The sequence below is a fragment of the Solanum lycopersicum genome, chromosome 5 (genome assembly GCF_036512215.1).
Source record: "Solanum lycopersicum chromosome 5, SLM_r2.1".
Classification (NCBI taxonomy): Eukaryota; Viridiplantae; Streptophyta; class Magnoliopsida; order Solanales; family Solanaceae; genus Solanum; species Solanum lycopersicum.
Genome location: NC_090804.1, coordinates 6,105,431 through 6,213,457, shown reverse-complemented (window position 1 = coordinate 6,213,457; position 108,027 = coordinate 6,105,431). Strand labels below are relative to the sequence as shown.

General features: G+C 31.3%; 15 protein-coding genes across 35 annotated transcripts in view; 6 read left to right on the top strand and 9 right to left on the bottom strand.

Annotated features, from left to right (window-relative positions):
* The first annotated feature begins 13,071 nt into the window (after positions 1 to 13,071).
* Positions 13,072 to 20,439, top strand: LOC101264722 (uncharacterized). Of its 5 annotated transcripts, XM_010322586.4 has the most exons (6): positions 13,160 to 13,346; positions 13,593 to 13,659; positions 16,598 to 16,660; positions 16,759 to 16,994; positions 17,197 to 17,998; positions 18,091 to 20,439. In XM_010322586.4, the coding sequence occupies exons 3-6, from the start codon at positions 16,657 to 16,659 to the stop codon at positions 20,247 to 20,249; spliced, it is 3,201 nt and encodes a 1,066-aa protein (XP_010320888.2). In that variant the 5' UTR covers positions 13,160 to 13,346; positions 13,593 to 13,659; positions 16,598 to 16,656; the 3' UTR covers positions 20,250 to 20,439. The 5 variants fall into 5 exon arrangements, with proteins under 5 accessions (XP_010320890.2, XP_010320888.2, XP_019069593.2 ...); XM_019214048.3 differs by lacking the exon at positions 13,593 to 13,659 and having other exon boundaries at positions 13,162 to 13,346; XM_010322587.4 differs by lacking the exon at positions 16,598 to 16,660 and having other exon boundaries at positions 13,185 to 13,346.
* Positions 20,440 to 21,636: 1,197 nt separating this feature from the next.
* Positions 21,637 to 30,359, top strand: LOC101251675 (uncharacterized). Of its 2 annotated transcripts, XM_026031078.2 has the most exons (5): positions 21,679 to 22,241; positions 23,262 to 23,676; positions 26,542 to 26,777; positions 26,980 to 27,787; positions 27,880 to 30,359. In XM_026031078.2, exons 2-5 carry the CDS (start codon positions 23,607 to 23,609, stop codon positions 30,072 to 30,074), a joined length of 3,309 nt encoding a protein of 1,102 aa, XP_025886863.2. In that variant the 5' UTR covers positions 21,679 to 22,241; positions 23,262 to 23,606; the 3' UTR covers positions 30,075 to 30,359. The 2 variants fall into 2 exon arrangements, with proteins under 2 accessions (XP_004239081.2, XP_025886863.2); XM_004239033.5 differs by lacking the exon at positions 23,262 to 23,676 and having other exon boundaries at positions 21,637 to 22,241.
* Positions 30,360 to 31,111: 752 nt separating this feature from the next.
* LOC101251378 (putative pentatricopeptide repeat-containing protein At1g69350, mitochondrial) lies at positions 31,112 to 34,292 on the bottom strand. 2 transcript variants are annotated; one of them, XR_011220962.1, is made up of 2 exons: positions 31,624 to 34,292; positions 31,112 to 31,505 (listed from the first exon to the last, which is right to left on the bottom strand). XR_011220962.1 is itself a non-coding variant. In XM_069297566.1 (1 exon), the coding sequence occupies exon 1, from the start codon at positions 34,290 to 34,292 to the stop codon at positions 32,031 to 32,033; it is 2,262 nt and encodes a 753-aa protein (XP_069153667.1). In that variant the 3' UTR covers positions 31,112 to 32,030. The 2 variants fall into 2 exon arrangements, 1 of the variants encoding a protein (XP_069153667.1); XM_069297566.1 differs by having other exon boundaries at positions 31,112 to 34,292.
* A 703-nt stretch (positions 34,293 to 34,995) lies between these two features.
* LOC101251088 (clp protease adapter protein ClpF, chloroplastic) lies at positions 34,996 to 39,754 on the bottom strand. 7 transcript variants are annotated; one of them, XM_004239031.5, is made up of 9 exons: positions 39,359 to 39,754; positions 37,886 to 38,287; positions 37,738 to 37,797; positions 37,442 to 37,536; positions 37,117 to 37,289; positions 36,458 to 36,570; positions 35,694 to 35,739; positions 35,530 to 35,570; positions 34,996 to 35,446 (listed from the first exon to the last, which is right to left on the bottom strand). In XM_004239031.5, the coding sequence occupies exons 2-9, from the start codon at positions 38,210 to 38,212 to the stop codon at positions 35,291 to 35,293; spliced, it is 1,011 nt and encodes a 336-aa protein (XP_004239079.2). In that variant the 5' UTR covers positions 38,213 to 38,287; positions 39,359 to 39,754; the 3' UTR covers positions 34,996 to 35,290. The 7 variants fall into 7 exon arrangements, with proteins under 7 accessions (XP_004239079.2, XP_010320885.2, XP_010320883.2 ...); XM_010322583.4 differs by having other exon boundaries at positions 39,398 to 39,520; XM_010322581.4 differs by having other exon boundaries at positions 37,886 to 38,303; positions 39,359 to 39,493.
* A 339-nt stretch (positions 39,755 to 40,093) lies between these two features.
* Positions 40,094 to 48,830, bottom strand: LOC101250598 (uncharacterized). 2 transcript variants are annotated; one of them, XM_004239029.5, is made up of 15 exons: positions 48,407 to 48,830; positions 47,570 to 48,010; positions 46,432 to 46,509; positions 46,096 to 46,151; positions 44,604 to 44,723; positions 44,378 to 44,448; positions 44,079 to 44,172; positions 43,769 to 43,978; positions 42,462 to 42,713; positions 42,072 to 42,180; positions 41,876 to 41,943; positions 41,270 to 41,339; positions 41,089 to 41,163; positions 40,883 to 40,974; positions 40,094 to 40,408 (listed from the first exon to the last, which is right to left on the bottom strand). In XM_004239029.5, the coding sequence occupies exons 2-15, from the start codon at positions 47,867 to 47,869 to the stop codon at positions 40,333 to 40,335; spliced, it is 1,671 nt and encodes a 556-aa protein (XP_004239077.1). In that variant the 5' UTR covers positions 47,870 to 48,010; positions 48,407 to 48,830; the 3' UTR covers positions 40,094 to 40,332. The 2 variants fall into 2 exon arrangements, with proteins under 2 accessions (XP_004239077.1, XP_010320882.1); XM_010322580.4 differs by having other exon boundaries at positions 48,434 to 48,770.
* A 4,610-nt stretch (positions 48,831 to 53,440) lies between these two features.
* On the bottom strand, positions 53,441 to 54,979 carry LOC101250301 (uncharacterized). The gene is made up of 4 exons (XM_004239028.4): positions 54,647 to 54,979; positions 54,162 to 54,251; positions 53,986 to 54,082; positions 53,441 to 53,814 (listed from the first exon to the last, which is right to left on the bottom strand). Exons 1-4 carry the CDS (start codon positions 54,840 to 54,842, stop codon positions 53,676 to 53,678), a joined length of 522 nt encoding a protein of 173 aa, XP_004239076.2. The 5' UTR covers positions 54,843 to 54,979; the 3' UTR covers positions 53,441 to 53,675.
* An 800-nt stretch (positions 54,980 to 55,779) lies between these two features.
* Positions 55,780 to 59,555, bottom strand: LOC101250015 (uncharacterized). The gene is made up of 5 exons (XM_004239027.5): positions 58,592 to 59,555; positions 57,454 to 57,586; positions 56,629 to 56,753; positions 56,374 to 56,520; positions 55,780 to 56,188 (listed from the first exon to the last, which is right to left on the bottom strand). The coding sequence occupies exons 1-5, from the start codon at positions 58,769 to 58,771 to the stop codon at positions 56,054 to 56,056; spliced, it is 720 nt and encodes a 239-aa protein (XP_004239075.1). The 5' UTR covers positions 58,772 to 59,555; the 3' UTR covers positions 55,780 to 56,053.
* Positions 59,556 to 63,886: 4,331 nt separating this feature from the next.
* LOC101249727 (nodulin-related protein 2) lies at positions 63,887 to 64,728 on the top strand. Its single transcript, XM_004239026.4, has one exon. The coding sequence runs from the start codon at positions 64,010 to 64,012 to the stop codon at positions 64,565 to 64,567; it is 558 nt and encodes a 185-aa protein (XP_004239074.2). The 5' UTR covers positions 63,887 to 64,009; the 3' UTR covers positions 64,568 to 64,728.
* A 1,889-nt stretch (positions 64,729 to 66,617) lies between these two features.
* LOC101249173 (uncharacterized) lies at positions 66,618 to 68,380 on the top strand. 3 transcript variants are annotated; one of them, XM_019213783.2, is made up of 2 exons: positions 66,618 to 67,374; positions 67,739 to 68,380. In XM_019213783.2, the coding sequence occupies exons 1-2, from the start codon at positions 66,618 to 66,620 to the stop codon at positions 68,125 to 68,127; spliced, it is 1,146 nt and encodes a 381-aa protein (XP_019069328.2). In that variant the 3' UTR covers positions 68,128 to 68,380. The 3 variants fall into 3 exon arrangements, with proteins under 3 accessions (XP_019069328.2, XP_019069327.2, XP_010321178.2); XM_019213782.3 differs by having other exon boundaries at positions 67,694 to 68,380; XM_010322876.3 differs by having other exon boundaries at positions 67,691 to 68,380.
* Positions 68,381 to 80,072: 11,692 nt separating this feature from the next.
* Positions 80,073 to 82,309, bottom strand: LOC138348463 (uncharacterized). Its single transcript, XM_069297661.1, has 4 exons — positions 81,711 to 82,309; positions 81,065 to 81,615; positions 80,378 to 80,988; positions 80,073 to 80,261 (listed from the first exon to the last, which is right to left on the bottom strand). Exons 1-4 carry the CDS (start codon positions 82,307 to 82,309, stop codon positions 80,073 to 80,075), a joined length of 1,950 nt encoding a protein of 649 aa, XP_069153762.1.
* Positions 82,310 to 83,072: 763 nt separating this feature from the next.
* LOC112941533 (uncharacterized) lies at positions 83,073 to 90,613 on the top strand. 2 transcript variants are annotated; one of them, XR_003246788.2, is made up of 4 exons: positions 83,073 to 83,273; positions 85,113 to 87,363; positions 89,145 to 89,440; positions 89,978 to 90,613. XR_003246788.2 is itself a non-coding variant. In XM_004239025.5 (2 exons), exon 2 carries the CDS (start codon positions 85,186 to 85,188, stop codon positions 85,978 to 85,980), a length of 795 nt encoding a protein of 264 aa, XP_004239073.2. In that variant the 5' UTR covers positions 83,136 to 83,273; positions 85,113 to 85,185; the 3' UTR covers positions 85,981 to 86,214. The 2 variants fall into 2 exon arrangements, 1 of the variants encoding a protein (XP_004239073.2); XM_004239025.5 differs by lacking the exons at positions 89,145 to 89,440; positions 89,978 to 90,613 and having other exon boundaries at positions 83,136 to 83,273; positions 85,113 to 86,214.
* LOC101248874 (remorin) lies at positions 86,203 to 88,572 on the bottom strand. 4 transcript variants are annotated; one of them, XM_069297561.1, is made up of 6 exons: positions 88,449 to 88,572; positions 88,281 to 88,369; positions 87,968 to 88,207; positions 86,961 to 87,492; positions 86,707 to 86,788; positions 86,203 to 86,623 (listed from the first exon to the last, which is right to left on the bottom strand). In XM_069297561.1, the coding sequence occupies exons 1-6, from the start codon at positions 88,469 to 88,471 to the stop codon at positions 86,396 to 86,398; spliced, it is 1,194 nt and encodes a 397-aa protein (XP_069153662.1). In that variant the 5' UTR covers positions 88,472 to 88,572; the 3' UTR covers positions 86,203 to 86,395. The 4 variants fall into 4 exon arrangements, with proteins under 4 accessions (XP_069153662.1, XP_069153663.1, XP_069153665.1 ...); XM_069297562.1 differs by having other exon boundaries at positions 86,203 to 86,587; XM_069297564.1 differs by having other exon boundaries at positions 88,281 to 88,362; positions 88,449 to 88,553.
* Positions 88,972 to 92,232, bottom strand: LOC101264423 (heparanase-like protein 2). Its single transcript, XM_004239417.5, has 9 exons — positions 91,944 to 92,232; positions 91,699 to 91,735; positions 90,970 to 91,153; positions 90,610 to 90,767; positions 90,281 to 90,514; positions 89,997 to 90,186; positions 89,790 to 89,915; positions 89,601 to 89,700; positions 88,972 to 89,481 (listed from the first exon to the last, which is right to left on the bottom strand). The coding sequence occupies exons 1-9, from the start codon at positions 92,160 to 92,162 to the stop codon at positions 89,131 to 89,133; spliced, it is 1,599 nt and encodes a 532-aa protein (XP_004239465.5). The 5' UTR covers positions 92,163 to 92,232; the 3' UTR covers positions 88,972 to 89,130.
* A 10,693-nt stretch (positions 92,233 to 102,925) lies between these two features.
* Positions 102,926 to 106,394, bottom strand: LOC101248574 (putative SNAP25 homologous protein SNAP30). 2 transcript variants are annotated; one of them, XM_004239022.5, is made up of 6 exons: positions 106,260 to 106,394; positions 104,668 to 105,060; positions 104,305 to 104,398; positions 104,095 to 104,222; positions 103,905 to 104,002; positions 102,926 to 103,369 (listed from the first exon to the last, which is right to left on the bottom strand). In XM_004239022.5, the coding sequence occupies exons 2-6, from the start codon at positions 105,046 to 105,048 to the stop codon at positions 103,270 to 103,272; spliced, it is 801 nt and encodes a 266-aa protein (XP_004239070.1). In that variant the 5' UTR covers positions 105,049 to 105,060; positions 106,260 to 106,394; the 3' UTR covers positions 102,926 to 103,269. The 2 variants fall into 2 exon arrangements, with proteins under 2 accessions (XP_004239070.1, XP_019069322.1); XM_019213777.2 differs by lacking the exon at positions 106,260 to 106,394 and adding an exon at positions 106,209 to 106,248.
* A 795-nt stretch (positions 106,395 to 107,189) lies between these two features.
* The window catches only part of LOC101248295 (alpha-1,4 glucan phosphorylase L-2 isozyme, chloroplastic/amyloplastic), a 6,193-nt gene continuing 5,355 nt past the window's right edge, over positions 107,190 to 108,027 (top strand). Inside the window, exon 1 of the mRNA XM_004239021.5 lies at positions 107,190 to 107,503. Coding sequence (XP_004239069.2) covers positions 107,308 to 107,503 — 196 coding nt within the window. The 5' untranslated portion in view covers positions 107,190 to 107,307. The remainder of the gene's footprint in view (positions 107,504 to 108,027) is intronic.

Here is a 108,027-nt window from a genome sequence, read left to right as displayed (position 1 = left end):
TTTTAAAAAAAAAAATCACTTTCTTAACATTTATGTCAAAGTTAAATTTTGATAAATAAATTAAAATGGACGGAGAAATATATCGAACAATAATTTGTACGCCAAAAGAAAGGGAATTAACTTGTAACAATCTCATTATTCTTAGTGTGAATTATGATTTAGAAATTTAAGTTTTTTTTCTTTTTCTTTTGATAATTGTAATATCTTGATCAGCTTAAGTATATCTTGAATAATTTTATTAGATATTTATCATCATCTAGTATTTATGAAAATTTAGAACTTTTTTTGTTACATGATTCTTTCTCCTGTCAATTCAAATAAAAATGCAAATAATATAAAATATTTTTATTTTTTTAATTCTAGTTTCTATTACTTCATAAATATTTCTTCAAACTTAATTCTGTACCTTAGTAGATAGTATTTTCCTCTTTTCATATATTCCAAAATTATTGTGTTATTAAGCATCTTTCTGTCAAACTCAGCCAAATTAAATAACATAACATAAAGTTTTAACTTTTCATAATTATGAAGGTAGGATCTGGTCAAATTTACTTTGATTGATGTAGAAATAGTGAGTAATATATAAAATGATCTCTTTCACATTATAAAAATAGATGTAAAAGTTATGTATATTTTATCATTTCGGGAATTTATTAATAAAATTATACTAATATTATCAATTGTATATTTTAATTTAATCATAATAAATTAATATAATATGATATTACGAGACTCGGAGTGAATTTTGAGTGTGTGTTTAGAAATTAGCAAACAAGATGGTTGATGTTCCCACGTGAAATCCACAAGTTTGAGAAAAAAATGCTATTGGAGTGATAGAAAGAAAACGATAGGTGAAAATATTCATATTCCAAAAAAGATAATGACCAAACAAAAGTACAACTAGACATGCATAACGAACAAATTGTCACTTTCATCGGTGTCAGAATCAAGATTTTTAATAAAGAAATCGAAGGATTCAATAAAAATTTCTTATAACTCTTGTTATACGATTAAACCCATTCTAAAACAAATCATCCTCCATAACAACACTTCTTTATAACGTTTAAGTTTCTTTAAAATCGACTTCAACTTATGTAATATTATATCGCTATAGACATTGTTAAATAGAAATTTGATAAAAGTAAATTAATAAAATGAACCAAGGAAGTTGAGCTAAATTGAAGCATTCTTTGTAATACTGTTTAGTAAAAAAATAATTCTTTTTATGTTTTCAAATAATTACTCCCTTTGTTTCATTTTATGTAGCATTTTTTCGTTTTTCGAGATTCAAACAGTTTAACTTTGACCGAATATTTCGTATGAAATTTTCAAATTTTTCGAAATAAAATTTATATATTTGTAAACTACATAAAGAGTACTATAAGTTACAATAATTGATAATTCAAAATGTTAAAAGAATCTATGAGAAACTTACGGCCAAAGATAAACTTATTTGAATCTCAAAATGTAAAAAAGTGTCACATAAAATAAAATAGAGAGAGTATTTTTATTGGATAAAATAAATTGTGTGGTTGGAGTTAAAAGACCAAAAAAATAACAATAAAAATATAGAAACTAAACCTAAAAATAATGAAGTGCTATTGTTTTTATTGGGCTTGGACTGATAATTGAGCAAAAGAAGTCCAGAGTTTTCATTTTTCCATATAAAATTTTAAAAATTTTAATTTCTTTTTACAAAAGACACTAGGTCAAATTTTGTATAGACAACTATCTTTTTTTTAAAAAAAAAATCTAATATATTTTTCATACCTGCATGCATATACGGTCAATATTTTTTCAGTTTCATTCATAAATTACTAGTCTCTGATATTATCCATAAAAAAATTCATTATATTATCATGAATTATTCATATTTTTTTCATAACGTTTCAGGTATTATGAAGTGTTTTTCGTGTTCGACAATAATACAAGTGAAAATTAAATTCCCTTTAGTTCACACCAAAGCAATGTTACAATATAACACACATTACTATACTATGAATGTTACAAGTAATTAAGAGGAAAATGGATTTGACAACATAACATCTCATGTATAAACTTTTTATAATATTAATTATAGAGCTTTGGAAATTATTTTTCAATAATATGAACAAGGGAAATTAGTCATAATGTCACTATACTTTTTCTAGATAATTTATAAGGTGGTGGTTGGCAATTAAATTGGGATGTTAGCAACTAGTAACACATGAAATAGAAACAAAAACCCTAGGCCCATTTATATTCACCAAATTTAAAGACATTCCAATGAAAAAAAATCTAAAATTATATATAAATAATTAAAAAATAAGCCAAATATTATTTTTTTTAATAAAATAAGTTTCTTAAAAATGAAAAAGTGTAAAACGAGTTTCTTATTATTTCCTTCTCACCCCCATCCTTTGACCATCCCACCCCTTGTCACCTCCAAATTCTCAGTGTCCGCTCCATTCATATGCATTATATCAAAAATAATCATTAGCAATAATTAATTATCGAGAATAACTTTATTATTGCTAAATACATTTTTTAGAGGTAACTAACACTTTTTGTAAATGTTTCTAGCGATTTTAGATCGATCTGATAATAATTAACTAATGTCGATAAAAACTTTAACATACTCTTTGCTGTTTTTCACATAGTAATATTCTTATAAATGTACTAGACACACACAAAAAAAAAGTGAATAACAACTTCACTTATTTTTCATTAATTATTTATTTATTTTCATACCCTAAATCCTAAAATGAACAAGTTATATATTGGAATTAGTGAGGGGCCCTTAGTATCAATTTAAGCAAAATCTTGTAAAGTGTCACACATTTTCCATGAAAGTGACCATGGCATGTCTTCAAGGGACCACTTTCTTGTTTATAGGATCACAACAACTATACTATATTATATTTATTTTGTACCACCAAATCAATATTTATATCAATTTTCTAATATCCAATCACAATATACATAGATAATAATATTAATATATAGGCTTCAACTTTATAAGTTAATTTGAAATTTAAGATAGAGTCTAAGAGTTTCACTTGTTCATAATATATATATATATATATATATATATATATATATATATATATATATATATATATATATATATTTATATATATTTTATAGTAAAGTTTGTTTGTGTTAGAATCGAATTTACACACACTTGATGAATGAAGAATACAAGAATTTGAGAGAGAGAAAGAGATGAGAGATCTAGAGAGAGAAAGAGAGAAATCAATATTTTGTGATAATACCCCGTGAGTAAACTTCCACGACAGTGGAGTATATTCATTAATTATTCAGAGTATTTTTTGTCACAGAGAATAAATGGAAAATAAATAGTACAACCTAAATATTATAAGGATCCATAACCTAACCGTTTGAGCTCTAGATATTTAGATCGAGAGTATAACAGAGATGATATAATTAATTTTCATTATGTGAGTAATAAAATCTAAGAATAATTAAGTTTAATTGACTGATGACCTATCCCATGTACTGAAAATTCATAAGTTGATTAATAAGTTGATAATGACAGCCCTCACTATCTATTATTTGACCAATAATAACCAGCCATCACATAAATGGATAAAATTTATTTATAACCATGTAATTTTTACCAGTATTTCTATGTTTTTATTTTTTATTTAGTGTTCAATATATACGGTGGTTTGTTTAATTTAAATTTAAGGCTCACGACTTATTTGCATGATTGTTATCAAGGCGGAGTAAAAATTCCGGGTAGGGGCACAAATTCGATTGAACTCGATAATTATTTAATTAATTAGTATATTTGTATTAAGAAATTTATTTAATATGTACAAAAATCAAATCTCAAATCCAATAATTAACACTTGAAATCATTATTATAAAGTTTAGAGTTCATAAGGTTAAGAATTTGTTGTTGTCTATGTGTTGTTAGTTTAAATGTAATATTTATTACTTAAATTTCATCCTATCGTATAGTTAAAATTCAGCGTCATATAATGATAAAAAGTTTAATTTTATGTAACAATCAATTTGTATGATTACGTCGTTTTACCTCGTTTTATACTTACTTTTATATATATATATATATATATAGTCTTTTTGGTATCTACCTTTTTCTTAAATATAACCTTCAAATTGTTGATATGTGACAAACTAACGTTATATATGTAACAATGAAAATAATAAAACCTATCTATAATAGTGCATTTCATCACAATAATTTAGTACAAATATAAAATAATACGTAACAATTATCTAAACAAAGTGGAGCGCTAGACTGTATCTTTCACACCAAAGTATAAAATTGAAATTTTAAATTATGGATAAAGAATCTTATTATTAATATAGACAGGAATGCAATTCTACAAACTTTTCTCCAATATTAATTAAGGTAAATTTTGGCAGGTTAATGATGATTTATTAATTATTTATTATAAGTTACGTTTTTGTGCATTAATTTGGAGAACGACCGTTACCAAATATAAGTGATTTATGGCCACCTTTAATAAAGTAGTAATTACATAGTTTTTTTTTAGTTTTTTTGGGGTCACAAAATAGCCCTCTAGTGACATTATTGTACATCCATAAAAGGTCCTATAAATTAAATATGGTTAGTAGGGGTATTAATTTTGAATAAAATGAAAATATAAAATCTACAAACTTATTTTCCAAAAAAGTTTATCTCCAAACTTCAATGGATTAAATGAGTCATTTGTTAAATCGAAGGTTAAAATAGGCATAGCATTAAACAACTTAACTATCCAAAGATTGACTAAAAATTAAGCTAATTAAACTCCTAATTAAATTCAAAATCATGTGAGATTTTTATGTTAATGTGTAGCACACGCAATGAGGCCTTTTTTTTAGCCGTTTAAATTTAAAGTTACATTTAAGATAATATTATTTTAGAAAATTAAACAAACAAATTTCTCAATGTGATATCACCGGTCTAAAAGTTTATTTGAATGAGATTTAATAATGAATAAAGTGGGAGAAAAATTATAAAGTACCAAAGTCAAGTTTCATTAATTTAAAATAAAAAAATATTAAGTAATTTCTTTTCATAGGTTTAAATTTAAATAAATTGATTTACTTGATCAGGACTTATATTAATGGAAGGTAGCTGGTAAGAAATTAAATAATTTGAGTTACCTGATATATGTAAATGAAATTACAAATTAAATATTTGGAATTATTTGGTACTTGCTTTGATGTAGGGTAGAAGAAAATATAATAGATATTTGCGGTATAGTGATCAATGAAACCATAGAAAAATTATAAAGTCGATTCAAGTTCCAACAGAACAGAAAAAAATATTGGTCCCTTGTTCTCAAAATAATTGTTGTTTTATCTCATTTATTTGGGATATTTTTCAATTTTTTAAAAACTAAAGTAACACTTATTTTGAAACAAAGAAATTAAGTATAAAAAAAATATTTGCCTAAACTTTACTACACAATCTCTTTATATATATAATAAATAGTCGAGGGATGTAGGGGCCGAGCTATCCTTGTTCAATAGGTGTCAAGTGATATCCCTTTGTTAGAAAATTACATTATATATAAAAATCAAATTTAACCTAATAAATATATATATATCATCTCTTAGTACAAGTTGAAGATTTAATCCAATAATTAAAAAGTTGTAAAAATTTCTTAAAAATCATATATCATAATTTTACTAAAACACCAAATAAATGACTCTACGATCAGAATGATATATATAAACAAACACTCAAATTTAGATCATAAATATGAATTCTATATTGGGAAGTACATGCAATGAAATGTTGGGGGGTATTTTAAACTAATTAGGATAATGTTTGCTAGAAATGAGTGACAAAAGGAAAAGGGCATGTGAGACTTCTATTTATGTGTGAAAATTCCAAGAGCCATCAAGTAACATCAAATATTAATGAAATAGGAATAAAATAAAAAGTATATTTTATAACCAAAAAAAAAAAAAAACAGTGGAGAATGAGGTCAGAAATGTACATCTCATGGACTATAACTTTTCAATATCAAAATCAAATTAAATTATATTTTCTAAGCTCAACTTAATCAAGTAGCAACATTATTGATATTTTTATGTAATTATTTTAGATAGATAGATTTAGGAGGAAGTCAATATATATCAACTTAATTTTTAAACATAATTTGAGAGGATTACTTTCTTTGGTGGAATAATTACATTATATATATATATATATATATATATATATATATATATATATATATATATATATATATATATATATAAAAAGTTGAATTTACTTTTATATTTATTTATCAAGTGTTAAATTTTCTTGACTTTTTTTAAAATATGTTTTTCTTTATATTTTTTTTTAATTATTTTGATAATTTTTTAAACTCGATCATTGATATAAAACCCTTTTTTCTCGTAAATATCATAAATAGTTTAATTTGAGCTGGAATAACATATTTGTGTAGCTTGTTTAAATCTAGTAAAAATGACCTTTTAAACTTCATTAATACATAAATGGACTCATAGGTACAAATAATCTCGTATGATTACTTATCAATGAAATAAAAGAAAATAATCTTTTAGAAATTTTCTTAAGTATAAAAAATAAAGATTCATTAATTAGTTAGACGTTTCACTTTTAAAATTTTAATTATGAAAAAATTCTTGATATAAAGTACTTTTCTTGAATGAGTTTTATCCTATTTAAATTTAAATTTTACAAACTCTAATGCAGATATCAAATTTACAAATATTAATAAACATAAAAATAAATTAAAAAATCAAATCTAGCAACTTGTAATTCAAATTTTTTTTATTGCATTCGATTCGATTCAATTAGAAGAAAAAATTAAATACTCACTTAAAAGTAAAAGTTTTCGATATGAACTATCTGGTAAAGTTTTCATTTCTATTTTTAAAATAAATATTTTATGATTTTTTTTCTTTTGTTGATTTCTTTATTAATTAGTTGTGATATTGGTGAGACACTCAGAAGTGTCACATTCAGTGAACTGTATAAATTATTGAAATACCATTTGATATTTTTAGCGATCAAATACATTATAAGAAGGTTCAAATTATTTTACATCTTAAAAAATAAATATTTAACGATCTTTAAATTACGAAGAAATTTTAAGCATAGATAAAATTTATTTGATAAAAGAAAATAATAAAATTTAAATGAAAAAATCAACTTGGAGTGTGACCACTGACTACCAATCTTTAGGTAGGTATAAATTCTGTAACACACTGCTAAAAAGGAAGGGTAACTTTGGCATGTACACTTTTCTTTCATCAAACTGTATCCTACCAACTTTATATCTTTTTCATTATTGTGGAATATATATAATTTGATATAAATATCGAGTAAAGAAATTGTTTCGTTATTATTGTAATAAAAAGGAAAAAATAGAATGAATAATTGTTTGATGCGTTGCATGAATAAAATTTTATATTGATAGCTAGAAAAAAAGGTCAAATAAAAGGTGTAAGGAATTCTAAGTAGTGTAAGATATTTTTAAGAAAATCATATAGGTTTGATCTAAAACGAAGAATATTAGAACAACAATTAATACTAGGGTCAATGAATCATCAAGATAAGAATTATGGATAAATTTTAGGAATTACATAGTTTTAATACTCCCTCCGTCCAGAAATGTTTGTCATGTTGCACTTATCGAAAGTTAATTTGAGTTATTTTTAAAAGTAAATTAGATCACATTAATTCGATATTTTAAACAAAAAAATTAGATATTCTAAAACTTATATGAAAAGTACTATAAATTACAATTTTTTCATAATAATATGATTAGTCAAAAATTTTATAGTTTGACTCTAAAAATAGAAATCATGACAAACAATAACGGACGGAGAGAGTATGAAAATACAATCTATCCCTCTCTAGTTTGTATTTATATTAATTCCTTAAAAAGTAAACAAATTGAATACATTATATGTAGCTCGGATACATTAGAATGTATCTGAATACATTATAACATAATCTGGGCACATAATATGTAGCTCTTATAAATTAAAAGTTAGTTAAAATGCATTATAAAATAAATCGGATACATAATATATAGCTCTGATACATTAATATATAATTCGAATACATTAAACAAATATTTCAAAAGTTTTTTAAAAATAAAAAGAAATATTAAAAATAAGAGAAATATGAGATGTGTATTTCAGTAATTTTTCTGTTATAACTATCTTTACTCTTAGGTTAAAAATAAATATACCAAAGAAATTTTTTTCGTATGAATTATGAGCTATGATTATTATAAATATTCGAATAATACGAGTAACACGAAATAAATATTTCATATTATCCCATGAATATTATCTTAGTGATGGGCACGTGGATCGAAACTTGATAAATATAGTATAGAGTTGCTCTTAACTGTTTGAGGGGTTTTGAAAAAAATTGTACAAATTTGATTTAAAATATTCAACCACTCTAATTATTTAATCTTCATCTTTTAGTTTAGGTCAAAAGTCACCATCTAAGATTTTAGTTATTTAGAGAAAACTTTAATAAACACCAACTAAACAAAGAGTAAATAAAAAATTAATAAAATAATCATTATTATAATGAGATCAAGTAAGAATTTAAATATTCAATTATAGTAAAAGCCAACGCACACTAATTCGATTCTCAACTTGACTTTATATAAAAAAAAAAAGTTAAGGCTGTTGGTCTGTTTTAGCTAAGTAAATTAATTCTTCAATGTAATCCACAACTAATTAGGATTTCATTAAAATAAAGTTCAAGATAATTAATTTACAATATTATTTAATTGAAATTATAGAGTGATAAAATATATTCTTACTAAATCCATGTTGCATATTCTATACCACATGTCCAAAAAAAAACACAAAAGTTTATGTTGGTAAATAGCTCAACGTCAATTAAAAATTTAACTGCACCAGTGTTTACATTGAGTCTATTATTTGAAATAAACATTCGATACAGATAAATTTTACCATAAAATATCTTTATATTTTAAAATTGAAATTTATAATAGCACTATTAATTTAAAAACTAAAACATACAAAATTGTTGCTCCCTCCGTTTAATTTGATTTTTCTGATTTTAATTTGATCAGAATTTAAGGAAAAAAATTTGAATCTTATGATTTCCCCTAAGAGAATTGCGGTATAGAAGAGTCCTGTGGATCACTTTAAAGTACCATTTCAATCGAATGATAGATAGAAAATTCACGTCTTAAATCGTCATATACGAAATATCATAAGTGACAGAGTGACATAATTATCACAATTTACTAAGATTCAGTCATTAATTCCTCTGATTCATCCAAAAAGTTCAACATCAGAATATCATTTAATTTGTGATTTTAAACTTATCAGACGAAAAAAATTATAATTTAGATTTTACTTGACAAAATAACAACCTCATACTATGAACTTAAATTCAAATTTTTTGACTCAAAATAAAAAAATATTTATTTCACCCTAATTTTCAGCAGCGTTGAAATAAGTGTTTCCATTGGTGTTATTACAACTTTTATTTCATCAAATTATTTTATGTCAAATAATTCTTAAAACTTATGTTTATTTTTATTTTATCAAAAAGCCCTTTTGTTATTTTTTTTAAGTCCTTTTGATGCAACAAAAATACCATGTTGGTACTTTAAAAATCTAAATGGTATTTTGTACGGTACTTCTTTCTATTTTTTTATTTAACAGTACAGTACTGTATCCACCAATCAGACAAAATCAGAAGCACAAAATAAAAATAAAAATAAAAATAAAAATTCCCCTTTTTTTGGTAAATAAACCTAAATTCCGAGGGCTTTTTTAGCAAAAATCACCAAGTCCTAGAAGAAATAAAAATAAAAATATTCTTATTTAAAACTCATAATGTTAGTGGGTCCCATTTTTGTCTGATTTTCTTAGTACTCTGTTGCAATACTGAATTAAGTGATCTATCTAGATAATTGAAACATCACTTAAAATGGCAAAAAATAAAAAAAATTAAGCCTCATTAACATATATCTTATAATTATTACTCCACGTCCTATTTTATATGAGATAGTTTGATTTTATATAAAAAAAATTTAAAAAAATAAAATTTTTTAAAATTTGTGATTAAAGATAAATGATAAAAATTTGTGTGACTATAAGTTATTTCATTAAGAATAAAATATGCAATTTAAAGTTATATTATTACCTAATATAAAAATGTGTTATTCTTTTTTGAATTATAAAAAAAAAAAATAAGTCACATAAATTTAAATAGAGGGAGTAATTTATAAAGAACTCATAAATAGATCTCTAAACTTATCGGGTTTTTCTTTTAGGTACCTCAACTACGTCATTTTCCTATTGAATCATTGAACCACCCATAATTTGTTCCTTTTAAACACCATTGGTTGATTTTGATCGATTTTTCTATTGTAAATGCCTTCAATTGTGTTTGTACTGTAATGATTTTGATTGAAGAAATAAAGACAAACTGTGTGTAGTCTCGTTTGTTTCCTAATGTGTTCAAATAACTTGAAGTAAAACACAATTATTTTCGAACATTTTGCACCATCAATTGGAGTAATGAGTTCTGGATGAACATATTTATCCTCTGTTAATACCTCTTGTAAAATATGGTTCCGCATCAGCCAATGGTGTTTAAAGAAATAAATTATGGGTAGTTTAATGATTCAATAAGAAAATAACATAATTGAGATACTTAAAGAGGAAAAAACCAACAAATTTAGAGATATATTTATGTATTTGGCCAAATACTTACTATTCTTCTAAAATTTTGATTATTAACTAGCTTGGAAGATTAATCAAGTTGGCTGTTTATATTATTTACGAGTTAGGTGAAGCTTAATTAATAATGGTAAGCTTGAATCAAATTTTTTTTTAATAAGGGAGTAATTTGGACCCTATTTTAATGGGGCCATATGAGTGTATGTTTGGATTAGTCGAAGCTTATAAAGTATGAAACATCGACAAGCCTAAAAAATCTTATATTCAACTTTAAAATAAATTCATGATATAAAGTAATTTTATACATCAATAAGCCTTATATAACATGAACATATATATCAATCCAATCCAAAAAGATATCGTACACCAAATAAAAAACTCAAAAGAAACTATTGTTTAGCAATTTTCTTATAACATGTTTGAGTAAGCCTTAAATTTATAACATAAATTACAACATTAAATTTGTTCTAGCAATTAAACTAGAGTTAACTAGCACATAATTACAACATAGATGCATAATTAGAAAGTTCATAATTTTAAGTAAGTGTAACGTACAAATTTTTAAATGCAAAATATCCTATAAATTCTAAGTATTAATAATTATGTACAATATTAAAACAGTAACTTGTATTAAATCCATTCAATTCTTACAAAGTTACAAAATAATACATACCATTATCTATAGTCTATCAAAAATCTCGAATTTAATTTTTAAAAGTAAAATAAATCTTGTTAAAGAGCATGCCAATTATTAGTTAATAACATGACGATTTTTCGCTGTTGAACAAGTTTTACACGATATATATCTAAATCAATTAAAATTTCAATATAAAAGTTGAACATCAAATAAGTTCACTGTAACTTAAACTAATATTAGTGTTAACTCTTACTCAAATTTACATGTAAATACCACATATCGGATAAAAGTTAAGAAAGAATAAATAATAAAGATAGAAGAAAGACATAAAAAGAATATTTATTTTACAGAATTCGACTACCACAAGTAACGTGTAACGGTGAGAACTTAAAAAAGAAAAACACTTTATAGAAATATTCTATTGCAATGTATAAGGAATAATTAAATTCCCATTGAACAAAAAAGGCACTCAAAAATCAAACTTGAAAAAACATGTGTCCAATATATTACTTTTTTTTTTCTTTTTTTAATTATCATTGATGCTATCAGTCACCTTTTCCTCAAAGATTCAAAATATTTTTGTGTTATTTTTAATTTTTTAAATATTAAAAATTAATTTAATGACATATTTATATATTATGCTTTTAATATAAAGCGCGGAGAGAGAGAAAGGGGAGTGTGTGTTTATAAAATTAAAAAGCAAGGAAGGTGGAGAGAATCTAGATAATGACCCATTTTTTTTATTTCCTTAAAAACATTCACATATTTTATTTATTTATAACGAAAATAAGGAAATCATTAAAAATTAAAGATAGAGAAAAAGGAGTATTCTACTCGAATAACTCATTTCTATGATAAGTTTAATTTTAATTTATATATCCTTTTATTTATTTCTTATCCTACTGTTAAAAAAACAACTCATTTAAAATTATAATTATTTAGAAAATCAAAATATCATTAATTATTAGTTTTCAATTTGTTCCTTATTCATTATGGAAAAAAGATTAATACGGATCAAAAAGAGAATAGTAATAATTTGAGATAAAATAATAAAATAAGAATAATTAATTAATTACCTTTTTAATCAAGATTTGCATCAGACCGGAAAGAGTAATGATTCACTTTTTCTAAAACTTAGTTTCAACCGATAAATAAGCACTTCACTATTGCATATCTAAACACCTCAATTTGCTCAACTGTTAACTAAACACTTCTACATGTTCTTATGATATCTTGTGAGCGTTGATGCTGACACTATATTAATATTCATTAGTAACAACAATTAATTAACAGTAATAGCTTAATTGATATTAAATATGTATTTTTAGCGGCAATTAACACTATTTGCCTATGTTCCAAAAATCACTAGTGACATTAAATCTAATGTCAACTAATTAATACAGATAAATAATTTAACATTTTTTGTTAATATATATATATTTGTTGTCGTTAAAAGATACTTTTATTATTGTGTGATGTAATACTTAACATTTGTAAGTGTCTAACTAGAGTGTACTCAAATAACATAATGAACTGATCGAAATGCCTAAACGTACATATTCAACTCAAATGTAACATATTTATTTGTCGATATATATGTTATAGAGAGATTTAACGGTAATATATATAAATAAGAAAAGAGAAAAAGAAGCATAGGAATAAAAAAGAGACCGGATGTTGACAAATTTCATGTCACTGTTGTTATAGAAGCCTCGTTTGTTTGTGTCAAGATTTTCTTATCTGAGATTTCTCTTTCTCTAACTTTCTTATTATTTTTACAAAAATATAAAATAAAATATATAGTACTATTATTACACAACACATAAACCTTTGAAGTCTCATACAACTTCTGTCTCTTTTTCTCTCTCTACTTCTTGATTTTCCCTTCTCTCTCTAAAAAAAAAATAAAGTTTTTTTGTTTCTGAGAACTTGTGGCCCCAGCAGATTGAAATCTACAATCTTTTTTTTTTTCAGTTTTATGAGGATCTGAGCTTCTTCAATGGTATTATCAAACTACCCTCTTTGTTCTTTTTTTAATTATTTATGTTCGAATTTATATGACTTATATTTTTTTTATTTTATTTTAGACCGTGTTTAGAAAAAAATGATATATTTTTATATTTAGTTGGGATAAAGGGTGTACTTATTATTATACTATTTATTACTTTGTCCTCTTTTGTTCCTCTGCTTCTTATTTTTGGGGTCACTCAATTCTTCATGATTCTTGAATTTGTTGAATTGCTGCTAGTGTTGTTCATTGTTCAATCCATTTAAAGGGGGGTTGAGAAAAAGTGTTTCCAAGATGTGGGGTTGAGGTAAACTCTTGTATATTTTACTTTTTTTTTTTTTTTAGATTTATTCTTATTTGACTTTGAAAATCCAAGAACAGAATATTTCTATTTATTTATTTATTTATTTTTGGCTTTGTTTAGCAAAATTTGGATTCTATGGGTAATTGTGTTTATACATTTTCTTATGGTATTTATTGTGTATTGAATTTTACTTTTGATCTTCTCTATTTGGGATCTTTTTTCTACTTCATTTACTCTAGTAAGTGAAAAAGATGGGAACTTTGTTGCTTATAAAGTGATTTGTTTTGGGCAAAGGTTTGAACTTTCAATTGCATGAGTAAAGATTGACCTATACTAGTTATTATAATCCAATTTAGGTGCTATTACAAGATTGGTTGTTTGTGTTTGTTAGTATATTATGATAACTAGAGACTGGGGGGATTTTCGTGCTGCTTAGAGGTGAATTTCTAGATTAATTGCAATCATGATTATTGTCCGTTGTCTTGTTTGCTTCCTCTTGTATCCTTGTGCATTATATTGTGGTTTTAGTTGATGATAGACCAGACAAGTTGGTTCCTCGATACTGTATGTTATAAGGAGCAATTAGTTTTTAAGTTTTGAAACGGTGCGTGTGAACACAACTTTAACAAAACAGTAATTGAAAATGTCCATGGAACTATCGTGTGTTGTTGAAAGTGTGCTCTGGGAGAAATTAGGATTTTTGTGATGCTTACGGACGAATTTCTAGATTAATTGCAATCTCGATCACTGTCTGTTGTCTTGTTTGTTTCCTCTTGTGTCATTGGCCACAGCATTGTGGTTCTAACTAATGATGGACAAGACGAGTTGGTTTCTCATTTTCCTATGCTATAGGGAGAAATTAATTTGAAGTCTTGAAACCGGTGCGTGTGAACGCAACTTTAACAAAACAGTAATTGAAATGTCCACAAAAGTCTTATGTGTTGTTGCAAGTGCTCTGGGAGACAAAAAAGTTAGGATGTTTTCCACATGTTGTTCGTATGATTCGTGCGGAGTGTGTGCAGTACTTAGGCTGCTTTGGTGCAATTTGTCATCATGATGGCGAGGTTTCTTAGAATATTTTTAAACAGATATATTTGGGATTGTTTTACTTGGTAGAAACACGTTTATCTTTTCGATGCTGACTACATGTTTCCGTATCCACGAATTTTCGCACGTTAAGCTTAGGAAAGAGTACAAAAGAGAAGTCCGCACGTTCACAAGTTGCGTGCATAGTCTTCTACTCCTGGAGATAATCGTGTATGTGGTCATTAATTTGTTATCTATACAACCAATTACATAGAAATGTTAGCAAAACATTAATTGCTGATTTATGTAAAGGAAAAGTCATCAGAGTTAAGCTTTTGAAAATATAATTGAAGCAGGATAGTTTTTTCCATTTCCTTTTTGGTTAAAAAAGCCCCCGAAAGAGTCTTCTACAGGACATATTACGTAATTGGAGAGTTTTGGATTTTGGTGCTCCTTAGAGACAAATTTCCAAACTAATTGCGATCTTGACCGGTGTCCGTTGTCTTGTTTGTTTCCTCTTGTATCCTTGGACACTATATTGTGGTTCAAATTAATGACGGACAAGACCAGTTGGTTCCTTGTTACTGAATGCTATTATAGGGAGCAATTAGTTTTAAGTCTTGAAACTGGTGTGTGAACATAGCTTTAACAATGAGTAATTGGAAAACTATGTGCAAGTCTCATATATTGGATTTTCTAAGTTTTCTCTCGGAGATAAAAAAACTAGGACTTTTTGTCCTTGTTGCTAATGAGTATCGTGCAGAATGCGTGCAATAATTGAGCTGCTTGCGTGCAATATTTGTGTTGCTTTTGTGCAATTTGTCCTTTGCGTGCAACAATTGTGTTTCTTTTGTGCAATTTGTCCTTTGAAAATCATAAAGGCGAGGTTTCTAAGAATATTTTTGGCAGGTTTATTGGGAATTATTTACTTGGTAGAAACACATACATTTATCTTTCGATGCAGACTACATGCTCCAATATCCAAGAGTTGTCCCATTTTGAACTCGACGCAACAGAAGTACATTAACTAATTAATCAAGAAAGGAATAGTTCATTAACTATCATTTTCCATTGTGATATATCTCTAAAGGTTGTTGTCATGTATGGGGACTTTAAATAGAGAAAGTTATCTTACATTTTGTGAGTCCATTTCTCCGTTTTCCTCTAAAATTCTTCAACGAGTTCTGATGTTCTTATATCTGTTTTAGGGTATAACCATGGGCCTGTCAATGAAGATATCCTCTAGTTGACAAAAATAATGTGTCTTTTAAGGAAATTAGTGGTTCTCTAAAATTAGAAAATCTCTAATTCTCATACTTAACCCCTACACGAACATACAAGTCTCAACGCATAACTAAAAGACTCTTGAGGAACACTGAACTTTATGCAAGTGTAACAACAACTTAGTCTTAAATCTCTACTCGTGCTATCGATTATCGAACCTGTTGTGTTTACTTTATTAGCTAACTCTGCAATCATTTCAAGATATAGTATGTCTATTGATACAATTTTCTTTAGGTTATTTAGATCCAAGTCCTTTATTTATTTTCAACCATCATGGTGTTGCACCTGTAAACCAGCGGGATGGAGGTTTACGTAATCGTCTTAGGCTAGTTCCCTCAATTTATTATCTTTGTGTGCTACAGAACATCTTTTTCTGAAGTCATTCTGTTAAATTTGACTTTCAGTTTGTTAGTATCTTTGTATGGCGCTCCCATAGAACTCCGCCATTGCACCGCTATTTTAATAACTATGTATGTTTTCATGTATCATGTTATTCTCCTTTTCCTTGGATAAAAAATTGTCTTTCAATGCTTCTGGAATTAGATATTTGAGTTATCTGCATTAGATACCTTTATTTTGCTAAACGTATGAGGATATGTTGGTCCTCTCAAAATAGATGTGCTGCCTACAGGAATTTGAAAAGCCGTTGGTGTTTGCTGTAATGTGTTGGGATCATATGTTCGTAAATATATGCGTAGGTTCTGAATATCTCATCTTCTAAGAACAGTTTCGAAGTGTATTCAGAATAAACTGTTTGGTTTTAATTAAATTGTTTGATGCCCATCTTGGCAGGAATGGGAACACAAGTGCACTATAAAGGATTCTTACCAAGCTATTACTCTATGAGAGACCTTAATGAGGATGCTAACAGCAGCAGTTGGCCCCTATGTTATGGAGATAAGACCTTAACAAACGGGCAATATTGTAATGGTTTCACGTCTAGGACTGTAACTGACGCATATCCAGGGTATGATAAGGACATTCTAAAGCAGAAAATGATTGAACACGAGGCCATATTCAGGAATCAGGTAATGCTTCCCTTTTGCTCTCTTTTCTTCTCGAGAAGTTAGTTGGAAATTTTGGTTTTCAGTACGGTATGGTTCTACATATCCTAATGTCGTAGTCTCTTGGACTGTCCTGCTTCAAAATATCTTCATCTGCCATGTATTCCTTTTTTTGCCTCATGTCAACGGCGTTATGAATATACTTAATGCAATGGTTTGCTTGTAGGTGGTGGAACTTCATCGCCTTTACAGAACTCAAAGGGACATGATGGACGATTTCAAAAGGAAGGAAATGCATAAATATCGTTCATCAATGGAGCCATCATGTTCATCCACTCACCTAGGATCTCAAGTACCATCTGAGGATGTTCGGAAATGGCACATCGCGAACTTTCCATTGGAAAATTCTAGCTATACTAGACCATCTACATCTGGTACTGAAATTGTTAATTCTCCCTTTAGTTCTTCAAAAGGAGATTGTGTACAGCCTGGTCGAGTTCAAATGCAAAATGATTATTCTTCGAAAGCATGTGATGTTTTGGAGGCTAGGCCTTCAAAGGTCCGGAAAAAGTCGTTTGATCTTCACCTTCCTGCCGGTGATTACTTAGATACAGAAGAAGGTGGGCAGTTGCGAGATAATGCAGGATCTTTACATCCTAGTTATCCTGCTAATGGAGATTATGTAGTTACTCAAGAGAGTGGAACAAAATTGTTTCTTGGTGGTGGTGCAAAGGGTGATAGCCGAAAAGATGCTTCAACATCCAATTCGTGTTTGAGAAGCTCAATTGGGTTGGCTGACCTAAATGAACCAGCGCAGCTTGATGATGCAACCGATCCTGTTGAATTTCTTGGTTATGGTAATAATCATAAAGAGACTAGAAGCATAAATCCTTCTGCAAAATCAAATTCACCATTTGTGGCTTTGCCTTGGAATTCCAGTTGTGTAAGCCCAAATGAGTCTTTAAGTAACCTATACGATCGCAGTAGAGGCAAAGAGAGGGATTGGTTGACTTCGGTACATGAAACAGGTGACAGTTCCTTCCGAAATTTCTCTATATTACTCATGTTTGAAAGCTTCCGGAATTTTTTGTACCAATCTTTCAGTTGCTTCAATCTGCAGGTAACATCAAAGGTAGCTCAGCTTCATTACCTAGAGGTCTTGAAGACGACAAGATAGCTGCAGCTTCCCGTCAAGCACCAGTAATGATTAACAAAGCCTATCAAGCTCCGAGCCCTCATGTAGTTCACCATATTAAGGATGGTATTTGGAAAGATAGAACAGGACATAGTTTAGATATGTCTCACAGAAATGGTGAGCAGTCTAATTATACTCAAGTGGGACCATTTGTTACTTCCAAGATGGCTAGTCCATATCCATATGCAAGTTCCTCCGAATTTAGCAGTTCGTGGCCGCACTCTGTCTCTTCTTGGGAGAAGCCAAATGGTAGCTTTGCTCAGAGGTTATCCTCGTTGCATACAAACTCAGTTTTCAACTCATCTGCAGCAGTTGGTAAGGGTTCACAGTCATCTCAGAGCCAAATTGGGGACTATTGGCATGCTAATGGTGGCAGTTCTAGGTTGCGTCCTGGATGTGCCGGTGAGATACCCATCCGGAGTGGTTTCTACCGTGGGTCCTCATCTGGGACAAAAGAATCACCAATTCACATCCCATCAGGTGCTTTTGACTCTTTGAGCTACATTAAGGGGGGCCGTTTTACATCTGAACGTTCCTCTAATAATGCATGTGAGAATTTTCTTATTAGCTCTAACAATATGGATGTGAAATCTGCGAAGGGCTTCAACTTAAATGTTCTAGCAACAAGTGCACTCAGCGAGGAACCTCCCAGGCGAGATGTTGAGTATGGTAATGAAAAAAGAGAGCATCAAGACCCTGTGACAGTGTTGCCATGGCTTAAAGGTAAAGCAAATGGTAACAATGAGGGCATCAATGCTAGGTTAGGTGGAACTTCAGCAAATTCTGGCTTTGTCCAGGCTTACTCAAGCCCTCCTTTTTGTCAGAGTGATTCATCAGCTTTTGAACATCACCGTATGAGGACCACAAAAGAAGTGGGCGAAACGGGACATGTAAGAAAAATACTTGGTGTTCCGATCCTCGATATTCCCGTTAGTTCCAGAAACGAGTCGTCGTCATCACTTGTTTTTCCTTCTGCTAATCTTCGTTCTTCTCCTGAGAGAAAGACTATCAAACAAGAGAGGAGGACTATGGTGATCGACATTAACGTGGCTTGTGACCTTTCTATGCTTGAGCCCGAGGAACCTGTTGTTATAGAACAAATTTCTACTAAGAAAGTGACGGAGACAAAAGCTATGAACATCAGGAATCACTTTGATTTGAACTCATGTATTACCGAGGATGAAGAAGAACCAGTTTCTGCTGTAACCGGCAAGGCCAGTGCGAAAACTATTCTGGATATAGATCTCGAAGCCCCTGTACTTTTGGACATTGAACAAGATGATTTGCCTGGAGAAGACAATGGGAAGAAACACGAGGCATCTTTGCAGCACACACAGGAGGAACTACTCAAGACTGCAGCAGAAGCAATAGTTGCCATCTCATCATTCACTCATTGCACTGCAATAGAGGAATTGCAAAGTGATCCGTCTGATGATCCTCTGGAATCTCTTCGATGGTTTGTTGACGTGGTCTCTTCTTGTGCAGCGGAGCTTGATAGTACTCCATCTGCTAAAGAAATTACAGGCAAGAACAACAACATGATGGTTGCACATAAGGAAATAGATTACTTTGAAGCTATGACATTGCAACTAGCAGAGACCAAGGAGGAAGATTACATGCCCAAGCCATTTGTTCCTGAAATCCAAACAATGGAAGATGCAGGAGCAGCCAGTTCACTACCAAATCGACCACGAAGAGGGAATCCAAGGAGGGGAAGACAACGGAGGGACTTCCAAAGGGATGTCCTTCCCGGTCTAGCTTCATTGTCAAGGCATGAGGTGACTGAAGACATTCAGATATTCGGAGGGTTGATGAGAGCAACAGGCCATACTTGGAACTCCAGTTTGACAAGAAGGAACGGGACAAGAAATGGAGGTGCAAGGGGAAGAAGGAAAAAAGTCGTGGACACCAGTACCCCGGTATTGGCCACAACTACAACAACCTCTCCACTAATTTACCAACTTAACAACATTGAAGCCAGTTTGGAAGATAACAAAAGCTTAACAGGGTGGGGAAAGACACCTAGACGCCCTCGGAGACAAAGATGCCCTGCAGGCAATCCTCCTCCTGTCCTGTTAACTTGAAAACACAGGGCAAATAACTCTGTAATTTCATCCATTCATCATTTATAGAGATGACATTAACCGATTCGCGTTCATTTTATGAATTTCAGGAGTGAATTTTTTAGCTACATGGAGATTGTCATTGTACATGTTTTTTGTGTTTTGCAGGAATTGTTTCTGAGAATGAAATGATGGAAAATCCTTAGGCATCTATTATATCCCTCATGAGTTTGTGTTACTCTAATGTCTATGACGTAACCTCGTCTTTGTAGGAAAGTTACATTGTATATACAGGATCTAATCTCTATGATATATTCTCGTCTTCGTAGGAAAGTTATATGGTATAGACAAGATCTAATCTCTATGATGTAACCTCGTCTTTGTAGGATAGTTACATTGTATATACTGGATCTAATCTTTATGATGTAATCTCGTCTTCATAGAAAAGTTACATTGTATATACAAGATCTAATCTCTATGATGTAACCTCGTCTTGAAAGTTACATTGTATATACTGGATCGACCTTTTGATTTATATGTATATACTTATGCTTATGAATATTTTATTAGACTAAATAAAAGAACTATAGGAGAAAGACATAATAAAGACCATACAACAATCATTTAACTAGTACAAGTAAAGTTTATAAAGGAAATATTCTATTACAAATATATAAGGAATAAAAGAAATTCCTATTGAACAAAAATAAAGGCACTCAAAATTCAAAAGAAAACTTAAAAAAACACGTGTGCATTTTTTTTTAAAAAAATATTTTATTAAAGCTATTAGTCACTTTTTTTTCTTAAAGATTCAAATTATTTCTTTTAAATAGTTTTTTTTGACAATTAAAAGACATATTTTTATATTATATCTATAGTATAATGTGACAAGGAAAGAGAGAAGAGAAGGGAGTTATCAGTTTTCTTTTATTTTTATTATTACTTCAATATCTGTACTAAAAGCAAGGAAGGTGGAGAGAATCTAGAAAATGTCCATTTCTTTTTTTTATTTCCTAAAAAACACACATATTTTATTTATTCATAATGACAATAATTATGGAAACAAATTAATATGATAAATAAAGAAGACTAATCAATTGAGATACATAACAAAAAAAGGATAATTTAGTTAATTACTTACTTTTTAGTTCAAATTAACTTTTTTACTTTCATATCTATACCCTCAATTTAATTTAAATCAGTAACTAATAATTTAAGTATTTTAATTTATCTTTATCTTGTATTTTATAAAAGTTTGATATCGACTTATACATATTATATATATCTAGATTTTTGATAGTTATTTTATAAGTTTGAATGTTTTTAACAAATTGTTTAGACGTATATATTTATAAGTCAAGATTATATTGAGTGTTGATTTATATCTTAATATTTTCAATATGTGATTGAATTATCACATAAATTGAGACGAGGAATCGAAAGAGACCGAATGTTGACAAATTTCATGTCCACTGTTGTTACAGAAGCCTCGTTTGTTTGTGTGAAGATTTTCTTATCTGGGATCTCTCTTTCTTTCTTCCTATTTTACAAAAAAAAATAAATATAGTACTACAACACAACCTTTGAAGTCTCAATAGAACTTGTGTCTTTCTCTCTCTTCTTCTTGATTTTCCCTTCTCTCTCTAAAAAAAAAAAGAGTTTTCTTTTTCTTTGTTTCTGAGAAGTTGTGGCCCCAGCAGATCGAAATCTCCAATCTTTTTTCAGTTTGATGAGGATCTGAGCTTCTTCAATGGTGTTAGCAGACTACCCACTTTGTTCTTTTCTTCAAATTCTTTCTTAAATTATTATTACTATACATCATGTAAAATGGGAGAGAGTAGTTATTATTATTATACTACTATTTATTACTTTGTCTTCTTTTGTTCCTCTGCTTCTTCTTTTTTGGGGGTCACTCAATTCTCCATATGATTCTTGAATTGCTGCTGCTGCAAGTGTTGTTCAATCCATGAAAAAGGGTGTTGAGAACAAGTGTTTACAAGATGAGGGGTTGAGGTAAATTCTTGTTGATTTATTCTTATTTGACTTTAAAAATCCAAGGATAAAATAAGTCTATTTTGTTCTTTTGCTTGGTTTTGGATTCTATGGGTAATTGTGTTTATGGAGTACATTTTTCTTTTTAATGTTAATTGCAGATTTGATTAAGTTCTTGAGTTTATTAGTGATCCTCTTTATTTGGGATCGTTTTTTCTGGATTTTTGTGTTTATGATTTCTTCATTTACTCTAACAAGTGAAAAAGATTGGAACTTTGTTGGTTTTAAAGTGATTTGTGCTTCATTTACTCTTAAAGTTGAAAAACATTGGAACTTTGTTGGTTATAAAGTGAGTTGTTTTGGGTAATGGTTTAAACTATGAATTGCATGAGTAAAGACTGACACTTTATTAGAAGAAAGACCTATACTAGTTATTAAAATCCAATTTAGGAAGTTCATGGTGAGAGTGAGTACATTAAAATCAATTTCATATGCTATTACAAGATTGGTTGCTAGTGATTGTTAGCAGATTATGATAATTGGAGAGTCGGGGATTTTCGTGTTGCTTTGATATGAATTTCTAGATTTTTGCTTCCTCTTGTATCCTTGGGCACTACATTGTGGTTCTAGTTAATGATGGACAAGGCGAGTTGGTTCCTCGTTACCTTGTGCTATAGGGAGCGATTAATGTTAGTCTTGAAATCGGTGCGTGTGAACGCAACTTTAACAAAATAGTAAATGAAAATGCGCACGAGAGTCCCGTATGTTGTTGAAAGTGCGCCCTAGTAGACAATTTTTTTTTTGGATTTTTTCCACATGTTGCTCGTAAGAATCGTGCAAAGTGCGTGCGTTACGTGGGCTGCTTTGGTGCAATTTATCCTTTGACAATCGTGATGGCGAGGTTCTTGTAAGCATATTTTTAACAGGTCTATTTGGGATTATTTTACCTGGTAGAAACACAAGTTTTGAATTTTATTTTATAAGGGCTTGATAGAAACACAATTATCTTTTGACTACCGGATAATTTTCGTTAACCGGCAGGCAGTAGAATCAGCTGATAGGCATAGGCAAGCGTAGTGAATCACATATATAAGCCCCTGCCAGCGCACGAATGGATAGGGTGGGCGAAGCGCGAAGGGGAAGATGCTGACCACATGTTCTTGTATCCAAGAATTGTCTCATATTAAGCTTAGGAAAGAGTACAAAAGAGAAGTCCACACATTCACACGTTGTGTGCAAAGTCTTCTACTCCTACAGATAATCTTGCATGTGCTGATCTGGCATTATTAATTTGTAATCTATACAACCAATTACATGGAAATGTTAACAAAGTATTAATTGCTAATTTATGTAAAGGGAGAACCGGCAAAGTTAATCTTTTAAAAGATGTACTTGAAGCAGGATAGGTTTTTCCATTCCTCTTTTTGGGAAATAAACCTGAGAGAGTCTTCTTCAGGTTAGTATCCACGCAATTGATCTTCTCTTCATTAATTCTTCAAGGCGTCCTGATAGTCTTGTTTCTGTCTTCATCAGTAGATTACGGTAATTGGATAGTTTTGGATTTTTGTGCTGCTTATAGACAAATTATCAAGTTAATTGCAATCTTGATCGGTGTCCGTTGTCTTGTTTGTTTCCTCTTGTATCCATGGGCACTATATTGTGGTTCAAATTAATGATGGGCAAGACAAGTTGGTTTCTCGTCACCCTATGCTGTAGGGAGTAATTAATTTTAAGTCTTGTAACCGGTGCGTGTGAACACAACTTTAACAGAATAGTAATTGAAAATGTCCATGGTATTCTCACATATTGGATGTTGAAAGTGTTCTCTAGGAGAAAAAAGCCAGTAGTTTTTTTTGTCCTTGTTGCCTATGAGAATCGTGCAGACTACGTGCAATAATTAGGTTGCTTTGACGCAATTTGTCCTTTAAAAATCATGATGGTGAGGTTTCTAAGAATATTTTTGGCAGGTCTATTTGGAATCATTTTACTTGGTAGAAACACATTTGTCTTTGATGTTAAACTTGATGCAAGAGAAGTACATTAACGAATTAATCAAGAAGGAATAGTTCATTAATTATCATTTTATTGTGATACATCTCTAAAGGTTATGGCATTTTAAAATAGATTTCTCCTCTTCTTTTATTCCTCCGGCCCCTCTGTCTATCTGTGTAAAAGAACTTTAAAAGAAACAGGGTAAGAAAGAAATGGAGGAAGATATCATTGGTGATGCAGACAAGTGATTCTATTTATAAGCTTCAGATAGCAGTACTCCATCACCTTTTACTACTTCTCGTATCATTTCAGATATTTGATCATTTGCTTTCTTACCCTTACTTGTGTATTACATTTGTTGTATTGTTTAATTCTATTTTGTAAGTAATTTGATGTAAGCTAGGAGTTTCCCCCCATATTTCTGGTTAGAATCGTGCAGAGTGCGTGCAATACTTGGGTGTCTCTAGTGCAATTGTCCTTTGACGTTTAGGTTTCTAAGAATATTTATAACAGGTCTATTTGGGATTATTTACTCTGTAAAAACAACTGTTTTCTATTGATGCTGATGAAATGTTCCAGTATCCAAGAAGTGTTGCTTGTTAAGCTTAGAAAAATACAAAAGAGAGAAGTCCACATGTTCACACATAGTGGGCAAAGTCTTCTACTCCCGGAGATAATCTTGCTGATTTATATAAACCGTAAAGAGAAAGTAATTGAAGTTAGCTTTTGAAAGATATACTTGAAGAAAACAGTTTTTTTGCCTTTCCTCTTTTTGGGAAAAAATAATGACCTGTGATAGTCTTTTCCAGGATAGTATCTATGCTATTGATCTTCTCTTCATAAAATTCTTCAAGGTATCCTGAAAGTCTTCTTACTATTTGTTTCCTCTGCTATCCTTGGGCACCATGTTGTGGTTGTAATTAATGATGGACAAAAGAAGAGTTGGTTATCCGTGACTGTATGCTATACAGAATAATTAATTTGAAGTCTTGAAATGGGTGCGTGTTAACATAACTTTAAGAAAGTATGCTCTAGGAGAAAATAAAAAGGAGTTTTCCCCCATGTTGCTGATGTGAACCGTGCGGAGTAGGTGCAGTACTGGGGTTGCTCTTGTGCAATTTGTCCTGTAGAAGGTCTTTTGGATTGTGTTACTTGGTATAAACATAGTTATCTTTCGATGCTGACTACATGCTCCAGTATCCAAGAATTGTTGCATGTTAAACTTAGGAAAGAGTACAAAAGAGAAGAAGTCCACAAGTTCACACTGTGGGTAAACTCCTCTACTCCTGGAGATAATTTTGCACGTGCTGATATGGCCTCATTAATTTGTAATCTGTACAACCGCTTTTATGGAAATGTTAATAAAGCATCAAGTGCTGATTTATGTAAGGGAAAGTTGTCGTAGTTAGATGTTATTTGAAGCAGAATAGTTTTTTTTGTTTTCCTTTTCCTCTTTTTGGGAAAAAACCTAAAAAATTCTTCGTCATGACAGTAGCAGTGCAATTGATCTTCTCTTCATAAATTCTTCATCGCGTCCTTGATGTTCTTGTTTCTGTTTTAGGGTATAACCCATGGGCCCGTCAATGAATATATCCTCTAGTTAGCAAAAATAGTTTGTCTTTCAAGGCAAGTTGGGGGTTCTCTAAAATTAGAGAATCATACTTACCCCTACACAAACATGTAATTCTCAACGCATAACTAAAATACTCTTGAGGAACACCGAACTTTATGTAAGTGTAACCACAGCTTACTCTTAATCTCTACCCCTGCTATCAGTTATCGAACCTGTCGTATTTTTTTTATCCAACTCCGCCATCATTTCAAGAAATTGTATGTCTACTGATACAGCTTCCTTTATGTGACAAGTCCTCTTTTATTATTTTCAATCATCATGGTGTTGCACCTGTAAATCGGTGCATATGGAGGTCTAACGTGGGATATAGTTAAACCATCTTAGGCTTGTTCCTCAATTGATCATCTCTATGTTCTACTTGTTCATATCTATTCTACAGCACATCTTTTTCTGAAGTCATTCTGTGGTGTAACACTCCCCTAGCACGTGTTTGGTACCAAAGTCTTCTAAAGCACTAAACCTTCATTTTGCTAAACGTGTAAGCAATGTTGGCCCTCTCAACATAGATGTGCTTTACATAATGCTGACGTTGGTGTTTGCTGTAATCTGTTGGGATCATATGTTCGTAAATAGATGTGTAGGTTCTGAGTATCTCAATTCTGTTTCATTGTGGTAGTCTTTTTAGAACAGTTTCAAAGTTTATTCAGAATAAACTGTTTGGTTTTAATTCAATTGTTTGATGCCAAATCTTGGCAGGAATGGGAACACAAGTGCACTATAAAGGATTCCGACCAAGCTATTACTCTATGAGGGACCTTAATGAGGATTGTAACAGCAGCAGTTGGACCCCATCTTATGGAGATAAGACATTACCAAACAGCCAATATTGTAATGGTTTCACCCCGAGGACTACAACTAATGCATATCCAGGGTATGATAAGGACATTCTAAAGCAGAGAATGCTTGAACACGAAGCCATATTCAGGAATCAGGTAACGCTTCCCTTCCTTTTTCTTTTCTTTAAATTTTTGAGGGGTTAGTTGGAAATTTTGGTTTTCAGTATGGTTCTACATATCCTAATGCCGTAGTCTCTTAAACTCTCCTGCTTCAAAATCTCTTCGCCTGTCATGCATTCCTTTTTTTGCCTTGTGTCAATGGCGTTTCAAATATACTTATGCAATGGTTTGCTTGTAGGTGGTGGAACTTCATCGCCTTTACAGAACTCAAAGGGACATGATGGATGAATTTAAAAGGAAGGAAATGCATAAATATCGCGCATCAATGGAGCCATCATGTTCATCCAGTCACCTAGGACCTCAAATACCATCTGAGGATGTTCGGAAATGGCACATCACAAATTTTCCTTTGGAAAATTCTAGTTATACAAGACCATCTACATCTGGTACTGAAATTGTTAATTCTCCATTTAGTTCTTCAAAAGGAGATGGTGTGCAGCCTGGTCGAGTTCAAATGCAAAATGGATATTCTTCGAAAGCATGTGATATTTTGGAGGCTAGGCCCTCAAAGGTCCGGAAAATGTTGTTTGATCTTCAGCTTCCAGCCGATGATTACATAGATACAGAAGATGGTGGGCAGTCGCGAGATAATGCAGGATCTTTACATCCTAGTTATCCTGCTAATGGAAATTATGTAGTTCCTCAAGAGAATGGAACAAAATTGTTTCTTGGTGGCGCTGGTGCTGCAAAAGGTGATAGCCGAAAAGATGCTTCAGCATCCAATTCATGTTTGAGAAGCCCGATTGGGTTGGCTGACCTAAATGAACCAGCGCAGCTTGATGATGCAACTGATCCTGTTGATTTTCTTGGTTACGGTAATAATCATAATGAGACTAGAAGCATAAATGCTTCTGCAAAATCAAATCCGCCATTTGTGGCTTTGCCTTGGAATTCCAATTGTGCAAGCCCAAATGAGTCTTTAAGTAACCCATACAATCGCAGTAGAGGCAAAGAGAGGGAGTGGTTGGCTTCGGCATATGAAACCGGTAATAGTTTCTTCTGAAACTTCTGTATATTTCTCAAGTTTAGCAGCTTCCGGAATTCATTTTTACCTGTCTTGAGTTGCTTCAATTTGCAGGTAACATCAAAGGTAGCTCTGTTTCATTACCAAGAGGTCTCGAAGAAGAAAAGATCCCTACAGCTTCCCATCAAGCACCAGTAATTATTAATAAAGCCTATCAGGCTCCGGGCGCTCATCTAGTTCACCACATTAAAGATGGAATTTGGAAAGATAGAACAGGACATAGTTTAGATATGTCTCACAGAAATGGTGAGCAGTCTAACTATACTCAAGTGGGACCATTTGTTACTTCCAAGATGGCTAGTCCATTTCCATGTGCAAGTTCTTCTGAATTTAGCAGTTCGTGGCCGCACTCTGTCTCTTCTTGGGAGAAGCCAAACGGTAGCTTTACTCAGAGGTTATCCTCATTGCATACAAACTCATTTTTCAACTCATCTGCAGCAGTTGGTAAGGGTTCACAGTCATCTCAGAGACAAATTGGAGATTATTGGCAAGCTAATGGTGGTAGTTCTAGGGTGCGTCCAGGCTGTGCCAGTGAGCTACCCAACCGAAGTGTTTTCTACCATGGGTCCTCATCTGGGACGAAAGAATCACCAATTCACATCCCTTCAGGTGCTTTTGACTCTTTGAGCTACATTAAGGGGGACCGTTTTACATCTGAACGTTCCTCTAATAATGCATCCGAGAATTTTCTCATTAGTTCTAACAATACGGATTTGAAATCTGTTAAAGGCTTCAACTTAAATGTGCTAGCAACAAGTGCACTCAGCGAGGAAGCGCCAAGGCAAGATGTTGAGTTTAGTAATGAAAAAAGAGAGCGTCAAGACCCTGTGACAGTTTTGCCATGGCTTAAAGCTAAAGCAAATTATAAAAATGAGGATGTCAATACAAGGATAGGTGGAACTTCAGCAAATTCAGGATTTGTCCAGGCTCACTCTAACTCTCCTTTCTGCCAGAGTGATCCATCAGCTTTGGAACATCACCATATGAAGACCGCGAAAGAAGTGGGAGAGATGGGACATGTAAGAAAAATTCTTGGTGTTCCAATCCTCGATATTCCCGTTGCTTCCAGAAATGAGTCATCATCATCACTTGTTTCCGCTTCTGCCAATCTCCGTTCCTCTCCTGAAAGAAAGACTATCAGACATGAGAGGAGGAGTATGGTGATCGACATTAATGTGGCTTGTGACCTTTCTATGGTTGAGCCCGAAGAATCTGATGCTGTAGAACATATCGTTACTACGAAAGTGATGGAGACAAAAACTATCAACATCAAGAATCACTTTGATCTGAACTCATGTATTACTGAGGATGAAGAACCAATTTCTTATGAAACCAATAAGGCCAATGTGAAGACTATTCTGGATATAGATCTGGAAGCCCCTGTAGTTATGGACATTGAACAAGATAATTTTCCTAGAGAAGAAGATGAAAAGCAACACTGGACATCTTCGCAGCTGCCTGACCATAAACCTGAGCAAACACAGGAGGAATTACTCAGGATTGCAGCAGAAGCAATAGTTGTCATCTCATCATCCGCTCATTGCAACTTGACTGAGGAAAGACACAGTGATACGTCTGATGATCCTCTGACATCTCTTCGGTGGTTTGTTGATGTGGTCTCTTCTTGTGCAGCCGAGCTAGATAGTACCTCATCTGTTAAAGAAATTACATACAAGAGCAACAACATGATGGTTGCACATAGTGCTTTTAAGGAAATTGATTACTTTGAAGCAATGACATTGCAATTAACAGAGACCAAGGAGGAGGACTACATGCCCAAGCCATTTGTTCCTGAAGTCCAAACAGTGGAAGATGCAGGAGCCAGTTCACTAACAAACCGACCCCGAAGAGGGAATGCAAGGAGGGGAAGACAACGGAGGGACTTCCAAAGGGATATCCTTCCAGGTCTAGCTTCATTGTCAAGGCATGAGGTGACCGAAGACATTCAGATATTTGGAGGGTTGATGAGAGCAACAGGCCATACTTGGAACTCCAGTTTGACAAGAAGGAATGGGACAAGAAATGGAGGTACTAGGGGAAGACGGAAAAAAGTTGTGGACACCAGTATTCCAGCCCCAGCCCCTGTGCTGACCACAACAACGGTGAACTCTCCACTAATACACCAACTTAATAACATTGAAGCCAGTTTGGAAGATAATAAAAGCCTAACAGGGTGGGGAAAGACACCTAGACGCCCTCGGAGACAAAGATGCCCTGCAGGCACTCCTTCGGCTGTCCTGTTAACTTAAAACATGGGGAAAACGAGGCTGTAATTTCATCCATTCATCGATTATAAAGTGACATTAACTGATTAACGGATTTAGGGAGCTTCTTTTATGAATTTCAGGAGTGAATTTTTTAGCTGCATGGGGATTGTTGTTGTACATGTCTTTGTTCTTGCTCCATAATTTGGAGCCCCCATTATTATGTTTCTGCCATTGGATATACTGACCTTATATTCAGCAAGATGCTGCATATTGTCTTGTGCTTTTAGCATTTTATTAATGCTATTCAGTGAATGTTGTTGGCTTCCACATGCTTTTTTCCCTCAAATCTTAACATAAGATCTTCATGGGAGTTAGCCTCTGAATATTACAAGTACAAAATCCCATAGCTTTGGCTTTGGAGGGCATAGTGTATACTGATCTTACTACCTACCTCGTGGAGATAGTAAGACTAATTTTGGAAGATGCTTGGCTCAAGTAACACATAATATTGGCTCAAGTAACACATAATACTTGTAAAATAAAAAACTACGAGAATAGTGTTGTTGCTGCAAATATGAACTTAGAGATGTTACTAACTCTGTAGTAGGAAGAATAATAGGATAGAGGAAACTCAAGATTAGCATAGTTCGATTTTTACTTGGAATTGAGACATAATAATTGAAATATTACCTATTTATTATTTTTGTTTTCTTTCTTGTTTTTGTTATTACAATGTATAATAATGACAACACATTTCTAGAAGTCTTGAAAAGATTTCAAGTTTGGACCTACCAAAAGTATTAGGTTGGACAATGTACTCCCACGTTCAGTCCATTGTTTGGTTCTCCACATCTTATGTGGTTCACACTTAATTCCCTTTGTTCCCAAAAGTAGGGACAATAAGAATAATAAAACAATGCTCGGTCAGTGATGAAGTTAGAAATTTAAATAAATTTATTTTTACCTTATTCACATACTTTAATTTTTAACAAAAAAGGATCTAATTGAACCCCTTTCACCCCTCTGCTATGTCTGTTGGACCACATTTATTTAATAAGAATGAGAATGACAAGACAATGTTTTGATGAAACCTCCAGTACTAATATTCAATAAGAATGTCTAAATATTAGTTGGAATGAGTAACATGAATTTAAAAGCTGAAGATATTCTACAAAAAGAAAATGACATTTATATGGAAATTATCTTCTTGGTTGTGTTTAGTCAGGTTTTCTGAATGCTTCTACTAGAATGCGCGGTGCCATGCATCATCAAAATATGGATCATGGACTCTCTTATCTTGGGTCTTCGTTTACGTTTGCTTTCTGTTGTAGGGTGAAATATGTATTTCGTTTCCATTTCTCATATTTATTGATCCAGGTTCAGATGACTTATGAGTTACACAGTTGTCATCAGGGCCATCTCATCTAGCTAGCATAATGCTGACTGCTGTCTGAAGTCCAAGGCAGGTTGGAGCTAAAAAGTGGAAGTTTTTGCTCAATCCATGAGAATAGGTACTTGACAGAAAGAGAATGACAGTATTGAGCTACGTAGCAGACATAATTCACGTTGAGTGGCTGTTGAAGAAAATTACCTGATGATCCAGGGACAGCTATAAATCCCCTCTTAGCCAGTTTTTGGCGGATCAGCAGTCATTTCCAGTTCAGGGTCTGGCAGCTTGGTGCACTAAGCTCCCGCTATGAGAGGGGTCCGGAGAAGAGTCGGACCACAAGGGTCTATTGTATGCAATCTCATCTTGCATTTATGCAAGAGGTTGTTTCCATAGATTGAAACCTGTTACCTCCTGTCACGTGGCAACAACTTTACCAATTATGCCAAGGCTCCCCTTCCCCGTTCAGGGTCTGTATGAAATAAATATTGCATTCCCAGGCTATCAGTTCTTTAAATTCAAAAAGAATGGAAGTATCTACTTCCCATAACAGAACATCAAATATAAGCTTGAGACTTCCTTTTATGCAAATGAAGTATGAGCCATTTGCTTTACGCTGGTATTCTTTTCTCAACTTCAATCATACTATAGCCATCGACCTTTTTTAAACCTAAACTTCGCATCTTTGACCTCACCATTCTAGATTCATTCCATTCTCCCTCTTCTGCATATATGTTGGATAATAGAGTATAATATCCAGTATCATCTGTTTGCATGTTTTCAAGCCTTTGTTGCATCATCTTGATAATATCCATTCGCTTGTGAATTCTACATCCATTTATAAGGGCACCCCAAATGCTAACATCTACAGGAAATGGCATTGAAGTGATGACTTCATAGGCTTTATCAATATCACCAGCTCGACTCAGAAGATCTACCAGACACGCGAAGTGTTCGGGTTTGGGTTCAATGCTCAAGTTAATCATCAAGTTAAAGAAATATTTCCCTTCATTCAGATAACCAGAATGACTGCAAGCAGATAGAATATTTGTTAAAATGATGTCATTTGGTTTTATTCCACTATTTACCATTTCATGAAAGAGTGAGATGGCATCATTGATTTGACCGTGCATTCCATAACCACCTATCATGGCACTCCAAGATATTATGCTCCTTTCAGACATACTATCAAAAACTCTTCGAGCCATCCGGAGATCTCCACATTTAGCATACATATCTGTCAGAGCAGTATCGATATACATATCATGCCTCACATCAAAGATGATTAACTTATGGTGAATCCATTTTCCCTTCTCCAGCCATCCTACAGTGGAGCATGCTTGAATTGCAGCTAAGAAGGTAACTTCATCCATTCCGCTCGAGTTTGAGTATATCTCATCAAAGAGACTAATAGCTTCACGAGATAAACCATTTTGGGTAAGTCCACACATCATTGAATTCCAAGTCACAACACTTCTTTCTTGTATATCCTTGAATATCACGAGCGCATAGTCCACAAGTCCACATTTACTGTACATGTCAATCAGTGAATTCTGGACGAACTCTGTTGAAAAGCCAGTCCTGATAACGTGGCTATGAATTTGACAGCCAAATTTCGAAAACCCAATATCACCAGAAGCTGAGAGGACACTTGCCAGAGTATACGAGTCTGGCAATATTCCTTTTCTTACCATATCCACAAAAAGCGTCAATGCCTTATCAGAAAATCCTTCCTGCACATAACCTGATATGAGCATATTCCATGAGACGATATGTCTGTCTTGAGACGAACCAAATACCTTGTGGCAATCACTTAGCTTGCCACAGTTAGCATACAAGTCAACCAATGCTGAGCCTAGAAGATCATTGCCACAATCAAAAGCATTTCTAACTATAAAACCATGTATAGACTTCCCTTCGTTTAGCCAACCCAACCTAGCACAAGAACATAAAACAGCCATAACAGTAACTTCATTGTATTCCATATCAAACTCATGCATCTTAACAAACAACGCCAGCGCTTCATGATAGCAACCATTCTGATTGTAGCAGGACATCATTGCTGTCCAAGTATAAGTACTCTTATCAACAGCATTACGAAAAAGCAACTCTGCACTACACGTATCGCCACATTTTCCATACATTGCAACAAGCGAGTTTATCAAAGACCCATCACTCTGAATATTCTTTCTCAATATATAACCATGAACAGATTTCCCTACTCTCCATACACCCAACTCACCACAACCCTCAACTGCACTAAGCAAAGCTACTGAATCAATTTCAACACCCTCCTTAACCAAATCCCCAAAAATCTCCAATCCTTCCTCACCTTTCCCATTACGTACATAGCTCGAAATAATCGAACTCCACGAAACAACATCCTTCACAGACATTTCATCAAACAACTTCCTTGCATAAACTGTCCACCCAAGTTCACCATACATACTCAATAACGCCGTCACAACAACAGAATCAAACTCAAACCCGCATTTCAAAATCCTTCCATGAACTTTCCGACCAACATTCAGATCACCAGTTGCAGAAATAGCTCTCAGAACTGAAGGGTAAATGAAACTACTGGTTTCAGATAGTTGACAAAGCATAGTGTGGTAAAGAAAAATGGCTTCTTGAAAGAAGTTATTCCAAACATGGCACTTGATTATTACACCCCACATGAAAGAATCTGGGTTCGGGAATGTTTCAAAGACTCGTCTTGAAGTTTTAAGGGAACCCATTTGGGAATAAGACTCTATCAGCTTGGTGGAAGCAAGTGGATCTTTGCGGAGACCATTGATGATGAGATGTGCATGAAGTTGTGCTACTGATTTTGAGCTTGTACATGATCTGAACAGTGGCATATACTGTATCATTCTTGAATTTTAGTTCAATGAGTTCCATCATTTTTGGAGGGAGAATATATGAGACTTCATTTTCCTACTGACAGTTGGGAGGGAAAATATACTAGTTAGTCGACTAATTTGTTTTTTATTTTTGTAATGTGTTTTTCTTGAGTTAAAGTGTCTAAGTAAAATTAACTTTTTTTATATTGTATTGTTGTATGAATAACTAACGTATGATGTAAAGTCCAATTAATTGATATTGATGTTTCAAACGCCGATAAAAAATTACTAATCAGAGGTGCAATGGAATGGTAAATACTATCAAAGTGTCGAGTTTGAATCATTTTTTTTAGAGAATGTTTTACCCCAATATGAGACTTCAAAATGCAAATTCGAATTTAATCAAACTTTAATTTGGGGAGACCATGACACAAAATTTCCATTTGGGACTTCTGGGCACAAATCCAAATTTAATCGAGCTCCAATTTGGAGAGACTAGGACACAATTTTTATTTCCATGTGCGACTTCTAGGCACAAATCAGAATTTAATTAAGCTCCAATGAGGAGAAACTAGGACAACATTTCCACATAGGACGCTATATGGAATAAATGTGTCTACTTGTTTAATTTTATAGTACAAATTTAAGTGCTTACTTATCCACATTCGAGGGCGTATATATGTCAATTGAACCCAAATTGAAGAAAAAAAAAGAACGGAAAATATAAAGGGCATTTGCAGTAAAACATGAATATACATTGACCATTTTCTGTTGAAACAAGCTGACAATAACAGAAGCTCAATAAACTTTGGTCATGGTCATCCAAAATCTCCAGAACAATACAAGAGCCTCCACAATCGTGTTGTGTATTCTAAGGACATTGTGCAGAAAACATATTTTGCAGTCTTTCAAGATGAGGTAAACCCCACCATAATGGAAAGAGGGGAAGGAAGGCATTTCTCTTCACTCAAGAAAATTTCTCATATATCCAGAAATTGCTTAGAGGGGAACAGAACTCCTGGTCGCATCTAGGAACTTTCTCCACTCTTCTCATTGTCCGGATCATAAGGCACCTCATGCCGAGGCTTGTTGTACTTCTCTCGCAGCTGCTTGATTGGTATGAAATCTCCGGCAGCATCCATCCCAAAAAATAAGAATGAGGTGTAGGGATGATCAAATCGATCCTGCACGTGGTTGAGCTTTTCACCAAGTTAGAGATTGAATGACAACTTTTTGTGTTGTAATTTCAGATTAGATGTATACATACCTTATCTGGTTCGCTAGGCGCCACTAGACTTTCCTCAGGTACTGCATGATGAACAATTATCAGACTAATGAGACACAATTCCATACAGTATATGGACCTTTCTTGGCTCATACTAACTATCTAGGTATTAGAAATGCTTATTCATGGTCACCAATTTCACTTACCATATGCCACTAACAGATTGGGATCTGTATGTACATCCACCAGCACCTGAAAATATATCTATATTTAGTCTACTAAAAAGATCAGAAATAATAACTAAAGAAATATCACTTGGAGCCGCACCACTTTCAGGCCCTCTAACGCAGAAAAATGAGAGCTGAAGTTTGACTGTGGATTAGGATCAAGAACTTGCACAGGATGCATAAGAAGTTTCTAACAATTCTTTTAATTGTATCAGGAAAATGTTTCTTAGGTGAAGCTCATATAGTTTTTGCACTGGGGGTCATCATTCGGGTACCTAACTCTAAAAGACGTCAAACTTCCACGTCATTCGAGATCGTTCTTTGAACTTGTAAAAATGAGGGCCTAGAGGTAAAATTATTTTTCTATGTTTGTAAACAGGTTGAAAAATTGTCATGTATGCTCAAGGCTACAGTTGCTAGAGACCCACACAGAAGTTTGTAAATTATCAGGTTAATACACAGTAACATATGCAACATTTGTGATTATTATGAGACGACGAAGCTAGGAACAGGAACTCTACAGCATAAGCGGTAAATTTCAGATATTAAGGAGGAAGGGGACTACAAAGTACAAAAGGTGGTTGGCAATTTGACACACAGCTAGAAAGTTATTTGATCTTTCCTTGGGATGTAGCCGCAAAGAATTACTGTTGATACTAGACCATGCTCAGATAGATAAATTGAATTGATCTTTGCTTGCAATAGATGAAACATATTTTTACGTTACAAGATCCAAACAAAACCTGATAAAAGGGCTGATCAGGACCACGAGTCAACTTTTCTACTTGAGCATTTTCCATCCATGAATTCGATTCACAACATATTGGGTCCATCCCACATATAACACCACGATATCCTGAAGTCACAACATAAGGGTTCAATACTATAAATAACTTGAGTAACTTTTACTAATTGAGCTGAATCTAGGGGTTCCATGAATGTCAGTAAAGGGAATCTTTACAGGAGGAAGCAATGTGTCAGGAGAATAGTTATATCATTCGATACATTGAGCCACAAGATGTCCATGCAAGGTATAGCACATCACTCCATGCAAGGTATTGCACATCACTAAAAGATAATATTGAAGGCACTTCCTGATGATGTATCCTCACAAGTCAACACCAGAAATAAGCAAGGGTTGATCAGTCAGTGACGTTCAAGTAGTTCATGCAGTTACAATGTAAAACTTCTGCCATGAAATACTGCAAATTAATCAAATCATCAAGATTTGACGATCCTACCAGGAAGCTTGATAATGGATCTCAAATTTATATATCACTTTTAGGCACAAGTTAATTATATGGAGAACATATGAGGATCTGTATATCTGTTTTTACATTTGGTTATCTTTTGAATTAGACAAAGGCTGTTCCTTCCACTCCAAAAGTTAAAGATTCCATACCAAAATTCTTGTGCTTCACTTTCTGGCCTAATCGAAATGCATATTGAGCATTTTCATATGCCTGAGCTCTTATCGATGTAGTCAGAGACTCTGCCTCAAGCTTGGAAATTTCATCTCGTAATTTAGCTGCCAAATCATAATTTTCACTCTGAACTGCATTCTGCAGGTCTGCACTGGATGAAGCAAAAGCTGATCAGAGATGCTTCAAAAGGTACCTTTGGAACATACTATACATAGAATCTTTGTAATCAATTCAAGAAATAGCTTGATATCCAGCACTCAAAGCTTTTGGAAAAAATATCAAAAAGAATGTGAGTATGCTTACCGTAGACGCAAGATGCTTATAGCCATATCTTGAGCTTCACTCTTTGAGGCTGATCCCCTTCTGGATTCCTGCTGCTTCAAAACCTCTGTTTCCACCTTCACAAGCATATAAGCAGCACGCTGATTCTTGTCAGTAAACAATTCTCATCTATCCGTTGGCTTATCCAACTTTGGAGAACCAAAGTCCAAAAATCAAATCCAATAAAATCGCAAGAAGAACAGTTGCTTAAAGCTGATAATGGGAAATAAGTAAAAGATGAGATGAAAACAGGACATTTATTATCTGCATAAACTAACCTCAGTGAGCTTCTCTCTTAGTTGTTGTGCAATTTCATACTGCTCCACATTCAAAGCATACTGTGCATAAAGCAGGATAGGCACTGATGAAGCAATGATCGAAGATATAGCAAATAAACTACAGCACATCACAGAGCTAGATGCTAACCTGCACGCGTGTAGCCAGGTCAAGCTGAAAAAAGAACATCAATATATCTTCATTGGCATTCTCGCTACGCTCAATGCTTGCTTCTGAGCTTTTGTCACCTCCTTTAAACAACCATCCAGCTTGAACCCTCAAATTTCTTGGCTTTAGCATATCAATGTTGGTTGCAAAGGATAAGTTTTTCCGACGATCATTCCAAACAAATTGACTTTCCCCAAAACCTATCGTGGTTTCTTTTATTTGTCCAAACTGCCTCCTCAAACAGGTGGATCCACAAAATCCGCAATATCTAGAAGTTGCAAGAGTACTCATTGACACACTTTGCACCATGGCTACTGTTCAGGACAACCCCTCCTTCACCCTACTCCTTCAAAGAACCTATTTTCCTTTCCGTTCAATCTACTTCTGTAATAAAGTTATTCTTTTCAAATTTTCAACTTCAGCATTGCGTAGTCAATTCAGAGAATTTAACTTTGTATACTGACATTTAGAAAGGTTCAAAAAGAAAAGAATGAAAGAAGAAACCCTTGTCAAAAACTTCACAAAACCCCTAAATGTTTACCATTCAAACTACAAAATACTTTGGGCAGACTACAAGAATCCTTTATACCCATAGCCTGCAATTTGGGTTCATTTAATCCAACATCTAAATGTTTATTGCAGCTCCAAACATAACTAAATTCACGTTCATTGAGCAAATTAAAGCTAAAGAAAGAACTTCTGAATTGCAATTCGAGTATTCTGCAATCAATTCCAACAACATACTAGTGCAATTCCACAAGTGGACGCTGGGGAGGGTAGGCATGTACCTTCCTCTTACCTTCCTAAGGTAGAGATACTGTTTCTATAACCATCGGCTCAAAAGAAAAGTAGAATTTGAAACACGGTTATAAGAAAAACAAGATATAAAGCAAATGGAACAACAAATAGTAATAAACACTACGGAACAAAGAAACTAAGTGATTTCTATTTACTATTACTAATAGGTACAACCGGAGAGGAGCCTAGCCCCCTGCCTCTCCCACATGAATGAAGTGACAACACTACTGCCTACTAAACATTCTATCCTAATCCTCACCGTGTATACCTTCCTATCTAGAATCACGTCCTCAATAAACTCAAACGGTGCTATATCCTGACTAATCACCTCCCTCAGTTCGTCAAAACCCCTAAAAGGAGGAAAAAGACGAATCATCTCAGCTCACACAGAATAAACTAGAGCTAATCCACCTGTTAATGTTTATTGCAACTAGACAACCCTTCAAAAAATTTAACACTACATAGAAATATCTCATTCTATAATTCTGCTTCGCCTTTTGCTTATTCAGTTTCGAATCATATTAATTTTCTCCCATTAATCTAAAATTAAAAATGAACTTTCAATAGAATGCAAATCCTATAACTCGAATTTCTACTACTATTTTGATTTGAAATAAACAAAATGTATTAACAATAACTGAGTAAAAGCTTACTCACTTGCAGAAATATCACCGGAGAAGAAGATCGGAGACGCACCGGAAAGTTGTGTTTTCTGCCGGGCAAATGGCGTCCACTAATTTTTCATTCTACTCCCATTGATATCATTTTTTTTTTTTGGTATTTATAGTGCACTGCCACCTGGCTATTCTACAACATCAAATGGGTGATTAATTGACAATTTTTTCATTAGCCCATGAAATTTTTGGTGATATAGTTTAGGATCATATATTTTTACAAAATTTTACATTAGGAATTTATGTGATTTTCTCACTTTATCGACTTTCGAATGATTTCTTTGTGAAACATTTATCGAATCCTTTGTAGGGAAGTTAGCTTCCAAAAGAGGTCTTTGCAAAACCTTTATGAAATTCCCCATGGAGTACATACAATCTCACCATTTGCAAAATCCAATTTGGGCATTTAAGGACCAATTTACATTATTCAGTAATTTTTTCAATTTTTCGTATGTTAATTCATAAATATTTTGATTTGACATTGCTTTCAAACAATTTTTTTGTTGACGAACCCTTACGTAGAGAGTTGAGAAGCAATATGTACATTCTCACCATTTCCAGTGTTCATTTTGAACATTTAGAGGTTAATTTACAAAAATTAGACGATTTTATCAATTTTTCAAGTTTTAATCCACGAATGTTTAGCATTTCCGTAGGGTACAGAATATGGCCGCAACCAAGGGAGGTGATGCAGCCTACTATAATGCAAGCATTAATGCGACTAAATATAAAATCAAATTCTAAATAAAATATACATTCATTACATGGAAAACGATAGGGGAGGGGGGTCATTTTATTGCCACAGGAGGCAAGACAACATTGTCTGCACAAATTAATCAACAAATAAAATTTTACAAACAACAGAGAAATTAACAAGAGATAACCCAGCTTCATTATCTCACAATTTGCTCCATAGCTGGTTTAACTGATGAATCTTTTAGCTCATGGATATGGACACTAAGGTCTCTGATAAACATATTTTGTTCTCGGATCAACGATTAGGCCCTTCCCTCCATTCACTTCCAAATCATGCCTGCAATCACGAGATGACACGTAGTTCAAGAACACATTACATGGAGGGAGGGGAGACGATGTTGCTACAGAGGCAAATCCATGATTTAAACTGATGATGAGTTCAATCTAAGTCCAAGAACACGTTAGATGACAGTTGCAACAAAGGCGAATCTAAGATTTAAACTGATGGGTTCTATCTTTATGTAAGTAGTCAAGTGCTCGTTACAAGAAGGGAGCTAACTGTTGCTACACATATTGCATCCGCCTCTGAGTTGCTACATGTGAAAAGCGCCAGAACTCGACAAGAAATTCAGACTATAATGAGACAGTAGCCAGCCTAAAATCAAGATAAGTAAGTAGGAACTATTATCTTCCCACCCAATAGAGCAAAATTATGGGCAATGCATAATACTATCAAGTAAACTGGCACGTTGCACTCAACTCTCGTACATTCTGACGTGATAAATGAAGGATTGTGGTATGATTACTTAACTGGAATACAAAATCAGGAATAGTTAACTGTTCACGAGGAACATAGCGGAATAGCTGTAGAAGACGATCAAGATATACTACTTTTTTCCACACCTGCAGATTAGTTACCCAGAGATAAGGCTTCAGAGAAATGGAATGGAGTATGTTTACAAGTAATAATGGGATTAGATGAAAAGAAAAAAAGGAATGCGCTAAGAAAATAGTTACCACATTATCGACAAAGAGTTGCAAAGCAAAAATTGCAGACTTCAGTCCAAAGGTAGGGTGAAGCACGTATATTGCCTGCTCACAAAGAAACGAGATTTAGAAAGACAAAAGAAACAGAAATAATGTCCAGCTTTATGAAACCATGCCAAGGACAAGAAAAATGGGCAAAGGCATTGCATACATGAAGGTTACGCTGGTGTTTCCGTCCAAGTATTTGTTGTAATCTCTTCATCCAGCCTAAATCTGGTTGCCTGTTTTTGAACAACGAAACAAAATTCCGGAAGCATCTAAGAAAAAGTATTGCCAAATTTGAGGTACAAAAAAAACTAGTGACACAACCGAACCACCAAAGTAAAATAAAACAGAAGCTCATTAATCAGCATTATGAAAGGACTCTTTCAGTGAACCAACCACATTGAGATCAAGGATTGCATTAAAAGAAAAAGGTTGTTGTGTGTGTGTGTGTGCGGGGGGGAGGGGAGCTATTTTATTTGTTTGGGGATACTGATCAATCATATGAACACAAAGAACTGTAGATAAAAGGATCCTCAAAGCAAAATGACTCAGAAAGAACAATAATGATGTCCGGCAATGTATACACGTTAGTTCTTAAGCTGATACAAGATGTTTTGGAGATAGTGAAGATTGTCTATCATTCTGATCAGAGAAAGATTTAAATCTAAATTATTGATTGTTTTCACTTATACTAATTAACAAACTTCACCACAAGGTCTATCCATCATACGGACATGACCCAATGAAAATATGGCCAGAAGCTAAAACTTACATCTGTAAAGACGCTGCAGAATGTAAATACACTATTGAGTAAGGCTTCTGAATCACAGGCTCGAACTCCTGAAATGTGACGAGCAGAATAACTATTTACTGCCAAATCATGCAGTAAAAAATTGAAGTAAAACAAATTATGAATCATACAATTGCTATGGATAGATCTCATGCAATGTAGAAGAAATTATCACTACCTTTACAACGTACAGGGTAAATCTCTCAAGATCAAGACATCTTAGCAGGAAATGTGCTCCCACGACTACCATAACTGGACGACCCTCACTATCAACCCCTCCTCGGTAACTGAAAACACAGCCAATGAGAAACATAAGTTTAACATAAGCAAGGTGAGGTGAGGCTTATTCAAGGATGTGTTAATAAAAATTCAGTTATCTAGTAGTCATGTTAATTTTACAAAACCTTTGCATGCAATCGGGTAAATGCAGACCTCGTCCTACTTTCACTCTATTCAAGTGCATATCTGAGGCTCCAAACAGTTAGATGCAAGTATTCCCATTCATATGACAAGACCATGGACCAAGAAACAATGATAGCAAAGACATCATTTACAGAAAGCTGCTTACACGATTTTCATTTCCGCAATTTCTGAAAGATTCATAGAATTCGCTTTTGCAAGATATCTAGAATGAAGGGTATATTCTTCTGCAGCTGATAAAGCAGGTCCCCCAAGGTCACCATATCCAAGCATTTTGAAGCAGTTCCAATTATTTTGCGCTTGGGCTGTTTTTTCCCATTGTTCTTTACGTCGCTGATCTGGGTCTTTGATCAGGGACATAAAAGCAGGATCCAGAAATGCATCCAAGTAGGATGAACTCCTGTTTAAGAAAATTTTCTCAGTCTGGTTTAACGATATATAATCAAGTCATATGCCACACAAATATGATTTCAACATGTAGAAACTAGATAACAAACAACAATAATGGAATTTTTAATCGAAGTAATATTACAATGTAAAAGTAACAGGAAGTATCTTTCTTAATGTTATTTACTCTTGATTATAATTTACAACCAAAAATTCACTGCAGCAATATGATCAGAAATAACAAAAAACCAAAAAATCCCAGGACTATTGTTAAGAACAATGAATTATGGTTTTTCATTAATGAGAAAACAGAATGATGAGCTGCAAGTACAAAAAGTGCTTTAGTTTGACTCTTATACTGGCTTGGAAACACATGAATGCGGAGTGATCTCCGAAGTCCTTAATAATGGAAGCTGATGCCATCTGGACGAAAATGTAATTCAAGATAGTCAATTAAGATATATGGTGTAATCTTTTTGTTCGGGGATCATGCTTTATTTATTGATCAAGGCCAAGAGAGAGAAGAACTTCCACCATCAAAGGATTTAATCGAGTGGAATGCAAGCTAAATTTCCAGCAAAATGATGGTGGAGAAGTTCATCCTATTAAAACTCATAGAGTGCAGCACTATGTTCAACTTGAAACTTGTTTAATCACACCTAAATAAGACTTCACTTCAGAAGGCCCTTCTTACATATTACACCAGTCTCTTAACTGTAATCACAAAAAAAACATGACATTTGTTTTAGCATCTTCGCTTTTGAAAGGACCAGTCATAAACCTTGAGCTAATTAGTTTGTTTCAAATAGGACATTCAAAGTCGAAAGGTAGTGATATTATAAAGCGACAGCCAAAAGCTTAGGGATACCAGGAGCTATTCTTTATGTAAGCAATAATTTCCTTTGTCTCATTCAACCGTAATACACATAGATTAAAAAATTCGGGGGAGACATGAGCAAAGAAACCAGTTTTTAAGTTGTAACAAACTTTAACACTTCAAACTGTATCTTGCAAGCCTGCTGTTCACGTGATATTTGTTGTGAATGAACTGCTTAATTCATCACTAACCTTCTGGACAAACCAAGATTACTGACAGATAGATCAACAGATGCTTGGGGGGTCCTTGGACTAGAAACTTTTGAATTTGGCAATGGTTTTATTCTTATTTTACGCTCAGCAGTAGTTGTCTCTCCATTCTCATCCCCAACATCTGCAGGAAGTTTTAACCGGGCAATTTCTTCCTCATGATTATCCCGAGGGAAGTAAAGAGGAAGCAATCTGCAAAATCAAAGATACTGTAAATTTTAACAGCCAAAACAATATACACAATGCTTGCACCCTCTCAAGTATATAGTAGAAAACAATGTACCAAGTATACCTTTTATATATCTCCGTATCGGATGATGTAGTTGTACAGAAAACGACTGCCTCTATTTTATCTTTCTGTTTCTCAAGAAACCGCCGTACAGTTCCTAATCAAAACAATAAAAGATGGAGTTACATTCAACAACTGGCAGATAAAACATTTAAGCAAATATATTTAATATGAGGGGATCTTTCTGAAGGAGATATCAGTTCTTTCCAGTCTCAGCACAGAAAGAATTATCTTTATCTTTATTTGAAAATCAAATAACGAACAGATAAGCAATTTATTAAGAAAACAGAGAGATATATTACTTATTGCAACATGAGCAGCAGGTTCTCGCGGGTAATTTTTGGCTTCGGTATAGATACAGCCCATCGCAATGCTGCACTACATAAACCAGCATAGTAAGTAGCGTTTTAAATATTTGAAACCTCTAAAATAAAAAGGAAACCAAGGGAGTGGCTCTCCCTTTTTCCTTTTATTAATCAAAATCACGGCATTAATAACAACCCACAGAACATATGAACATTAGATAACCTCTGTAATCCATTTTCTATAAGAAGTTCAAGGCAAGAGCGATAGCAATGACTTAGAGCGTTCTCGGCAGCAGTGTGGTATTTTACCGCATACTTCGGACCAACAGTGTGAATGACCCTCCTGCACACGAAACTCAATCAGCAGTACGTCAAAGGCTTATGATTATGCTGCATTTGTTCCATGCAAAAATTGTGATGAAAATCATGAACTAAGTTCAAACGGCAAGAGAACATTGAATATTTCTTTTTCTTTTTTCATACCTTGATCAACGGTAATTTACTTATTTTTTTATTTTAATTAATTTTACTTTACTATGAAAAAAATAGGGTGATACAGGAATGCATTTATACTACTACTACTGTTCAACAGTCAACACCCAACCATCATCATTCAAATAAAAAAATGTTAAGCGGCATGACGATTTTCTTATTAGAGTGTAAAAAGTAAGATATAGGAGCTTGATGACTTCAGTTTTCATCAGTAGCTCTGGAGAAAACAATATAGTTAGGTTAGTGGCATGAATTGAGATATGCCGTACTTCCTCCCAACCATGATGTCAAAGAATAAGATCGAATATTTTCTTTAGACTCTCACATTATCGGATCATTATTTAGATAATCCAACACAAGTACAATCACATTGTTCATGATCATGAAACAACTTATCTTTTTTGCCAGATACAATTGCAGCCTGGCTTTCATATAGCAATTTCATAACCAACTCAAACACCATGTATTGTGAGGTTTTGGTGAAGTAGACAGGTCATGGATATCCCTGAGTGGTTTGCAGCTGATACTTCAATATACATGTGCTCTTTTTTTCCCATTGAAGACCAGCTTAGCTGTTCACAGATTCCACCCCTATTTCCTTCACTATGTGAACATACTCGAAAAGTGGGCATTGATGGAAACAGCTAAATTTTTTAAGGAGAGCTCCAAATACGCCGGTTCATAGGTGAGTTCTTCTTTTGTATAAGGACGTTACCATGATCACAGAAGGTACCAAGAGGGACCAAAAAATCACATGAAGGGAAGTTGTCTCAAAAGAAATAGAATTTCTTTGAATTCTTGCAGATTTAGCGAATAATAGAACACACAATGAAAGCAAAGCATCCATATAGGCACCACCAACCTGTTGCAGTTAAAGTTAGTTGTTGGTGGTGCTTTTACACTGAGCCCGATTTTTTGCAGAAATCGTTTGAGTTTGGTTCCGATCGTATGACGATGCATGGACAGATGTGAGATTGAGAAAATCCCTAATTTTTAAGAATCCATGATTTGTCCTATAGTACAAATAATTGAGTACTGAATGAACTATGCCTTGATGGAGTAGAATAGATGTAGGGTGTTCACATAGCTGACTTCGACTAGTTAAAGATTTACTAGTGATCATTATTGCATATGTAAAGATAAGGTATTGCAGATCAACTTAAAAAGAAGTCAGTTACTAACATACTCAACAATAATGCACAAAGTTTATAAAAATCACCCACCTAGCAGGGAGATCATAAGCATTGGTAACTTTTGCCATTCCTGTCCGGCATCCTCCCTATGAAACAATGTAAATTGTACATAAATCTTTCTAGTGTAACCATCATAAGTTGAATACAAGGGCCAACAGTTGAAAAAGAAGTTAAATAGCATTTTTAAGCTGGAACAAACAGAAAGTGCAAGAAATAAATCTAAAGAAACTGCTCCCATAAAAATGTAAGGGAACTGTTTGAGGTTGATTGGTTGCCACAAATTATGCTTCTGACCCTATTTGTGAATCCATTCAGGAATTAAGTTTTGAAAAATCTGGAAAACATATGAAACATTGAGGAACCTACGAGTGTAGCACATTCCTCTGCAAGTCCAGGTCCAGCTGCAGCATGCAATCCAGGGCTGCTGTGTGCTTCATCTAAATTCTGTTGAGCACAAAATTGAAGTATAATTGTCAACGATTCCACTGACAGAAAAGTGTTTTCTTGATGTAGTTAATTGCAATAATTACTGGTCTCTACATTTCTACAAATTTCTTACTGAAATTGCACAAATTAGAACAAGTGCAGACATATCTTAAATAGATGGTATGTATGGAAATGAATTTAATCATCACACTGGTCGACCTTATGATCTTTTGGGAAGATGTCAAGTAAGACACATATTTCCAGGAAAAAACAGAAGACTCATCCAAAGCCTACATATACGTGTGTCAGTTTCTAGGTACTTCTAAGTTATGATAAACTTGCAAAGTAGAAATAGAATGCAAATTTGAATAGATATTACTCCTCCCATTGTTGGTAGAATCAAAATACATCCACTTGTACCACTTTTTATGGATAAAGTACCCCAAACATACTTACCCCGTCCCTTAAAGAAATAGGAACAGGATTGAAATATATTCTACCTTTTTGGCTCTTTAAAGTCTTCTTCTTATTTATAACAGTGATGTCGGGGATAACTACATGCACCTCAACTATTCCACTGTGTACCTACTACCTCCCACCAGTATATCTACATATAGGGTAACTCTGCCACCAAGGTTAGGTAGATGAGTAGGAGATCATCCAGGGTTTTTTGTATTTGAGTACTGAACCCACTTATTGACCATGATAACTAGCTCATGAAAAAGCATATAACTCTAAGTATCCCCTACTCCCTACTGTATTTACTCAAATCAGACACAAAAGTACCCTACTTGGAACTCAATATTTCAATGAAAACCCAAATTCTTTAGCTAGTCTGTTGGTGCAAGTTCATGTTTCTGTCACAACCTCAGAGAACGGATGCAAGCACACATACTATTTAATCCCTTACTCTCCAAATTTAAAAACACACATACTATTTGATCCCTTACTCTCCAAATTTAAAAACAAACAATGCAATGTTAATCCACAGAAGAAGCAAATACTACGTATGTCAAGAAACCTAATCAAAATAAATACAAAGATCACAACATACAATTATCTAGAAGTTACTTCTCACCTCATTTGTAGAGTTAACAACAGCATCTACCTCGAGATTCCAGGGGTCTCCTCTCCACAGGTATATCTTGGAGTTAATCTCATGATCCACAGGAAACTTGGAAACAATACCATTCGCATTGCCCTCAGACCCTGAAGCAGATGACAAAGGATCTGCATAGTCGGAATTAGGGTCTTCATTCTCATACAAGTACCTAATGTCAGAATCAATCCAACGTGGAACTTGATCCAGTGTCACCACAGAATCTCCACTATCAGTTGGTACCCCTCCTCGGGTAGTAGTTGCTACAGGCCGATACATAATTTCCTTCTCTTAACTCGAATCTCACTCCTATTCCTTCATAAAGAACAGGATATTCTCCTTTGTTCGATAACAGCTAAAGTCAAACACATACTGAAAAAATTCAGTAACCCCACGTTTCCACCAAAAGAATCAAATCCCCTGAAAAGAACACAAAGTATTATCCAACTCCATACACAGGACAAAACACCACAAAACTTAAGCTGGAAATAGGTATAATTCCCAATAAAAATCCAATCTTTACATCTAAAATTGCTCATCATACTAAACTAAACCTCAACCCCCACAAATTCAATTGAGCAAAACATCATTAATTCATTATCACTACATCAAAATCAACAAAAACAACCCCATTTTTAAAAATTAAACCAAGAAACCATCCAATTGATCAAACTTAACAAAATTACAACCTCAACAGAACCTATACCAACAAAACACAATTTAAAGGTTCTTCAACCAGATTCAAGAATCACATATACATTACCCCACAAAGAAAAAAAACTAACATATCAACAAAATCATCAACAAAACACATACCCTTTGAGAATTCTTCAAGAAAATCACCTGTGAATGGATGTGAAATTTCAACAAGACAACAAGCTAGGTTGGCAATAGGAGGGAATTGTGCTGGAGGGGTGGGGTCCAAAAAATGAGCTATAGCCAAAATCGGGACTCCCTTTGGAGATGGAGGAGTGGATTTGGGAATTTGTGGAATTTTTTAGCTTTAAGTTATCATTGTGGGTTGTTTTGTCATTTTCTATTCTTTGTAATCACTGTTTAATAATTTTTCATTAATTACTCAGGTGCCCTCTGAATTCTTGTCAGAGTTTCAAATAAGCACCTTTTGTGAATATTCCTCTTTTTTCCTTTTATGTAAAAAGAAAAATATTTTCATAAAATGAAGCTTTTTAACTTCCCTTTTGGCAGATGATATAAGAAAATTTCATAAATGACTTAATTTAGCCAGACAAATAGCTATAATTTGTATATTTATGTAATATATATTTAATTGAATGATATATTAGATGGATGGCGGAAGAGTTTGTGTAATTAAAATGTTGTATTTAGGTTATAATTATCAACTCAATTATGCGGGTATTTAGGTGGCGGGTATTAACTGAACCAGGCGGATGTCAGTTCTATCTGTTGAGCGCGAAAGATTTGTATCAACACGTGATCGTATTTAGGTGGCGGGTATCAACTGAATCAGGCGGGTGTCAGTTATATCTGTTGAAGACGCGCGAAAGAATTGTATTAACACGTGATATATTGTGTGTTTACTACAAAATCCAAAATATAATTACATTTTGCAACTTGTTGAAATTATTATTACTTATTATAATATTACGTTGGTTATTTTTCTATATTTAAATTATAATTATAATTCGTACATTCATTATGAAATTTACGTCCCATTAGTATATGTGAGTGTTGTAAAATATATATATATATATATATATATATATATATATATATATATAAAAATAAAATCTGAATAACGAAATTAGAAAAGATATATTGACAACAAAACTAGTAAAGATAACCAACATAAAAATAATCAACATTAATAATAAAATTAAAGAAATAGACAATGTTATTAATTTAGACGTGTTCACACGTCAAGTATTGGTCAAAATCAAAATCAAACCAATTTAGTAGATTTTAATATCATCAAAACGAAACTAAACGAACTGTAATATACATTTATCAGTTTGGTTGTTATAAATTTCAGATTGATTTGGTTATTCGACTATTAGTCATGCTTAAAGATAAAAGAAAATTTATATGAAAAGGGGGGGTAACAACTCGTTTGAAACGAAAAATAATTAGAATGATTATAATTGAATATTTTATGAATAAAGCTTCAAAATTCACCATTATCGCCTGAAAGACAGTAGCATTTCTAGTTCCGCCAAAAATTGTCACATACACTTATATACTTAAAATCAATAAGATAAATGTTCTCGTTTTGAATAATTTTTTTACTTTTATAAATAAATTATAAATATTTTTTAATGAAAACACATATACGTAAGATATTTAAAATTGTTTATAAAAATAGTAAGCACCTTTTGTGAATGTTCCTCTTTTTTCTTTTTATGTAGATGAAAAATATTTTCATGAATGAAACTGTTTAACTTCCCTTTTGGTAAAAGATATAGAAAATCTCATAAATGACTTAATTTAGCTCGACATTATGTAATATAGCTATAATTTGTATATTTACATAATATAGATTTAATTGAGGTGATGTATTAGACGGATGGTGGAAGAGTTTGTGTAATAAAATGATTGTATTTAGGTTATGGTTATCAACTTAATCATGCGGGTATTCAGGTGTCAGGTATTAACTGAATCAGGCGGGTGTCAGTTGTATCTGTTGAAGACGCGCGAAAGAGTTGTATCAACACGTGATATATTGTGTGCTTACTGCAAAATCCAAAAATCTAGTTACATTTTGTAACTTCTTGAAATTATAATTACTTATAATATTACGTTGGTTATTTTTTTCTATATTTATATTATAATCATAATAGTACATTCATTACGAAATTTACGCTCCATTAATGTATGCGAGTGTTGTAACATGATATATATGTAAGTTATAATCTGAGTAACAAAATTATTAAAAGAAATATTGACAGCAAAACTAGTAAAAATAATCAATGTTAATACTAAAATTGAAGAAATAGACAATGTTATTAATTTAGGGTGTTTAAAGGTCAATTATTAATCAAAATCAAAATCAAACCAATTTAGTCGATTTTAATAGTATCAAAACCAAACAAAACAAAATATATAATGCATTTATCAGTTTGGTTATTATCGGTTTCAGTTTGGTTTGGTTATTTGGATATTAACCATTTAAAATAAAAGAAAAATTTATTTGAAAGAGGGGAGATAACAATTCATTCGAAACGAAAAATAGTTAGAATGATTATAATTGAATATACAATGAGTACATCTTCAAAATTCACCATTTTGGCCTAAAAGAAAGAGGCAGTAACATTCCTAGTCCCACCAAGAATTATTACATACACTTATATACATAAAATCAATAATATAAATGGACATATTTGCTCTCTTAAATAAATTATAAATAATTTTTAATGAAAACATATATATATATATATTAGGATGCAACTATTTTCTCTTTCATCTTTCCTCTTCCTGGCTAAAACGTAAAACAAAAACTTACTTCTAATATTTCACAATTTTGTTATTTAGAACTTATTTACATTTTACCGTGAAAAAATTATTTTAAAATTTTTTACTAAAAAAGATAATTCATGTAAGAGTATATTGATCCTTCTCACAAGTTTTTTTTTTTCTTTTGACTATTTTTATTTATTGACTAATTGAAATTTATTATTTTGATGATCAAATTTATTTCTTTCACTTATTTTCTTGTAAAATTTATCATAAATGCTCTAAATATTTTTTTTATAGATATTAAATTAGATTACTTTATAGCAATAATAAAAAAAAGCTTTAAATCTTTTTCTACTCACGTCTTTTCTTTTTTATTCCTCTTATGTTTACACTAAAGAATGAAAGTAAAAATAAAATTTTTACTAAATTTCAAATGATTTTTTAAACTTTTGTAACGGTACATGTATATGTTGAGGTATATATTAGCTATTTTTTGATAATGGTAGGAGTATTTACAAGTCATTTTTATATTCGTGTATCAGCTTTAAATGAAAAAATTAACGGATTTATCTGACCGATTTCCTTAACATCAATATGCCACTCTCAAGCTCATAGTTTACTAATGCGATGTATTTTCAATGAAAGAATGTCCCTTGACAAGTTCTTCAACGTATTACTAAAAGCTTTTAATGTCATTACGATTCAATCTTCACTCTTTGCATCATCCATTTACATTTAATATTGAAACTAGCAATATCTATAAAGAGTACATAATAATAATAATAATAATAATAATAATAATAATAATAATAATAATATATAAATGTTTGATTTGATCCGATTCGATTCAGTTCTTCTTAACATAAACGAAATCAACCCAAATACTAAAAATTTTCTACAATTTAAAACCAAATCAAATCAAATCCAAATAAAATTGATTTACTTAATCAATTTGAATCGATTTTAATCTAAACAGTGACCAATCTTACTTATCATCCTTATTGTAATAAGATGTTTTTCATAAATAGCATATTCGATTTAATTATTTTCTTTTATTACCTAAACAAATTTAAACTCAAATCAGATACTATTTATTTTTAAAAATTTATAATTAAACACAAATAAAATCGATTTGGTTCGATTTTTCTATTTAAATCAATTTTTTTATCTATAACATGACCACCCCTAGTTGTTGTTGTTATTATTATTATTATTATTATTATTATTTAATATTGGTAAAGGAGAAGGTACGAAACTCCAGTACTAATGTTCTTCATAAATCGTTGCGCTTTATGCGTTATTCGATTAAAAATCTTCGTGATTAAAATGTGAAATAAAAATATTAACTTATAATATTTTGTAATTTTGTCATTTAGAGTTTATATATACTTTACCGTGAGAATAATTTTTCAAATTTTTTATTTTTTAGAAAAAATAATTCAATTTAGGGTATATTTTTTTATTTGAATCGTATTTTTTATTTAAGAAGTGATCACCCATAGTTATTATTATTATAATAAGAGTATTAATATTGGTAAAGGAAACAGTGATCACCAACAATTGCCACAAACAATCATACACGTAACACCAATAAAATAAATATTCTCGTCTTAAACGTTGTTATTTTCATAAATAAATTATAAATAAGTTTTAAATAAAAACACATATATATAAAATTTAGATAACAATGTAGTAATAATACGAATGCTAATATAGGTAAAGGTATTGATATTGTTTATAAATCACATTTCATAATTGAGTTTTATGCTTTATTCATATGTAACTATTTTCCCTCTCTTCTTTCGCTGCTAAAATGTAAAACAAAAAATATTTACTATAATATTTCACGATTTTATTATTAAGAGATTATATATATTTTACCGTAAAAAAATAATTTTAAAATTTTTACTTAAAAAAAAAAAAGAAGAAGAACAATTCATATAAAGGGTATATAGATCCTTCTCGCAAGTTTTTGTTTTTCCTTTTGATTATTTTTATTCATTAACTATTTTCAATTTATTATTTTGATGGTCAAATTAATTTCTTCCACTTATTTTCTCATAAAATTTATTATAAATGCTCTAAATATTTTTTTTAATAGATATAAAGATTAGATAACTATATAGCAATAAAAAAAAAACTTTTAAATCTTTTTTCTAGACACAGTCTTTTCTTTTCATTTCTCTTATTTTTACACTAAAGAATGAAAGTAAAAATATTTTGTTTACTAAATTCAAAATGATTTTTTTTTACTTTTTTTACTGTACATGTATATGCTAGCCATTTCTATAACGATTGGGTATATACGAGCTATTTTTTTTGTAATGGTAGGAGTAGGAGTATATGAGCCACTTAAGAGTATATCACCTCTAAATGAAAAAGTTGACGGTATATCAGACGCTTTTCGTGATATCAATATGCCACTCTCAAGCTCATAATTTACTAGTGCAATGTATTTACAAGCTATAGAACAATAGAAGAAATGTCCCTTTTGACATGTTCTTGTGCTTATGCTAATACTAACAGGTTATAAGGCTCAATCAAACTCCCCGTCTCCTATCGCGAATTTTCAGCATTACGCTTCAATCTTCACTCTCTGCATTCGGAAATTGAAACCAGCATCATCGATAAAGAGTAGTACATAATTGCGCGTTCATTCTACACCAGCCTTGTGCTTCAACATGGCAATGAAGCTATCTCTGTCTTCTGGTGTCATTCCTGCTGTTGAGCAATCCCCAACTCCCCATTCAGCTCCGCGTAAACAATACTTGTCTTCAATTGACCTTTTGTTCCTGAAAAAAAAAACACGAAAAATTACCATTTGGTTGGTACTTGATCGATGTGATTACAAAAAGTACAACATATGAAAGTGCATCATCAATCGTCGAAAAATCATACTACAGAAATGATATCTCGTGTGTGTGTATTCAAAAGCTAATCATTCGAGATGAAAGAAAACTTACTTCTCTTTATTTTGCTTGGATTTTTCGAGTAACTGTTTGAGCAAAGGCGACTCTTTGAATTTTTCATCGAGTTCTGCATACTTTTTCTGATTATTATCTGCAACAAAAGAGCATATCATGATCTTACTGCAAAATGTTAGCGGAGTTTTATTTACAATGTTAGTTTGAGATAATACCGTTCCAACGATTAAGAAACTCAATCTTAGGTAATTCAGGGCCAGGAACTGATTCTATACCAGTATAACCCGAAAGAAATCCAGCATTAGCTGCAATTGGAACAGAATGACATCTTTATTAGTATCTAAACATTGAAAACGAATAAATTGTATTGAAACTAAATTAGATAAACAAAACAGTTTATCATTTCCTAATGAATATGAACCCTCTATATCCCTTGAATACACAAGTTCGACGAAAAAACTAATAGTTTTAAGTTGAGACTATGATGACTGACATTCCTCACTTACACGACGATGGATCAAAGAGAATAATACTCCTCTTGAATGGACAAAATGTATATGCTTATGTTACGTCCTGAAATTCAAATTCTAGATCCGCTTCTATAGTCATAGCTCAATACATATAACATCAAGACTATGTAAACAAACATAAGAAAAGGCTAAAGGGGCAAAGTAAAAAAGATTGATCAAGATAACATTACCAGGAGAGGACCATAGAAGAACAGCAAGGCAAGCAGAAAGCGGAACGAATGACTTGGGAGATGAATAAGAGAAAAGATGAGGAGTTTTTCTAAGTGAAGAGATTAGTACTGGTTTTCTTTGAAAGATTGATGGGAATGGTTGAAGAGCAGTTGAAGGGAATTGCTTCATTGGAGAAATAGGAGTAGCCATAGTCATAATTCTGCTTTTGCTCTGCTTCCACTAGACCAAAAAGTAGTAGTAGAAGAAGAAGATAGGGAAGCACAAGAAAACAAATGGCCATCATTCAATTTCAACCAAATGGAAGTGTTAGTTATCTTGTTGGGCTTTGGGCCATCATTTGTTAGTTGGACAATTTGTATATTATAGCAAAGTTTCACATATACCAAACAAAATGTATATTATAGCAAAGTTTGTATAATTGCGCTCCATAGCAAATATATATATGTATAATTTACTATATATATACAAAGAAATTAATTGTATAATTCGCTATGCATATTCAAAAGAAAGCAATAGTATACAAATCAATTGTATAATTTGTGTATGTATAAAACGAGAAAGAAAAAAAAATTGGCAGGAAAATATTTGTATTGTATAATTATAAGTGAATAGGATGAAGATATATGTATATACAATTGTATGTATAAGTTTCTCTTACTTTGTTTTACTTTGTACAAACAGAAATGCAATTTATACAGTTTGTTTTCGTTTGTATAAGCGATAGAGGCGAGCAAGATCTGGGAGAGGGGAGAGAGGGGAACGAAAATATATATATATACACAATTTTTTTCTCGCTTTATACAAACAGAAACACATTTTATACACTTGTGTTTGTATAAAAGTGAAAGGGAGCGAGTAAGAGATGGAGCGAGAGAGGGAGAGTAGCGTGTGAGAGTTTGAGGGAAAGAGGTGATTGGCAAACAGTATGCTACCAGGTATAATTGGATTGAAGTGTGATTATAATATCTAATTTAATTTATTAATTTGTCATTATATACAATTTACCCTATTTCCTTGGCTCATTTTTCCTTGAGTCGGAGTCTGCCAGAAATAGTCTCTCTACTAACACGGGATAAACATGACCAAAATGGTTACACTATATATTAGCAACCTTTATATCATTTACTCGCTATTTTGTTGTTATTTAATGTTGACTCTTGTTTAAATAAATTTAAATATCTTTCGATACAAAAGTTTGAGTCAATTATCAAGATTTTCTAAAATGGATGCACTTGTCATAACTAAAGGAGCATCACCAAGAGTTAAGTACAACATTTAGGTCTTCTGCCCTACAACTAAATAGTTCCAGAATATTCATCGGTATGTGTCTAGTTGAGCACGCTTCAGGTTGAACATTTACAGAGTTGGCTTGCGTTTTCTGATGAGCTATCATGAGGTCGTGGAGTTTATCCTTCGAGCATCATCTTTGCAGCATCGACTAATACTGGACGAAGATCATTAGAAGCTCGACCAAGAACAGTGTACCCTTCCTTGTCCTCAATGTCAACATCTGCTCCATGTCTTATGAGGAGCAAAGCTACCTGTCGAGTAAACATAATCACAATGTGTTGCTGTTTTGTCCCAGAATGAGTGTTCAAGAAAAGACAATCTCCTTATCTCACAAACACACAAGAAAAAAAAAGAGGGGTGGGATCTGTGAACTGTTCACTTGTAAGATATTTATGGTCCTTTCGATCTATATAGCTCATGAACAAGATTTATGTACCTCTTTATTGCCGCATACAACAGCAGTCATCAGAGGTGTTTCCCCTGCCTTGTCAACTTCATCAACTTCAGCGCCTTCCTCAACTAATAGTTCACACAGCTGAGAGTTCCCCGTGCTAGCTGCACGATGCAATGGGGTGCATCCTACCTATATCACATATTAATAAACCAACAGCAAGAAATTATGAACACCCTAACTATCAAATATAATAAGCTTTTCAAGGAGATGAGTAGTCCAAAGCATAAGATTACAAGCCTTGTCTTTTGCATTGATCTTAGCACCACGTGAAATCAAAAGTTCAGCTATTTTCACTTGACCCTTGCTAGCAGCATAATGAAGAGCAGTGCGGCCACCATCATTTTTCAGATTTACATCAGCCCCTATTTACAAATATATTAACATTTGCCATCACAAATTCATGGCTCAACTATTAAAATGAGTGAACTGAATTCATTGAAGCTCTCTAAACAATGCTGACAAAAGCCGGTACACTTTCACAGGTTAGTGAAATACACGAATGCGTAGGTGGACAGGCACAAAAACACAAATTATTACAATTCAGTTTCCGTTGTGAATCATTTGATTACTAAATGGCTGACCACTGCAATGTCAGGTAGGCAAAATGCAAAAGATTTGTATATAAATTAAAACACAATACCATTGATGTCCAATAGCTTTTATAAGTAATGGCCAGCTCGATCTACTACTACCTCGTCCATTGAGTATAACAGAGCAAATGATGATATAGCAATGAACATAGAGAAAATTCAGTAATGCTATATTTTTAACTGTACATCCACGATCATATGTGTTTAGCACATCAATCAATTTCTTCTGCTCCTTGAAATCCACAAGTCAGTGGAATTATTGCACACAAATTAATTAAACTCCAAAAGGCTGATAATTCTATAGAAAACTGTTCTCTTAAATGCATAGAGATCTTTTGGATTTTTTACTTTCATTTTGACATATCGTTTCCAGTTTGGTAAAGATAGAATCTTTTTGATGAAGTTTGTAAAGATGAAATCTTTATATGACATAGATAAAACGTTCAACACAACAAATTGTTATACTACTCACCTCTGCTAAGCAAAATCTCCACAATTTCCACATTACCACTGCTTGCGGCAGAATGCAACGGCACCCAACCTTCTTCATCACCACTATTTATACCACTCACTGACGGATCAGCAGCTGCAAGAATCTTCACCACCTAATATGCCATCACAAAAACCCAAATTTCACAAAGTTATTATGTCAAACCAATATTCAACATTATAAACATCACATTCAGGAATTAGATAAAGTTTGTACGCCCTCTCTCTCCCTCCCCAATTTGTTCGACTCCATTGCTATTTGGAGAATCAAACATAAAAATCCTTTCCTATGATTTACCAAATGTTGAAAATAATGTGATTTGCACACACACACACGCACCCCTTTTAACCGAAGATATTTTTTTAAACATTTCCCCTTGTTGAAAGTCGATTCGACTAACTCCAGAACTAGATATGGCTTAGACTAATTCATCTTTTACTAAACAAAAGTACATTTAAGTTACAATTCTAGTTATCAACTGGTAATATGATCTATGTTACTCGGACTCTCCAAAAGTGTTATTGCACCCTTATTGGATCCTCCAAGAGTATACTAAGTTTGAAGGATCTGACACGCAAACTACAACATTTTTGAAGAGTCCGAGAAACATAGAATATGATAACATTTTTAAAAAAGAGGATTAGTTTTAGCGTGCGCACAGACTCACTCACTGCCACCATTATTTAGAGAAGAAAGATGCATTTCAATCCCACCCTTTAACTACTACAATTTGCTTCATTTATCTTGCTATTTTGTTGTTGTTATTTTCCTTTCGATCCGACTTTGATTACACTTCGTTTGATCTTATTTCTAGTTAAAGTTCACAAAGTTGGAATCTTGGACAGGAAAAACATCAAACATGTAGGATACCAGGAGAATCCTAATTTCAAAAATATTAAAATTTATCTCAAAAAGATTAACATACCAACAATTGAATTCGCATCAAAACTAATTCTCGCAACCTGAGCTCCACCAATCTTTAACTACAAAATCCCGATCCAAGGGAATTCAACATCTACTCTATATACATAAAAATAATTTTAACATTGTATATACGGTATAATTTTTCGCGGAAGGAGTTACACGAAGCACAATTTTTACTCGTTTTCGCTGAAATTACCTCAGAGTGTCCGAAAGAGACGGCAACGTGAAGGAGAGAACGATCATCTTCATTACGGAGAGAGAGGGATTTGAGGAGTTGTTCTTCAGGAAGTGATTTGAAGAGCGATGAATCACCAGATTCAGCGGCTTTGAACAAATCTTTGTCTTTGATTTGAGCTGAGGATTTTTCCGGTTCCATTTACGCCGGGATTTGTACGGACGGTAGGGTATCAGTAGGGTTTTAGCTGGCGCCGGTGGGGTTTTGAAACTGAAGACTCTGAATTTGCCGATGTATAGTTTTGAGATGAAATGGAGGGTAATATGGGAATTTACGCTCCTTCTTTCTAATCGGCCCCTTTTAGTGCATCGAACTGCGCTTCACGTAACGTATCGTTCGCAAATGAACAAAAACAAATAAATAGAATTTCTTCAAATATCGATGAATAAATTTGTTAAACAATAATTGAAAATAAAAAAAAAAAACTTCCATCAACTCGTTGTTGGTGTTAGAGTTAACGAAAATTAATTCTTCAATGATTTTTCAATAAAAATAAATACAGAATACATCAATACGTCTTACTTTTAACTAGCTCAGCAAATGAGTAATTGTATTCTACATATCTTTTTCTTACTGAGCTATTTGATGAATAGATTATAATTAAGTATAAGAAACTTTGAAAATTTTAGTATCACAGTGATAATATTTTAATCAATCAAGTAATATTTAAGGACGATCATAAAAGAGTAAAAAATTTTACAATCTATAAATGATAAAACGAATGTATTTAAGTAATAACTATCATTCTATAAAATTAAAATACGATTAAAAAAAAACAAGGTGATCCCAAAGGGGTGACCTGAGAACACAAGTGTACTTTGGTCCGCAATTTTTTCAAAAAAAGACCAAAATGCACCTGTGTTTCCAGGCACACTCCTCTGGGGATTCACCATTGCTCATCATCATTCATATTAATAATGTGAATATATCAACCTAAATTGGCATTTATTTATAATGTTTTTTGTGAACAAATCAGAGCATCACAATGTGGTCATTCTATCAACACAAATGAGAATATTTTGGATACTATGTTGTCATATATAACCTATAGTTTAATATTCCTAGCAGTTTCCTAATTATCAGCTTATTAAACAAACGTTATAATAAAGAAACGAAATTAAGAAAAATTAACGTATTTTACAAGTAGCTAAAGTTTCTATTGATATGTTAGTTGGTTTTACTTAATTCTCATCCAATTTAAGTATTTGTAGAACGATATATAACATAATGACTATTAAATAACTGGATTAATACAAAATATAATGGATCGAAACAGGTTCATTCGAATCTCCATCAATAAAAAATCACATAATATCTCTTCCAAATCATGTTCATCTCCCTCTTTCCTCTAACAACATGTATGTATCAAATATAGTTATTTCAATATGTATTCGTTGATACAATCTATATTGAATACATTCTATATATCTAGTATCTCTCCTCTCTCTCGTATCTCATTAATTTCACTATCTTCTTTTTTTAATCGTATTATTACTATGAATCACTATTATATAAGCTATATCGTTAATAATTATAATTCAAACGATAACTTATTTACGTTCCCTTTTTAAGTCGGGGCCACATCCTTTTTGTATTGAAGGAGTGACTTGTGACTCGACATTAGCAAGTTGTTCATCCCCAATTTTAAAAATGTCATTTAGCAAAGTTGATATTTATAATAGTGTTATGTAGTAATACTTATTATTGCCCCATAAAGAAAAGATTGAAAAATAAAGTACGACAATACGAGATCCTAAAATCCTTAGACTTTAGAAGGTATAAGTATTCTTAGACTATGATTGAATTTCAGAAACACTCTTAAATAAGTTAAGTTCTTATTATCCTTGAACTCATTTTATATATAATTTTATGCAGCTTTTGACCTACGTGACACATTTCATGACTTTACACAATTGAACCGCGTGAAAGATACTTGAATATCACATAAGTTAAAAATGTGTATAAAATTTTTTTTAAAAAAAAAGCGTTCAAGAGGATAATAAAATCTTAATTTAATTAAGATGTGTTTGAGATTTGGATCATAATCTAAGAGACACTCGTACCTATTCCCTATAGTATATAATCACATAGATATATGACTTATTTAATTTATACTATTTTCTAAATTATTTTTTATAAAAAAAAAATTCAGTCAAACTCAAACAACACAATAATGAGGAGTTTCCTACTTTTTTTTCTTTTCAAATCCTTCATTTATGGAGTCAAAATTGAGATAATGTATCCTAAATGATGGGGAAACCTTGCAAAGCAATAACTATGGGTCATTGTGTCACAATAAAGGGTCCGTTTGGCCATAGATTTTTTAAATAATATTTGGAGGAAAATTTAGCAAATAATGTTTGTTTATATAATTTGTTATTATTTGATAAATATTTTAAATTTTTAAATACTAGTTTTTTTTAGTTTTTGGGTCAAATCTCATTATATGGAATCTTTTAAAAATTATTTTTTTACCTCAATCTTTTATCTTTTACAAAAACACTCTCTATAGTAATTGTTTGCGTTGTATTACCTAATTATTTACATGAACACTAAAATAGTGATGAAATATTTAGTGAATATTAAATAATGATATGATTGTTGATGAAAATGATGAAAAATCAGCTCAAGGTAACAAAATCACGTGTTTAGTCTACTTCATAATGTATGGAATGATGTTTGTTGCACTCACTCCAAATGGTGTGATGGACACTATTTGTTATTGTTGTAACGAACATCCAGTTGACTTGTAATGCAAACTTATAGTCAGTTTTGAAAGTTTTAAAACTTATGGGTATAAATCATATTTTTCTAAAAAGGTTAAATATATTTTCCAAATCCTATGACCAAACACATGGTGAAATTTCACCCAAATCTTCACTCAAATAATATTTAGCAAACATATTTAAAAATTTATGACCAAACACTAATGAATAATATCTTTATTTTCCACCGTATCTCTCATTCTATATTACCTAAAATAAAATCAATCGATAATTAAAAAAAAAAAATCTTTAACAAAGGTAAAGTACGGGATAAATCCTATCCATTGAATCATAATCGTCATTAGTTATGCATGATGTTATAATTTAAAGCAGTAGCCAAAATTTGTAGCATCGTTTTAATTATTCTGCCGACAGAAATTTAATATATATAAATCTTTAATTCTTTGTCCTCTCGAGTTCCTTTTCACCAGCATCACATTTGATTTCTTGTCGTGCCATGTTATCACTCGATGTATTATTTTTTTCGTCCACAATTATTTGGATTATCAATTTAAATAGTTATTTGGATTATCAATTTAAATAGTTAAGAAATAATTAATTTTTTTCGATTTTATTGTTGATTAATATAATTCAATTAAAAAGTTATATAAATTTTTGATATACTAAAGTTATATTAATCAAATTACACCTTATATTAAATTTTTTTTTTAAGAATGTGTATGATTTTACCCTGACAAACAATTATAAACGGAAAGAGTATTAGTTTATAATATATATATATTGAATAAAATGATATATTTTGCATAGTTTATAAGTAAAATTTGTAAAGACTAAGATATATACAGATTTAATCTCTATCTTAAAATTTTATCAAATAAATAATTAGATAACATTATAATAAATACCAAAATTGTTTATATATTTTTCTTGCGACTTATAAAATTACGCGAGATATATTATGATTAGACAGGGGCGTAAAAGTAATTTGGGAGTAGTTGTAGACTTGAAGTGTAGTTGGATAGACAATTAAATGGTTTTTAATGAACATTAATTACTATCATAAGCTTTAATTTGATAGTACTTTATTAGTAGTTGAAAGCAATTTAATTATTTGAGAAAAAATCGCGTATAATGTGTGTGGCCGACACCTCTCTTGATTTGGATCGATCACGTTTGATGGGCCCTCCATAAAAGTGGGGCCCATTAGACACGTTCAAACAGTTCACACCACCTCGCCATTAAAGCCCAAAAAAAATATCTTCACTATTTATTATCCACTCGTTAATTATTAGTTTCGTTTCTAAATAGAAAAATTGTATAATAGCAAATTAATAACTTAAAATAAATAAAGTAGCTGGAGTTTAATTTAATTGTGCTCCCTAGCAAATGTTTACAAAAATTGTCAGGTGTCTCTCTCTTAAATATCTCGTTCGCTACTCTCCTCCAATCTCTCGCTCGCTTCTTCACTTTTTATACAAACACAAGTGTATAAAAATTGTTTCTAATTGTATAAAGCAGAGAAAATTGTATAAATACATATATTTTTGTTCCCCTCTCTCCCCTCTTCAAGATCTCGCTCGCCACTCTCCCAAATCTTGCTTGCCACCTTCGCCTTTCTCACTTATACAAATAGAAGCGAAATGTATAAATTGAGTTCTGTTTGTATAAAGCGTGAGAAAATTGTATATAACATGCAAGTACATATACTTTCGGCCTATATACTTATAATTATACAATAAAAGTACTCTCCTGCTCGGTTTCTTTTGCCTTTCTCTCTTTCTCGTTTTATACAATTCTTAGATTGTATCAAATTTCTCTGTTTCTCGTTTTATACAATTTGATTCAATTGTATATTCTTTGTCAATCTTTTTTGTCTTTTTCTCTTTCTCATTTTATACAAATTCAAATTGTATATTATCGTTCTATACACTTATAATAATACAATTCGTTTTATACACTTCGTTTTTATACAGTTCTCTGCCCAAGTGTCTTTCTCTTTCTTATTTTATACACTTCTTTTTATACAATTTGCTTCAACTGTATATGTATAGCGAATTATACAACTTCTATGTTTGCTATGGAGCGCAATTGTGCAAACTTTGTTATAGCATACAAATATTAATTTTTTATTTGCTATATGTGAAAGTTGTCCTTTCTAAATTAGTAACAGTCTTAAAAATACTTTGATACTTAATTAGGATATACTCTTCGATTTACCATACGATATAACAAATGATTTCAAATTTTTATAAAAACATGAAACTCTCAATAATCCCTAAACTTGATGAAAATTATAGAATTGCGTGTTTACTCATAATAAAAGATTCATGGTGCATTAAATTTAATTAATCAAGTAAAATGTTTTTCTAAAGCTACTAATAATTAAAAATAAAATTAATACTTCCTCTGTCTCATTTTATGTGTTATTTTTTGTTTTTTTGAGAACATTTGCATATGAATTTTTGAATATTTTAAAATAAAATTTATATATTTGTAAACTACGTAAAAAAAAATTATAAGTCACTATAATTGATAATTTAAAATATTAAAATAATTTATAAAAAATTTAAAATAAAAAATAAACTTATTTAAATATTAAAATACAAAAAATATCAAATAACTTTTTAGAAAACTTTCGAATCAATCAGAACAAATGAGGTACGTGCCAGAAGAGACTCTATATATACAGCCTCCTTACTATTCAAATCATCTCTCATATACACAATTCAATCTTCTTCTTCACAAAAAAATCATGAATTTTCTGTCATCGTTGGCTAAGAGCGCCGGAGCCGGCGACGATTCCAAAAAAGCCGGCGAGGAATCAGGTTCGACAACAGAGCTTTTCGCCAGTGCTAAAGTGTTAGCAGATGCTGCTCAGAGTCAATTCAACAAAGATTCCGAAAAAATCGATAACAAAAAAGTGGCTGAAGCAGCAGCCGATGTGCTCGACGCTGCACAGAAATACGGAAAATTAGACGAAACTCAAGGAATTGGACAGTACGTTGAGAAGGCCCAAACTTATCTCCACCAGTACGGTGGCGATAAGGCTCCGGCCGCCGCACTGGTTGCTGAAGAAGCAAAAGCACCAGCGCCTGCACCGGAATCGGATCCGGCGCCGGCGCCGGTTGTTGAAGGAGATAAGGAGGAGGAAAAAAAGAGTGAAGGAGCTGATTATCTTAAGATGGCTGGTGATTTCTTAAGCAAGAAGTAATTAGAGTTTAATTAACTTTTTTTAAAATTATGGCTGATGTTATATTTCAGTTTTTTTTTCTTAATTTGCCACTGTTCACTGCCGGCGCCGGCGCCGGAGTTGGGTTTATGTAATATGTATGTAAGTTGTGTGTATTTCAGTGAAATTTGTGTTTGTTTGAATTTATTAGTGTTATCTTCGTTGCTTCTGGGATATAAGTCAAGAACAAAGATTAATCTTATTTTTGAGAGAAAAATATCTCATATATATTATGCGTTTTGATTGAAAATGTTATGACGATATTAAAATTTGAAAAAAATTGTTACTTATATTTAGTGTATTTTAAGATATGTACATATTTATGTGGGATATAAAAGATATTGCATAATTATAAATTGAATAAATATATATACTTTTAAAATATACTACTCCCTCTATCTTATTTTTTCGACATTTTTTGTATTTCGAAATTTAAACAAGTTTATTTTTGATCGTATGTTTTTCACATATCGTTTTAGCATTTTGAATTATCAATTACTATGACTTATAGTACTTTTTATGTAGTTTATAAATATATAAATTTATTTCGAAAATTTAAATATTTCATTCATAAATATCCAATTAAAAATTAAATTATTTGACTTTCAAAAAATAAAAAAAATCACAACACAAAAAATATATTAATTAATAGCAAGATAAAAGTTTTTTATAAAATTTAATTTTAACTAAAATTAAAATATTCTTCTTTATTTTTAATAAACTTTCGACCCACCTAATATTATACTCTTGAATAATAAAAAGTGATCACCTAAACATATGTAGGAGGCTCTGTACCATCATCAAGCTAAATATTTGAACAAGTTAGTCATAAGATAAATTTTAACTATTTATTGATTGTTTATCATTATTTATTTTATTTAAGCTTATTCTTTCATCTATATTTGTCTTTCCTCGATCCTATTGTATTACATCTAATTCTCACATATTTTATTGAAGTATTTATATATCTTTCTTTTTATACGTTAAAATCATTTTAATTTTTTTCTTTTAATTTTACTCACTATAAATATTACTTATACTTTATTTTGAATATTTTTATTTCTAAATTGCTTCTAATATATCTATACATCCATCTCAATATTCTTTTATCTTTTAAATAGAAAAGGTTTTATTTAATTCTTTTTTATACTATAAAAATAATTTAATCATCACTCTATATATATCGTTATCTCTCTATATTATAATTAAATTAAATATGTTTACAAATCAATTATTCATCTACATAACATATTTGAACTAGTTTAAATTACATCTCAAATATTTATACACCCTTTTTATCTTAAAAAAGGGTATAAAATTATAAATTTTTAATCTAATTTTATCTAAAATAATATATTAATAATAACAAAAGCAAAAGTTAGCCTTGAAAATAATGATTTATCATTGGAAAGCTTTCCATAAAAATACTGTTTGGTTTATTTATAGAAAGTGTTAGGCAGCGACTTAAACACGTTCTTTCTATATTAGCCCTTCAATTAAACTTTCTATTTTCTTTTTTCTTGGTCTATTTTTATACAAGTCTTCTAATCGTACTTCTTAGGTCATAATTTACTTAATATAATTTAATTATATAAAAAAAAATTAACACAAATTTAAATTTAATTAAATTTTAATATAAATACGAAATACTAAGTGAGAAATAAAAGAAATATAATTTAATTTTCTATAGAATTTAAGAAAGAAATGAAAATATATTATTGACTAACGTTTCAATGTATACTAATTAATATTAATTGTGAGATAATTCATTTTTTATTCTTTTTATTTGAGGAAGGGATATTAGTGATATGCGGAAAATAATCGTTGTTCACTTGTATAAATTTTACTCTACACCTATAAAATTACGAAACTTTTGTGTAACTTCTCATTTTTTCAGTAAAAATCTCTAAAGCTCTCATATAAATAATTCACATTCACCAATTTTATTTATTTGAATCACATTTTAATTGCTTCAATTTGTAATAATACTATACTAATTTTCTTATTAACTATCTAAAACAAAAAAAAAATTATGGATGCTCTTTTTGCTAAAGGAAAAGAATTTCTTAATTCCAAAGATAAAGATGATGAAAAAGAAACTCCCAATCGCAGTGAAAGAACAAAACATCATGATGACGTGGATGATTCCGATGACCACCCACAAAGAAAAACTGCCGGCAAGTCTGGCGGTGGCGGCGGTCGAGGTGGTGGCCGGTCGGACAGCGAAGGTGACGACGAGAGGCCCGCTGGCGCCGGACGTGGTGGCGGTAAGGCGGCGGCAGGCACCGGTGCTCAAAATCCAAATGAGCACAAACAGCCAACAACCTCTGAGCTAATGGCCAGCGCGAAGTTGGTCGCTGCAGCTGCACAATCCCAATTAGGCGGCGGCGGCGAGGGTAAGCCAAAAGAAGAATTGGACACCGGAAAGCTTGCCGGAGCCGCCGCCGACATCCTTGCAGCCGCTTCCCATTACGGCAAACTAGGAGATGATGGAATCGGTAAGTACATCGGACAAGCCGAGGATTATCTTCATGGATACGAGCTTAAGAATTCAAAACCCAACAAATCTGGTATTGGTACTGGTGCTGATGCTGAATCTGGTAGTGGTACTGGTGCTGCATCCAAAAAGAGCACTTCTAGTAATGCGGAGCACAAGAACTCATCGGAGTCTCACCCACGTGGCAATACAAGAGATGATGATGATCATGATGATGAGCACGCCACGAAAGAGAAGAAGATGCCATCAAAGAAACCATCCGGTGACAATCAAAGTCATGATCGTGAGGAAGGTGAGTATGTATATTTATGTCATTGTTATATTAAAAGCTTACTCCCTTTGTCCGAAATTATTTATACGGTTGCGCTTATCGAAAGTCAATCTGCCTAATTTTCAAAACTAGATTACATCAATTTGATATTTTAAACAAAAAAATTAGATATTCTAAAACTAGATGAAAAATACAATTATTTACATATTAATATGATGAAAAATTAATCAAAATTTTTATAGTTTAACTTTAAAAATAGAAACCACATTTTTCAAGAGAAAGTTGTTACAGATGATATGGTTACCATATATATATTTTTGATGATATCATGTTACAGTAGGTAGAGGGATGCCTAAGAAACAAGTTGGTGATGATCATTCCGGAGATGAGCACACGATGAAAGGTAAAGAAATGCCTCAGAAACAATCCGGTGGTCGTGAACGTTCCAAAGAAGACGATGATGATCCGAGATCTGGACGTGGTGAAAGTGAAGGAATAGCGAAGAAAAAACCTGTTGGGCATGGCCATGATGAAGATGATAGTCGCTCTGGAGGGGGTTATGGTGAATACATAAAAAAAGCACAAGGATTTCTCAATAAAAAGTCCGACGGTGGTAATGGAAGTCCAAAGGCCGATGGAGATTCCGGAGGTGGGGTCATGAAAATGGCTCAAGGTTTGTTTAAGAAAGATTCAGACGACCGTAGCCCCAACAAACACGACGAAGATGGGAACAAAACAGATTATCTCAAGATGGCTGGAAGTTTTTTCAAGTAGAGATTATACTGGATACGTTATTATTGTTATCGTAATAATAAAAAAGAAGTATAGACTAATTGTAACATAGAATATCATGATCTGTTTTGATCAATTCTTTTGTTTTCATTTCTTTGCTAAAGTTTGAGTTTTAGCTATAGTTTGATTTGAACTGTAATAATGGTAACATGTACAGTGTGGCTATCAGTTGCCATGCAAATACTATTAATGTACTTGTCAATTAGTAGAATATATATAATTTTTATTTGATTCATATTTTTTTTTGTTATAGAAACTTTAAAAGTAACGTGCCTTATTTTTTCTTATTTTTATTGTTCTAATTAATTTGACATAGTTTTTTAATAAAAAAATAAATAAATTAATCGTATATTATAATATATCACTCTTTAAATATAATTAATTTAAGGGAAAAGGGTCAAATATGCCCCTAAACAATTAAAAAAGGTCTAGATATACCATCCGTTTAAAGTTTGGTTCGCTGATGCGCTCGCCATCCAACTTTTGGTGCAAATATGCCCTTATAGGCGTTAGTTGTCATGTTGGACATATCCAACTCATTTTTCATTTATTTAAATGCCACATGGAATTGACATGTCATTTTGACATTACCACATAACATTTATATGAAAATGGAAAGATATTCAGACTCATAAACACCTAATCCGACAGATAAATCAATCTCCTTTTAAATAAATTATCCAACCAATTTTCAACAATTTTGTTTAGTTTTAATTTTTTTCAATAAATTTCGAAAATGAATAATTGATTAATAAAAAAAGTAGAAAAATATGAAATAAGTATAAAAGTAACACCAAAAATTCATAAATAATTATAGTAACCTTAAATTCAATTTGAATATTTTTCTTTAAAAATTTATTTTTTCGATAAATCCCGAAATGAGTAATTGATTAATAAAAAGTATGAAAAAAATATAAAATTAACGGCAAAATTAAAAAATAAATACAGTAACCTTAAATTCAACAATTTTTTTTTAATTTTAAATTTTTTCGAAAAATCCCAAAAATGAGTTTCTTAACAAAAAAAAATGAAAAAATATAAAAATTATGCAAAAAATTCACAAATAAAAAATAGGAAAATATGAAAAATATAAAATAATTTTTTTTTGAAATTATTGAATTTAAGTTTACTATATTTATTTGTGAATTTTGACGTGTATTTTTTATTTTGTTTTCATATTTTATTTTTTTTATTAAAAAATTACTCATTTCCGGGATTTTCCGGAAAATATAAAAAATTTTAAAAAATTGTTGAATGAAATAATACTATATTTATTTGTGAACTTTTGGCATTAATTTATATTTTTTTATTAATCAATTACTCATTTTCAAGATTTATCAAAAAATAAAAAAAATTTAAAAAATTGAAATGTTAGATTTAAGGTTACTATATTTGTTTGTGAATATTTGACGTAAATTTTATATTTTTTTTTCATATTTTTATTAATCAATACTCATTTTCGGAATTTATCGCAATAATAAAAATTAAATTAAATTGTTAAAAATGGGTTGGATAGTGAATTTAAAAGGAGCTGATTTATGGGTCGGATTAGGTGTTTATGAGTTCGAATATCTTTTCATTTTCATATAAATGTTATGTTAAAAGGTCAAAATGACATGACAATGCCATGTGACATTTAAAGAAATGAAAAATGAGTTGGATATGTCCAACATGACAACTAACGCCCATAAGGGCATATTTGGACCAAAAGTTGAACGGCGAGGGCATGAGTGTGCCAAACTTTAAACGGAGGATATATCTAGACCTTTTTGAATAGATTAGGGGCATATTTGACCCTTTTCCCTTAATTTAATAATGCCTTAGAAAAATTATTATACTTTTTACGGTCATGTTAGTGGGTGGTATTCATCATTTTGCATTTCTAATGAAGTTGTCGAGAAAGACGAGCAACTGCAATATCAATATTATATAATAACGTATATAAATAAATGTACAGCATTGATACATATTTATGCGTTACTAGATTTTGAAAACGTGCGTTGCATGTTTGTCCCTTGTAATTATTATAAAATATATATATACTTAAAAAATTAAATTTTAGAATAGAAAATGTATTTGTATTACACGCTACTTAGTATAAATATTCGTAAATTATTTAAATACAATTACAAAATATATAAATAGTTATTCATAAATTAAGTAATCAAAAGAGAAAGAGTGTAACACCAAATTAGCTAATGAATTCGAAAATAAAATGAAATAGAGTAGACTAAAAACAATAAAATAGCTAATGAATTCTAAAACATTTAAATAACAAAAAATAAAGAGAGAAATAGTTCTAGTTTATAAGAATAGAGAACTTCTTCAACAACTAACAAAAGTATAAACAGATTTATCTCTTTTTTATTGCATATGTGATGAACAATTACATTCATCAACAATTATCCATCAATAATTATACATTAGAATAACAAAGCGTATGCATCAACAAAAAGTAATTGTGTTGAACAATGTATCAGTGTAATTACATTCACCAATAATCATTCATCAACAGTTATACATCGGAATAACTAAATGTATACATTAATATAAAGTGATTTTGAAGATAATTTTTTTGATATTATAGTTACAAGTTTGGAATTGTAAAAGTCATTTAAAAATTGATGATATACATAACGTCTATGAGAATTAGATTGTTTAAAGTTGGAAATATGTAAAGTTTCTTACTAAAATCTAAATATGTGCCATATTAAGATGTATGGTAATTCAAAGGACATTTTTGTTCTTTAATGTTAAAGGATATTTCGAATATAATTTACTGTCTTTTGTTGTTACGGAACACTTCATCTACCGAACTCTATTTTAGAATAAAAAACAAATTAAACATTTCTTTAATTAATCCTACCTAGAAACATAATGGAAATACCACATAAGTATTATTTAAGTAATATTTTATTAATTATTTCTTTAATAATATTTAAATTAGTAAATGAGTAGAATCATAATCCTATTTTAAAGTTAAGATCTTCTCATTTATAATAAAAATAATAATAATTTCTAGATTAGCCCTCCGCTTGTTTGCCTATATCAGTCAATACACGTTTTTTTTAAAAAGGTATAAAGATTATTAATTATGTTTAAAAATTAAAAGGAGTATATACTCCTTAAAATGAGTATAAAGAATCTATGAGATTTTTTATCCAAATATTTTTTTTCTAGATAGAATAAATAAAATAATAAGTTCTAAATTTAATCAATAAAAATATAAAGTTGCAGAATATAAAAATATTAAGCAATACCGTTTTTCTTCTTCAACACTTCCTCTTCTTTCGTTATTAGGGGTATTTATTTACAAATATGAAATCACACCATGATTTTATTTTCAAACAAGTAGTAAATTATTTATAAATTCTTAAAAAGCACATTAAATATAATGCATGCTGATTTTTGTAGATTTAATTATGAGAAAAAACTAATTACATGAATTATTCAATTCTCTTATCCAATAACCTAGAGTGTTCACTACATGATAATCAACTTGTTATAACAAACATAATCTTTAAAAGAAGATTTGTACATCAGACATGTAAATGAAAATTTTTATTTTCTTTTTCATTGCCATTATTCAAGAAAAAGTAGTCAATTTACCTTCCTTCAACCGAAAAATTGAATGTAACAAACCATGAACTAAGTAAAAATATGCAACATTGAAATGAAAAATAATACTTACCAAACAACAAATAAATGTCCATGACGCCTTTAACCTTCTTGAAGAATGCATCGAATGCACTGAAATGATTAAATTATAATTCAGATACTATATTCTCCAAGAATTTACTGTCAATAAATTAACAAAACAACATACATATTCTTTCTCACACAAGTAGGTTTGTTTTACCTCATGAATGTTGAGCAGACTTTTTGTCCAAATGAAAAATTCTCTAGAATTATTTACCACCTGTTACGTTAAAAACATAAATTTTCGATGAAAAGAATGAAACAAAACATGTAATATTAGTTCTATCTAAATACATATATGTCTAAAATTTATTGATCAAAAGAAACATGAAAAAATTGAAGAAGAATTTTGTGACATAAATCAATTCACATGCTATTGTCAAAGACATCAAAATAATGTATTTTGTTGGAAAAATCATGTATATAATTTTATCAATGGAACTCTTCAAATTCTTTAACTTAAAATTAAATAAGAGATATTTTGAAATGTTTGAACTTCATTTATTTGAATGACTATTTATCTTTCATTATATTTTTATTACTTTAATGTTTATTATCTAATTATTTATTAAAAATACTTTTATATTTTAAAAGATAGAAAAAATATTTAAGTAAAGGATAAAATGGTAATTCAACTTTTAAGTTTTGAGCTTCATGCTTATAATAATATATGATGATATATACATGATTATACATTAGTTATGCAATATTTACATACACATACAACCATTTAAATGAAAAGAATTCATATCAAGTAACCAACCCAACCATAAAAATGTTATGCAACTATGAAAACTCTAACAATCCGTGAATAAATACTTTATCAGTTTATTTATAGAATTTAGTATTGAAAATATATTTGTCTACGACCTCATAATTCATTTTTCTATCTTAAGAAAGTTCAAGCAAGATTAAAAAGTTCTTTTGCCATATTTAAATATCACATCATCATATGCTTATCGCATCATAAGATGATTGTGACATGATAAATGAATGATAATAAATCATCTATTTATAATATAAAGATGTGACGAAAAGATATTTTCTAATCTTCTTAAGGCCTCATTTGTTTCCATTAAGATTAAGAGGTCTGAATCTGAATACACATTTGAATTTTAATATTTGCATTAAGATTCAGGTGTTTTGATCTGAATACACATCTGAATTATTAAGATGTGGTCTCTGGTTTAAGTCTGAACACTAAATAATTAATGTTTTTTGTTTTCAATATCTGAATGTGCATGTGAAGTTAATAAAATATAATAAAAATTTCAGTTTAACAAAATATATCACTTTTGATTAAAACTAATTTTTAAAAGTTTTAATAATCATGATTTGGAGTACAATCTTTTTCATTCAAAAACCTTGATAAACAGCAATACACTAATAGTGTTCTTGACATTGGCAATACAAGAAAATTATTAATATAAAAAAAACTTGAAAGTATTTATCAAAACTTACCAATTCAAGAGGGAAAAAATGGTGTTTGATTGAGAAAAGAGAGAAAGAAAATTTCTAGTTATGAGATAAAAAAGCACGTTTAAAGTAGAGAAGCGATGTTATTATTTGATATTTCATCCGTTTAAAAAAGAATGACCTCCTTTTCTTTTTAGTCTGTTTCAAAAAGAATGACCTCTTTATTTTTTTGGTAACATTTTAAAATCGGTTTTCCACGTGGCATGTTTAAGGTCACAAGATCAAAGGACAATTTTGTACTTCTAAACCTAACTTTAATTTAGGACCACAAAATAAATTTTTTTTTGTACTCTTAACTTTGTGTCAAGTCAAACTAGGTCATTCTTTGTGAAACGAAAGGAAGTAACTTATTAAATAAATCTGAATGTTGTTAAGACTCTCCTACAAATCTGATTCATCTAGACCTCTTCAGATCATTAAGAGATTTTTTTAAAAATAAAATAAATGTATTTAATGAGCTGAATCTGAATGGTTCAAATTCAGACCTAAAAATCAAACGTACTCGTAAATTCGAAAGATTAAAATTCAAACCCAAATAAAGCCTTAATCGAAAGGTGCTTATGATAATGGTGATTGGATGTGCGTCACGACAAAACAAAGAATAAAAAAAGATTTTACATTTTATTCTTTTTAACCTATTCATAAAAATAAATATACATTATTCATATAATATCGATATATTATAGGAAAAACTACATAAAATGGCAAACTATATTTTATATTAAAATAATATAGCTATACTTCCATAAATTTTTATTTTATGACTATATTTAATTAATAAATAGCAAATAAGTATTAATTAGCAAATTTTCACGCCTCCCGTTTCTCTCTCTTTAATATACTCCTATATTAATTAGTATTACTCACGTAATTAATTATGTTCCTATTTTAACGTTTTTTATTCTTTCTATAATAATTATGGTTGTATTCCTTCCATAATTTTGCATGCACGCCTCCATTTATGTAGTTACAGCACATAATTAGTACTACAGAGAATCTATTTTCAGCTTTTTACTTTATGTCATAAATCCTACCAAAAATATGATTTCTAGTCTTTTTCCAAGAAACCATAGCTATAGTACTACAGCACGCCTAGCTTCAATTAATGAAGCTATTTTCACGTCAATTCCAAGGAAAAAATTTTCAGCCTCACGCCTAGCTTCAATTAAATAGGCTATTTTTATGTTAAATCCAAAATACCTTTTTTCAGCTTACTACTTATCTCTTAAAATCTTATTTCTAGGATAGTCATTTTCTAAGAAACCAATTTTACAGCTTCAAAATTATATCCAAAATCCTCCCAAAATCAAAGTTACCATAAAATTCTTAATCAATTAGATCTCTATCAAGCTTTCACGAAATTAGGTTTTATTTTTTCAAATCAAATACGCAACATTGCTTGATTTTCGGAAATATTTATGTTGTTTAATATTTATTTGTTTTTTATTTTTTAGGATCTGGGTTGTTATGTCTAAACGAAATACCACAAGGATAATCACAAGAGGTACAAAATATACATTACATAACATGGTTGAAATACCATCTTTTGACCTTGGTATAACTCAGATTAAAACACAAATTTCAGGATATACTGCTGCTATGGAATTACATAAGAAGTCGAAAGATGAAATAGTAAGGACATCTTAAAAAAGAAAAGCAGGGTCAACGGTGAAAGTGATTCAAAAAAATTGTTACAAGAGGAGGAAACTAAAAAATGTAGTTTCCGACATGATCGGAGAACATGCAGTTAATGAAGAACAAGACGAAGTCAGTGAAGAATTAAAGGTATGTACATTTTTTATTTTTTTTTATTTTTTTGAATAATTTTTGCATATGTACATGCAGTGTACTTTAATTTGTAAAATTTACTTAAATGAATATAGTTTTTGATTATGATATAGTATTTATGTTGTTCAATGGTGGTAACTGTAGTGTAGATATATACATGCATTTAATTTTGTAAAAAGTACATAAGTGGATACATCTTGTATGAGATATTTTTTGAGTGAATGTAGGCAGTGATGTAATGTATACAGGTTGATGTAATGTATGCAGGTTGCATGTTATAGTGATGTATATTGTGTTATAATGTAATGAAAGTCGAACAACAAAGGTTACGTTGAGTATATAACAAGAAAGTTTATTTAAAGATACATGTTTTATAATTACAGTGTATCAGATTCCATGTATTGGCTCGCCCAATTAAACCACCACGCATGCAAGTTTATGTGAACCATAACATAGTCACAGATTTGAAGGCGAAGCTTACAGCGACCCAATTCAATCATTTTAAAGATACATGTTTTGGAGCATATACAAAAATGCACGTGTGTGGAGCGCAACCACAAATGTTTAGGTGTTTCATGGTATGTGAATTAGAGGACAGTTCCACTGATGAATTGTTGTTTCATATAAATCATACCACGCTCCGTTTTGGTATCAAAGAATTTGCTATCATTACTGGTTTGAAGTGTTTTGGTAATAAAGATGATTTTCTATTTGATACAAGGAAGCCAAATAGATTAATCAATCAGTATTTTGAGGGTAAAAGTATTGTTACAAAAGTGGATTTGATCAGTAAGTATAAAAAAAAGGTTTGGGGTGGCAATGATGATGATGCTGTTAAATTCGCTATTCTGTATTTTATTTGTACGTTCATATATTCCGGCGAGAAGAAGAGCTCATCAATTCCAAGGATACATTTTGATCTAGTTGAGAGCGGCCGGTACCATGAATACCCTTCGGGGAAAGATGTTTTCTACAAATTGCTCAAAAGCGTAACAAGTATTATAGAATTGATGGTATGCCTCTATCCATGCAAATTTGGATATATGAATGTTGTTCTGCGGTTGATTCGAATATTGCTGTAAAGAAGAGCAATCGTATACCCAGAATCGTCAATTGGATGACTAGAAACAGCAGAATACATTATGAATTCCTCATGGAAGGAATGTTCAGTGATAACGGCAATCCGGTAATTTAACATATTTTAATTGTCAATTAGTATATATTTTGTTGTATTTCAATATAATTTTTAATTATAAATATTTTTGTGTGCAGTTAAAATTCAAAAACATCGAACCTTCACTTAAGGAGATTGCATTTTATCAGCTTGAATCAAAAAGTAATGCAAACACAGAGAATACCTTTCAAATTGTTAGTGACAAAGATGACGACGAAGATGATGATTTCACTTCAAAGCCTCCAAGTCATAAGCCACACAATAAAGAAAAAGGTAAACAGAAGGCATATGTTTTAAGATCCACATTGATCAAAAAGCCCAATTTGCATGCAGGTTCGAGGTTGAAAGATAAACGCCCCATAGTATTGAGTGGTTGTCGTAAGGCAAAGAGTACAACTTTAAATCCTGATTCAAATCCATTGGAGGATAATGTATCAGTATAGGAGATGCATAACCGTCCGGATGATTCTGCTAACCGTACACCACCAAGGAGTTCGAAAGAACCTCAAGATACCAAGGCAGATGAAATTGATTTGCTGAGACAAGATCTTGCATCCTTCAAGACTTATGTATGCAATACATTCTATTTTTTTTTAGTTCACATTGTATTTCAATATAAACTTACATTCTATTTAATAATCAGGTTAATAATGAGTTCAAGGAGTTGCAATTGTTGATAATGGGAAATTTTAGACAAGTTATGGATGCACTTAACAGAAGCTGTCGTGAATATGGAGCACCAAATCAGGTTAATTATGACAATATTAAATTAATACAATACATTTACATATACAAGTTACTTACTTATAATATCTCATTTTCTAATGGATAAAATACACAGGATGATGCAACTGAATCTCCAAGTCATGTACCTAATTGGTCCAACAACAATCAGATATCAAATGTTATGGATAAGCCTCACTGTGATGCAAACGAGGTACTATTTGAATAAATTATTTTTTGATTAGTTAGTAGTTGAAGGTGAAACATGTTAAAAGAATACAAATAATAGTTTTTATTGTAATATTGTTAGGTTCGGACACCTCGTTTCGTTCTTCAAGAACATGTCAAAATTAATGTCAAGGAGTATTTGCAGCCTGTTCAGATACACATACAAGACCCTTTGACGGTACATGAATAGCTTAACGACATTAATGTATTTCAGAATCATGACATCCAACAACCTCAGTCACAAATTGAGTTGATAGATGCTTTGTTACCTGATTTTGATGCAATCAATCCCAAAAAGAATGATGTGGTTCATTCAGAGGTTGTGGTCCATCCAGAGGGTGTCGTTTATGATACTACACCCGTGCCAATTAAAAGGATCAGACATCCTGATCGATTGACAGAAGACGGTAATGTAATTCAGAACGACGGAATCCAACAACCTCAGTCACAATTTGAGTTGCTTGATGCTCTGTTACCTGATATTGACACAATATATCCCAAAAAGAATGTTGTCGTTCATTCCGAGGTTGTGGTCCGTTCAGAGGGTGGCGTTTATGATAATACACCCGTGCCAGTTCAAAGTATCATACATTCTGATCAATTGATTTGCTCTCCTTACTCCTCAAATATTGAATCATCATCTGGTATATAACAATGTTTAACATACTTAGTGTCTTACCTGCTCCCTACTAGTTTTTTTTTTACATATACGATTCTATAACAATCGTAGTGCCTAATACATATATGCGAAAATATGTTTGTTATAATTTGTGTGTCTGTATACTAAATATTTCAGGTAGCTCTTATGACGTGGTTAAAACTTATGAAAAGAAACATCATTTTGTTTCTGACTTCATACAAGGGCCATATAATTATGATCTTTTCGACGATTACTGTTTGTGGCTTTCTGAAGGGCTTCTTGCTAGCCATATGAATAAGTAAGTATACATAATATATATATATATATATATATATGATGATTATGTAAACATAATATACTTAAATATTAATTAATTCTTATTTGTTATCAAAAGGATGCATGGTGAAGATCGGTATAAGAATAAAAAAGCAAAACTGGCGGTTGATATGGATTTGGGCATTCATCGAATATCAAACAAGAATTGGTTCTACTCTCTGTCTTATGATAAACAACTGCTGAATGATGAGGTAAACATATGAATTTAAACATAAAAAGTAGTATAAGTATTGTTCATATTTTTATGATGTGCTAAATTTGTACATTTGTTTTTTAATTGTTTACAGCATATTGATGTGATCATGTATTACTTGCGTAAAAAAAGTAAATACAACATCAATAGTCGATACAGGTACACTACTGTTGATTGTATATTCAAGTCAAAAATTTCTGAAATTTATGCTGCATATGCTCAAGTTGGAAGTAACTTTTGTGTTGCAAATGTTGAAAGCGCCATACGTGATTACATAAAAGGATATAGGTTTATGGCTGCCATTCCATGGAATACAATCGACAATGTGTTCATACCAGTGAACGTGGAGCATAAAAATCACTGGGTGTTGGCTGTTTTGTCATTAATTGACAAACACATTTATGTATATGACTCATACAGAGCAGCAGGTCATAACTATCATGTTAGAGAGAAAATTCAAAAGCTGCTCAACTTCTGCCAATGTATGTTTCAATGGAGATTGGAGATGGTTCGGATGATGTAGAAGATAACCACATCGCATACGACGTGACGTATGTGGAGGATATACCTCAACAAGGATCAGATTTTTTGTAAGTATAAAACAAATCTCTTCGTTCAATTTTCCTAAAAAGTATCAGATTTTAAAAAGTAATGTATATTTTCAGGGATTGCGGGATATACTTTCTAGCATTTGCTGAGTACTTAAGTGAGGGTGAAGGTATTCCAGTTAAGTATCTTGATTCTAAGTTACACCGTATCAGATACGGTGCACTCTTGTGGGAATATGCAATGAAAAAGATGAAAGACGGGGCTGTTAGCGATAATAAGGCACCACCAAGAAGAATGAGGACACCCGCAAGGATTGATAATAGTCAACTTGTTGTGATTGATTAGTATTTCGTACTAGTTTTTTTTTTTTGAACTTATGGTAAAAACTAATATTTTGGTTTTTTGTCAAACATTATCAACTTTTCTTTATAATCATATATGATCACATTAGTTGTTTTAAATTTATTTCTGTATTATTTCATAATTAATTAGATGTTCATGACTTGCGATGATTTGGCTTTGGCATCGGTGAATTAGTCAATGGATTATCAGCAAAAAATTAAGTGACCCCATTTTTACATGTATAAACATGGCATCCATGCACATAGCGAGGCGATCCCACAAATAGTTTTTAACAGTCTACATATTGAGAATCAATGTCAAAATACATATACACTTATACCAAAGAAATTGATTCCAAAATTTGTATCAAAGTAATACTTACATATACATAAATAACTATACTTACATAATTGATATCTTATTTAATAAATATTTCAAAATATTCAAAAGGCAAATAACTCATCATTCCTTTATTCAAAATAACAAAAATTAACTACAAGAAATTTAATAGTGTCATGTAACAATTTTTATGCATTTCGTGTTGCAGTTCGACATGAACGCCTATTATGTCCTTCTTGTCCACATGTACTACAAGAATTGGTACCCTTCCTTTTGCTCAGCTCGCTAAATGACTTTTCACGTTGCTTTTTTGGCCTTCCTGGAGGTCGCTTGAATTTTGGTGGCAACACAACTTCGGTAGTAATGTGTTAAGGTATGTTCCATTCACCTTTGTCAGGTAGAGGATATATAGGGACTTCATATGTTTTCAATATTGTTCCTCACTTATAAAATTCTGAACAATATTCTTCCGGAAGCATGCGATTTTTATTCAACACACTCCACGCATGTGAGCACGGTATACCGTCAACTTGAAACATGTTGCAACTGCAAGTCTTTTTTTCCAAACATACAATATAACTCTTCCCTTCATCACTTACGGAATAAACGTAATCAGTTGACGGGGCAACCTATAATCAATACAGAAATTCAATTATACACTTTAATATTAAAGCAAATATTTTTGACTACTAAAATAAATGAATACACAATCCATTGAACACGAATTTTTTTTCAATATACATACCATCATACGCCACGATTTTGATTCATTAAGCAAAAACATCTCTTGAAACTTCTTCCCAAGCAGTGTGAATGTGCATGATGCATTTTTCCGATTTGTGCAATTCCATCTAGCAAACATCAATCGCACTTGTTCAAGAAAGTCAAATATTGGTAATTCTCTTGCTGCTACTAACGTCGAATTGATGCACTCTGCAATATTCGATGTCATAACCCAACCACGAGGAACTGGTGCACACAACCTTGCCCACTTCTCATATCCAACCATCTCCAAGTAATTCTTAACCCTTACATCAAACTGCTCAACCCTTTTCATTAGCTTATCAAAATCACTTTGAGTATATGCCTTTGCCATAGTGTAGAATACTTCACTCAATTGATCATTTGCTTTTCGAAAATTCTTACATACATTAGCCCACAAGTGCCATATGCAGGCGTAATGTTGGACATTGTTGTATACAATAGATACAGCCTTAATTATGCTATTATGTCGGTAAGATACTACACACATATTCTTTCTTTCTCCATAGGCTTCTTTGAATTGTTCAAAGAACCATGTCCAAGAAACATCATTTTCCGAATCTATAACTCCGTATGCCAAAGGTAATATATTCCCTATTATAATATACAAAAATAGATGAATAACAAGAAAAATAAAAATAAATTAAATTGTATGTATGTATCCAAATACCTGCTCCATCCATAGTGCTGGCTGATACGAATGCACCAGTGTATGCTGATTTGAGGTGGCTGGCGTCTACAACAACAATTGGCCTGCAATGATCAAATCCCTTTATAAAAGCATCCAGCGCTATAAAAACATACAAAAATTCGTCATTAGGTGTTTTTTGCATTCGTATATGTGAACCAGGATACGTCTTATCCAACGTATACAAGTATCCTGGTAGCTTCCCGTAAGACGCAGCTGGTTGCCCCATGATAGATTCTAATGTCTTCTCCTTTGATCGCCATGCCAACATGTAATTAATATCAATACCCAAATCCAACTTAATGTCATCTTTAATATCATTTGGACTGTACTTCCTCTTATGATTCCTCAATTTAGGTGCTTTTATTCCTCCAATCAACGAACTTGTTGCTCGACAATCTGAATGCACTCCATCCTTCAAAGGACATGTATGTTCAGAGTTAAAAACTCTAATTCTGAACATTTTTGACTTGTTAATACTTGACGCCTTCATTAACCACGTGCATTCTTTAGATTGGCATACAAGAGTATAACTGCGAATACCATTTATAGTTTGATTTTAGTTTTGAGTTGCATCTTCAAACATATATAAATAAACGTAATATGAATAAATTTAAACATAATTTACCTAATAGAGTTTGACCTCTCCACCAAGAATTTAAACCTTTTTTCGATTGAATATTTTTCCATCACATCTTTCAATGTCGACTTATCCATGTATATCTGATCCACCATTATCTTCTTTTGCGATCTGTTAGTGATTATTAAATTATTTTCAACATCAAATGCATCTACTGTTTGATCGCCAAATGCTGGTACAATTGCTAATGGATCATCCTCACTATTTAATTCTTTATTGTATTCAAGTTGCAACACATCACTTTCAATAGAAGTTTCTCCAGAACCAGAATATACAATATCAATATCGTAAATACTAACACACAGGGGATATACTCCAATTTGAGTATTCATTTTTTTCAACTGAACATATAGGCGCACACCCATGTCGTTACGTATTTCCATAGGCGTGTCGTCACCTTCGATAGTGTATTTAATCTTCATACACTTCTTTGTAAGATCAACGTTCAATTGTACGGAAATCACATCAACTAAATCAGAATATGAAGCATATTCCTTCAAAACAATCCCGTCAATGTTGTATTCCACATAACAATTCTCATCGCTCCATTTTCCGGAATGGCGAATTAAAACACAGATTGTTGCCATTTTTTTCGTAATTTTTTTCCAGTAGTACAGTGTATAAGAACATATTCTGCATATCTTCATTTTTTTATATGTTGACAAGAATCCTATTAAGGAAAGGTAAGTTACAAGTTGAAAGTGCCAAATTAGTGGGCTACAAAATAGGATTTTCAGTTACATTTAAATTCCAATGTATTTTTGTATTTTTTTTAAAAAAACAATTAGCCAATTTTTTAAACAAACTCTAGCTATTTTTTTAAATATGATAAATATAGTCATCTCAATCTAATAACCCTCAAACTATAGCTATTTATGTAAGTATTACTATATTATATAAAAAATGTTTAGCCTATAGTTTATTTGTCCCCACATTTAATGAAGTTTGGCCATCAAAGTAGATATTAATTCAAAATATAGCAAAGATCCATTCTTCAAAAAATTCTAAAAATAGCAACACAAGATAAAATTGTACTCCACTTATTATTTTTTCCTTTTTTTCTTTTGTCGTATTAGATATCTATATTAATATCTGATTATATTCGAATTCACGAAGGAAAGTTTAACATTTGAGTGAAAAACTTGTTCAGTGTTAAATATCTATAGTAACGTTTGATTATATTCGAATTCGTGAAGAAAAATTAACATTTGAGCGAAAAACTTTTTAACAAAGACAATTCCATACTTAAAATTTACAATTTTTTCCTAACAAAACAAAAAAGAATTATATTTTTTTTATCAAAATTAAAAATAAATAAAATATATTTTTTAATTAAAAAACATTCCACTTGTCTACCTGGTATCTACAGTTTAATCCCACGTAAAATCTCCTCACAGTTTTCTCCGAATACAGACAGATACAGAAAGAAAGAAGGAAAAAGAGAGACCTTACACAATAAAAATCCCATTTTTATTTGCTTTGGTCTCTCTTTTTCTTCTCTTTCTGTATAAAATTTTCTGCAAATTTCTGAAAAATCATCTTTTTAATCAAGTAAGTTCATCTTTTCTTGAATCTCCCAAAAAATAATCTTGTTTTGATGGTTGTCTGATTTCAAGATTGGATTTTTATGAACTTTGTGGATTTCTTGTGTTTTGGAATTTTTATTACATGTGAGATGGATGAATCTGTTTGTGGGGTTGAATTTTTTTGTGGGTATTTTGTGATTGATGTAATGTTTGTTGATTTGCCAAGTATCGTGGAAATTGGAATTCAAGATTCTAGCTTTAACTCCTTTTTGGGGGTTTGAAGCTTTGTTAGTGTGGTTTCTCTTATTTTTATGTTTTTAATTATAGTTATAAAGGAAAAGTTTTGATTTTTGAAATTCTGCTGGTGTGCCTGTAATGCTATGTATTTTGTTAATGACTGTTTGAATCAGTTCTTGTCATTGGATTAGTAAATTTTGAGAGTGTGAAAAAAAATTAGAGTGGTTTAAGGTGTCAAATTTAGGCTTTGGTCCCGGAAGGACATGGTTTTAGATCCCACAGCTGTCATCAATAACAAGAAGACATATTGTAATCCCACAAGTAGGGTTTGGGGAGGGCGGTGTATGCACAGGTTTACCCCTACGACTGTCATCATTTGCAAAATTAATGTGCAGTTGTACAAAATTTGATATGATTAGAAATGATCACGTTTAGCTGAATATGCAAGTAGCAAACATAAAGAGTGAAATGAAAGAAGGTTATTTGAGATGATTAGTCATGTCCAACATCGACCTCTTAATGCATTGGTGTACAGTTGTGTAACTATAGTGATGGAATGTGCTAAAGGGGATAGGTAATCGTAAAAATAAGTAAATTTTGGTCTAATTTTTTTTGCTAGGAATCTGTGTGTTGTTAGAGATTTGTATGCTAGTAGGAAATGTAGAGAATCTAATTGTACATATCGAATTTCTTGGGTCTGAATGAAGTTCTATTATTGTGAGGAGACATATAATCGACCCTAACTAACTCGCGATAATGACATCATCATTGTTGTTATAATAAAATGAGCTAGAGTGGCCAAGGTCGTTTTTTCCTCCTTTAAGAGTGTCTGTTCGAGACTGGACTGATTAAAGGAGTACCCAAGAGCTGAATCTTTAGTCTCAAGATATCTCCTTTTGAGTGGAAGGATATATTCTAAGTACATAAGGAGTACATTGATGCATGCATATCCGGTAGATTATCACAATTTATGCCAACAATGGTGAAACTAGAACTGAATTATGATTACAAATTATAAGGTAGAAATTTAGAGAGCGGTGGTGCTCATTCTTATATGAAGACATGATATATGAAATTAAAATAGGATGACTGAATGGAGGAATGCTACGGGAGTGTTATATGGTTAGATGATATCTACCGCAATGAAAGGCAAGTCCTATAGAATGTTGTGAACCCATGATGTTTTATAGGAGTTAACCACTAAAATATCCGTTGGACTATTGTTATAAGGATTTGAATTTTAAGATGAATGGTTGAATGTGCAGTCAAAAGTATGATTTGACTAGTACCAAAGGTGCAGAAACCAGTAAAAATCTCCTTTTCTGCCTATATAGCAGTCGACAGCCCCATCGAAAGGGTTCGGTTGGAGGAGTAAGTTTGACCTTTGTTACAATTTTCACCTCTTAGACGGAAAATAGAGTCCATTTCAGGTATTCTTTTTGGATGGGTTCTAGCAATTTAGAGAATATCAAAAATAATTTCTTCTTGCTGATACATAATGATATGAAGCTATTCATTATTTCTATTGAAAACTATCTAAGGGGGCTGTGGTTGCAGTTTATGAGGCACACTAACATCAGCTCTTCTCTTTCTGATAAATGTCACATTTTTAAATTCTATATTTCAGGTTCAAAAGAGGTGCTTTAAATTGAACAAAGTGTTTTCTGTCAGATCCTTATTGTACTAGTTGTTCTGTCTCTATGTGGAAATCCATTTCAAATGTCATCACAAGCTTTGGCCAGAAGAAGGATTCTGCTACGCCCAGTCGAACTTGTCACGAGTACTCAGATGACGATGATATCCGCTCTAATGAAAGCACTGAGGAAGGACTAGAATGCCCAATATGTTGGGAATCATTTAACATTGTTGAGAATGTTCCCTATGTATTGTGGTGTGGCCACTCTCTTTGTAAAAATTGTCTGTTGGGACTTAAATCGGCTTCCGTGAAGATATCCACCCAACAAATCCAGATTCCATTGTTCGTTTCCTGCCCATGGTGTAATTTGCTGACACTTCGATTGTTTTACCAGGGAAATCTCAAGTTTCCTAGCAAGAACTTCTTCCTCCTCTGGATGGTGGAGAGCAGAAATGGTGACAGGATGAAGTCTCCATCTGCCATATACATGGATCAATTAATGTGCTCCTCCCCTTGTACTTCAAATACCAGGAACGCGAGTTCTGTTACGAACTGCAGGAGGGCTCATCGTATAGGCTCTTCGGGGTCTGGCACTAGTGGTCCTAATACAAATGATACCCCTACAATGCAAAGGACCCAGTTTTCTCTTCAGAAGTCCCTTGATTTCTTTTTCCGGTTGACATCCAAATTTCCGTTGGTTGTTGCACTTCTTCTGGTTGTTATATTTGTGATACCTTCCAGTGTGGGCATCTTGATTCTATACCTGGTGATCACAATTCTTTTTGGACTTCCATCTTTGCTAGTTATATACTTCGCTTATCCTGCTCTAGATTGGCTGGTGAGAGAGATTACTTCTTGAAGTATTTCTGTTCAATTTGTTTGAGGATTATTTTTTAGAGTTTCGAGGATGTAATACATAGTACTGTTTGCACTAGTAAACAATGTCTCATCAGTTTGATCTTAGTTTTCATATCAAGAGATGGTGTAAATAGTTGTTGGTTTTTGTGGAGGTTAAGGTTAATTTTCCTTCAAAGTTTGTATCTGCTATTGTTAATGGATGAATGATATCGCGGGGTTGCTCTTTCTACTATAACTTTATTGAGATAGATTTATTTCCCTCCGGAGAATTACAACTTGACATCACTATTGATTTGTGATGATGTTATGAAAGCTTATACACGGCGAATATTGTGCCTTAGTATATTTTCATGTTTCTCCAATAAATTTGGATCTACCAATTTACATTTTTTACAGATTTCTTATGAATGGTACTTTTAAAAGCATGAACAAGTTGATGGCATTTTTCCAGTGACTCTGATCTTATTTGCCTTCTCTAACACCTTTAGCTCTTCGTTCTTTCGATGTTGATCTGCTTGTTCTTTGGCCCCTCCTGCAATGCTTTCAATCCTTCCAACCTCATCGTGGAAATGTTTCCTGGCTTTTGCCCTACGCCTGTCTAATTCAGCCTGTAATTTCATTTTTTCATTTGATAATAGTTCAGCCTGTAATTTCATTCATTATGTAGTTGGTAAATAAATGAATACCAGAAGATCAACTATTAAGAAAATTTTAAGATAGAATCAACCTCAACTTTCTCCAAGTTGCGCTTTGCTTTCTTCTTCTTCTTAGTCTCCCAGTCCACAATTTCATTTATGAGCTTCTTGTACCTGAAACTTCTCTTCTTAGTAAAAGGGTAACAAGTGGTTCATATAATAGAACAATGAAATGTTATTGTCAATATGCAGGTATATCACTTTCACTGTCCTTTTCGGAGAAAAAGGTATAAGTGAAGGTTTTCTCGTGTGATGTCAATGGCCAGGCATCAGTTTAGCAAGATACCTTATCCTGATTTTCTCCATTTCTTCTTTCTCCCAGTTATCTGCCTGAGAATTTCCACTTGCAGGCTTTATTGTATTTGGCGCTTTAGCCATGCCTGGTTGTGAGGAGAATTGCCTAGTTGGCTGAACAGCAGGAGCGGAAACAGGAACCTCAGGAGCCTTGGGAGGTCTGATATCGATGCTTTGGTCTGGAAATGTAGATGCTCTCTTCATGGATGGAGCTCTTATGGCCTTTTCAGCAACTTCACTTTCAGGTTTGCTATCTCCAAATGTTGGCGTTTTCTTAATGGGTGGAGCTTTTTTGGCCTTTTCAGCAACTTCGCTTTCAGGGGTGCTATCTCCAAACGTTGGCGTTCTCTTGATGGATGGAACTTTTTTGAGCTTTCCAACAACTTCGCTTTCAGGTTTGGTATCTCCAAAAGTTGGTTTCTTCTTAATAGATGGCACAGATTTAACTGGCCCTGGATTGATTGTTGTTGACCCTATTGGCTCACTTTTATATGGAAGTTTTGAACTTGATTTTGAAGCTTCATCTGTTACAAGTAAGAAGAAAATGCTAAACATGTTAGGATGATAAATAAAATGACTATTGACTAGTCCTCATTATTTAACTAAGAAATCCAACGGTTTGAACTATTTGTTGAACCTTTTTCTTGATTTTATTGTTTATTCATCTCGCAATTTAGAAATTCAATTATTCAATGTCTAAGTGGCCTTTGGATAGAAATCACGAAGATGTGTATTTGAGAGGAAAAGGGTTGGGTTTCCTACTCCCCGGGGGGGTAAAGTATTTTCATTTTGGACCAGTTGTAGGAGAGGAGGGATTTGAGCCCCTGACATCATGGTTTGTAACTATGTCCTCTAATCCTCATTCCATCTACAGCTTGAGCCCCTGACATCATGGTTTGTAACTATGTCCTCTAATCCTCATTCCATCTACAGCTTGTTTATTATGATTCTTAATTATGAACTAAGAAAGACGAGGAATCATCGGAAATTTCTTCCTACCTGAGAGCTTTTCCGGTTTCTTGGCAATATCCTCTCCTTTACTTTTGATCTTTGTCAAAGGTTTATCACCTCCACTATTTGTCCTTCTGTGGTCGTATTCACTCTTTTCTTCAATTGATGTTATAGCAAATGCAGCTGCTGCCACCGCAGCTGGATAATCAATGCTATCACTGGAATCATAATCACGACTCATTGTCCTAGTAAACTGTCTGTGCAACCAGCTAGGTATTCTTTTCGTTTCTGTTCAAAACAACAAAAAGCTTTTAGAATGTTTTTGTTTTCCTATGATTTAGTTTTGAGTCTGAGTTACTACCTTTAAAAGGTTGAGTTTTCTGTGGTGGTACTGTTCTATCTTTGCTGCTGCCACCTTTCTCTTCTTCTCCTATACCGGTAAACTTCACCCTAGAACAGTTGTGTTAATTGCAACACGATCAAAAAAGTTTTTCGTTATGATGCTAGAATTTGAATTGACGTTCATTACCTTATTTGCTTAAGCATATCCATTATTTCTTTGTGTAATGGAACCTTATATTAAAGCTACTTCAAAGATCAGATAAAAAGTTGAAACTTTTTTCGAAGAAGCACAAGAAAAAAGGAAGTTTTTTTGTCAGGTATAAAAGCTTTGCTGCTTTTGAAGGAATTTTAATGATTAAGTTAAGGTATCTTTGCATGTAAGGCTTTGGTTTTGGATCTTCAAACAAAAGTTATCAAACATTCTTTTCTTGTGCTATAAATGCTTTGCTTTTTCTTGAAGAGATTCAAATTCCGTTTAAGAGTTGACGGTCATAAACACACCTAAAGTATCCCGGTTTTATAAGTTTCATACTTGAACTATCACCTGCTATTTATCAAAGCACACCTCAGTTCAGGTAGGATAGTTAGGTATGAAACTCGAAAAACCGCGATACTTTAGGTATGTCGAGAAAGTTGAAAAAGTAGGAATCTTGAGTTCTTTTCAGGTTTATATAGATTCAAATTCCTTAATCAGAAACCAACACAAGAAATAAAGACAGCAAAACTAACAATGTAATATAAAACAACTTTACTAAAACAATAAAATAAACTAAAGTTTAATCTGAAACTTCTCTAAACAAATAAGAAGGACCTAATGTACTTATCCATATCTAAAAATGTAAATTAATAGATTAAACTCTGTGAATTCTCTATGCACAAGCAGGAGCCTGGAACCCTCTCAGGGTAGCAAAGACGATAGATTGAGGAGCAACACTGATGGGCAACGTTGGATCAACGAGCTTAGGCTTCATTACCGGGATGTCCAATGAGGAAGTGAGCTTCAATGGAGTTCCATTTAGCAACAAGACATCACTCTGAATGTTTCCATCTTTTGGAGTCAAATGGTACTCTTCTCTTGGATGCATAGAATCAACACTATCAGGATTTGGATTTGTATACTCAACCGATGCAACACCTTCAGCGTACATATTCAAGTCATCGACAACAGAGACATCAAAGGTAGTTGACTTATCCATGTTGATTAGTAGAACTGTAATACCCTGAAAGACCAACAAAAAAATTTCAGAAAAAGTGTATGCAGACCTAAGGTCTTACCGAGACTGTTTCCGAAAAAGACCATGGTAAAGTTGAAATCTTTGATAGTGTTGTTGTAACTTACACTTGTCTTTGAGCAATGTGCGTAAGTGCGGATGTAGGGAGAGCCTTCATGAGTAATAGAAAGCACATTCTTTCCCATAAGCTTATGCCATAGAAGAGCACTGCAGATATCATCAAGAAACTTGTAAGATACCTAAACTTTAGTGTGAAATAAGTAAATTTTAGATTATGAGAATCGCGTTTTAAGTACCCATAGTAATCTGGATTTGGGATGAAACTTGTTGTGTTGAGAAGACCATAGTTTCCTCCTATTAAAGATTGTCTGCAGTATACCTTATGGTTGAATGTTGATGTCATTCCCAATTGATCCAAGTACCTACAACAACACCAATACTAACATAAGACACATTTGTTTTACGTGTTATCACGTTTTATCAGGCTTGATATGAAGAGTTACCAGAAGCCGTTAACGAAGGTGTGTGAAGTGGTTTTGCCACCACTGTTATAAGCTCCACCAGATTCACCAACCCATGGTCCAGATGATGGTGAAAACAACTTAGCATCATTATCAACATTCTTAAATGTTTGAGCTATCTGACTTAGGAAAAATGGATTCTGAAGTTTGTCAATCAAAGTTGGATCAACACCTACAACGTGACAATACAAACATTCTTTTAACACGCCAGTTCGAATCCTGAATCTGCCTCTGGAATACAACAAACATACATTAGTATTACATACCTGCTCCAAGGTTGTAAATATGATGTGTCAATCCATCGACAACGCCCGGACCGGTTGTTTCAAGGAACTCTTGGAACCATTTTTGATCATAAAATCCACCAGGGGCCAAGATTTTTGGTCTATTAGCAGGATTAGGATACATATGTGTGACAAGTTTCTTCAATTTCTTAACATCATTACCATATTGATGAGCCTTTATTTTTGCAGCAACTCCACTTCCACAAAGCTCATTACCTAACAAAAATTAATGTTAGTATTTTTTTATATATAAACAAGTAAAGAAAAAACGATTTTTTTTGTTGTTTAGCGATAAAATTTATTTATTTTACCTAACTCATATGAGTCAATTTTGTATCCCTTATTGAGAGTGTATTTCATCAATGATTTTGCATTGTAGTGATTCCAATCTCCAACCCAAAGAGTTGTATCATTTTCATCCGATGGTATTCTTCCAATCAAAGCATTGAATGAAAATGTTATCGCGGCTCTGCATAAATAATATCATGTTTGGTTAATCGTAAATTAATGTTTATTACCAGATAAATATTTCATGCGTAATTATGAATAGAATAAAATAAAATTAGGCCAAAAATGGAAAGCTTTGAAACAACATTAGTTTTTGTATGATCTATAGGTCACGGGTCACGTTAATTTTGAACCCTACGTGAACACGAGATGCTTTTACTTACCCTGTTTTGTTGAACATGTCATGCAATTCATCCCATCTATTCATGTGAAGACATCCATCACTAAATCCAAAGAGTCCATCAGATTTTTTCTCAAAATTTGAGCAATTTTTGGGGTAATTTCCAACTTTGTAATAAACTTGATCTTGTAATGAACCTCCTATTCTGAGTCTTAGTGGATTAAATGCTGCAAAAAATTAAAAATTAGAAAATATTATTTAGAAGCAAAAAAAAAAAGTATAAATATAACGTATATTTACCAACTTTTTTTTTAGAGAATAAAAACAAGATTGGGCATGAAAAAGAACATCCAAGTTAAAGACAACTTTCCATAATTAAACTCTAATTAAAATTTTAAAAAAATATTATTTTGTTAAACCGTAATACATGAATTGATTTAAAATTTAAACTTGATGAAGTTCAAGATATAAGATACTTATTACTAAACTCATAGACCATAGTACAATTAAAATTATAACTTCATATCTAATATTCGTTAAAATATTAACGAATTGTCATACATAAAATCTATATTCACGTTAAAAAAAATAATTTAAATGAACATGATGGTTTGAAGGCTAGATTCTTGTTCAAAGAATAAAAATTTAATATTATTTTAAAATTATATCAACCTATATTAATAGATATCACATTTAAAAAAAAAAATATTTTTACGCCCATATAATAATAATAATAAAGAAATTAGAGCAACATATTACTAGTACTACTAACCTTTAACAGCGTTTGTAAGAATCCTGTTTTTCAAATCCTACATAATTCAAAAACATAAAATAAATCAATTAAAAAAAAAAATGTCTTATTTTTTTTCCTCCGGCATAACAACAACATAACCAGTATAGTCGCATACCTAAAGAGCGAGCTTGTTTTCAAGCTGACTCTTGATTCACAAGAAATAAATTTACATATGAACGAATTTACAAAACTTAGATAAATAATAAAAATCGAAAAATATTTACCAGATTAAGAATACCAGCTTTTCCCCATGGACATTGATTATAATCACATTTATTTTCTGGCCACCAATCTAATGTTGCACATATGAAATTATCATCTGTTTGAGCTATAGATGTAACTCCTTTCACCACAACTTTTAATTCATCTGAATTAGACAAATTAAATAAACATGATGAAACTAAAAAAAACAAACAAAAAAATCTACTTCTTCTTGAAACCATATTTTTATTTTTTATTGATCAATCAATAAAAATAAAAGAAGAATATAATAAAATTTTTGAAGTTTGATACGTTTATATAGAAAGAAAAAAAAAGACATAGTGGCTAAGGATTATGAATCCTAGATGACTACTAAAAAATTAAACTATGTACTAATTATACTATGATTCTAATTTAACAAAATAATAATAATTATTATTTTTATTCGAGATATTAAAAGTTCAAATTTCGAAAGGATTCAATATATAATAAAGGATAAATATCATCTTATTAGTACAAGTAGGAATTTGAGTTTATGTAATAATATACTGACAATGTAAAGAATTATTACACTTTTAATAATTTTGACGTGTAATAAAAGATAAATATTATTATGTATTATTATCGTAAGCTAAACAGTTAAAAGTAATAAATCGTTGTAGTATAATATAATAATAAAAGGGTAAGAAATTCTTACAATATTAATATATATTTTCTATTTAATGTCAATTTAGGTCACCGTATTATTATATTATTATATATTATACGTTTACTTGATGGTATAAAAAATATGTATATTGTGAAATTATAAAGTTGAAACCTAATTTAACTGTATTATATCTTTTAGAAATTTAACTTAATCCTTTGTGGTCTGATTTTCTTGCTTTATATTATTCAAATAAAAAAAAAGGTTTTATTTTGGGATTAATCAGTATTTAAGACATACACAACTCTATATATATAAAGTTATTTTTAATGAGGTTTTGTGAGAAAATAATTGGCATTCCTCAAAAATAAATTAAAAGATTATCTCAAATATAAATTTCTAACTAGACCAATTTTCGTATGGATGTGGATAATGTTTTTCTTTTTCAAAAAGAATTATTCAATTTTAAGTTGAATATCGAGAGTTTTTGGGATTTAAAAAACTTATATTTTCACAATTTTTACTTTAAAGTATCCATAAAAATTCAAAGATAATTTCAATTCGTATTTATGTTCAAATACAACTCAATTTTTCAAATACTATTTTCAACTAGAAAAAAGAAAAACTAAAATACTTCCTCTTTTTTGTTCCTTCAATTTTCATAATTTTTATGCCAAAACATGCACTAAACGTAATCTAAACTACTATATTTTAGATGACCACTTTATTGGATATTTTTGGGATAAATTGGGTACAAGAATTTTAGATTTCTAAAGTCATTAAATTCTAAATTAAGATTTTATATATATTCAATATTTTTTTAAAATATAAATATAAAGTTATTCAGTTCAACCAAATTCATAACTGAAATGCTAGCTCCACCCTAGTCACATGACTAATGCTTCCTACGATTCTCAGAGCATGATAAAAGCTATTCATTTTAATCATGAAAAGAAAAAAATGTTTCAGGTGAGTTAGGTCTTAATTGATCAGTAAGTTGAGGAGACAAAAACAATTTCAACTTGCTTCAATTAACTTTTTTATTGATTGATCATGATTTGATTGTTGAATTTAAAATGACGTTTCAAATAAACGAATCAAATTCACGCCTTAAAAGTAGCCAGGAGAGCCTCACACCATTGGACCATAGATCCTTGATGTGTTCAAAGTGTCCAATCTATTCAATTTAACCGTTACAATTAGCATTTTACTTTATATATATATATATATATATATATATATATGCATATTATAATTTTTTAACGAAAAATGTCTAGTTGAACACCCTCGGAACAAAGTAGCTCCACCACTGTCATCATCACAATCATTTTAGGACATTTATTCTATATTCATTGTTTCTTTATTTTTTAGTCAAATTGGAAAATAAATGAGTTTTTGTTTCTTATAATATACTTTTTTGGTTTTTTTTTATTTGGGAGAAGTGTGGGATGGTAAAAAAGAAGATAAGGTATTTTTTTTATAGAAGCTAAATGGAGATCGTAATTAGAATAAAGTCGTTTATTATTGTATTAAAAATGATCTTTAAAGAAAATTAATTAATAATAATAATTTAATTACGATTATACAGTAAACCCTCTATATATTAATACTCAGTAAATTAATAATCTCTCTAAAAATAATATTTTTTTTCGATCTCGACTTGGACCAATGGAAAAAATCATCAATTTCGATAAGATAATAAGATCATATATTTCCAGAAGACCCCTATATAAATACATGGTCCCATTAATATCATAAATTAATAATTCTTTAAAAGTGCAAATATATCTGAGATAATTTAGTAAAATATGATTTTATTGTGTTCTATTTTTTTCTTAAAATTTAAATCTAGCTGAAACTCATCTCTAACTTTTCTTATTATAAGAGCTCCGTGTTGTCAATTGTGAAGAGTTGTATATGTGATAAGTGTTTCCTTACGTGTATTGGTTCCAAAGGTGTAGTATCATCTTCAACTTCTTCATCAACATATTTTTCGGTAGTATCCACAATTTCTTTTATGTTCTGGACCTCTTAACATGTTTCACTTTCATCCGGATAATCCAACAGGTTATTGACAAACATTTTGTTGTGGTAACCGAGATCATAAAATCAACTACCTCAAATTCATTAACGACGTTTCCACAAGTAGGTTCATTCAAATTATCTGAGATTGCATTCCCCGAACAAATTTAACAGTATCGAATACAATTTGCTATTATCTGTTGCCAAACATTTTTGTCCAAACATGGATTGCAAAATTGACAACATCCAAAACATTAAGCTTTACTGGGTCAATTTGTCTCACTTCATAGTCTTCTAATATCCTACGATAAAATTTGTTCGATAATATATCTTAAAAACTTTTATTATCCCAACATCACAATGTTGGAATTAGTAAGATACAATGATTTTGATATATTCGTTGTACATTATGTATAATAATTTTTTTATGTGAAATCAATAAATATGATAATAAATTAGTAAGATACAGTGATTTTGATATATTCAAAATTAACCTTTTATTAAATCTCAAACCATTCTTTAAATTAAGAGAAAAGACATAAAGTCACCATTGAAATTGTCTTGGATTTTTAAAAAGACATCTTAACTTTCCAACTGTCCTATTACTCCACTAAACAATTTTGAACATATATTATTATACCATTTTTGATCAGTCCCAAATTTTAAGAAGAAGTGTGTTCACACACCAATCATAACATGACACACTTAAATTTAATTTAATTTTTCTTCTCTCTCTCTTACTTTTTGAATTTTAATTTTGATTTATCTTAAATTCATTTCATCTTCCATCTTTCACTCTCATTTTTTCTTCACCTCCCAGCCCTCATGTCAAATAAAATCTCTCATATTTTTTTTCTGTTCTTTTTCTTCTTCTTTTCCGGTGAAATTCTTTATAGAATTTATGTTATTATTTAGACTTTACTAAATTATTGATAACAAAATTAGTTATTTTTTTAAAAAAAATTAAAATTTTAAAGTATCATCAGCTGCTCATTTTCATATAAATTCAAAATTAGAAATCATAATTTTAAAAAATCAATTAATTCTCCAAAAATTGAAAGAACTTAATTTAAATCGGATAAAAAAACTATATGATACTACCCAATCATGTCACTAATTTATTTCATTTTCATATAACTTCAATACTAGAAATGATAATTTTGAAATAATCATAATTCTCAGGAAATTGAAAAACTTTAATTGAAATTTAGATTTTTTTAAAAAAACTAAAATAATACCTATTAATCATCTTGAAATCTAATGTATTTATCAAATTATTAAAATGTAATAAATTATTTAGATATAATTTTAAAATTGAAGAGAGTTAAATTAATAGTAGTAAAAAGGAAAGATATATAGAGTTGTGGTAAAAAGTGACATTTAAAGTGAGAAGCTTCAATGAAGATTAAATTGAATTTTTGAAGAAGAAGGAAGAAAGAAAAAGGAAAAATAATAAGGAGAAAAAGTTTAAATAATAAGAAAAAAATAAGAAAATGTATTTTACAGCAAAATACTTACAAAAATAAATTATATTCGTTTTTTTAGTTTGTTCATGCTCTTTAAGAGAGTGCATACACTCTCCATGCCAGGTGGACAAAAAATGATGTAATAATATCAATCCAGAATTGTTTAGGGGGGCAATAGGACGCTTGGTAGTTTAGGTGTCTTTTTGAAAATTCGAGACAATTTCAAGTGTCACTTTATATCTTTTCTCTTAAATTAATGAATATTAATTTATCGATTAAATAATATCTCTATAAAATGATAATATATCATGATCCTAACTAGTGACAATTATATTTTAGCACTCTATACATGCCGCTAAAGACCGAAAGCGTATAGACACTAGATTCAATAACAATTACTTAACTAATGATGATAAAGAATTTTACACTTTTATTAATATACATATTTACTTCCGCTAAAACTGTTTTAGTTATAATACGTAAATATTAGTTTCCCTTTAAAACAAAATTAGGAACAAATACTGTTTTTATTTCGGTTAGCGGTTATATTAACAAAATTTTATATTTTTTAGGATGAAAATTACGATATGACAAGTTTAATTATAAAAAAAATAGTTAAACATTAATTTAAAACGTGAACCAAATTTTAATTCTAAGTCACCATAAAATTGATCCATTAAATCAATGATCAAGTGATAAATGCATCAGGCAGATACACGGCTTGCATTTATGAGTTTAGAACACAAAGTATATTTTCTCTCTTCAACTTTATTTGTCACGTTTTATTTCTTAAGTAAAATAACTAGGGGTGTGCATCGGTCGGTTCGGTTCGGTTTTACATATAATCGGTTCGGTTTATCGGTTTTCGGTTTTAAAATATTCTAACCCAATAACAAATCAATAAGAAATTTTTTATCGGTTTATCGGTTTATCGGTTTTTGATGTTATCGGTTCGGTTTCGGTTAACCCAATAAGAAAATGTCGATCAAATAATATACAATAGTATGTATGTTATAATTACATGTTACCAACTTACCGTCAAAACATAATAGAAAACTTTGAATGTTGATCAAATTACTAACATTCACAAACTTGCAAAAGCTATCGCCTACAATTACGAACTAGAATTAAAACTAAAATAAAATATTTCAATGAGACAATTTTGAACAGTTGCTTGATCCACCAGATAATCAACAAAGTTCTCACAAATTTCCTAACCAAAAAATCACATAGCCTGAAAAGCTAATATTGAATCTATTTATGTATTAAATTATGTATATTTAATATTGAGGAAGGGTAAAGTAGTAAATAACTATAGTCTTATTGGGTTATCGGTTTACCCAATAACCCAATAGGAAAAATCGAAACCGACCCAATAACCCAATAATTATTTTTTCTAAACCCATTAAAAACCCAATAATCCAATAACCCAATAATAATAACCCAATAATATTTTATCGGTTCGGTTTATTGGTCGGTTCGGTTTTTGCACACCCCTAAAAATAACTTATGAAATCAACAAAAATTATAATAGAATCATAAATATTTTATTTTTTATTTTTAATCAAATATCTAAAATTCAAACCCTTTTAAGTATGATTTCGCTTTCTTTATGAAACACTTTACCTATAATATAAAATTTTTCGATAAAAATTCAAAACTTTTTTTTTAATAAAAACATATGAAAACCAGAGTATAGATGTCTACATAAAAACCAAATCATAAATGTCAATACCTAGGAATCTCATGCAGTGCATGACTTCTTTTCACTGACACATTGATTAATTTCTCTATACATTTTGTTCTTTTTCTTCGTGCCACGTAAATCATAACGAGTGGTTTGGCTTATCGATTTAAAGATGAGTTATATAGATATTAAATTTTGTAAATATAACATCTCATTTGATGGCCAATGAGAAGATAATTATAAGTATTGTCAAAATGTATGTACGTATTAGTTTATGCATGTTACTTAATTAATACCAACCAAAATAATACATTACTTATCATTATTATCTATATAACTCTTTTCTGCTATCAAATGACCTTAGACATATGTAATTCATCCAAAATTTTAAGGATTAGACTCGAGATAATTTGATTTGAATTCAATTGCAACTCATTCAAGTCTAATTCATTTGAAGAGAATTCTCAATTGAGCCTAATTCAATTTCTAATTTCAATCCGTTTTAAAACTTTTATTAAGATATGTTTTTATATTGAAGGTCTGAATTATTATCTACTTAACATCTTTTAGGATTTATCTATTCATTTGTTACTTTTTTTAAAAAATATTTATAAGCTGAAATTTAAATTGTAATTATAAAAGTTAAATATTAATATGTTAAATCATTCCGATTAATTGGGTCAAAGCAAACCTGTTTTTAGCATATTTAAACCAAAAATAAACTTAGACGAGTCAAAATCCAACCCAATATTTTTAATTATTACTCAACCCGCTCATTTAACACCTTAGACTTCATAAATGAATAACGGATACCAACCATTCATACAACACAAGGAAAAAAAAAAGTCAACAACACAATTGGAAATAATAATAACTTAGAAGTAAGATTTAATTGAAATTGAATAATACATGTCATGAAGAAACTATATTTACATGACTATATTTAATGTAGCTACCACAAAAAAATTAAATGTAACTCATGGACTTCTCTTGAATATTGATCACATCAATAATAATGTCATCAATATGAGCATATCGACGATAGCTAATTTTTATGATTCGAATACACATCAATTCTAGAGCCTGTGTTACATTTAAAATCATAACTATTTCCAGACTTGTTTTTGCTGTTTTTTTCAGACACAAAATACTCTGTTTTTTTTTTTTGCTGCAAAAACAAAAAAGGAAATAGTAATTTTGTTGAATACAAACAAAACAAGAAGTAAGAACATAGTATTATATAGTAAGTAATAACAAAAAAAAAAATTAAAATCTGATTACGTAATCGAATCGATTTCTTCCTCCTTCTTCTTGGACGACGATGATGATGATGATTTCTACTTTGAAATTTACGAAAAATAACCAAGAATTGAGCTTTCTTGAGTTGAAAATGGTGATGCTCTGTTTTTTTTAGTTGTGCAGAGGATTAGGACCAGAAGGGACAAATCTTTTTTCCACACCATATCTTGGATCAATTTCATCCATTGATGAAGATGATGATGACGGAGGCGGTAGAAATGGTGGACAGTGACGGATTCTTTGGAGTTGATAGCAGATTACAGAGGAATGGAGATGATTGTGTTTTTTCGTCGAATTGGGAATTGGGATTTTTTGGGTTTGTGATGAAGCCACTGTAGAGAAGGTAAAAAAGATCAAATAAGCAAGAAAGATACACTTACATGCCATTCTTGAACTTGAAGAAGATGAAAAAAGTGCTGCTTTCATGGTGATTTTTCTGAAATTTTGAGAGTCAAAATTAAGAAACAGAGAGAAGAAGAAGAAACAGAGTATATATAGAGAGAGGGTGGGGGTGAGAAATAACATAAAAATTAAATGGCTATTTTACACAAATATCTTTTTTTTTTTTTAGAATGAATCTAAAAAAATTAGTTAACGTAAATATTTATTTTCAACTCTCAGATTTTATTTTTTTATTTAAAAAGGAAAATTTTCATAAATATTAGAGTGAATGTGTTAGTTAAACGCCCAACTGAATTATCTATAACTGAAAAGAATAGAGTTTTGAGAACTAATAGTCAAAGACAAAATTTAAAAGACAATTGACGTAAATATTCTTTTTTTTTAATGCCGACATTTAAATTTCGTCCCTATTTTATAAGTATCGAAAGTGAATGTACTAGTTAACAACCAACTAAATTATTATATAAATTTAACAGAGAGAGTTTTTTTAAAACTAATACACAACCTAATACACGATTTAAATAACTAATTTACCATATATTTCCTTTTTAGGCTAATATTTACATTTTATCTCAATTTAAATAAGAGAATTTAATAATATTGAGAATGTATGCGCCAACTAATAACTAGCTGAATTTCTTTTTGCCTAAAAAATTCAGTTTCTCCTTTGAAATTCAACACAATACTCTAAGCTACTTCTTAATTTGATTCGATTTTTAATTTGACTCACTTTTAATTAGGTATAATACATAAATATGTCTTTTAACTTGGCTTCGAATCACATTTATGTCCTTCGACTTTCGGTGTGCACAAGCAGACACTTAAACATGTAAAAAGCTAAACAAATAGACACACATGTCCAACATGTCATCCTACGTGTCATTTTTTGTCCTACGTGGTGTCCTACGTGTATTTTGCCATGTAGGACTCATGCGTTTATTTATTTAAAAGTTAGATAGTTAAAGTGTTTGTTTGTGCATTATGAAAGTTGGAGGTCAAAGTTAAAATTCGAAGTCAAGTTTAGGGGAGGTTTTAACCAACTAAACCATTATATAAAGCAATTCATCAAAATAATATGTTTTTCTAAAATTTTACAAAATTAGTATAAACGTATTTCACAGTAACGTTTTAGGATATATTTTATTTTTAAAAAGTTGATGGCGTCAGATTGATATACGTTACTCACAGTAACGTTTTACAAGTAAAACGTTGCTTACAATAACGTATATCAAACTAATGCTGTTAGTTTTAAAAAAATAAAATATACCCTAAAACGTTACCGTGAAATACGTTTATACTAGTTTTGTAAAATTTTAGAAAAATGTATTACTTTGGTAAACTATTTTATATAATGACTTAGTTTGGTTAAAAATTCAGTTTAGGGTCCAATATATGTATTATGCCCTTTTAATTATACCACAAACACTCCTGATACAATTTGATCGGTCCTTACATATTATTTCATAATATATTATATCGTATTGTATTGCTATAACGTTTAAATATACTATATCATTTACTATCATTATATAATATCACTTATCAATAATTTTATAGATAATTCCATCAAAAAGTAATATACGAGATAGAGCTACAACCCGATCCTCAACTACCCTCATTCGAGTTATGCATATCAAACATTTATTCATTTTTCTCTCAACCTATTCTGAAGCTATTAAAGATTTAAAAAAGACTATTATTATGATTCGAATACACATCAATTCTCGAACTTTGTTATAAAACCGTAACTAAATAATCTCTTAATGCAGACAAAACAAGAACTAAAAACTTAAAACTTAGTACATAATATTGACAAAAAAAAAAAAATAGAACTCTGATTACATAAGCAAATCGATTTCTACTTCTCCTTCTTCTTCGAGTTTTCTTCTGAAATATGAAAAGGGTAACTAAATAATCGAAGAAATGAACTTTCTTTCCATGAAAATGGTGATGCTCTGTTTTTTTTTTCAGTTGTGCAGAGGATTAGGACCAGAAGGGATTGATCTTTTCTCCGCACCAAATCTTGGGTCAATTTCATCCAGTGATGAAGATGATGATGGCGACGAAAGCTGTGGAGGAAATGGTGGACAGTGGCGAATTCTTTGGAATTGATAGCAAATTACAGAAGGTGAATGAAGATGATCTTCTTGATCATATTTTTTCGTCGAATTGGGAATTGAAGCCATTGCAGAGAAGGAAAGGAAGATCAAACAAGCTAGCACTATACATTTACGCGCCATTCTTCAACTCGAAGAAGATGGAAAAAAGAGGTGTTTTAATGGCGATTTCTGAATTCTTACAGGCAAAACAAAGAAACAGAGTAAAAGTGAGATGGTGAACAAGTTTTATATAGTACTACTAGATTTTTGACATATATTTTTTTTAAAAATAAAAATAAATGAAATAATATTTTATTATATTACCCGTAATTATTATAAGACATTTATTGTTTGAAAAAAATGAATCGAACGTAACTAAAGAAAGTAAAATAGTTATAAAATGGTAAATCCTCATTTTTTTTAAATATTTCTAATATGAATAAGTAAAGGTCAATATAGAGAGTATATCATTTCTATCGAGTTTCAATATACGTGGATGTATTACTATTAGGGGTCGAATAATTTTTTCTTTGATTATGATTTTCTAAAACTTCATTAAATTATTTAGAATTAGTATCTATATTGACGTGTAGTAATTTTAAATATATAATTTTATTCTAAAATATTTAAAGAGTCAATTTGAAAATTTTATAGTCATAATTAAGAGTTTTGGACCATATTTTTACATAAGTTAAGATCAAAGAGATATTTAATTTTTTAAATAAAAATATTAGACTATAGTATGCTTTTATGATAACTTACAAAATTATATATTCAAAAAATACTAAAGGGATAAGTTACAATAAAATAAAATATTAACTAGTTATTAAAGAAAAAGACATTCAACAAAAAGATTCATTAACAAAAATGAGTGACACAATTTTCGAGTTGAGCTTAATTTTTTGGTATACTATGTATTTTGAGATGTAAACTCATTTAATAACTTTTATTACGAGATGATGAAAAATACCTCTTATTTATAGTGACTTAAACTTAAAAATGACATGTATTTAAAGATGTGGGGTTAATATAAAAGTTGTCAAAGCCTAATGATAGAAAATAAAGATTATTTATAATCTTTTGTAATAAAGTCTGATTTATAATATTCAATTTTCTTTCTCTTAAAATGATAAATATGTGGTGAGCATTTACATTAGTGATTTTCAAATTTCGAAATGCTATTTATTATGATAGCTGTTGTTGTCAAAGTCTTTAAGAAAACCTATATTCAAAATTGGACTACAATTAAATTTATAGAATAAAATATATCGATGATTGATCAATATAGAATATTTTACTGATTTGATTTACTTTAGCATGTTTATATAACGATAGTAATAAACTAAAAATAAACAGAATCAAACCGATCAAATCATCGAAAAACTAATTATAAAAAGGCTTTTTTATTTTTTTATTTTATAATTACAAATGAACAATAAACAATGAAATAATCCAGTAAAACTTAAAAATTAGAAAAGGTAATCTTAATAACAAAAAAATGAAATTAAAAGAAAAAAAGTTAAAAAGAAGCAACCAAAACTTCCAATAGACCTTAAAGCCAAAATGCCAAAAAACTCAGTAAATCTGATGTTGAAGCAAGTTATGATGCTCAGACTCTTCAAAAATGTCGCGAATCAAAAGTAGTGTATTTCGAAGGATCTGACACGAGTATATCAACAATTTTGGAAAAGTCAGAGCAACATAGGAAAAAACAAGTGTCCTCTTCTTTCACTTCCCTACTATTTGACGTGCACGTCGATTTGCACCTTTAACTCTAGAGTTTAATTCATCAACATCTTTGTCAAGATCATCTATAGCTTTGTTTTGCCTGCATTTATCACATTTCAACAACATGTGTTATCGATAATAAATGAAAAACAGACGTACTATAACATGTTAAATTACACTAACAACATAAAACTTCTTTATACATTGTCAATGTATAAACATTTACATGTATGATCATTAATCACTGCGGTTGTGAGCTACATGTTCATTATCAACAAGTCAACAACAAAACCAGTGTAATCCTGAAGGTGGAGCCGTGGAGTCTAAGGAGTGTTGAGTGCACGTGACCTTACCCCTACGTTGAGAAAGTAGAGAGGTTGTTTCTGATAGACCCTCGACTTAGCTAATGATGAAAAAGAGGTAGCGGGGAAGTAGAAACAACAACAAGAAAATAAGATATCAAGGCTAAAGATGTTCATCACAGATGAAAGTTAACAATCACTTTCATGACTTCCCATTTGAAAAAAACACATTTTAACTTCAGAAAACTAAGTTACATATTGTCGAAAGTGTTCAAAATGAAACGTAACAACATAGTAACAAAGAAGAAGAACATTATGTTTGATGAAACTTACTTGTCAAGTTCAGATCCCATGTCAACAGCCATGCCTTTTAGATCACCCAATATGTTGCTCAAATCCGAAAGTGCATCATCTTGCTTCGCCTTCTCAGACTATTTAAACATAAACATAGTTTTTTTTTTTACTCCAAGTTACAAGGCCACGAATAGATAGCTAGATTGAATGTTGTGTATACGAAATGTACCTCAATTTGCTGCATAGCATTCATCGATTCAGGAGGAGGTGTACTCGAGGCTGATTTCCCCTTTTTACCATTCGACAAACCTAATTTTTCCCTTTCACTTGCACTACCTTTCCCTTTATGATTATCATCTACGAAAACCAGAGAAGATGAAAGTCAGTAAAATCGATAACATAGTCACAATCGATAATGCAGATACTAATAACATGAAACCTTTTGAAGTTCGAGGCCCTTTAATATCGTGAGTTTTCTTTGGCTTCCAAGGCATCGCGAACATGCCACCAAGATTGTTCAATAACTTTTCACCCTAAAATGCAGAAAACATGATCATTATTGTCAACTTTTATACCATTTTTTTTCCGGATTGTACATTGAATGAGCAAAGCAAATTAAGCTACTTTCCAAATGTTATACTTGTAAAAGTTGCAGTGTTCAACTGACACAATAGAGACGAGTTGAGGTGTTTAGATATGCATAATAAAAAGTTACATTGGAGTGTTTGTTTATGCATTACGTCTATAAAATAAAGAGTATACACTATCCGTGCTATTAATAGTAATTGAAAATGATCAATACCTTGCTCAAATCGCGATCCATTTCAACAGCCATCATATGAGTACGATTAATTTGCTCGCCTTGCTTATGCAAGGTATCGAGTGTCTGAGCACCTTCTTGTCTAATATCCTCAGCTATCTTCAAACAGTTATTGACCGAGCTCGTTGTCTCCTTAGCTTGGTCTACAGCATACCCTTCCAATTCTTGCACAGACATGTTATCAAAATCCTCTGTCTTACTTTTATGTTTGTTCCTTGTCCCACCTGATGACGACGATGATGTTCCAAAATCATCGTCATCAGGTGTGACAAGAACTGGCTCGGAGGATGTCCTCCGACCAGCTTTCATTACATTTTTTTCATCAGGAGTAGCAGAGTCTGCTTTTTTCCTGAATCCAAACATTTTTCACTTCACCTGATATGCAAACAATTTCAAGATTATAAACCAAAACACTCAAATTTGCTTGCAAATTTACTATATTTCAAACTATACATACAACAATAACAACATGGTTAGTCGACTAATAGTTATTATCTCATAACATCATTTTCTTTGCTGAAATAAAAAAGAACTTTCCTTTTTAGTCTGTTAAAAAAGAATAACTTCTTTTCCTTTTTGACAACATTTTAATTTCACCTTTCCACGTGACATGTTTAAGAGCACAAGATCAAAGAGCAGTTTTGTACATTTGACCCAACTTTAATTTAGGACCACAAGATTCAGAAGTCTTCTTTATATTCTAAAACTCAGTATCAAGTCAAATCAGATCATTCTTTATGAAACGGAGGGAGTATTAGTTAGCTGACATCAACCCCTTTTAGGCTAATCGAATAACTGAAAAAACTGAATGAATTTTATTAGAAGGTGAACCACTATAACTTTTCATTTACAAAATTCATTTTTAAAAATGATCAAGATCAACAGAAAAATATTTGAAGACTGAAAGTTTAAAATCTAATCAAATTTCATGGCCAAACAAATATTTAAATATAATTTTTTAAAATTTATGGTTAAACGCTAACTTAACATTTCACCAGTTATATTTCAATATTATGACTACAAATTTGTGTTTCACGTCAAAAGTATTCTAACAAGAAACCAACCTCAAGCAAAAAAAATAAAAAATAGAAACCTGACTTTCTGAGATAATATCTATTAGTTGACTGACATCAAACTTTATAGGCTAATGATAACTGAAAAAGCTAAATGAATTTTAGAAGGTGAACCACTACAACTTTTCATTCTTGGAGATTCATTTACAAAATTCTTTTTTCTAAAAATGACCAAGATCAAGAGAAAAATATTTGAAGATTGAAATTTTAAAATCTCATCAAATTTCATGGTCAAACAAATATTAAATATAATTTTTCAAAATCTAATCTAAAATCTATGGTTAAACGCTAGTTTAACATTTCACCCGTTATATTATCAAAGTTATGACTTGTTGCAATTTTTGTCAACTTTTACATATACAAATTTATGTTCCACGTCAAAAGTACTCTGACAAGAAGCCAACCTCAACAAAACAAAAACAAAATGACAAAGGAGAAAAAGGTAAGTACCCAAGATTAAAGAAAACAATTTTTAAAAGTTGGAATGAAATAATTAATTACCTTTGAATGATTGAAGATGTGATCTATTTATGAAGAGGGAATTAATTAATTAAGGGGAGAGAAGAAATACTGAATTTTACAGAAAATTTCTTCCTCTCAGAAGTAGTGAATTATAATGAAAGAAACAATGGACACAGAGAATTTATTTTATCAATGGATCAAATATATCAAGGAGAAAAAAAAATGGAAGGTTCCCCTTAAAACCAGCTATTGGCAATTTTACCTGTTTTCCAAACATTTAGCGCTCGTTTGATATGTGAGATAATGATAATAAGTTGAGGCTTAATTTTATTTCATGTCTGAATTGAGGTATTAGTTAATTTCGGAATTACTTTATCCCATGGTTTGCATTTAAATTGGTGTTACTATCATATATTGAAGGTTTAGAAAAAATAACCTCATGTTACTATCGTTATCCTCATATTAAACGACCCCTAATTTATATTAGCTTCTTACCTCATCTTTTCACCTACTTCTTTTTATTATTATTTCCATTCGTTGTTTGGTATCCATTTCAGGGTCCGACTAATGTGAAAAATCTCAAATTGGATAAATTAGTATTCTCTACAAAAAAATGACTATATTTTCTTGAGCTCGAACTCTTGAGAAAGGATGAGGTGCAAAGGAGAGCCAGGATTTAAAGTTAATGAATTTGAAATTCTAGTTTTACTATTACATATTTGATGAAAAATTTAAAAATAAATATAAATTTGATCGAAAGTTACTGAGTTCAATCGATCCAATACAACTGTAGAACTCAAATAATCATGCAACTAAACTACTAAAATTTCCAAAATTAAAAAAAAAAAATTCTAACTCCCAAAAAGTGGAAGAAGAAAATATCTACATGTCCAACTAACCTGAATTTTACTAGCCACACAATCCCAAAAATATCAAAATCAACAGGTTTTTTGTACAATAGTACATGTTTTGTTTAAAAAGAAAACAACAAATCACATGTTGCTCCAGTCATTTTTCAACAATTATTTTGCTTAAATTTTGTATCTAAAAATTTTAGCATTTTGAAAAATTTCAGTTCAGAGACATCATGGCAACTTTTGCTGTCTCTGGATTGAACTCAATTTCAAGTTTTAATAACAATTTCAGAAGCAAAAACTCAAATATTTTTTTGAGTAGAAGGAGGAGTTTATTGTTCAATTTAAGAAGAAGAAGAAGAAGTTTCTATGTTAGCAATGTTGCTAGTGATCAAAAGCAGAAGACAAAAGATTCTTCCTCTGATGAAGGTATTGAAATAATTGTCCGTTTAATTTCTTTGTCTGATTTTAACTTGACACTAAGTTTAACAAAATACAGACTTGTTATGATATGAAATTGATATGTTGAATGTACTTTAGTGTTATTTAATCTTGTGGTGTTAAACGTCTCGCGTGGAAAGTAAAAAAATTAAAGAGTTGTTGAAAAAGGGGCGCGACATTATTTTTGAAAAAGACTAGAAATGGAAGTAAGATAAACAAATTGAATGTGTTCGCGTGTGTTAGAATCTCACATTGGTTAAGGAAACGAGTTGTTTCCTATAAGGTATTAGCAATGCTCACCTCGTTAATTAGCTTTTGAGATTGACTTAGGTCCTAGGTCTATTGATTTATTTAACATGGTGTCAGAAAGACAACGATAACATACCCAGTGCAATCCCACTAGCGGGGTCTGAGGAGGGATGTTGTGTACTTAGACCTAACTTCTATCTTGTGAATGTAGATAGATCGTTTTTGGTGAATCCTCGGCTCAAGACACATTTCTATTTGTAGTT

Bases quoted from the DNA above. Each gene is read 5' to 3' on its own strand.
- LOC101249173 (XM_010322876.3), top strand. From the start codon at position 66,618: ATGGATGCTCTTTTTGCTAAAGGAAAAGAATTTCTTAATTCCAAAGAT. The intron at 67,375-67,690 runs GTGAGTATGTAT...ATCATGTTACAG, and splicing joins AAGTCATGATCGTGAGGAAG to TAGGTAGAGGGATGCCTAAG.
- LOC138348463 (XM_069297661.1), bottom strand. From the start codon at position 82,309: ATGGCAACAATCTGTGTTTTAATTCGCCATTCCGGAAAATGGAGCGAT. The intron at 81,616-81,710 runs GTAAATTATGTT...TGGTATTCGCAG, and splicing joins GAGAGGTCAAACTCTATTAG to TTATACTCTTGTATGCCAAT. The intron at 80,262-80,377 runs GTATGTATATTG...TATTGATTATAG, and splicing joins CAAAATCGTGGCGTATGATG to GTTGCCCCGTCAACTGATTA.
- LOC101251378 (XM_069297566.1), bottom strand. From the start codon at position 34,292: ATGATACAGTATATGCCACTGTTCAGATCATGTACAAGCTCAAAATCA.
- LOC101250301 (XM_004239028.4), bottom strand. From the start codon at position 54,842: ATGACTATGGCTACTCCTATTTCTCCAATGAAGCAATTCCCTTCAACT. The intron at 54,252-54,646 runs GTAATGTTATCT...TTCCAATTGCAG, and splicing joins TCTTCTATGGTCCTCTCCTG to CTAATGCTGGATTTCTTTCG. The intron at 54,083-54,161 runs GTATTATCTCAA...CTTTTGTTGCAG, and splicing joins GTTTCTTAATCGTTGGAACG to ATAATAATCAGAAAAAGTAT.
- LOC112941533 (XM_004239025.5), top strand. From the start codon at position 85,186: ATGTGGAAATCCATTTCAAATGTCATCACAAGCTTTGGCCAGAAGAAG.
- LOC101248874 (XM_069297561.1), bottom strand. From the start codon at position 88,471: ATGGATATGCTTAAGCAAATAAG. The intron at 87,493-87,967 runs GTAGGAAGAAAT...TACTTGTAACAG, and splicing joins GAAACCGGAAAAGCTCTCAG to ATGAAGCTTCAAAATCAAGT. The intron at 86,789-86,960 runs GTATCTTGCTAA...GAGAAGTTTCAG, and splicing joins ATGGAGAAAATCAGGATAAG to GTACAAGAAGCTCATAAATG.
- LOC101251675 (XM_026031078.2), top strand. From the start codon at position 23,607: ATGTACTTGAAGCAGGATAGGTTTTTCCATTCCTCTTTTTGGGAAATA. The intron at 23,677-26,541 runs GTTAGTATCCAC...AAATCTTGGCAG, and splicing joins CCTGAGAGAGTCTTCTTCAG to GAATGGGAACACAAGTGCAC. The intron at 27,788-27,879 runs GTAATAGTTTCT...TTCAATTTGCAG, and splicing joins GGCTTCGGCATATGAAACCG to GTAACATCAAAGGTAGCTCT.
- LOC101264423 (XM_004239417.5), bottom strand. From the start codon at position 92,162: ATGGTTTCAAGAAGAAGTAGATTTTTTTGTTTGTTTTTTTTAGTTTCA. The intron at 90,515-90,609 runs GTAAAATAAATA...AATTTTTGTTAG, and splicing joins AATTGACTCATATGAGTTAG to GTAATGAGCTTTGTGGAAGT. The intron at 90,187-90,280 runs GTATGTAATACT...GTCACGTTGTAG, and splicing joins TATTTACAACCTTGGAGCAG to GTGTTGATCCAACTTTGATT.
- LOC101250598 (XM_004239029.5), bottom strand. From the start codon at position 47,869: ATGTATCGGCCTGTAGCAACTACTACCCGAGGAGGGGTACCAACTGAT. The intron at 41,164-41,269 runs GTATGCAATGCC...CTTTGTGAGCAG, and splicing joins AACACCAGCGTAACCTTCAT to GCAATATACGTGCTTCACCC. The intron at 40,975-41,088 runs GTAACTATTTTC...ACTAATCTGCAG, and splicing joins AACTCTTTGTCGATAATGTG to GTGTGGAAAAAAGTAGTATA.
- LOC101250015 (XM_004239027.5), bottom strand. From the start codon at position 58,771: ATGGAACCGGAAAAATCCTCAGCTCAAATCAAAGACAAAGATTTGTTC. The intron at 57,587-58,591 runs GTAATTTCAGCG...ATGGCATATTAG, and splicing joins TCTCTTTCGGACACTCTGAG to GTGGTGAAGATTCTTGCAGC. The intron at 56,189-56,373 runs GTACATAAATCT...TTTACTCGACAG, and splicing joins TTGTATGCGGCAATAAAGAG to GTAGCTTTGCTCCTCATAAG.
- LOC101264722 (XM_010322586.4), top strand. The intron at 16,995-17,196 runs GTAATGCTTCCC...GTTTGCTTGTAG, and splicing joins AGGCCATATTCAGGAATCAG to GTGGTGGAACTTCATCGCCT. The intron at 17,999-18,090 runs GTGACAGTTCCT...TTCAATCTGCAG, and splicing joins GACTTCGGTACATGAAACAG to GTAACATCAAAGGTAGCTCA.
- LOC101249727 (XM_004239026.4), top strand. From the start codon at position 64,010: ATGAGGTACGTGCCAGAAGAGACTCTATATATACAGCCTCCTTACTAT.
- LOC101248574 (XM_004239022.5), bottom strand. From the start codon at position 105,048: ATGTTTGGATTCAGGAAAAAAGCAGACTCTGCTACTCCTGATGAAAAA. The intron at 104,223-104,304 runs GTTTCATGTTAT...TGGTTTTCGTAG, and splicing joins AGGGCCTCGAACTTCAAAAG to ATGATAATCATAAAGGGAAA. The intron at 104,003-104,094 runs GTACATTTCGTA...ATGTTTAAATAG, and splicing joins ATGCTATGCAGCAAATTGAG to TCTGAGAAGGCGAAGCAAGA.
- LOC101251088 (XM_004239031.5), bottom strand. From the start codon at position 38,212: ATGGTGCAAAGTGTGTCAATGAGTACTCTTGCAACTTCTAGATATTGC. The intron at 37,537-37,737 runs GTTAGTTTATGC...ATGCTTGTGAAG, and splicing joins TAAGAGAGAAGCTCACTGAG to GTGGAAACAGAGGTTTTGAA. The intron at 35,447-35,529 runs GTATGTATACAT...AACCACGTGCAG, and splicing joins CGCCTAGCGAACCAGATAAG to GATCGATTTGATCATCCCTA.